The sequence below is a fragment of the Salmo trutta genome, chromosome 28, assembly GCF_901001165.1.
Source record: "Salmo trutta chromosome 28, fSalTru1.1, whole genome shotgun sequence".
Lineage (NCBI taxonomy): Eukaryota > Metazoa > Chordata > Actinopteri > Salmoniformes > Salmonidae > Salmo > Salmo trutta.
The window spans coordinates 13,699,401-13,843,579 of NC_042984.1; the positions used below are offsets into that span (position 1 = coordinate 13,699,401).

At 41.7% G+C, this 144,179-nt stretch overlaps 7 protein-coding genes and 1 long non-coding RNA gene across 10 annotated transcripts; all 8 read left to right on the forward strand.

The window, feature by feature from the left end:
* Positions 1–505: 505 nt before the first annotated feature.
* On the forward strand, positions 506–5,237 carry LOC115165526 (homeobox protein Hox-C10a-like). The gene is made up of 2 exons (XM_029718712.1): positions 506–1,648; positions 4,065–5,237. Exons 1-2 carry the CDS (start codon positions 904–906, stop codon positions 4,343–4,345), a joined length of 1,026 nt encoding a protein of 341 aa, XP_029574572.1. The 5' UTR covers positions 506–903; the 3' UTR covers positions 4,346–5,237.
* Positions 5,238–14,834: 9,597 nt separating this feature from the next.
* LOC115165531 (homeobox protein Hox-C9-like) lies at positions 14,835–18,218 on the forward strand. The gene is made up of 2 exons (XM_029718717.1): positions 14,835–16,315; positions 17,339–18,218. Exons 1-2 carry the CDS (start codon positions 15,775–15,777, stop codon positions 17,584–17,586), a joined length of 789 nt encoding a protein of 262 aa, XP_029574577.1. The 5' UTR covers positions 14,835–15,774; the 3' UTR covers positions 17,587–18,218.
* Positions 18,219–22,628: 4,410 nt separating this feature from the next.
* LOC115165532 (homeobox protein Hox-C8a) lies at positions 22,629–26,255 on the forward strand. 2 transcript variants are annotated; one of them, XM_029718718.1, is made up of 2 exons: positions 22,629–23,410; positions 24,595–26,255. In XM_029718718.1, exons 1-2 carry the CDS (start codon positions 22,975–22,977, stop codon positions 24,921–24,923), a joined length of 765 nt encoding a protein of 254 aa, XP_029574578.1. In that variant the 5' UTR covers positions 22,629–22,974; the 3' UTR covers positions 24,924–26,255. The 2 variants fall into 2 exon arrangements, with proteins under 2 accessions (XP_029574578.1, XP_029574579.1); XM_029718719.1 differs by having other exon boundaries at positions 24,601–26,255.
* Positions 26,256–36,088: 9,833 nt separating this feature from the next.
* Positions 36,089–103,011, forward strand: LOC115165536 (uncharacterized). 2 transcript variants are annotated; one of them, XR_003870191.1, is made up of 4 exons: positions 36,089–37,044; positions 72,513–72,560; positions 100,564–101,073; positions 101,570–103,011. It is a non-coding gene; the product is annotated as an uncharacterized LOC115165536 (long non-coding RNA). The 2 variants fall into 2 exon arrangements; XR_003870192.1 differs by lacking the exon at positions 72,513–72,560 and having other exon boundaries at positions 36,091–37,044.
* Positions 43,137–45,834, forward strand: LOC115165535 (homeobox protein Hox-C6a-like). Its single transcript, XM_029718721.1, has 2 exons — positions 43,137–43,926; positions 44,446–45,834. Exons 1-2 carry the CDS (start codon positions 43,524–43,526, stop codon positions 44,727–44,729), a joined length of 687 nt encoding a protein of 228 aa, XP_029574581.1. The 5' UTR covers positions 43,137–43,523; the 3' UTR covers positions 44,730–45,834.
* Positions 46,179–49,021, forward strand: LOC115165533 (homeobox protein Hox-C5a). The gene is made up of 2 exons (XM_029718720.1): positions 46,179–47,309; positions 48,344–49,021. The coding sequence occupies exons 1-2, from the start codon at positions 46,823–46,825 to the stop codon at positions 48,559–48,561; spliced, it is 705 nt and encodes a 234-aa protein (XP_029574580.1). The 5' UTR covers positions 46,179–46,822; the 3' UTR covers positions 48,562–49,021.
* LOC115165530 (homeobox protein Hox-C4a) lies at positions 75,449–78,366 on the forward strand. Its single transcript, XM_029718716.1, has 2 exons — positions 75,449–76,739; positions 77,397–78,366. The coding sequence occupies exons 1-2, from the start codon at positions 76,298–76,300 to the stop codon at positions 77,762–77,764; spliced, it is 810 nt and encodes a 269-aa protein (XP_029574576.1). The 5' UTR covers positions 75,449–76,297; the 3' UTR covers positions 77,765–78,366.
* Positions 103,012–117,057: 14,046 nt separating the features above from the next.
* Positions 117,058–120,872, forward strand: LOC115166413 (homeobox protein Hox-C1a-like). Its single transcript, XM_029720314.1, is given in 3 exon segments — positions 117,058–117,669; positions 120,347–120,660; positions 120,663–120,872. Coding segments are annotated over 3 exon segments (1,023 nt in total). The 5' UTR covers positions 117,058–117,074; the 3' UTR covers positions 120,777–120,872.
* The last annotated feature ends 23,307 nt before the right edge of the window (positions 120,873–144,179 follow it).

Below are 144,179 nucleotides of genomic sequence, written 5' to 3' on the forward strand. Positions count from 1 at the left end.
TCATGATGAATTGTAGAAAGATCATAGAGACCATATTTCATTGAATGTTCTAGCTTTTGGTGATAAGAAAAACACCTACACATGCTTCGGCGTTACTGGGACTACAATGAGTATACATACATACAAGGAATAGCACTACCGTAAAATGCTCTAGAAAAACAGGGCTGCTAAAGTAATTAGACAAAAATGCACTTTGGAATACTCACATTGGTTAACATTTTAAATAGATTTTAATCGAACAAACGTTCTTATGCAACTGCTGGTGCAACAACGACTAGCTAAAGTTACTTGATTGTGTAGGTTAGGTTAATGCAAAGTCCACCTCTTATGAAAATCAATTTGCCTAACAAGTCTAGGCCTACCCGAGAGTGGGGCTGATAATATGTATGTCCATTGGATTATCTTAATGACGAATACCAGAACGAAGTGACTTCCTATAGTGGCATTTGCAGCGACTTCCAAGAAATAATCATATTTATCGAATTATTTGCGCGGTCTTGTTTTTATGTTAGCCTATCTTAACGATTACTTATTGAACTATATTTCATTTCGGCTATACCCACGTAACAGATTGCAAAATATTTTCTCCACTCCTTTGTTCCTTCCTCCCGTGGCTTTTCCCCCCTAAATCTCTCCGCTAGGTGGCGCCCTTTCACCGTGCAAAAATCCCTTTGCTTAACAACTTGACCGCGCTGACGTCACCTTAGTCTGGAGCGTCAATGCCACTTCCACGCCGCTATTGGTCTGAAAATCACATGACATGGCGCTCCAAGAATCCATAATTATGTTGCTGATATTTTTGGCTCCAAAAAGTTGTCAGTGTCCTACTGTCCTTATTCTCCTCGAGAAAAACCGTTACCACAGCAACACAAAAGACACCAACAACACCAACAATAAAAAAGAATGTCATGCCAGGATAACATGGCTGCCGGTCATTTCCTGATGGATCCTTTGATGGGAGGATCATCATCTTCCTATAGAGGCGAGGGCTACTCCAGCAGCAACCCAGGAATGTACATCCACTCGGCTGCATCTGAGTATGGATGCTCAATGATGAGACATTTTGGAGTAGTTGGATCGCCCCTTCCCAAAAAAGACGAGGTTCCTCTGAGCAGCCACCCTCTCGGCTCCTACCAAGATGCGCTTTACCTGTCATCCCAACTGGGCACTTGGACCTCAGCTTCTAAAACTGACAGTGACGAGCAACCTGTTGCCCAGTCCAGTTTACAACCGTGTTCGTTTCCAATCGACAACGTCAAAAAGGAGGCGTTCTGTTGTCTGTATCAGGGTGACAGTAGCAGCAGGGCTAATACGGACAATACAGAGTCGGCTACTTACATTCGGCTTGGGAACAATAGCAGCAGCCAGACGGACCAAACCGCTGTCTCGGAGGTGTCCCAATGTTATGGAGGAGTAAGACGGGTATACCCCGGAAAGAGTAGGGAACAGCGAGAGGAGCAGTTCGGGACAGGCTTTGCGTCTTTGTCCCCGGTGACGACATCTGTTGAATCACCAAGAGAATCAACGGTTAACAAATCTACGCAGGAGAAAGTTAGCGAGGAAACGGGCATCGAAGAGGAAGAACAGCGAAAGAAAGAAGAGAGCGCAAAGACTGACAGTTGTTCTGAAAACTCTGACGAATTGAAAGGTAATCCAGAAAGCTTCCCCCCACTCTCTCTCTCTCTCTCTCTCTCTCTCTCTCCCTCTCTCTCTCCCTCTCACACACACACACACACACACACACACACACACACACACACACACACACACACACACAGTGCAATGTACTTATAATCCTACAATAAAGCCTCTGCTAGAGAGCATACTAAAATATCATCTGCATGCATGAGCTAAGCATGTCATTCAGTGTTTGCGTTGTTCTATTGTTGGTGTGCTACTGTATATCTACGCTCTGTATATATCGGAGACATTCTGAACGGGCATTTCACGGTCTAGCCTAGCAGGGGTTACTGTGGCGACGGCACTTATCACCTTTCTATTTAATGTGCGAAGGTGAGTTGGGCTGTTATCATTGAAATAAACAAGCTCACACACTCATAACGCGCGTGCACCGTAAAACAGATAGACCAGACAGACACACACACACGCCTCAATTTCCATAATTACTGTTTTTGGTAAAACAGTGTAGGCCTGCGTTTACTTTTTAGACTGAAATAACATTCATAAAGATGGATAGGTAATACTACATGAGATCTTTGATTGAGAAAAAAGCTTAAACGGCATTTTAATTATTATGGTGGATAGATAGCGTATACAAGGAAACAAAAATGGTGAATATATATATATTGTTAACGAATGTTCAATGTATTATTATTATAATGATAATTAATCAACTAAGATTCAACCAAAAAACCATTAAGATACAAACATCATTATAGTCCCCATAAAATTCCAGTTGAAAGTTGCCTTTTTGAGTCATTTATGCTGCTGCACTGTTTGTTTTCGAAACAGTGTCGGCTGCATATTTTCCGGTACCGCTATTTGTAGGCTAAATGCGCCACACATACGTTTATTTTTAACCGCCACAATGTAGCCTTCCATGTGGTATTATCGAACCATTCATTAAGCCTATATTATTCCCTTTGCGTCGTCTTTTAGGAGCGAAATAAGACCGCTGATAATCCAGAGATGCTCTTCTTATATTCTCCTCTTTTGTTTGAATTCATTTCATCAATCGTTTAAAAAGGTTGGGACTAACCAAACATGTTATCCGTGTACCCGGAAATATGGAATTTGTGTAATTAATTATTAAACTATTTCCAATCTAATTTGAGTGTCCGTATAGCCTCAAACCACATAAAGACTATATGGTGGCTGGGCTGGTATAGTACCCCTATAGCCTCAAACCACATAAAGACTATATGGTAGCTGGGCTGGTATAGTACCCCTATAGCCTCAAACCCCATAAAGACTATATGGTGGCTGGGCTGGTATAGTACCCCTATAGCCTCAAACCACATAAAGACTATATGGTGGCTGGGCTGGTATAGTACCCCTATAGCCTCAAACCCCATAAAGACTATATGGTAGCTGGGCTGGTATAGTACCCCTATAGCCTCAAACCCCATAAAGACTATATGGTGGCTGGGCTGGTATAGTACCCCTATAGCCTCAAACCACATAAAGACTATATGGTGGCTGGGCTGGTATAGTACCCCTATAGCCTCAAACCACATAAAGACTATATGGTGGCTGGGCTGGTATAGTACCCCTATAGCCTCAAACCACATAAAGGCTATATGGTGGCTGGGCTGGTATAGTACCCCTATAGCCTCAAACCACATAAAGGCTATATGGTGGCTGGGCTGGTATAGTACCCCTATAGCCTCAAACCACATAAAGGCTATATGGTGGCTGGGCTGGTATAGTACCCCTATAGCCTCAAACCACATAAAGACTATATGGTGGCTGGGCTGGTATAGTACCCCTATAGCCTCAAACCCCATAAAGACTATATGGTGGCTGGGCTGGTATAGTACCCCTATAGCCTCAAACCCCATAAAGACTATATGGTGGCTGTATAGTGTCTGTAGGCCTATAGCCTCAAACCACATAAAGGCTATATGGTGGCTGTATAGTGTCTGTAGGCCTATAGCCTCAAACCACATAAAGGCTATATGGTGGCTGTATAGTGTCTGTAGGCCTATAGCCTCAAACCACATAAAGGCTATATGGTGGCTGTATAGTGTCTGTAGGCCTATAGCACAGGGACAGACACTAGAATCCGGTCAAAAGGAATAGGCCTACATAATGTTTAAATTAAAAGTATTTGCATTTTCGTTCAAAGCGCTCCAAGAAAGTCCAAAAAAAGATAATTTTTAAAGCCGTGTATTTAAAGAGCGTGGACATTTGATTCAAGCTCAACAACTTGAATGTGCATTTTCGATAAAGACTGGCAGAGACCGTCCAGACATTGCGGTGCGGCAGTGCAGACCTGACGCAGACCAATTGGAGTGCAGTATTTCTGATATAGTCTGTCTTGAACATGGAAGTAGACCTTCAGTAGGCCTATGCTCACCATTTCCATGTTTTTATGTCTACAGATGATTTTACATTGGAAAATGCTCCAGGAAACTGGTTAAAAGCCAAAAGTGGACGGAAGAAGAGATGCCCGTACACGAAGTATCAGACGCTCGAGCTGGAAAAGGAGTTCTTGTTTAACATGTATCTGTCTCGCGAGCGCCGCCTGGAGATCAGTAAGAGTATCGATCTGACCGATAGACAGGTCAAGATCTGGTTCCAGAACCGAAGGATGAAGCTCAAGAAACTCAATAGTGAAAGTCGGGGTCGGGATCATCTTATGGCGGCCTACAACTTCACCTGAAATTATATTATCTATAAAACCCTTCCATTTACACACACACACACACACACACACACACACACACACACACACACACACACACACACACACACACACACACACACACACACACACACACACACACACACACACACACAATATCTCTACGATACCCAAGAGTACACGACTTTATGAAGGAAGGACTTCAGCACTTGAGTTTGCCTGAACATTAAATAGTGGTGCCGTTGCCCTTGTCATATAAAGCAAAAATAAAAGTGAAGGCCTGTAATGAACACCAACACTCAAGCAGCTTAGAACTGCTGGAATGAGCAATGTCCTCTTACCGCCAAGCTTCATCGTGTTGTCTTTAGTTTTCTGCTGCTGTGTGTGAGAAGCTATTCGTGCACTGGACTTTTTGCATCCACATTGTTGCTCGCGTCATATTTGTCCCGTTGATTATTCCTATAGAAAATATCGTTTCTCCTTCCCCTTATTATTCCATTTCCACTATGTTAAGAGAGAGAGAAAAAGAGGGAATGAGAGAGAGGCTGCGGATAAGAGACATTGGGAAGATCATGGCCGTTTTAATAGAAGAGGGAGACCATTACGTTGATTTAAATATTATCCAGGTGAGCACAGTAAGTCAAGGTCATAAAATGCTAACGTCAGGATCGTCTCGTGGTAGAAGCGCTCAGCTAGGGGTGGATTTTATGATCTGCAAATATAATGTGCTAGCTGGCTGCTGCAGTTAAGATGCATCGTTTAAAGGTGTGTGGAGGAGAGGAGGGACAGGCTACTCTACACAGAGGAGAGGGTCTGCTATGCCTACTGGATAGAACGAATGCGCTCGACGGGAAATCTCTGCTATGGAGACAGGCTGCAGCCTTCTACTGAGGATACTGCATCTCAGCAAGAAAGGAAACAGATGGATGATTATCAACAACAATAACAACGACAACAAGGACAGCATGGATACATGAGGACCACCACGACAGAGTGTGTGTGAGGAAATGCAAGGTAGGACACAAATAGATATTTATTCTGCTGTGATTTGGAGATGAGTAATCTGCTCTGCCATTGGCGCTTGGTTGACAGCTCTTGGTATTGCTGCTATTGGTCTTGTCTATTATGTCTACATGACTGCGATTTCTGGAGACGTTAGAACAGTTTATCACATATTCTGATGTTCTTCAGCATAATGTCTAACGATCTTTCCCGTTTATTGGTTGAGCTTTTTTAGACACCATGTATTATTCTTATATTAATATTTTACACGATAAGCCTATTTAGGATAGCATGACAGAGACAAGAATATAATTCGGGTAATAGCTATACTAATAGTATAGTAATAGCTAGACAGACAATAAAATCCTTACTTGGCTTTGAATATTTTTCTGTTTGTTTTGTTTCCCTTCCGGTTGGAACACCACGTCTCGCGCAGCTGAAGCGTGGTTTAGGTAGTTTCATGTTGTTGGGATTCGCTTCCTGGCTCCGCAACAAGAAACTGCCTTGATTACGTCAGTTCGTCTTCATCAAGGGCGACACTTTCCTTTAATTACACCCTAGGCTCTGACTGAAGTCATCGCAAATGGCATTGTAAATGAACTGGAGCTTTAATAGCCGGGACGGACACTTTTTCTCCCCGGCTCTCATGTTTGTGGCGGGCTGTAAAAAGTACTTTAGCTTCTCAGATGGAGAATGGGTTGTAAACAACATGGGGTAGACGTTAGACCGCTATTGTTGCCTTATAATTTTGTTACTGGTTTTTGGTTAGGTTTCCCCTGATTTTGGTGTTGGTTACTGGACCATGCAATGATGGGAATGTCCTTTACAGGCTTAGCTTGTTCGGCCACCATCTAAAGATCACGTGGCTATCAGGCCAGCCAGCCAAATGTTAACAGAATTTACTTTTCTTTTCTCTAAAATGTGAAAAATGTTATTGATCTTAAAGTTGGAAACAATGTATGTTGTATTCATATGGCCTCTTTAATCTTCTTCTGAATATAAGTTTTATTTGGTACACATGGTCCAGTATTTTCCTGATTGTGGCACTGTGTGTGTTTGGGTTAACTGAATGGACCTTTGAATATCCCGTAGGTTTTGCTGACCTGTAACGCATTTGTCACCTGTTAAGGGGAAATGACTCCATCGTCATAATATATTTACCATGACATTTTTGTTTTATTTAACTTGGCAAGTCAGTTAAGAACAAATCCTTATTTTCAATGACGGCCTGGGAGCAGTGGGTTTACTGCCTTGTTCAGGGGCAGCTCGGGGATTCGATCTAGCAACCTTTCGGTTACTAGTCCAACACTCTAACTACTAGCCTACCTGCCGCCACATGTCCTTTGATTGTTTCCGTTTCCTCAACTTTCTCAAATGACAAAACGTTTTCTGATTCAAGAAACTAATCTAGGTCATCGACTGGATTTAGACTATAATGCGTCCAGAGGACGTGAATTATAAACAATCCAATAATTTACAAAATGTTCATTCAATGGAAAGGAATTGGGTAGATTAGCCTATAGTTGAAATACGCTGGGTATATGACCTAATATTTATTTATGTCCTGTTCCTATTTCATTTGTGCATTTGTGGGCAAATTCTATTTCGCAATTGTTATGTTATTATTCTTTATGAATCATTCATGTAGCTAACTAGGTTATGTCAAGTTATCAGCATTGGAATGTTGGGCCATATAGGTTGATTTAATTTCATTTCATTTCATTTGAAATGTTTGTGGTAATAATTTAACTGATTTCATTCACATGACCGAAATGACAAGACGTGGCCGAGAAACATGTATTATCCATTTTCATTTGAATATCAACTGTGTGTTGTATTCATAATACACAACCAAATTATTTCATGTTTAGCCAATAACGTTTTTAACATGGCACAGTCAAAGTCACCTCTCTGGGAGAGCATGTGTTTATATGTTCATCATCACAGCAGTAAGTGCATCTAGCAGAGACCGTCTGGAATCCAAAGTCATTTTCATTCAGTTTAGTGAATAGGCGTCTCCCCCTGGAATGCATCACTGACAAAGAGTTTACACCACTCCAAATAGCACCCACAGGAAACACACATTGCTTACACACTGAGACGGTGCGTAATTCGCGCTAGTGTACAATTACGCACTAATGCACAATTACGCACAGCCATTACGCACGTAATGTATCAACTTTTTTTTTATAAAGGTTCTTGTTACATGGATAATACTTTTGCCTCTTCTGTCCACAAGTTATTCTTTCTCAAATTAATAGCAATTTCAATAGCAAATAGCACGCTGTCAGAAACTGCACAGCGGCATTTGAATAACCCATTTAAAATTCTAAAACAGGTGGAGCACGGAAGAAGAGAAAACGGGAATAGCTAGGCTATTGGAGGTATTTGTTATATAAGTCTTTACAGTCCACTAGGTCTGTATCTCTGTCTGTGAGCGGCTAGGGAAGTACTAGTTGAGAACTATTAATAAAGGCTAACTCATTGTCACAACCATCCGGGTGTCTGGGTATGTGTAGGCCTAATGCTGGCTGATGTAAGACTGGATCATGCGAGAGCGGCAAGCACTGATTGTTGTGTGATGGCAAAACAAAATGTGTGCATGATTACTGCTATCTGAATAGGCATAACCAGAGGTATCTCGTACCGGATTCAAGCATTTGCGGTGGGCCTATATTCTGAAACGAAATGGTGCATCACAGTGGCAAGCAGCGTGTGTGTGTGTGTGTGTGTGTGTGTGTGTGTGTGTGTGTGTGTGTGTGTGTGTGTGTGTGTGTGTGTGTGTGTGTGTGGGTGTGTGTGTGTGTGTGTGTGTGTGTGTGTGGGTGTGTGTGTGTGTGTGTGTGTGGGTGTGGGTGTGTATGTATCCATGCGTTGTTAATTTTATGAATTGTCGAATATTATCAGAGTTATGAGGAGATAATACACTATACAGGCACTTTAGGCAATCATTTTCATAATTTCATAATTAATAAACATTCTTTTAAAAAGGCGCCAGAATTTCTTTTTAAAGCCGCCGAAAATCCGTTATTTCTATGTCATACGTTTGTGTTATCTTTAAGTCTTCTGTGATGTATTTAAAGTGTAATATTAGAATGCAAACTCAAAATGTAATACTATATCTGACATGGTACAGGTGTCTTATTTTGTTTAAGCCCATAACCATGTGTGTGAGGTGTATACTTGTTTCAAAGTAGATTTGTTTAAGACTGCCAAGAAACACCCTGTGTGACCCTGATATAGCCCACTGCAGTAAAACGTTCAATTAGGCCTATGCCTATACCTGTGTAAAATGTTCAAATGCAACATGGATCAATCAAAACCCCTTCCTTAAACTACAAGCAGGCACGCTGTGCAAGCACATTGATTACATCAGGATTTGTTTAAATATTGTTAATATTGTTTAGCAGTTTGTAAATGATATAATTAATGAACATTGCAACAATACTTGCATTCAACCGTTTTATTATTTATTTAATTAAGGACAAATTCTTATTTACAATGGGTTAACTGCCTTGTTCAGGGGCAGAATGACAGATGTTTACCTTGTCAGCTCAGGGATTCGATCCAGCTACCTTTCGGGCCCAACGCTCTAACCACTAGGCTACCTGCCGCCCCACCTGCATAACTTTGGGCAGTAAACATAAGCTATGTACACCTCAGTAACCAGCTAAATCTCTCTTCAGAATGTGCTCGTTTGTTATCAAATGACATTTTATTGGTCCATACACATATTTAGCAGATGTTGTTGCGGGTGTAGGGAAATGCTTGTGTTTCTAGCTCCAACAGTGCAGTATATCTAACTATATGCTTGTGTTCCTAGCTCCAACAGTGCAGTATATCTAACTATATGCTTGTGTTTCTAGCTCCAACAGTGCAGTATATCTAACTATATGCTTGTGTTTCTAGCTCCAACAGTGCAGTATATCTAACTATATGCTTGTGTTCCTAGCTCCAACAGTGCAGTATATCTAACTATATGCTTGTGTTTCTACCTCCAACAGTGCAGTATATCTAACTATATGCTTGTGTTTCTAGCTCCAACAGTGCAGTATATCTAACTATATGCTTGTGTTTCTAGCTCCAACAGTGCAGTATATCTAACTATATGCTTGTGTTTCTAGCTCCAACAGTGCAGTATATCTAACTATATGCTTGTGTTTCTAGCTCCAACAGTGCAGTATATCTAACTATATGCTTGTGTTTCTAGCTCCAACAGTGCAGTATATCTAACTATATGCTTGTGTTTCTACCTCCAACAGTGCAGTATATCTAACTATATGCTTGTGTTTCTAGCTCCAACAGTGCAGTATATCTAACTATATGCTTGTGTTTCTAGCTCCAACAGTGCAGTATATCTAACTATATGCTTGTGTTTCTAGCTCCAACAGTGCAGTAGGATCTAACTATATGCTTGTGTTTCTACCTCCAACAGTGCAGTATATCTAACTATATGCTTGTGTTTCTAGCTCCAACAGTGCAGTATATCTAACTAAATGCTTGTGTTTCTAGCTCCAACAGTGCAGTATATCTAACTATATGCTTGTGTTCCTAGCTCCAACAGTGCAGTATATCTAACTATATGCTTGTGTTTCTAGCTCCAACAGTGCAGTATATCTAACTATATGCTTGTGTTTCTAGCTCCAACAGTGCAGTATATCTAACTATATGCTTGTGTTTCTAGCTCCAACAGTGCAGTATATCTAACTATATGCTTGTGTTTCTAGCTCCAACAGTGCAGTATATCTAACTATATGCTTGTGTTTCTAGCTCCAACAGTGCAGTATATCTAACTATATGCTTGTGTTTCTAGCTCCAACAGTGCAGTATATCTAACAATTCACAACAATACACATAGATCTAAAAGTAAAATAAAGGCATTAAGAAATATATAGATTTTAGGATGAGCAATGTCATTAGGGTATGGCGTAAAGGCCCTTAAAGTTCCAATGCAGCCGTTTTTATCTCAATATACAATTATTTCTTTGTAGCAATTTAGTTCCTTACTGTGATTGTTTTCAATTAAAATGGTCAAAAATAAACAAAAATAGCTTCTTAGCAAAGGGCAATTTCTCAAGCAAGAATTTTGCTAGGACTGTGTAGGAGTGGTCTTTAGTGGGGAGAGGCAAACTGAAAATGTGCTCTTATTGGAAGAGAAGTTTGGAACTATCTTTCTTATTGGTCTATTAACTCATTTACACATGGTGATGTCACCATGGAAGGCCAAAACTCCATCCCACCAAAAAAAGACTGAAATTCCCGATTGTCTTTTCAAACAACTCTTACACTAAACGGCCATGAGCATAATTTTCTAAATTTCACAGTATTATTCCAACCTCATAGTGTGGAAATATATGTAAAATACATGGAAATCACGTTTTTGAGTGCACTGGACTTTTAAACTTTCATTCTGTCTATCTTCTGTGATCTGACACGGAAAGAAGCACTTGGCTGTTCTACTAGTGGTCTGGGTTTATTATTAATTAACCAATTAAATGAAGTGCCGTGTAATAACGCTTTATAACCCTTTAGTCATGAAGGGCTTCAAGAAAAGGAAAACCTCTTAAACTTATGACAGATCTTGATGCACTTAATGATTATCGTGCTATATGAAGTATTTGGGGGAACTCATAGACCTACCTCATCCTTCATTCACCTAAATTAGCTGTTGCCTTGAATGGAATTTATTTGGGTAAAAAACATATACAACAGAATGTGCAATGTGGACCCAGAGGATAGCTCTTAAAGTATGAATTATAACACTTGTTTTCCAAGTGGCCTTTACTGTGTTTTTTGACGGTATTACGTTTCTGTTATTTATCATAATAATAATATGTTCGCTGAATAGTTTCCAAATAGACACATTGGTGATTCAACATAAATGTTTGAGGATAAGAGTTCAACATGCCAATTCTGAACTGTATATGGCCTATTCATTTGACAATTCAAATTAGCTTTTGACAATACAACAACATGTCCCTTGTTCAAATATATGTATCATATAGGCTATGAAAACAAGTATTTACTTGAGCTTCCTTCACGTAAATACACTGATCACTGTTTGTAATGTGATATTTTCACAATTCATTCAGAATCATCTTAATCGGTTATGCGACATGGATGCAAGGTTCAGATCAAACCTAGAATTTACTCATGGAAAAATGTGGATTTAAATTCTAGTTAGCCAGTATACTATTCTCCAGATTTGTATATTATTTTAGCTCCACACATTTGCCATCATAGTTTCCAAAAATTACTTTGATCCATATAATGTTACATAAGACGTTTAAAACTTTCCAAATGATTTAGGAGTAGGTCTATATCTAATCACATTTCAAATTAAACATGGTTCTATGGATTCTGATGATTTTTTATTTAAACATATTAGTGCGCAAAGTAGGCCTACTAACAAAGCGGAAAGGGACTTTTTTTACTGTTTCCCTATTATTGGAAATGATATCACCAACTTAAGGTCGTTATTATGTAGGCTAGCTAGTAGGCCTATGTATCGTAAACAGTAGCCTTATGTTTTGGACATACTTATGTTTTGGACATGTTTTGGTTATTGATTGACTGAAACATGAATGCGCAAAAAATATGGATTTGTAATAAGCGTCTCTTGTAGCATTTCTGAATGAAGAGTTGGGAATCCGACTGCTAACAATATATTGCAGTCTGACCCCTGCACTGAGACGACAGCACCTTTGGACACTATTGTTGTCTACGGTGACAGTCTGCACCCTTCATCTCCTGCCGCCCTCGCCCTAACTAATTCGCCATATTTGGACAATGAATTCCAATGCCATTGCTCTAAACAAATGTCAAACCACAAGTTGACAGTCAGTGTAAATACATTATTTCAAAGCATTTCCTAATATTGAATGTCCAAGATACATGTACAACATTAGTGGAATTTGATAGAATAACATTGTTAGGGATGATAAAGTAGGCTATGGAGAAAATACAAAATATTTGGCTATTTAGTTCGACTCTTTTGATTTAACCAGAACAAATGATAAATAATAAGGATCATGGTGACGTGCGAAAGAGCGCATTTGGGTTGCAGAGCATACGGATTGCTCTAGCGTATCATATTATGAAATGTACTTGAAGTGAATGAATGAACAGTAATTCTACACTAGGCTTTCCAATCAGTAGGCCTACATATAGCATCATAACAATAGCAGTCATGACACAGGCAACACGCTAATAGGCTAGTAGCCTGAAGTTATCAGAGAATTCAAGGTATGGTCAATAACAGAAAGGGAAATAAGCCTAGTGTCCACAAATATTATGAAAACCAGGATACATACATTGGATATTTTATTTTATTATCAATGATCATTAGGACAATAAATACATTCAAATATAAATAACAAGACAGCAAAGTAATGACAACAATAATGGATTAACCATGCTCAAATTAGTATTTGTCTCCTGATATAATTACATTTGTCATGTGAATGTTCCATTCAATAGGCAATTCCAAGACTAAAATTGGTAGATTCATTTCATATGTGTCTAACAATACTGAACAAGACTCAAACTGCTCTGTGTCTTAGATATAGTCAATGGGTATCTTCTAGCTCTATGGGTATCTACTAGCATGCTAGCAGATACCCATAGACTTCCAGTCATTGCGCTAACGCTAGTTAGCATTGGATTGTGAAACTACCTCTAACTTCCTTCATACTGGACACAGAGACATAAAAATGGTATCCACTCTGGGGAAGTAGATAATGGGCCTCATTGCCAAAATCCCGAAGTATCCCTTTAAATAAATTAATGTAATTTCTACCAATAAAATTGTAAATTAAATCACTAAACAATAGCCTACCTTTTCCCAAGGCCGTATGAGGAAGATCTGTTTAGTCAAAACGTGTTGCAAAATGCCGACCAGCTGTAATATAACTGATCTGATCCTAACCGCATAGAAATATATATATATAATATATATATTAGTAAATATTATTGTGAATAGTTCATTAGTTTCATTAGAACCGGCTGCCTTTTATGCGTAAAATGATAGAGCGTGCATTACTGGTTTGAAATCCAGTATGACAGAGAGATGTATTTTAGACCTTTAATGAAAGATTACCTTGGCTGTAATAGATACGCTATATTTAGGATTTCATGGTTTTGATATCAAGGGAAACCCCTAGGGTTAAAATAGGATCGTGCTCTCATTGGGCCTGAATGTTAACTGTGTATGAGAAAATACTCAACGTTAGTGAGCTCAAGGTTTATGCTTTTTAATTTGAGCAAAATACTTTCTATTTGCCTGTCTTGATATTTAGTTGCATCGTATTGATAATAATATATGGATTACTCGTCACAATATTTAATACATAAGTTATAACACAACCTAAAAATGACATTGCCTAACATTGCAAGTCAAACAACGCCTTCTTCAGCACCATCCATAATAACCATACTGTACTACACAAACACCTGCTGCAGGTTACAGACTTATTGGGCGTTTATATTTCATGGTTGAATCTGAACCAAACAGCCATGACAGAGAAATACACTTCAAAATGTAAGGATGCTGTTTTCATTACAGGAAGTTCAAAATATGCAGTAGTTACTGAGATAATTAAATAATCACATTTTGAGATGTCTAAGTTTGCATACATTTATTCAGTTTAAAGCAAAAACGAATGACCTCCCTTGATCTTGTAGGTCACCAACACAATGACTTCACACTAGCAGTGTGAATAAGATAAGATACAGTCGAACTGGCCATCGATATAGTCCCCTTGACGAATCTAATAAAAATCTACTATTCAATAGTTACATTTCAGATAATAGGCTATGTCTATTTTGTCATTTTGGACGGCAACATTGTGCATTATTGTCTGTTATTTGTCTAGACTGCAAAAGCTCAAAATGAATATTTGGATTATTAAAGTATGTATCTTACCATAACATGCATACAACGAACTGCATCTTGTATCACCAATGTCAACCCTTATCCACTATCCTTTAGAGTAAAGTCCGTCGTCGTTATTGCAGTTAATCTGAATCAATCTTATATAGTCCTCGTGTCACTATTTTAAAAAAAAATCCTTTATCTTTAACTCTGCGTGGTTGGAAAAGGACCCTTAAGTAAGTCTTTCACAGTTAGTCTACACCTGTTGTTTACGAAGCATGTGACAAATAACATAGGATTTTGCATTACATTTTCTTTTTAGATAGGCCTATACATGACTGAGATGAGAAAATACACAAATGCACATTTTGTTTTGTTAAGTATTACTGCACTGTTGGAGAAACATAAGCTTTTCGCTGCACCTGCTAAAACACATGTACTGGACAAATACAAGTTGATTTTATTTGATTAATATGTTCTCTAAGTCATATATGACAACACAAAGGCTCATAGATCAGTGTATGCCATATTAGTCTCACAAAACAAGAAAGTGTATTCGTCTTGTTGCAAGCCTACATCGCTAGCCTGATTATTCCTTGAACCAATAGCTCCTCTCCCCTGCAGCACAAAAGTCCCTCAGTCCCTGTCGTTGCTGTCTGTCCTCACTGTTCCAGTGTTGGTTTTATGTTAAGCTAGGAACTCGACTGTAGTTTTATTAACGACACGTTTATGAACAATCAAATGGTCCTCGTAAACATTTATTGAAGGACATAAAAACATGCACTGCCACTTGCCGAATATAGCCGCTGTAGTTGGCCAAGTTTCAAGCATCGTAGTAGTAACTCTTTCCTCTATCTCTCCAAACATCATTTGGGGGGGAAAAATATCCCAATTCTGCTTCTTTGTTGTCTGTGCAAACTTTTTTCTTGTACATACATTTTGGTGCAATGGTAGTAGGATATAATGTACAATATTATCTATGCAGGCTACTCATAAAATAAAATCAAGTAGACTAGATTTTCTCCATATGAAAAGATAAACACCGTTATACAATGAAAAACGCAGAATAATTCAAAGCCTAATGTGTTAGAGAGTGAGTTTAATGATCCATTTTACTACTGAACTATGTCTATACGCGCATAAAACTGGACTACGGAGACATTAGACAGAGATTGATTACATCAGAAAATAGTGCCTACGATTTCATACCTAGCCAACCCCAGCCTGTTTGACGACTAGTTTCACATATTCTACTCATTTTTGCTGCTCTTTGATCAACGTCAGAACATAATACTGTGGAATTTACCTCTTATGCATCCAGGGAAAAATCATCTGAATATGATTCTAGAATCCATGTCTAGTGCAATGCTATGCCAGGATAACTCGCGCATTGATCCACAGTGCAATTTTTGTGGGGGTAAATATAATCACGTGTTGCTTCGGCAGCCAATAGCAGCCGGGGAAGCTTTGATAAATAATTACCTGCCTTGATTGTTCTATGGGTAGATAAAAAAAGTACACATACACTCCAAATAATAATCGGATGCATGTAAAATAGACGGGCAGCATCGACATGTCGGCCACGGTTCCCTTAAGTAATTATTATGTAGATTCCTTGATAAACCACGAAAGCGAGGATGTTCTTGCGGCTCGATTCTCGGCTTCTGGTTCGCACCCTACCGGCCCTCGTCCGACGTCCCTCGTATCGGAGTGTGGTGACTATCCCTCCTGCAGCTTTGCCTCTAAACCATCCGTTTTTACTACATCCTGGACCCCTGTTCACTCCCAGTCCTCAGTGGTTTACCATCCATACAGCCATCAACCTCATCTAGGAACGGACTCAAGGTATGTGCGGTCATGGCTGGAGCCGATCTCGGGGGCAATGTCCTTTCCAGGCTACCCGGCCAACGCCAGACACTATGGGCTGAAGCCCGACGCCTTCCAGGAGCATCGAGCCAGTGACTGCCTCGCCTCCAACGGACGCACCTACACGGATTATATATATTGCACCACCGCTGACATCCGAGAAAAGACCCAACCAAACATCCATTCTCCCGAGACCGAGCCTTTGGCTTTCGGGAAGCATAAAGACGAGAAGCCAGAATTAGACCCGAGTAAGTTCGAGCCCCTTGTTCAAAACCGGGAATGGGAATAGTTTGGAAGAGATTCTGTCTGTGTTCATTTGATTTGGTTTAGAGCTAGGCCATAGCGTCTCTCTGCCATAATTTCATCCCCCTTTCTTTCCTCGACTGAATCTACTCGGCTAGGGGGGCTACCTTGAGGGACTGTAAAGAGACAAACGCTAGTTGGATTGGGCTATAAAACGACGAGCTGGTTATAAACTACTCGAAAAACCTATGGACGTTGTAAATTTGAGGAACTCTGCAACATGCCCGCATCTCAGCAAATCTGTTTTGGTGTTTTAGATGCCAAATACTTTTTACCCAAGATTTGGGACCGCCAATATTAATAATCATTATAAACCATGTTGTATGGCCACTATGGTTTATGCTACTATTTTACGATGCTAGTAGACTATGCCACTATATCCCCCATAGTCTACTAGTAAATAAACTACAATTATATTTTAAAGAGATATTATGTTGCTATGTCAGTAAAACTGGATCCTCCCTAGAAAAACACCAAAGAGAAACCATGATAAGGAACTACAGTAGCATGGCAACGCGGCGTGGCGTACGTCTATGTTGTCTGTTGTCATCCTACATAATCTTTTTCCATTCCAAACCAATTGTCGATATAACCCCAACAGTTGAGGAATGTTTGCAACATATTCGAGGGACTTTCACTGACATGTAAAGGCTTGAAATACAGGCCGTTTTTATGGGCCTATAAAGCGAATAGGCATTGAGTATTTTACGACGGCATTTCTCAGAAGTCCCAGAAAGGGAAAAGCTGGAAGAGCATCACTAAATGTTGTCACGTTAAAAGATACATTTGACGTTTGTTTCCTACAGCATTATATTTACTAATACATTTGAGGGACCACAACTACCTCTGAGATCTAGCATAGCTTTTGAAGACCAAAAAGTACAAGGCCTTATCATGCGTCATAGCTTCAAGTTTGATATTATTGCTGACTGATAATGTGTTATCTGTTTTTATGTGTTGATTTTCAGATAACCCAGTTGCAAACTGGATTCACGCGCGTTCAACAAGGAAGAAGCGGTGCCCTTATTCAAAATACCAGACTCTCGAACTTGAAAAGGAGTTTTTGTTCAATATGTACCTAACCAGAGACCGTCGATACGAGGTGGCAAGAGTCCTCAACCTCACGGAGAGGCAGGTCAAAATCTGGTTCCAGAACCGGCGGATGAAGATGAAGAAAATGAACAAGGAAAAAACCGACCGCAACAAAGAACAATAATAAAGGAATGGTTACAATAACGACAAAAACCAGAATCAGACAACAGTAAAATAACCACTATTGCCATGGATAACAACAAAGATAAACCAAAATACATGACGCCCCCTTCTTAATGTTGGATTTTGTGTTGGATTATTAACCCCACCTTCCATGTTTGATGCTAAATATTTTTGGTTTCACCACATGCACCTTTCCTTGTCCAGGTTTAAAATAACCTTTAAGGAAAGAAAACATTTGCACTTGTGACGATACCTGTGGGCCTATATGTTTATTTACATAAGGGACATTTGAATGAAACATATTTTGAACAAATGTATAACTGTCCCGAAGTATAAGGAATGGAACACTGGGATTATTTTAATTTCTACCCTCCATAATTTATCATGTCCGTGCGAATATTCCTTCCATGTTTGTTTCTTGTGAATGTTATGCAGGTGTTGTAGCATATTTTGTACAGAAAGATAACATCTGCCCTCTTAACAAATGTATGTCTGTCTTGTGTATATGTGGTAACGTATCCGTTCGGTGTACCTATTTGTGCGTTTCGTATTATTTTGATTGTATAGACACGTGCCATTCATTATAGAAAGTGTAGATATAGACCTACTCAAATATAAAAATGATCATGAGGCTCTTGTGTTTTCTGTATTTATTTTCAAGCAATGTCTCTTAACAAAACAGACGTAGATATGCATAAAATCTTACTACCCATGCAAACCAATGTAAAACAGAATATTGCGACGTAGAGCACACGTTTGAGGCGCTTCAAATAGACCAAGCCAGTATATTAATGATGTCAACACAAATGCACACAAACCAGATTTCTGTTAATCTGGAGAGAAACAGCTTTAATACCTTAAATAGCCCCATTTCCCCGCAAGTGGAATATTGGAAGCAGATGGACCGTTTCCCAGTCTTCTGTTAGCATTTCCAGGCTAGGCAGACTCTTAGGGCCACGACGTGCGCCCCTAAATGGGGGATTATTTCGAGTAGGCCAACACCATAATGACGTAACTAAATATGATTTAACGAAACTTTTGTGTACTCCTTTTATATGGTGTTGTGACACAAATTATATTTGAATGCATTAATATATGTTTACAAATCCACTATATATGCACAGGCCACCACAAGTATCCACAAACAACCACATTTAAACCACATCTAGGTCTAATTGTAAACATCCAAGACATATAAATCAACATTTAGTAGTCAAATGTTTTATAGAACAAATTAGAGACCGTCATTACTCATAACTTGGAAAAATATATACATTTATTTCGTGATAAAAATGGCAGACAAACAACGGAAATGTGGTTGTCAACTTCATATGCAAATGTGACAAATAAACCTGTGTCGTCACAGACCTATCATATCTGTGTCCAATAAACCTGTGTCGTCACAGACCTATCATATCTGTGTCCAATAAACATGTGTCGTCAAAGACCTATCATATCTGTGACCAATAAACCTGTGTCGTCACAGACCTATCATATCTGTGACCAATAAACCTGTGTCGTCACAGACCTATCATATCTGTGACCAATAAACCTGTGTCGTCACAGACCTATCATATCTGTGTCCAATAAACATGTGTCGTCAAAGACCTATCATATCTGTGACCAATAAACCTGTGTCGTCACAGACCTATCATATCTGTGACCAATAAACCTGTGTCGTCACAGACCTATCATATCTGTGTCACCCGCAATTATTTTTCAAAACAGGAACACTAACAGCTGCTGGCTAAGATATTATTATATCTTTAACCTTTAACAATTTGGCACATTTTCTAATTTGAATAAGGCCCTGTAACGTTACGTGTGTGACAAGCTAAGGGAAAAGTTTAGGGCCTGTAAGAATCGTGCGACTGAGATCCCGGATTAAAGCTATAATCGAAATCTTCTTTCAGTCAACTTGCTTATAAGAAAAGGAAAAAATAAATATTTTTTACCTCAACTAAATTACAGTTAGAAACACATTTCGAGCCATTGCACCTATTTGAAAGGTAACGAAATTAAAATGTTCTAACGTGAAATAAATTCCCATGTCTGGCATTTGTTTACTGGGTCTTGGCCTAAATTGCCTTTTTGTGGTGTCGAACAATACGGACAGGATGCTGTAATTTCAAAGCCCAATCCAGTGCATTTCCGCACAGGACAAAAATGCTGCGTTTACAGCCCTGCTAGAACTCAGTTGATTGTCTCAAATGCAGACGAACAAAGCAAACCCGACTAACTGGCTAGACGTCTGGGCTAAATTACTTTATGGTTTTAATGGTGGGATGGTGGGTGATGTTGGACTCGTTCAAAGGGGGCTTGCTGCAGCTAGTTTGTCTGTTGGGCCCACCGCAAACATGCCGCTGCCTTTAAAAAAAAAGGTTTTATTGAACCTTTATTTAACTAGGCAAGTCAGTTAATAAAGAACAAATTATTATTTACAATAACGGCCTATTGGGGAACAGTGGGTTAACTGCCTTGTTCAGGAGCAGAACGACAGTTTTTTACCTTGTCAGCTCGGGAATTCGAGCCAGCAGCCTTTTAGTTACTGGCCCAGCGCGCCCCTAGGCTACATTTGCCAACCTCTAAGGGCAGCCCCCTCTCTGAGCGGGTCAGAGTAGACCTAGGCTATCTGACCGCAAGAAGAAACCAACGTCAAAAGCAGCATATTCGCATTGGACTATGTACATGTCACTATACTGGTTAGAAGACAACCCACAGGACAGTATCATGAAAACCAACATCCTGAGTCTACTGAAATTAAAGCAGACGCTAAACGTAGGAAGACTACTAATATCATTTATTTGACGGATCGTGAAATACATATTCAACACATTTGTTATGTCGTCCACTGCATTTTCCCCTCGTGTAATATATGTGGGTTTGATAAAACCATGCATGGTGCAGTTGAATGTTGGTGATCGACCGTAACACTAGATGGCGCTGTTGACCGATTGTTTGGGCCTGTACCACTAGTGCCTCCGTGCTGTGGATTTGCGTGGTGCATAAACAGGGAGTGGGCTAGGCGTATGCCTGTAGGTTTACTGATGAAACAAATGCTGCTTCGGTCATTCATCACATTTTTAAGAAAAAATGTTGTGATATAATTGACTGTCTCACTTGTAGGACTGGGTACAGGAGGCATAGATTATGCCTGTTGAACCTTCCATGCGCTTGCGTTGTGTGTATAGCCTCATAATTCTAGGATAGGTCTATTTTGTATTTGTACATTCCTTTACCTAAATGTCCCATTTCCACATGTTATGACCTTTACATTAGTAGAACATTAGCCTGATATTTGTTAACACACTAAAGCTGGTTTGTATACATGTTATGGATTCATTATGCATGATTGTAAACTGTTAACAACTGCTAGCAAATCGATTAGGTTGATTCTGCATATGTGCACCAACATTGATGCTCAATTAACATTTGGACTAACATTTGAAAACATCACACTTTTCAAGTTAAGCGCAATTTAAATCACTTCTTTGCCACTGTTTTTACGCCAGTGGTGTGGCCTAGTTTTCCTGTGGAGAGCCGTGGACCGTGGACCGTGGACCGTGCACCGTGGACCGTGCACCGTGGACCGTGGACCGTGGACCGTGCACCGTGGACCGTGGACCGTGGACCGTGGACCGTGCACCGTGGACCGTGCACCGTGGACCGTGGACCATGGACCGTGGACCATACACTTGTATTAGCCACCATATATAAACTTAATAGAATATGACACATTTCCGTATCAAACCACTTTAAGAAGAAAACATCTTCAAACAAGTAAAATGAACAAATAAAGAAAGTATTTATTTCAATTTATTGACAAATACCACCAAAGGCTTCAATAATCAATTACCCTAATACAAATTCTAACATTAATACTAGATCCTAATAATAATATGATAATACTAGAAGAATAGTTATTGTAATAATAATGTTATTATTAGAAATGATAGGCCTACATCAGAAGCAGTATTATAATAGTGAGGGTTTTATAGTTATTTCCTGTGTTTTTGTTGTTGAAATATGTCTGTAATCGCAGCTTAAATTTCCACGACGGTAAATTGCAACAAAGACCAGCAATCAGCATATTTATAGACTGTACGACAAGTCTATAAATTTTCTGTGTGCCTTTCCTATTTTACGATCATGTGTAAAAATCGTCAGCAACACCACAAAACCCACATGAGCGCATTCAGGGAGAGACTTTGCTGCAACTACACTAGACACAACTGAAATAAATATTGTACCAGCAATATGTACGCAGAAATAACGAGACATCCAATGCAAGCGGCATGTTTACTACGTCTACTCATAGGTTTAACAGGGTCAGTACAGTGAGTCGGGTATTCACAACAGGTCGTGTTTATATTTGAGCGTTACGGTGTTTCACGGCCTTCTGTAGTTTAAGTGCGCGAGGGACATGGGAAATCGCTTAGACCTATATATATCTCAAGTATGAGCACGTAGCACGGGCTAATGTTGAGCAACAAGGGTTAGACATTTTTATATTTGTGTGATTTTGTTAAAGATGTCATTATAGCCTTATTATTGTATGCCATTATCAATAGACTTAGCCGTGTTGAATATGCTAGGCCTGGCCTACTCGTTTTTAAAGTTATATAGGACTATATGTTTTGTTTCACTGTCATAATAGCTGGCTGTAGAGCGGGCCCGCAAGCAGTGCTATTGTGTAGGCCAAGTATTTATGATAGGCTAGGCTAACAGCATCCAATTTAAACCATTACACATCTAAACCAACGGTATAACATGAGGGTACACATGAGGACTTTATGAACAAAGCCGTTTTATTCTATTCGTTAGGCTATATGTGTTATGTATCATTCAAGCACCGTGTAAGAGTAATATGACCACAACGATATTTTGATTTTATCATTTTCACATCTTATGCATCAATTTGAACTCCTTTATCTAATAGAATGGTTAGTGGATGTTGCCTCTTAAGGGGTATGTAGCCTACCCGCTGACAGCTTGTGGAAAAATTAAGGGGGGGGGGTGATTGGTGTTGGGAGGGGGAATTGTGGTGGGGGTGGTTGGGTGGGAAGCAAAAAAAAGAAGAAACGCTTGTGACTGTGTCGGCGGAGCAAGCCAGCGTGAACCTCAATGCATCCAAAGCACACACCATGAGCCGGATTTGAGGCTGAAAAAGAGAAGATAGTGGAGATAGTGCGGGAGACTCGATGAGAAGAGTGTTGGAGCGCGAGAGAGCTGCCTGAGACTGTCCAAAGGGGCAGCGTTTCTCCATCTAGTTCCGGTTTGTCAGTCTGCGCTGTGTGCGACTGGGAACCTAAACAAAAGGCTGCCACAATCCAAAAGGGGATATTCTACAACGAAGAAACCTCGTCTGTTGTTTAATGCAAACTAAACAATGAGCTCATATTTTGTTAACCCTCTTTTCTCCAAATACAAAGGCTGTGAATCACTGGAGCCAACTTACTACGACTGCAGGTTCCCACAAAGCGTTGCCCGTAGCCACACGCTGGTCTACGGACCCGGGGCAGCTGCATCGGGCTTTCAACAGCCGTCCCATCATGTCCAGGATTTTTTCCACCATGGGACCACGGGGATCTCCAACCCTGCATACCAACAGAACCCCTGCGCACTGGCTTGCCATGGAGACGCAACGAAATTTTATGGATATGAAGCTCTTCCGAGACAACCGCTTTATGGTACCCAGCAAGAGCCAAGCCTCGCGCAATACCCAGACTGTAAATCGTCTAACGGCTCTAACCCCGGAGAAGGACAAGGCCATTTAAATCAGAACTCGTCTCCCACACTTATGTTTCCTTGGATGAGACCCCACGGTTAGAATTATTTTGTGTTCTTTTTTTATATAGCTATAAATGTGTGTATTATGTGTGTGTGTGTGTGTGTGTGTGTGTGTGTGTGTGTGTGTGTGTGTGTGTGTGTGTGTGTGTGTGTGTGTGTGTGTGTGTGTGTGTGTGTGTGTGTGTGTGTGTGTAACCTACGTGCGTAAAAGCAAAATATGTCATAAGGAATGGAGGCTGTATCTATTTATTTATTACATTTTTGTGCAGCAAATATACATTTCACCCAAAGTAAATGGATTAGGCCTATCTATTGCTCACTGTAATATGTAAGGTATAACATAAACATATAACCTTCTTACAAACAACCAAGTTCTCATGTAATAATTCCCAAATAATTAAAAACCAATGCTGGCTAACTTGATGAAGGTTTTGGTGATAAAGATTGTGTTTCGCTTGAGAAAATCTGAAATGATAAAAAAAAAATCAGAAATCCAGTTTAAACAATGATTATTTGAAGTACCTGAAGTACAACTAAGTGCATCCTAAATACAATAGAAACCTACTAACCAGAATGCATTAAAAATGTTATGACCAATATGACCAAATTATTACAGTAACAATAAATGACTTTTAAAACAAATATGAGGTACTTTGTAATGCTTCTAACATTACTATTCTACGTGATATTCATCCCGTTTACATGTCCTTACCCTAAACCAAGCTAGTAGGCTAGTGGATGTTAACTAGTTAGAATGAAACCTTATGGACTAGATCGTTTAGATTGTTTTTAATGGGATACCAGAGATGTTTTTTAGGCCTAAATATACTTTCCTCCACAATCTGCAGAAGAACGTGTATCCATTGTGTGTGTGAGGTGTGTGTGTTTTTGTGTGTGGTGTGTGTGCGTGCGTGCGTGCGTGCGTACACAGTTACCTGTTACATAATTGAAAAAGTAAATGTTAGCTTGTACTTTCTAGCTCATGTACATTTCAATGGAATGTAGCTATAAGCTAAACCGACTCCAAATACAAACCATCATAGCTATTATTGTATGTCCTATTATCTTATTGCACAAAGATTATCTCATTTATTTAAGTAATCGCACTATGGGCCTCTACAGTATTTGATTGAGCGTTGTTTTTTCTTTCATCCTGAAATGTTAATGCCACCATCAAATTCATTCTTATTTACTAACCTTATTTACTATTTAATTTAAGCACCAGGGAGGCGAAATGGAAGACAAACCTACAGTCGTTACCAAACTCTGGAACTGGAAAAGGAGTTTCTCTTCAATCCGTACCTGACCCGCAAGCGGCGGATCGAGGTGTCCCATGCCCTGAGTCTCACAGAGAGGCAGGTCAAGATATGGTTTCAAAATCGACGAATGAAGTGGAAAAAAGAAAACAACAAAGACAAATTTCCTGGCCAGAGAGGAGAGGCGGATGCTGATGCCGAGCCCGAGGAGGAGGGCAACGAGGACGGCGACGGGGAAGAGGGGGAAGAGAAAGAAGTGGAAGAGAAAAAGAAAGTTGATCCCAAGGAGTGATTTTATGGTCATTTATGGTTTAATGGCAGAAAACGAGAAAAAAAGAGGTCCCATATAGTAGACGGGGAGAGGAGAGAAGGCAGAGAGCGTCAACTTTATGGCCACGGTTTTATTAGTCAACAAGGGAAAGGGAAAAAACATCTTACAGATATTGCTGGCATAATCATTTATCTATTTCTCCCTCCTAACGATGCTTTAGGGATACAAATGAGTTATTTTGTAGTTTTGGACGTTTCCTTCCAATATGCATTTGCCAATATTACATCTGGGAAAGGTAATGGTAGCACATAGGTGATCTTTGTATGGGTTAACTTTAAACGCATGTTTAATTAACAGAGCAGGCTAGGCTACTTTTAGAATATGCTTTGTTTGGTTTATCTGACAACAGCATAACCAAACAAATGCATATAGGAAGACAGCGCAAGGTCCAACAAAACTTGACCAATGCCAATCTAATCTTGTAAATACACAACAAATTCACAATAGACATCTTTGCGAAATATGTGATTTAAAATCGTAAGCAAAACGTAACTAAAAACAATGTTCAACGTCATGACAGCAGTGTGACTTCTGAGGGAAATAACATTGATTAGCAACAGGCCCATATGTAAATCACATGTTTTAATTGTTTTTATTATACTTCATTGTCATTTGTGGTGAATGGCCAAGACAAGAATATGTGGTTCTTACTTCATATATAGTTTTGTTAAAATTACCAGGGACATGCAATCGTTTAAAATCCTTAATAAGACGCTACCTAAAACAGGGAAAATTGCAATAGAGATTTCTAAATAGAGATTTCAAATGATATTGTTTTTATAGTGTTATATCAACGTTATATGATTCAATTATATATCATTTGCCCAATATATACCTATGCTTGTTTAAGACAATTTGTGAGTCTTAGGAAGACACAGTTAGCTCAAAGCCAAGTAAACGATTTGTCGTTCGAGATTGTACCACGGCACTACCTACTAAAACAGAGCTTTGCCTTTTACTTCATTTGTATTTAATAATAATGGCACTGCTATGTTTAGATGAAAACCTAGATTTTCCCCAACAACTAAAACTGCCTATAGAAAACGCACATGACTGTGTGTGATAATAATACCTGCTACAATTGCAAGGGTTTGAAGAAGTAAGGAGTGTTCTTTTAATGTGCTGGTGATAATAGAGTAGTTTTTTTGCACTGAATATAACCTTTATGTACGTATTGTTATATTCTTGATGTTAATATGCTCGTTTGCTGGTGTTTCCCATGTGAACGACGGAATTGTGTGTCCCCGCCATTGTTGTTGACATAAAAAGATGAATAAACAAGATGGCTCACAATCGTTCCTCTTCTTGGCTGTGAGAACTTGTTGACTGAATGACTAAATGACTGAGCGTGCATGGGCTAGACTACTGCTGCTACTGTCTGTCCTCTACACAACACCGAGCACAACCCCTCCCTGCAACGAAAACTCAATCACATGGTACTTGTTTTAAATTATGAACAGTAAAATACACTGAAATGTTTTACTGCTGCAAACTGTAAATTATGGTGCATTGTGGGGAAATGTTGTGTTCAGGAAATAATGGCTGTATTTTGAATACTACTGTAATTCCACCCAACATAATACAGTACCATACCGTATTTTTGGAGCACCCACAACCTTTTGACCATTAGTGGGTGGTATTGTTGTTTCTGGCTCAATAACATATTTTGAGAGGCTATATTTGTTGCACACGTGAGTGAGAATGCTGTACCAACTTAGCTCCTATGTGGTTATCGTGCCCCACCAACTTAAAATGTATAGGGGAAAGATTGGAGCGGCAGCAAGTCTTGAACCTTAACATTTGCCCTGTAGTCGCTGCCGGTTTATAAGCCTTTGTTAAGGTCTATAAAAGTGCATGTGATATAAAAACCAAATATACATTTTTATAAACTGGGTGGTTCAAGCACCGAATGCTGATTGGCTGACAGCCGTGGTATATCAGACTATCTACCATAGGCATGACAAAACATTTATTTTTACTGCTCTAAATGCACTGGTAACCAGTTTGTAATAGCAATAAGGCACCTTGGGGGTTTGTGGTATATGGCCAATATACCACAAAGCACAAATAGGGCTGTATCCAGGCACTCCGTGTTGGGTCTTGCATAAGAGCAGCCCTTGGCCGTGGTATATATGCCATATACCACATCACCTCTGGCCCTATTGCTTAAATATGCTGCAATGTTTGTAAACACTTTACTTAGCAGCCAACCTGCTTGCACCAATCCCTTGCAATTACAGTAAAATAATGTGAAATACAATACAACTCCTCCCCTCAATTTCATTCATTCCGATTATGGTAGCCTTTACTTTTTTACAGTATAATGCAGTCAATTTTATTGTATTGTAGTGTGTGTCGTTACACAGTACTTGCTTTGTTACCGTATTTATATTACAGTAAGTGTAATATGAAACGCAGAATTGTTCTTGCCACCGAGGTGCCTGTAAGTTACTGTCAAAATCACAATAACCCTATTTACAGTGTAGACTACACACAAGACCAGGGCTGCCCAATCCTCTTCCTGGAGATCTACCGTGCTGTGGGTTTTCAGTCCAATCCTCTTCCTGGAGATCTACAGTCCTGTGGGTTTTCAGTCCAACCCTCTTCCTGCAGATCTACCGTCCTGTGGGTTTTCAGTCCAATCCTCTTCCTGGAGATCTACAGTCCTGTAGGTTTTCAATCCAACTCTCTTCCTGGAGGTCTACCGTCCTGTGGGTTTTCAGTCCAACCCTCTTCCTGGAGATCTACCGTCCTGTGGGTTTTCAGTCCAATCCTCTTCCTGGAGATCTACCGTCCTGTGGGTTTTCAGTCCAATCCTCTTCCTGGAGATCTACCGTCCTGTGGGTTTTCAGTCCAATCCTCTTCCTGGAGATCTACCGTCCTGTGGGTTTTCAGTCCAATCCTCTTCCTGGAGATCTACCGTCCTGTGGGTTTTCAGTCCAATCCTCTTCCTGGAGATCTACCGTCCTGTGGGTTTTCAGTCCAACCCTCTTCCTGGAGATCTACCGTCCTGTGGGTTTTCAGTCCAATCCTCTTCCTGGAGATCTACCGTCCTGTGGGTTTTCAGTCCAACCCTCTTCCTGGAGATCTACCGTCCTGTGGGTTTTCAGTCCAATCCTCTTCCTGGAGATCTACCGTCCTGTGGGTTTTCAGTCCAACCCTCTTCCTGGAGATCTACCGTCCTGTGGGTTTTCAGTCCAACCCTAATTTAACACACCTGATTCTACTAATTAGCTGCTCAACAAGACCTTAACTAGCTGAATCAGATATGCTAAATTAGGGTTGGACTGAAAACCTACAGGACAGTAGATCTCCAGGAAGAGGATTGGGCAGCCCTGGACTAGACTATAGCCTCAAAACATTTTAGAGGAAAGGCTCACTGTTTATTATTATTGTGCCAATACCCATTAGACTACACTATAAAAAGTAACTGTCTAACTCATTAAAGAAATTGAGTAGTGGCTACTCAAACATCTCCAACAGTCAGTAGAACTCAAATCATAAAAGTCGTACTAACTCAGATGTCAATAAGATTTCTTATCACTTAATGGGTTTGAGTACAGTTAACAAATATTCGGTTATTGAGTAAGTATAACTTCATTTATTTGTGTTCTGCTAATCTAAAGTGATTGAGATTTTAATTATTTCATATTTTAAAGTAAATGTAATGTTTATTAAATAAGTTGTTCTTGCTTGATTCTATTATGTTTTGTGTCTTTACTTAAATGAATAAAGTACGAGTCAGACACATTGATATTTCAGTAAAAAACACTTCTGTGTTGTGCTGATATAGAATTATTACGTTTTTGCAAGTTATGAATATACTAGTGCCACGTGGGTAATATATATATTTTTTACTTTATGATATTTTTCCACAATGTTGTATGCACGTTTAAAGAATGAAATGTATATTTCTAAAGTAGTATTAAGCATATGCTATGCTACAAGTTGTAATTGATCATTCCTCTAGCAGTAACGAGATAGGACGGTAATCATTACAGGAAGCTGCATTAGCCTCTATCATTAAGAGTGGTACACACCTTGTTGATGGTGGGAATGACTTGTCTCATTATTCAACGTCAATTTACCAGACGGATTTGATATCTATCCATCATGAGCACCGTGCTCAACAATGCCTGCTATAAAGTGGGTTAAAATGACAAGTTGTGAAATACACAAAACAATGTTAAACATTAAGACACGACCACTGAAAATTACTAATCAGAATTTAAAAAGATAACCAAAACACTTTATTACTTAAGTATTGAAGACTGAAATACGTTCAGTTCAGTGGAGGCTGCTGAGGGGAGGACAGCTCATAATAATGGATGGAACGGAGTAAATGGAATGGTACCAACCACATGGAAACCATGCTTCATGCATTTAATACCTTTCCACTGATTCCGTTCCAGCCATTACTATGAGCCCGTTCTCCCCAATTAAGGTGCCACCAGACTCCTGTGTTTGAGTTGGGACGGAAAATTGTTAGCAGAACAAATGACTTTTTACAGTGTAGCTCTGATGCAACTATTGCCACTTAACTTGAAGTTGTACTCGTCGCCTGCATATTTCTCCATAGTCCACTTTGACGACCAGAAGCTTCTCAGTGTCACAGGACGTCTGTATTTACAGTGCATTCAGAAAGTAGTCATAGCCCCTTGACTTATTTCACATTTTGTTGTGTTAAATCCGGAATTCAAAATGGATTTTTTTTTCTCACCCATGACCCCATAATGGAAGTGGAAACCTGTTTTGAGAAATGTTTGCAAATTTATTGAATTTACTGTACCTCCGCCCCTCAGGAACATTTACTGTCTTCTTGGTAAGCAACTCCAGTGTAGATTTGGATTTGTGTTTTGGGTTATTGTCCTGCTGGTGGAAAGCAGACTGGTGGAAAGCTCCTTTCCATTTCTTTTTATCCTGAAAAACTCCCCTGTCCTTAACAATTACAAGCATACCCATAACATGATGCAGCCACCACCATGCTTGAAAATATGGAAGTGGCACTCAGTCATTTGTTGTATTGGATTTGCACAAACATAACACTTTGTATTCAGGACGAAAAGTTAATTGCTTTGTCACATTTTTTTTTACAGTATTACTTTAGTGGCTCGTTGCAAACCGGATGTGACAAAAAATATATTTAATCAATTTTAAATTCAGGCTGTAACACAACAAAATGTGGAACAAATAAATGGGTGTGAGAGAATACTTTCTGAAGGCACTGTACATAGGCCTACACTTGACTTGTTCCAATCTGTAATGTGAACAGGGAGGTCTGCACCATATTAGTTCTTTATATAATGACTATGCAGTTACATCTAGTAACACTTTTATCACCATATACATTGAAATGACCAGTAAGTGTAATAAATAATTTCATACAGAGTTAGAAATCCATCCCTCATATTACCAACAGACAAACACTCTGTGGCTCGACATGTTTTGAGCGATAGTTTTCCAGTACCATGTACAATGGCAATTGTTATATTGGTCTATTGGAGACACAGTCAACAATAGACCTAGCATCTCAACATAATTGGCCCAATGCTATTGATATCAGTTGAAGCTGCAGTAGTTCCTGGTTTCGGGTTTTCATCATTGATTATTTGGACGAATCAGGATTGGGCGAATGCAGTGCTTAAACTGGATCAGTGATTTTCAAGCCCGTGTGAGGAGGATAAACTGTTTCCACAGCCGCAAAGTCAAAATGGGCTATATTGTAAAAATGAATGAAAACTAAAATGTCCCTTTTGGCCATGATAAACAATGGTGATATTAGGGGAAGAGAGGGGTTTGGAGTTTTTGTTTGCGAGGGAGGAGACTTCGCTTCCTCCGTTTGCACAAAGGTAATAAGAATTGTTAACGGCATTCCCCCAAGAAGTCAAATAGGAAATGACTAACTTTGGCAAGAGAAGTTTACTTCGGGGTAACCAAGATTACAATTTATTATATTGAGATTGTGTGTCACTGACCTACACACAATACCCGATAATGTCTAAGTGGAATTATGTTTTAAGACATTTTTACAAATTAATTAAAAATGAAAAGCTGAAATGTCTTGAGTCAATAAGTATTCAACCCCTTTGTTATGACAAACCTAAATAAGTTCAGGAGTAAAACTGTGCTTAAAAAGTAACATAAGTTGGATGGACTCACTCTGTGCGCAATAATAGTGTTTAACATGATTTTTAAATGGCTGCCGTATCTCTGTGCCCTACACATACAATTATCTGTAAGGTCCCTCAGTCGAGCAGTGAGTTGCAAACATAGGTTCAACCACAAAAACCATGGATGTTTTCCAATGCCTTGCAAAGAAGGGCACCTATTGGTAGATGGGTAAAAAAAAAATACATACATGTATATGCCTTTGAGCATGGTGATGTTATTAAATAAATGTTGGATGGTGTATCAATACATCCAGTCACTACAAAGATACAGGCGTCCTTCCTAACTCAGTTGCTTAAGAGGAAGGAAACCTCTCAGTGATTTCACCATGAGGCCAATGGTGACTAAAACAACTACAGTTTAATGGCTGTGATGGGAGAAAACTGAGGATGGATCAACAACATTGTACTTACTCCATGATGGGGCTCCCGGGTGGCGCAGCGGTCTAAGGCACTGCATCTTAGTGCTAGAGGCGTTACTACAGACCCTGGTTCAATTCCAGGCTGTGATTGGGAGTCCCATAGGGTGGTGCGCAATTAGCCCAGCATCGTCTGGGTTAGGGTTTGGCCGGGTAGGCTGTCATTGTAAATACGAATTTGTTCTTAACTGGCTTGCCTAGTTAAATAAAGGTTAAAACAACAAACACAAATCACAGAGTGAAAAGAAGGAAGCCTGTACAGAACAAATATATTTGAAAACATTTTAGTGCAATAAGGCACTAAAATAAAACTGCCAAAAATTTGTGAAAGAAATTAACTTTATGTCCTGAATATAAAGCGTTATGTTTAGGGCAAATCCAACAACACACATCACTGAGTACCACTCTTCATATTTTCAATCATGGTGGTGGCTGCATCATGTTATGGGTATGCTTGTCGTCAGCAAGGACTACAGAGTTTTATTTAGATTAGAAATAAATGGAATAGAGCTAAGCAGAGGAGGAAAACCTGGTTCAGTCTGGTTTCCAACAGACACTGGGAGACAAATTCACCTTTCAGCAGGACAATAACCGAAAACACAAGGTCAAATAGACACCGGAGTTGCTTACCAAAACGACATTGAATGTTCTTGAGTGGCTTACTTACAGTTTTGACGTAAATCGGTTTGAAAATCTATGGCAAGGCTTGAAAATATCTGTCTAGCAACGGCAACAAACAACTTGACAGAGGTTGAAAATTTTTAAAAAGAATGTGCAAATGTTGCACAATCCAGGTGTGCAGAGATCTTAGAGACTTACCCAGAAAGACTCACAGCTGTAATCACTGACAAAAGCGATTTTAACATGTAGTGACTCAAGATATATTAGTGTTTATTTTTCATTATTATTATGTTTTTTTACAAATGATACAATTTTTCTTCCACTTTGAAATTATTTAGTATTCTGTGTACATCCTTGACAAAAAAAAAGACAAATCAATTTAATCCCACCTTGTAACACAACAAAATATGGAAAAGTCAAGGGGTGTGAATACTTTCTGAATGCATCAAAAAAGGGTTCCACTATGTTGACAACCCATTTGTGGCTATATGTGCCTTTTTATTGTTCTTTATGGAACCTTTATGGATAATGCTTTCTCAATCTCAACGTTTCTTTGTAGAATCATGCTGGATCTGGTTTAATAGCTATATTATATTCTTCAAATTCCATAGGTTCATTATTGTGTTGATTAACAAATTGAATCAGGTGTGCTAGCTCTGGAACAGCTGGAGGTCCTTGAGGAGAGAGCTAGGGACTACTGACTAGTCAAACGTTCTCAACAGACACAAAACCACACATTAGTCTTTCACAACACACCGTCAACAGCGCAACACAACACATTAGATTAACTGCAATGACACTCTCACTCACGGTTACACAAAAATATCTGTTAGTTAACCACGCCCCAAAATATTCGAATGAGCCATCGCCCCCACATTTTAATTATCACTTAAAGAGGAGAAAAAAACTTTTTTGAAATGCAAAGAACCATTGAAGGGCTCTAAGTGTTCTTTGGGTCAGTATGGTTCCACATAGAACCATCACCCTTCCTAAAGAACCCTTGAGGAATCCTAATTTTTTTTGTGTAAGGTAACCAATGTATTTGTATACATTCATACATAACTTCAAATAAAATAAAAACACTTAATGCACTCTGCACTTGACAGTATCACTGATTTATTGAGGTTAAATATTGGCCATGGCCTCAAAGCCTTATTCAGAGCATCCATATACATAAACATTAAATACATTTATACATACATACCTCCATATACATAAACATTCATTGAAGTTGCAGGAAATGTATCACCTCTCATCACCCTCAGAAGAGGTAAGGTTTACAGACTGCTCCTCACCATACTGTTAATCATAATGATGATGGCTGCAGGCTGATTTCCCAGAGACAGCAGTGACATACTTTAGATTTATGTGTGAACACGTGTGGAACATTGGAATTTAGATGTTATCAATCATAACTTTTAAATATGGAGTTAAGCCAAACCCCAGTCTTCTGCTTTTGGACCATTGAGTTATGGTTCTATGAATACATGGACTGAAGGTCCAACAGTGGAGAAGCAATGGTTCAGCCCATAGAATCAGAGAAAATAATAGTCCTATATTGCTTCATCAGAGAAAGACATTCTTATTTTTTTCTGTTCCCATCCTCCCAAAGACAAACACACCGCAGTTAGGGAGGAGCACAGGGTCAGCTGCAGTGTAGCATTCCAGGAGTTAGCTAGGGGTTAAGTGTCTTGCTCAAGGGCACAAAGGCAGCCAATTGTAGCTTGGTTCTGAAACTGGCAGCCCTCCAGTTGAGGGTTAGTCTCTCCTATTGCCTGGCCCGGGATTCGAACCTTTGGGATAACATCATTGTTTATGCATGGGTGAATGGGTCATATAAAACTGCAGTGTTGGAGACAACATCAGAAGAAGTCTGTTTATTCTTGAGAGATTAGAGCTCCCACATCTTGAAGAGAAATGTGTTTATGAACCAATCTGGTAATGTTATATTGTTATTTAGGAAACACGTGTGTCATACCTTTGCTCTCTACTGTTCGATCAAATGTTGTCAGAGAAAGATAAAATCCCCGTAACACAAGGTCTATTCCACAGGGGTTCGTTTCGAGCCCGGGGTTGTTCTGCACTCCTTATTGTAGGACTTTAACTGTGTGCCACTGTACAGCTTTGGTAATGTATGGAGATGTATAGGAATCACCCTCATCAGAATGTGTTTGCCGTTTTCTTTTCATAACAGGGGTCCTGCTATAAGATGTGTTTGGCGCATCTCGAGCAACCTGGCTATCTCGAACCATGTGTTTATTTAACCTTTATTTACCTAGGCAAGTCAGTTAAGAACTAATTCTTATTTACAATGACGGCCTAAATTGTATAACCAGTTACTACATGGAAATCAACCTCAATATACTCCATCATAACTAGTCACATACTTAAAATAAATATTGTTTAACTTAATTAATTGCAGCAATATGTATCACCTCAATAAAAATTGGATGTAAACATGCAAACGGCAGGAGTCCAAAAAACAAAAATTATATTCAAAAATTATCACAAAATGTCATTCAAAATGCATCTTAAACATTCAAAACTGATACGTCACGATTTATTTTCTGTGTTGATATGTTTCTGTAAATCGAAAACAAAAGAAGAATGAGGGGATAATATTTTAAAGGCCTAAAGCCTATTTTCTAAAGCCTACTACTATAAGATACCTACTTAATAAGTTATTGCACGACTTGTTTTTCTCAAATAGAATAATGCTCTCGAATGAAACGGCTATTCAATAAAAATAAACATTTCGTTCAAATCTTGTCGGTTGTCCGGTCCAAAAATAGCACAAAAAATATAGGCCTATCAGTGTTTTATTTGTTTCGTATCCTACTGCTAAATGACTTGGCATAAGGTAAGGTTATTCCTTTAAAACTATTCTTGCATGCTTGTAGCCTATTGAAAATACAGGAAGCTTCCGCGCAATGAACAATTATCCGTAAGAATTGTCTGACCGTCGGGCTTTTGTGTGTATACTTTTAACAGATTCCCGTTTAGGTTTAGTCTATTTGCCATAAACTTTAATGGCGCTATAAATGGGGCTAGCTATATCCGGAAACACGGTGTTTTTCTTTTTACAGTGTGCAATGTCAACTCATCCTGCGACACGGCACATGGCCTGCACAGACAAGATGCAACTTGCCTCGGTGTATGTATATAATGTATTTATATCTTAATCATAGCTGTGGAATTTACAATATGATCTATCTTTCTTTCTTATCTCACAGAGAGACTAATGATATAGCCTTTGTCTATGTTAAGCGACAAGATTAGATCTATTTGGAATGCCAAGAGGATGGAAAATATTGTAGGCCTGAAAAAATGGAATCAAATATTGTAGGCGTATAGTACACCTACTGCGAAACAAATCAAACGTGTTTCTCTCCAATATCAAGGCCTGTTCTTTTGAATTATCCGAGTAATGTACTACTCCAAATGTAAATGCCATAAGGCCTGGGCTATATCTTCACCTTACCTCATCTTTATTCGGAACCTTTCTATTTTACAGTATCCTAAAAGAGGTCTGCCTACTGGCTTGTTTTGCTCAAATAGGCCTGTATCCATAGTTCCGTCTGATTTTCAGTTTTACACTACACTGTAATGTTCTGCCTAACGTTTTCAGCGAATAGGCCTAAATGTTTACACATGTGAAGCTTTGCCAATCTTCTATATGTTCTTGGACGGAAAGGAAATATCTAACACTTACCCTATATGAAGTATTCATGAGAATATGAAAAACGAAAGGTTTTCATTTTCACACGTTATAGGTCTGTGTCGTTTCTCTAAAGTAGGAGGTTTCTAGGCCTGTGCATACAGTAGCATATCTTTGTGCATACAGTAGCATATCTTTGTGCATACAGTAGCATATCTTTGTGCATACAGTAGCATATCTTTGTGCATACAGTAGCATATCTTTCAATCGAATGAAGATGGATGAATCGAATTAATTGAACCTGAGCATAAACCTATAATGAAGGTGTTGATTGAGCGACAAATGGCCTCAAACTATATCTACTTACCTAATAGGCTGTGTTTGCGTTTGTGTTTGTGAAGCTTCCAATAGTTTATTCATTGCCAATGTTCACATTGGTGGATACATTGAGATATTGATATGAAGTAGCATATTGGGGATACTCGCACATGACTGAGGTGGAACAGCATCGCTTCCGTTTTGTTCTTTATTCAACCAGAAATATTAAGAAAATATTTTTGTCTAGAGAACTTTATCCTGAAGAAGGAGAGAAATACTAGGATGTGCAACACATTCCTAGTTGTTTTGGGGATACATTTACATTTGAGTAATCAACGTTTACGACTGAATCCATTCTGGGATTGGTTGCAGCGAGCCACGTGGCACACCCGCTCTGTGAACATGAACTTTATGCTGTTGTCTATTCCTCGGACCTCACGTTATATCAGCAGCTCTCTCAGCAGGGGCTTAGACGTTTTATCGCCAATACATTATTTTCCTTCAGTATAGACTAAAAAGCAGTTTAGCTTTTGGATATGGAACGCATTTGGTCTAGGCTAGATTCCCTTCCCGACTTGCTCCTGCCTCGCCGTCAGAAATGGCTTCACGACAGTCACAGCCTTTACCAGCCCCTGTCTACGGTAGCCTACCCTAGAGGAAAAATAACCAAACGGTTGCACAAAGAGAGAAAGAGAAAGCAGCGGATAGTAAATTACGCTGGTTACCAAATTGTTCAATTTAGTTTTTGCTTTTCGATCCGTCGGCAGATTTAGAGACATTTGCCATGCGCGGTGTAGCGGCGTAGAGGTCCATTTGCCAGGATCACCGCCATACCCTTCCACTGGACCAGTGATCCTGCGTCACGGTCACTACAAACAACTCGGAGAACGCAGAGGCGGGTAAGAAAGCGATTCCGTGATCTTTCCTCACTGGCTTGAATCTGGATATGAACCGTATCTGTTAGAAGGGGGCATTTGAGACGTTATGCAATACAGGCTATATGGTATCAGATAAGTGAGGGGAAAGACATTGGATATGAATGCTATTGATGTATATTTTGCGTATTCGTGACCTGACCTGCAGGCTACTGTAACCTCAGTTGTTTCCCTATAGTAGGCAAGGCTGCGTCTGCTTGGAAATGGATTCTTCATTAGTGCACTGTTCAGAAAATCAATGACGCACCGTCTAGATGTAATCATATGTTACGCTGGAGTGTGGTTTGTTTTGTCGAAGATAGCTTGCCTTGGGTGGGTAAATATTGCGAGAGGATCCACTGGGGGGACCATGTTGTTTTGTGGTAATGTTCATTTGGGCTTGAATCTTTCTTTGCCATTCTTCCAGATTATAGAGATGACATTGAACTGTGTTTTGGACACACACACACACACACACACACACACACACACACACACACACACACACACACACACACACACACACACACACACACACACACACACACACACACACACACACAACTGTTGTTCACTGCTATTAACAGTGCCCGCTTGTGCCTACCGCTTCCACGGCGGGGGTGAGGGGTAGTGTAGGGGGAGTAGTGGGGTATTTGGTGTTTTATTAGGATCCCCCATTAGCTGTTGCGAAAGAAGCAGCTACTCTTTCTGGGGTTCACATGAAACATGAAACATGACATAATACAGAACATTAATAGACATGAACAGCTGGAGGACAGAACTACGTCTGTTAGTCAGTCTGCAGGCTGGCTGTACCTTATATACCACAATAGTGTGGATATAATACACATATACAGAGCTGAAATATGTGCATTACAAAATGACTGAACCTGTCACCAGCATGCACGCAGCTTGGAATATCGTACGAAATATTTCAACCGTCCCCATTTTGAATTGATGTCTGTATTGGTGGGTTGTGAGACGGCCTATGAGTAGAAAATAAACTTGTTCTTTTCTGATACAATAATGAAGCTGTACACAACAACAAGGATTCAATATTTAATTATATTAATTGAATGAACACCAGCAACAGCAAACATGGTCAAAATCATAATAACAAAAAGAACAATAAATCATTATCAAAATAATCGTCATGATCACATTCCCTGTCAACAATCATATGCGCACACAAAGGGCAGATTCCTTACTTAACATATCCACGCCTAACTAGCCTACAACTTGCGCGTAAATCAGATTGCTAAGGTTTACGCACGAGCTTTGTTAAACTTCCGCAGGAGATTTTACTCACGAGCGTCATCATTTTTGGATCCCCAATAGTCTATACTGAGCTCCATAGGATATAAGCCTTTCACTGTGCAAAATTGGTTAAATATGGCAAACACTTGTACATTAATTTGCACTAAATACACATGGCATGCATGTGTAGTGATGGCAAAGCTACGTGATAAGAACGTTTTAAAAGCGTAGCCTATACTGTGTGTGTGTGTGTGTGTGTGTGTGTGTGTGTGTGTGTGTGTGTGTGTGTGTTACATATTGTGTATCTTCTATTTATTTCTATAGCCTAAAGTAAAACCATTATTGGGCAAAGAGGAATATTTGATCACTTCAGATATTTTATTAGGCTAATTGAAACTAGAGCATGTCAATAGACATTCTCGCAGGTGTGTTTAATTCATACGGGCACCTATCAAATGTCAGGTCATTGTGCGCGAACCTTTTTTCCCCATTGTTTCCTATTGTGCTTGTCATGGGGGGTACATCTTTAGCTCTTCAGTGGGTTATCCTTGAGAGAGAGAGACAGAGAGAGAGAAATATCCTTCAAATTACAAATTCATAATACAGAAGCCATATATTACTAACATGCGAACTCGCTTCCCCAATCCCTTGTAGCGAAGGTTACACTTCAAAACCTTACATCAACGATTGACCCAACTCACTTGTAGAAATGAAAGGAGTGTAGAATTTTCCAGATTTCAGTTTGCAGATATACACTGGCTTTATTAATGCAGAAAATAGTGATTTATTGTTTGTCTGCATTTGTCTGCTTTTTTTTAAAGGTTTATAAAAAACAAATGGGTATCATACATTTTATATTTAGAAAATATAGCAAACGCCTATGGGTTATTTTTGATTGGGGATTTGAAACTTGTAATAGGGCCACGCGCTGTACAGTCAAACGCTTTAACGTCTATTACACATTGTTATTGAATCATCAATCAAAATAGAAGATATTTGCTAATTAACATGATTTACGATGTGTTTTAGTCACCTTAAACAGCCTCATCTCTCATTAGCCTAGTGCATAACAGACATAAAGCCTATACCCCACTGGGCAAGAACTGGTTAAATCAATGTTGTTTCCACGTCATTTCCACCCCTCAAAAATCTGGGATGACATTGCTTCAACGTAGGAAACTAATTGGATTTGCAAAAAGTCATCAAGGTAAGGGTATTTCGTATTTTTTGTCACCCAACTTTTAACCTAAATCCAATGAAATTGTGATTTTTTTGTTGTTGTTGAATTCACGTTAGTTGACAACTCAACCAAATGTAAATCAAAACTAGACGTTGAACTGACTTCTGTGCCCAGTGGGAAGCGAGGAGACATACTCTTCATACCCAATCCCCGCAATATGTTACATTATCTCATTAATAAAGCTTGTTCAGAGCTAGCGCTGAGTATTAACTCCTCGTGTTACAGTAAGAGAAAGCGGATACTAAAGCAGTTCTTCAGGCCCACACGATCAACACATATGTTCCTTTGTGCTTCAAATTGTTGACCATGGAAAAGTGAACTATAACTCAACATCATTTTGATATTTTCTATTTCATTATGTTAGCCTATTTTGTTACAGCTTAAGATCAAATGTTGCCACAGTAGGCTGTTACAACCAACAAGCTCTCAGTCTCACTGCAGAAATATACGTTATGGCACTTATCTCCACATCTCAAATTCCGAAGTTGCTCCAAAGTCACATTTGTAATTGTTTTTGACACCCTGGGTCGCTCCTCCTGATTACAACTACAAGTGTGTGAGGCTATTATTATGCCTAATTGGACTTTTCTGGCTTGTTTCCTCATTTCCTAATAATAATAATAATGATCATTAAAATAATCCTATCGTTTTGAGTAAATGATTAGTATTATTATCGGCAGCAGTAGTAGGCCTAGTAGATAATAGGCTAGTAAGCTACACGCATATAGCCTATAAAGTGCAACAGTGCAGATGTTCGTCTTCAAAGAAATACGGGCCAAACGGGCTCTTTCCTCTCTGCTTCAAAAGCACGTAATTTGTGAGCTGCCATAAACCACTTAGGCATAGGCATACAGCTCGTTCTCCCAGCTCGCATCACTATACCGCATACCAACAGCTGTTGTGAATTATGCAATGGAACTACCACAAACTCCAGGGTATGAAAACAAAAATCATCACACTGGTTTTATAAACAATTATGTAAAATACTTCGGTCATATAGGGGTAAAACGTATAGAGCCTATAAGGGGTATAAAAAGAGAAATACCGAAGCAGTGAGTGCAGTCATATCATTGAGGTTCACACTCAGTCATCTCATCAGTCACAGTTGACAACACGTTGAAGTACGTGATGTTGATACATTGTGAGTATTGCTGATTTCGGTAGCGCGCTCGGCTGTATGACTCTCATCAATTGCTAGACACCCAGACTTATGTAGCCCAAGCAGTAGGCCTATACAGTCTGCGACCATTTTGGCTTAGTTGAGTGTAGGAGGAGAATCGTAATTCTATTCGTAGAATGGGGACAATATTTATGTAGGCTAATGAAATGCAAAATTGTGAGTATAATGAAAGTAACTTTAATAGAACATTTAATGGGAAGGATAAAGGCATATAGACCACATTTCGGAGTTATGACGCACTTTCAACTGTCTTTCATTTCCTTAAGTAGTTAACACAACACACATGTAATACTGTTTACAATTAGAGGTTTTTAAGATGAAATATTCCTTCTTGGTGTCCTATTTTGTCTCCCTGTTTGTCAGTCTGCGGATGTCACATATGGCCACTAATCCAGTGGGAAACATTTATTGCACCACAGACTTCCTCGTCTTTGTTCTGTCCTCGCTTTTATGGCCTGTTTAGGACCCAGAACAGGAGCATAGACCTACATCTGCAAGTTAAAGATTCGTTTTGTTGTAGTATGTATTGATATCCCCTTGTCAAATACCTCAGTATACATTTGTAGTTTCAATACTGTGAATTCTCAATGTATTTTCAATACTATATATTATTACTATTGATTATTGAGAACAATTTGGAGATATCGGCAATGTTTAGCTAATATCGTTCTCTAATCAACGTTTTGTTATCGAATATCTTGAAAGTTGTTTGAACAGTCAAATGAATCAATCTGCTGAAGATGGAAAAGGCTTTGCAGTAGTCGATTGTTGAATGAACTTTGCCACACACGGAGAACAAAAGGGATCAATGTGGAATATTGGTATCCTATCTGCAAGATCATAACAGTGGTGTCGAGTTTGTACCTCATTTTACCCGGGTATTCATTCAATGATTAATGACTCTTGTTAATGATAAATGACTCAATTTCCTCAGTTACGAACGAGCTCATGTCATAGGTCTGCATAAAACACAATTATAAGTCTATTTTTGATTTGATTTGATTTATTAGGACCCCCATTAGCCGACGCCAATGGCAACATCTAGTAGTGCTGAGGTCCGACACATAACGAAAAAAACATTACAAACCTAATACTTTACAATTTACATACATATGGTCTAGAGCTAAAGTACTGGGCTATTTCAAAATATCCATCCTTGTTTAAGATGCAGCCTACATCATGTCACCGATACTAAAATCATATAAATACCGTTCATTTATGTAATATTTGTGTGAAGGCAACACACATAACATATATTTAAGCAATAACGTATGAGGGGTGTGGTATATGGATAATATACCACGGCCAAGGGCTATACTTAATCACGACGCAACGCAGCCCATAGCTATGGTATATTGGCCATATACACTAACTCCCCAAGTGCCTTATTGTTATTATAAACTGGTTACCAACATAATTACAACAGTAACAAAAATAAAAATGGTGTGGTATATGGTCACATATATCATGGCTTTCAGCCAATCAGCATTCAGGGCTCTAACCACCCAGTTTATAATATGCAATTTGAGACTGATATTACAGTATTTGGTGAGAGAGTATTGTGGTTAGGTAAATAAATACCTAGCTCTACATAGTGCTCTGTGAATACATCCTCTGACATAGCCTGATCAATGCTCTACTCACGGCTGATTTCTGGATAACCAGGAGGGAAGGTGGAAACCGTTAATAGCGTAGTAACTTTAAATAAAACATATTCTAGTATTTTTCCTTGCGATTATAATACAACACATTCAGAGGCTCGAGACTTATACATCGAGTTATTTATTGGTGATCTGGGCAACGTCAGTTGGTTTTATTGCCCTTCACAGACGAGACCCTAAACGCATTCTTAGCATCCCCGACCTTCCCCCTAACAATCGGAATGACAAGTTCCGAGCCGAGGCACGATAATTACCTACGTCATGTAATGCATTTCATCCACGATGTAAATCATGGAAAGAATGTGAGAAATTCTTGCTTCAGCAAAAACACAAGAACCAACAAAGCACGCGAGTTTTATGAGAGTGCTACCGATACATAAACGTCTAAATGTACAACTCACCCTGAAATGATGTACAGTGCTCAGGTCAAACAATTACATTATACACATATATTTCTACATTGTACTTGTTAGTGGCATTTACAATATGCAAAATATGTGCTTGCAAACTACCTTCTCTCTCGCTCTCTCTCTCACACACACACACACACACACACACACACACACACACACTATTCCACTATTCCCCATAAGCAGGTTAAACAGATGTAAAGATATCAATTGAGTTGTCCCATTTATAAAATTACATAAACTGTATTCTGGTTTTGGACAGGCAGCAGTTTGATATTGCTGACAGATACACATGTCACTTATATGTTTCTATTGTCTTGTTTTCTTGCTCAGTAGCAAGACCCACTAACTTCATGCCTGTGTTTTGTGACTGTGTTGTTAGAGCTAAAGCTAGTTACCTAACAGCTACAGTTCCTTTTAACTCCTTGCTCTCTATTGGTGGAGAAGGGTCAGCTGACATGGTCATATTTTCCCTTTCGGAGCCTCAGCTATAACACTCGGGTTAGTGCGTCTTACTGGAAATTAATAATATTGAAATCTCAAGGAACCGTCCATTTTACAGAAGCAGATAACGTATAAAAGGAAGGTTTTGCAAAGGTGTGTGAGATAGACAGAGTATAAATAGAGACGGGAGGGGGGAGCTACTGAGAGAGGGAAGTGGAGAAAAAAAGACCGATAAAGTGGGGAGAGTTAAAGGAGAGGGTTACAGGCAAGGTATGAATTCGTATTTCGCAAACCCGTCGCTCTCCTGCCATTTATCCGGTGGTCAAGATGTTTTGCCAAGCGTGTCCCTAAATTCCACAGCTTATGACACAGTGAGACATTTTTCCTCGTATGGGGCTGCTGTCAACCAGAATCGGATATACTCAAATCCTTTCTATTCTCCCCAAGACAATGTTGTTTTTGGGCCGAGCCGGGCATCCTATGAGTATGGATCTAATGTGTTTCTTCAAGACAAGGATGGGGGTCTTGCCAGTTGCAGACAAACAAGCAGAGGGCTGAATGCACAAAGTCCCAGTGCTCAGGAGTACAGCTTGGATCACGCCAGAGGAGGATCGCAGGAGCAGAAAGCTAACGTCCAGATTTACCCGTGGATGCAGCGAATGAACTCTCACAGCGGTGAGTTTTACTACAACAAATAAATTAAGTAAATGGGTCAGTTTTACGATATGTCTTAGCAACAGAGCAACTTCGTTTTTATGGCCCCATAAAACATCATTGTATCGTCTCGCCCTGGAGAAAGGCCTCCTTTCTGAGTGTGCGTAACTATTCTAAGAGTTGCCCCAAATTGTATGTTTTGTTTAACCTGAATGTTATATATTTAATTTAAACAATTTGCATAAACTATGTATATTTTACAAACAGACGTTGGACATTCAGATGATGTATCATGGTTTGTGAACCGCTTGTTTATTTCACTGCATGCCAGATGCGTTCCTACCCGGAGCAGAAATAGGCTATTTTGGACATGAATCGCTGCCATCACATTGTCAGTACCTTTGTAATTATGTCTACTCTAGATTATGGTGATTAAATCATCTGATGTCAGAAAAATGTACAGATTGGTTATATATATATGTATGTATGTGTGTGTGTGTGTAATCCAATACTTTGTTTTATTTTATTTTCACTGCACAGGAGTTGGATTTGGGTCAGACAGACGCAGAGGCCGCCAGATATACTCCCGTTACCAAACACTGGAACTGGAGAAGGAATTCCATTTCAACCGCTATCTAACCAGACGTAGACGTATCGAAATAGCAAACGCTCTCTGTTTGACGGAGCGTCAGATCAAAATCTGGTTCCAGAACCGTCGTATGAAATGGAAGAAAGAGAGCATTCTAACGTCTACGGTGACAGGGAGTGAATCAACAGGGGCCTCCGTGGAGGAAGGAGACGGCGTGGAAGAGGAAAATAAATAACAAATACATGAAAGAAAGACATTTAAAACGAAATCATGAAACTCCAACTAAACTACCTAGCCATTCAAGGACCAGAAACTCTAATGCATGATATTATTCTGCTATTGCCCCCCCCCCCCCACCCCCATCTATGTATCTGTTTGGATCACTTCAACCAATTCACATAAGTTATTGATAGGCATGGTTTACAAACACAATATGCATAAGCATTCCAAATGTGAAGAAAATGCGAAGGCACACTTATTTTGTTTTTGTTAATTAATATAGGTATTTGAAGCTTTACTTTCACATGAATCCCATCGTAATTTTGTGTTTTGCAATATGCATCTTGCAAATATCCTGAAAGCTCTCATGGGGTGTCAAACACTACCTAAATTGTAGATATGCCTGTATATATTCTATGTGCGCTTATGTATACCCTGTGTAGCTTAAATGGACGTTCTCTTAAAGTGGCACTTACCACTGTTTAGCCTAATAACCGTTTTGGGTTACCCAAGAATACCTAATAAAGAGGACAAATAATACACGAGCAATCAATCACGTTGTTTAGGGTTGTGAATTTATGTTTGATCATAATTGTGTATCATTGAATAAAATGTTTTCAAAACATGTCCGTCCCTGTCTTTTGTACAATTCTGAGCGATGGGTCATCACAATACAGATCACTACCTCCACTTCAATCCAGATCACTACCTCCACTTCAATCCAGATCACTACCTCCACTTCAATCCAGATCACTACCTCCACTTCAATCCAGATCACTACCTCCACTTCAATACAGATCACTACCTCCACTTCAATCCAGATCACTACCTCCACTTCAATCCAGATCACTACCTCCACTTCAATACAGATCACTACCTCCACTTCAATCCAGATCACTACCTCCACTTCACATCAGAGAAAACAGTGATGTTTTTTTTTGCACAATTTGTGTGTTTAGTCTGGCAAAGTATTTAATGTATTACAGGTAGCCTACAAAGTATTACGTGAATGGCTCTTGCCATGTATGAAAATGACCTGAAATATTACTGTTTAAGAAAGCATCCGTATTGTTTCTATAGTCATAATAGTCTGGATAAGAGCGTCTGCTAAATGACTAAAATGTTTAAAAAAAAAGTAAATAATAGCCAATCCACATTTCCAAATGAAGTAGCAACGGAAACAAGTTTGGGATACCAAAATAAACTCAAACATAAGCCATAAGCCATATTGTACTATAAAGCTGATAGCCAGTCCAACCTGTAGGCTATCGGCCTATATGCAATGGCTTAGTGATTGTTTATGCTGCTCAATAAACGTTGATATGGGCAGTTTGGGCACATGGACCTATTTCTTCCGCACTTCCGGGATGACTATCAACCCAATTTAAACCAAATTAAGATAACCCTACATAGCATAATGGTGCCTCAAATAGCACAGCATTTTAATATAATAATAATAAGAATTATTATTATTATGATAGCCGACTATGGAGCATTTGTCGTTTTGTATTGCTCCATCAGTGTTACTGTTGCTGTTCATAGTGCCTCTATGGCACTCCGCCCCCACCCCAACTAGAGGCTGGTACGCCATGTAATGCAGCAGGGCAAGGGAAGTGGGCCTATAGAGGGGCTTAGATGAGATGACCGCCCTGGCCTGCCCTACACCAGGCACCAGATGACGCTATTGTCTTACAGTCTCGCCCTTTTCCTCACCCAGACCCCACCATGGTCCCCAACAGCCCACAGCACAAAGTTTACCGGGCACCTTCCCCCTATTCATCAATATACCCCCGGGAATATCAAGCCAATGCATGACTGGCCAACATCAGCACGTGATCCTATTCAGATTCCCCATATTTGGGCATTGCACGTCGAATCAAGAAAAAAACATATATGTTTGCCACCACCTATAAACCGTGGTATTAAAAAAAAAGATATCCCTTGAACTTCCAAAGAGCTTCATAGGAATAGCAATAACTAATATAAAATAACAATACAACAGCAAAATATTTAGCCCAGGCTACTCTCTGATATAATATGTATTGTTAGTCTAGTTCAGTTTTTACTTCATGAATCCCTTGCGCACCGTTTTTGTGTGTTTCGTGTAAGATGAGCTCGTACGTAGCAAACAACATTTTTAAGGAGCAAACGCACGAGGCATCCTCCTTTAACACCATGAATAGTTTTGGCAGGTATGGCTCTCTCTCTTCCCTCCATCAAGACAATTATGCCTATAACGGAGGTCTTCATTTGAACGGAACATTCACCTCGTCTGATTCCACTGCGAACTCTCTGAAACGAGAAGAGATGGAAACTAGCCTGCGAGGCAATACGGACGCTCAACCTCCACCACGACTACAGTCTTGCTCAGCTGCGAGCTCCCGGAACTCCGTGCAAAACTGCCTTCGTGATGGGATACTGAGCAAAGGGACTGGAAGGCCAATGGAAGTGGTCGAAAACCCTGCGACTGAAGAAAACGCAATCAAAGTCGAAACTATGCAGCCTGTGAAATGTCAAAACCATTCGAAGAAACACCAAGACAGTCAACAGCAGCCGCAGATTTTCCCCTGGATGACAAAACTACACATGAGCCACGGTAAACTGAAAAAAGTCTATAGCCAACTTAAAGCCTACTACTTCCCTCTCACTCACTCTCTCTCGCCTGCGATCCAGCTTTTGTCCATTCACAGTTTTTCGGCTTGAGTTTTATAGGCCAAACGCAGGAAATAATAAAACTGGCGGTCATAAATTTTATGACAAAGGCGTCTATTGCTCGTAAACCTGTTCTGTTACTGTGAAGAGGTGATCTGCCACGGTTAGATTTATGGCTGCATAATTGGATAAGAGAAACAAAAATATACGAAAACGATAAACGAGTAGTCTTTTTTACGTTCATGTATTAGTGCTTTTCAGCTCCTAACAGGTTAGTATACTCTAAGATGAGTATCGGCTATAGCCTAGTGGAACTCGGAGGAAAACTATGTGCCCTGACCTCCGTGTGAACTTTTCACCTTGGAAAGCTCCAGATATAATTGCAAGATGGTATTCATGTCCAAAATCCACTATTGTCCATTAGGCTATAGCCTACTGCTGGAGTTACCACTAAATATTACCACTGCATTTGGTGCTTTATTAAAGACTTAGTTCTGCGAGTGTTCTTCCTTATGATCGGGATTTCCCAGTGTAGCAAATGTTGTTTTTTTGTTTGTCAAGATTTATGTGAAATGAACAAGCGCCAGAATAAATAAGCTTTTCTATTCAATGAAATAGAATTAGAAGAACATTCATTTCACTGTTAGTTTACACCTTTTACACCTGCATGTGACGGATACAATTTCATTTCATTCATCCAGAGTTTTTGTCCCTTGATTTCAATTTCATTATTTCGTTCAAGCAGTTAATTTGAATTGAAATAGTTTCACTTCTTTGGGTCACATGAACGTTTCATCATTTTTAATCATTTTCGATGCTGCAACTCAAAATAGAGAGGCAGTATCTTCATCTCACGTCATTCGACATTAACCTTTACCTCAGGTTATTTTTATATGAATTAAGATTTTATAATATTCGATAACTCTTGGATTTTCTTAAAATGTAGGCTAACGCATATGTTTTCTAATACCACTTCAGAATCATCTGACGGTAAACGCTCTCGAACCAGTTACACCCGCTACCAGACTCTGGAGTTGGAGAAAGACTTCCATTTCAACCACTACCTCACACGTCGCAGGCGCATTGAGCTCGCCAATTCCCTCTGTCTGAACGAGAGGCAAATCAAAATTTGGTTCCAGAATCGACGTATGAAGTGGAAGAAGGATTCGAAACTGAAATCAAAGGACTCAATATAAACATGGAGTCGATGACTGATCTGGAGACGAACTGCTAAAAGAAGTACCCAGAGGGAGACCATTATTCGAAACGTGAAGACCGTTTTCATAAATCAGCACTTGTGTTACGGACTATTATATTATTAGCATATTACGTGTTTGTAACTTTACATGTGGACTTTTATTCTTTGTAAAAATGGAAGGAAAATATTGAACATAAATATAGTAATGTGTTGTCTAAATGTAAAGGCCTCTGGAAGTCCTCGGGAGGAGGAGCTGTGGACTATAAGGCCACTCCCTCTTTCACGTTTCAATGCAAATACATGAACATTCTGCCTATTCTTTTATCCTTGAGATAATCATTAAGAACATGTTCGTGAGTGATACTCAGTGGTAATACAATCATTAACGAGGAGACCTAACTGTTCATGTCTCTTAAAATAACGAACATTTTTTATTTTATTAAATATCTTAAAATTCATATTTGGGCGCTGAGTGACTTTGTTGTATTCGGGCTTACAGCAAACAGACGGTTGACTTTTTGAACTATGGATTATGAGAACTATGGTATTTGAGTACAGCACCCATACCCATAGGCCTACCATTCCATGTTTTATATATATATATATATATATATATATATATATATATATGTTCGCAGTTGTCTGATCCAATCGAAACAGTGTACATATTGAATAATCTGCCACCCCCTTAGATGCACAATAATTGCATATGTACAGAAGGCCTATTATACAATTGTCTGAATAAGCTTGTGATTCAATCAAAACGCTTACAGGTGTTGAGAAAACGTTGGAATAAACCTCCCATACAGAATTACCAGCACATTCGTGTTGCACTTTTATATCATTACACATGTATAGGCACTTATTATTAAGAAATAGATTCGAGGTCCCACACGTCTATTTAAATCATTTACGGTAGGCCCATCTACCCCTGACAGACAAACGCATGCACATACACGTTTAAGCCCCCAGTAAAACTGTATTACTGTGTTTCCACCTCTCCACCACAGATATAACATGGTTCCAGTTTAACAGGATAGAGCCAGAGAGCATAGCTAGCTGCTTCTAACTTCATATGGGTTGAGATGTGCAGGCTAACCTTCTCCATAGGCCTAGCCACTCACAGATTTTGATGTTTCTGTGGCCTTACTCACGGACCAAATGTAAAGCTATGGTTATGAAATATGTTAGAGTATGCTATATGTTTATATTCAGTCTATATCAAAACGGTGTTTTTAAAAAAAAAAGCTAACAAAAAACGGTTTACTAATATAGCTTTCAGTAGAGATTTGATCATGTGAGTCAATATTGTAAGCTAGTGTAGTAGACAAAACCATAAATTGAAACACAGCTATGCATTGACCTGTATTTGGCACACTGCTGGCCTAACCATTGACACGTATTGTAACAAGACGTCTTAACAAAACATAACAAAAAATCTACTTTCAGGGAAAATGATTAATCAGATGCCCTTTCCTGTAGGAAATGTTGCCCCATATAGAAAATAAATATATTTTCACTCACCTTGCAGACTTGTAGCCTAGTTTCATTGCTATATAAATACAACAGAGCATGGACTGCTTTCTCAATTGCACTGTGGGGCCTAACCGTGCTACATTGTTATATAGGGCTATCGCATTCCCCTTTTAGTGTCTCTTCCTTTTAGTATTTTAAAGTTTGTAATGTTATTTATGCCAATTGCCTCGAGCAGGGCCTGTGAATGGTGCACAGGGAGCACGTGGTGCCATTAAAGTGGGGTTTATGGCATGGAAAAACGGACAAACCTTCGATATATACACATCATATATAATCCTGTCCTGAATCGCAGCTGCTGGCTTCTATTACCTGAGTAAGAAAGGGCTTTGTCTCAGTTAGTGTGGATTACCTTGGCCCGGACTAGTCCGTCTGTGGTGGTGGTGCTGATCTCTCGGTCACAAATGGATCCTTAAATGCTCCAGTAAGTTTATAATATTTTTACTAACATGCATGTTGCGTCAACCTATAGCGTTTCTTTTGTATTTGATGTTGTGGTTCGGTTGGCTTGACGTTTTCGATACAACAGGATTTGTTAAATTGTTTTTGTGGTACACATTCCTTATAATTATTATAACCAATCGTTATGTTATATCTGTCTCTGCTTGCTGTTTTGTTTGTCCTTAGAGGAGATATGTCTTCCAATAGATTACAAACGTGTCTATGTATGGATCATGCATGGTCCCTAACCCCCTAGTAAAATAGACTTACTTCTGAAAGACAGTTCTGTTCTAGCTTTCCTGACTGGGTTCTATTTACTCTCCTCTCATTCATTAGGCATATGATGCATCTTTAAACAGAACACAATTTATTCATTTAGATAATGGTCTGCACATTGTCAAATGCTTCATGTTACTGTAACACAGTTGTCAGAGAACCAAAATAAGAGTTTGTGTGTGTGTGTGTGTGTGTGTTGATGTCCTATCATACAGTACTAACTGAAGCTACTATGCACAGCCATGCTCCCACAAAAATGCAGTCAGGTTTCAGAGCTGGGATGTGTGTATAAATTACAAGTTCATACTTGTGCTTGAATAAACATAGCAACCCACTTTTCAGGATTCTCTTGGTAAGATATTGCTAAATCACACTCTTGACACAGAGACTGATGAGTGTATCATGTTCACTGCTCAATGGTTCGACTATCTTCAACTTTGTAGGCCAGTCCAATTGATACCTGTCATGGTATAGCAGTCCATTGGATAAATGTCATCCATCCCCTGCCATCCCATAATCAACACACAGACGTGATACTGTTTATTTTTGTAGTTGAGGAATGGAATGTTAACATAGAAAATGTTCCGGAAGGTTCTGGAAGCCAACATTTGTTTAAAAGCAGCGTGACAAGTTAAATCCCAATTGTTACGTTGTATCTCACCTCACCTAATAGAGAAGTGGCAGGAGTTTCCATACACCGTCAGGACAGAGAAGCTGTGTCTGGTAAGACGAGGGGTGGGGATGTCTAATATTAAAGATGTCTCGAGGTATTGCTCGCCGTGATGGCGTCGACAGAGATGGTCGCCTCGCTTCGTGTTCTTAGGAAACTATGCAGTATTTCATTTTTTTGTCTATTATTTTTTACGCTGTTACCCCAGGAAATCATAAGTCTTATTGCATAGAGCCGGGAAGAACTATTGGATATAAGAGCAATGTCAACTCACCAACATTCCGACCAGGAATACGTGCTTCCCAAAGCGAATCCTCTGCTTGGACCACCACCCAGGACAATGGATCGGATCCCAGTAGGCGACCCATAACAATGGTGCCGCAGACGGAGCGGTCTTCTGGTCAGACTCCGTAGACGGGCACATCAGTCACCACTCTCGAGTATACTACTCGCCAATGTCCAGTTTCTTGACAATAAGGTAGACGAAATTCGAGCAAGGGTTGCCTTCCAGAGAGACATCAGAGATTGTAACATTCTCTGTTTCACGGAAACATGGTTCACTAGGGAGTACGTTATCAGAGTCGGTACAGCCACCCGGTTTCTTCACGAATCGTGCCAACAGAAAAAATCATCTCTTTGGTAAGAAGAAGGGCGTGGGTATATGCCTTATGATTAACCAGTCATGGTGTGATCATAACAACATACAGAAACTCAAGTCCTTTTGTTCACCTGACCTAGAATTCCTTACAATCAAATGCCGACCGCATTATTTACCAAGAGAATTATCTTCGATTATAATCACAGCCGCGTATATCCCCCCCAAGACACCTCGACGGCCCTGAAAGAACTTCATTGGACTCTATGTAAATTGGAAACCACATATCCTGAGGCTGCATTTATTGTAATCTGAAAACAAGGCTCACTAAAATTTTATCAGCATATCGAATGCGTGACCCGGGGTGGCAAAGTAGAGTTGCAATTCAACGACTCAGACACGAGACGTATGTGGCAGGGTCTACAGTCAATCACGGATTACAAAAAGAAAACCAGCCCCATCGCGGACACCGATGTCTAGCTCCCAGACAAACTAAACAAGTTCTTTGCTCGCTTTGAGGACAATACAGTGCCACTGACAGGGCCTGCTACCAAAACCTGCGGGCTCTCCTTTAAATGTGTTAATCCTCGCAAGGCTGCCGGCCCAGATGGCATTCCTAGCCGCATCCTCAGAGCATGCGCAGACCAGTGTGTTTACGAACATATTCAATCAATCCCTATCCCAGTCTGCTGTTCCCACATGCTTCAAGAGGGCCACCATTGTTCCTATTCCCAAGAAAGCTAAGGTAACTGAGCTAAATGACTATCGCCCTGTAGCACTCACTTCCGTCATCATGAAGTGCTTTGAGAGACGAGTCAAGGATCATATCACCTCTACCCTACCCTACCTGACACCCTAGACCCACTCCAATTTGCTTATCGCCCCAATAGGTCCACAGAAGACACAATCGCAATCACACTGCACACTGCCCTAACCTATCTGGACAAGAGGTAAGAAGGCTGTTCATCAATTACAGCTCAGCATTTAACACCATAGTACCCTCCAAACTCATCATTAAGCTCAAGACCCTGGGTCTCGACCCCGCCCTGTGCAACTGGGACCTGGACTTCCTGATGGGCCGCCCCCATGTGGTGAGGGAAGGAAACAACATCTCCACCCCGCTGATCCTCAACACTGGGGCCCCACAAGGGTGCGTTCTCAGCCCTCTCCTGTACTCCCTGTTCACCCATGACTGCGTGGCCATGCACGCCTCCAACTCAATTGTCAAGTTTGCAGACGACACTACAGTGGTAGGCTTGATTACCAACAAGACGGCCTACAGGGAGGAGGTGAGGGCCCTCGGAGTGTGGTGTCAGGAAAATAACCTCACACTCAACAAAAAAAGGAGATGATTGTGGACTTCAGGAAACAGCAGAGGGAGCACCCCCCTATCCACATTGATGGGACAGTAGTGGAGAAGGAGGAAAGTTTTAAGTTCCTCGGCATACAATTCACGGACAAACTGAAATGGTCAACCCAGACCGACAGTATGGTGAAGAAGGCGCAACAGCGTCTCTTCAACCTCAAGAGGCTGAAGAAATTTGGCTTGTCACCTAAAACCCTCACAAACTTCTACAGATGCACAATCGAGAGCATCCTGTCGAGCTGTATCACCGCCTGGTATGGCAATTGCTCCGCCCACAACCATAAGGCTCTCCAGAGGGTAGTGAGTTCTGCACAACGCATCACCGGGGGCAAACTACCTACCCTCCAAGACACCTACACCACCTGATGTCACAGGAAGGCCAAAAATATAATCAAGGACAACAACCAGGCGAGCCACTGCCTGTTCACCCCTCTATCATCCAGAAGGCGAGGTCAGTACAGGTGCATCAAAGCGGGGACCGAGAGACTGAAAAACAGCTTCTATCTCAAGGCCATCAGACTGTTAAACAGCCATCACTAACATTGAGTGGCTGCTGCCAACATACTGACTCAAATCTCTAGCCACTTTAATAATAAAAAATTGGATGTAATAAATGTATCACTAGTCACTTTAAACAATGCCAATTTATATAATGTTTACATACCCTACATTACTTATCTCATATGTATATACTGTACTCTATACCATCTATTGCATCTTGTCTATGCTGTTCGGCCATTGCTCATCCATATATTTACATGTACATATTCTTATTCATTCCTTTACACTTGTGTGTATAAGGTAGTTGTTGGGAAATTGTTAGATTACTTGTTAGATTTTACTGCACGGTCAGAACTAGAAGCACAAGCATTTCGCTACACTCACATTAACATCTGCTAACTATGTGTATGTGACCAATAAAATTTGATTTGATTTTGAGGTAGAGTACCTTATAATAAGCTGTAGACCACACTATCTTCCAAGAGAGTTCTCATCTATATTATTTGGAGCCGTCTATTTACCACCACAAACCGTTGCTGGCACTAAGACCGCACTCAACCAGCTGTATAAGACCATAAGCAAACAAGAATATGTTCATCCAGAAGTGGTGCTCCTAGTGACCGGGAACTTTAATGCAGGCAAACTCAAATCCATTTTACCTCATTTCTACCAGCATGTCACATGTGCAACCAGAGGGAAAAAAACTCTAGACCACTTTTACTCCACACACAGAGATGCATACAAATCTCTCCCCAGCCCTCCATTGGGAAAATCTAACGATAATTATGTCCTCCCGATTCCTGCTTACAAGCAAAAACTAAAGCAGGAAGTACCAGTGACTCGCTCAATACGGAAGTGGTCAGATGACATGGATGCTACGTTACTGGACTGTTTTGCTAGCACAGACTGGAATATGTTCTGGGATTCATCAAATGGCATTGAGGAGTACACCACCTCAGTCATTGGCTTCATCAATAAGTGCGTTGGCAACGTCGTCCCCGCAGTGACCGTACGTACATATCCGAACTAGAAGCCATGGATTACAGGCAACATCCGCATCGAGCTAAAGGCTGGAGCTGCCGCTTTCAAGGAGTGGGACACTAAACCTACTACACTGGCTCTGATGCTCGTCGGATATGGCAGGGCTTGAAAACTATTACAGACTACAAAGGGAAACACAGCCGCGAGCTGCCCAGTGACACGAGCCTACCAGATGAGCTAAATGCCTTTTATGCTCGCTTTGAGGCAAGCAACACTGAAGCATGCATGAGAGCACCAGCTGTTCTGGACGATTGTGTGATAACACTCTAGGTAGCCAATGTGAGCGAGACCTTTCAACAGGTCAACATTCACAAAGCCGCGGGGCCAGACGGATTACCAGGATGTGTACTCAAAGAATGCGCAGACCAACTGGCGAGTGTCTTCACTGTAATTTTCAACCTCTCCCTGACCGAGTCTGTAATACCTACATGTTTCAAGCAGACCACCATAGTCCCTGTGCCCAAGGAAGCAAAGGTAACCTGCCTAAATGATTACCGCCCCGTAGCACTCACGTCGGTAGCCATGAAGTGCTTTGAAAGGCTGGTCATGGCTCACATCAACAGCATCATCCCAGATACTCTAGACCCACTTCAATTTGCATAACGCCCCAATAGATCCACAGATGAAGCAATCTCAATTGCACTCCACACTGCCCTTTCCCACCTGGACAAAAGGAACACTTATGTGAGAATGCTGTTCATTGACTACAGCTCAGCATTCAACACCATAGTGCCTGTGAAGCTCATCACTAAGCTAAGGACCCTGGGACTAAACACATCCCTCTGCAACTGGATCCTGGACTTCCTGACGGGCCGCCCCCAGGTGGTGAGGGTAGACAACAACACATCTGCCACACTGATCCTCAACACAGGGGCCCCTCAGGTGTGTGTGCTTAGTTCCTCCTGTACTCCCTGTTCACCCACGACTGCGTGGCCAAACACGACTCCAACACCATCATTAAGTTCGTTGACGACACAACAGTGTTAGGCCTGATCACCGACAACAACTTTTTTTTATTTCACCTTTATTTAACCATGTAAGCTAGTTGAGAACAAGTTCTCATTTACAACTGCGACCTGGCCAAGATAAAGCAAAGCAGTGCCACACAAACAACAACACAGAGTTACACATGGAATAAACAAGCGTACAGTCAATAACACAATAGAAAAAAAGAAAGTCTATATACAGTGTGTGCAACTGGCGTGAGGAGGTAAGGCAATAAATAGGCCATAGTAGCGAAGTAATTCCAGTGTAGCAAATTAACACTGGAGTGATAGATGAGCAGATGATGATGAGCAAGTAAGAAATACTTGTGTGCAAAAGAGCAGAAAAGTAAATAAAAACAATATGAGGATGAGGTAGGTAGATTTGGTAGGCTATTTACCAATGGGCTATGTACAGCTGCAGCGATTGGTTAGCTGCTCAGAGAGCTGATGTTTAAAGTTAGTGAGGGAAATATAAGTCTCCAGCTTCAGCGATTTTTGCCATTCGTTCCAGTCATTGGCAGCAGAGAACTGGAAGGAAAGACGGCCAAAGGAGGTGTTGGCTTTGGGGATGACCAGTGAGATATACCTGCTGGAGCGCGTGCTATGGGTGGGTGTTGTTATCGTGACCAGTGAGCTGAGATAAGGCGGGGCTTTACCTAGCATAGACTTATAGATGACCTGGAGCCAGTGGGTCTGGCGACGAATATGTAGCGAAGGCCAGCCGACTAGAGCATACAGGTCTCAGTGGTGGGTAGTATAAGGGGCTTTGGTGACAAAACGGATGGCACTGCGATAGACTACATCCAGTTTGCTGAGTAGAGTATTGGAAGCTATTTTGTAAATGACATCGCCGAAGTCGAGGATCGATGAGACAGCTTATAGGGAGGAGGTCAGAGACCTGGCAGTGTGGTGCCAAGACATCAACCTCTCCCTCAATATGAGCAAGACAAAGGAGCTAATTGTGGTCTACAGGAAAAGGCGGGCCGAACAGGCCCCCATTAACATCGACGGGGCTGTAGTCGAGTGGGTCGAGAGTTTCAAGTTCCTTGGTGTCCACATCACCAACGAACTATCATGGTCCAAACACACCAAGACAGTCATGAAGAGGGCACGACAACACATTTTCCCCCTCAGGAGACTGAAAAGATTTGGCATGGGTCCCCAGATCCTCAAAAAGTTCTACAGTTGCACCATCGAGAGCATCCTGACCGGTTGCATCCCCACCTGGTATGGTAACTTCTCGGCATCTGACCGTAAGGCACTACAGAGGGTAGTGCGTACGGCCCAGTACATCACTGGGTCAACCTTCCCAGTACATCACTGGGTCAACCTTTTTTTACTCTGCTGCTACTCGCTGTTTATAATCTATGTATAGTCACTTCACCCCTTCCTACATGTACAAATTACCTCGACTAACCTGTTCCCCCGCACATTGACTCGGTACCGGTATCCCCTGTATATAGCCTTGTTATTGTTATTTTATTGTATTACTTTTTATTATTTTTTACTTTCGTTTATTTGGTAAATATTTTCTTAACTCTTTCTTGAACTGTGCTGTTGGTTAAGGGCTTGTAAGTAAGCATTTCACGGTAAGGTCTGCACTTGTTGTATTCGGCGCAGGTGACAAATAAAGTTTGATTTGATTTGTTCTTCCTCTGTTAATGTGGGAAAGTTATGTGGTTGATTTTGTTAAGTTCCTTTGTCAGTAAGATCCTGTGTTGACCTGAGTGTTATGTTCGTGTGACCTGCCCATGAACTCTGGGCCCCTTGTAGTACCTTGTAATTATGGCCCAGAGGTTTTCCTGGTCAGTTCACAGAAGGGCCAGAGAGGAACTCAGTGGCCTGATTATGTAGTGAGTTGATGGGTTCATGTTCCTGAACAGTTAATCAAAGGGCTACCCAGACTCCTCTTTTACGCTGCTGCTATTCTCTGTTTATAATCTATGCATAGTCACTTTAACTCTACCTACATGTACATATTACCTCAATTACCTCAATTACCCACCCCCTGTATATAGCCTCGCTTGTTATTTTATTGCTGCTGTTTAATTATTTGTTACTTTTATTTTCTATTTATCTATTTTTTACTTAACACTTTTTTATTTTATTAACTTCTTGAAGTATTGATGGTTAAAGGCTTGTAAGTAAGCATTTCACTGTAAGGTCTACACCTGTTGTATCGGTACACGTGACAAATAACATTTTATTTGATGTTGAGTATAAACCCCTTACTTCCTGTTAGATGAAGAGAGTGGAAACCAATGATACACAGTCAATAGGGGGTGCTATTAAACATGCTCCCCCTCCAAATAGCGAATAATAATGCTATAGAGCAGGGTTTCCCAAATTCGGTCCTGGGGCCCCTCCTGGGTGCATGTTTTGTTTTTTTCCCTAGCACTACACAGTTGATTCAAATAATCAAAGCTTGATGATGAGTTGGTTATTTGAATCAGCTGTGTAGTGCTAAGGCAAAAACCAAAACGTGCACCCAGGGGGTGCCTCAGGACCAAGTTTGGGAAACGCTGTTATAGAGGGGATTCGCCTGCATTATAGCGCATTGGGGTGGCGAAGTTCTCCACTGTTCTTAAGCTCGGTATGTCTTACTCTTTACTTTTTCTATTCTTATTGACTGTAATCGAGCCATGGTATTGCCATGGTTGTGTCAGCATGTGTAAAAGAGGCGAAGTCAGGTGCAGGAGAGTAGCGTGACGTACATAAATCAAATGCGCTCAAAAACACAGAACATAACAAAAGTAAAGCGTGTAAAAAGACACCACAGCAACATGAAACAATTACACACAAAACATGATGGGAAATAGAGGGTTAAATACAAGTAGCTTAATTGGGGAAATGAAAACCAGGTGTGTATGGAAACAAGACAAGACAAATGGATATATGAAAAATGGAGCAGCGATGGCTAGAAAGCCGGTGACGTCGATCGCCGAACGAACAAGGAGAGGAGCCGACTTCGGCGGAAGTCGTGACAGTACCCCCCCTTGACGCGCGGCTCCAGCGGCGTGCCGACACCGGCCTCGAGGACGACCCGGAGGACGAGGCGCAGGGCGATCCGGCCGGCGACAGTGAAACTCCCGCAGCAGTTCAGGATCCAAAACATCTGCAACCGGAACCCAGCACCTCTCCTCCGGCCCGTACCCCTCCCACTCTATGAGGTACTGAAGGCCCCCCACCCGACGCCTCGAATCCAGGATGGAACGAACGATGTACGCCGGGGACCCCTGGATGTCCAAAGGGGGCGGAGGGACCTCCCGCACCTCAGATTCCTGGAGTGGACCAGCCACCAACGGCCTGAGGAGAGACACATGGAACGAGGTGTTAATATGATAATCAGAGGGAAGCTGTAATCTATAACATACCTCGTTCACCCTCCTCAGGACTTTAAATGGCCCCACAAACCGCGGACCCAGCTTCTGGCAGGGCAGGCGGAGGGGCAGGTTATGGGTCGAGAGCCAGACCCAGTCCCCTGGTGCGAACACCAGGGTCTCACTGCGGTGACGGTCCGCGCTGGCTTTCTGGCGACGCACGGCTCACTGGAGATGGACACGGGCAGCCTCAACGCGCCTAAACCAGTTGTCCACCGCAGGAGTCTCGGTCTGAACCTGATGCCATGGTGCCAGAACCGGCTGGTACCCCAATACGCACTGAAAGGGGGAGAGGTTAGTGGAGGAGTGGCGAAGCGGGTTCTGTGCCATCTCGTGGCCCAGGGCACAAATGCTGCCCACTCCCCAGGCCGGTCCTGGCAATAGGACCGCAGAAACCTGCCCACATCCTGGTTGACTTTCTCTACCTGCCCGTTACTCTCGGGGTGAAAACCTGAGGTAAGGCTAATCGAGACCCCCAGACGTTCTATGAACGCCTTCCAAACTCTCGACATAAACTGGGGACCCCGATCCGACACTATATCTTCAGGCACCCTGTAGTGCCGGAAGACGTGTTTAAACAGGGCCTCCGCAGTCTGTAGGGCCGTAGGGAGACCAGGCAGAGGGAGGAGACGACAGGACTTAGAAAAACGATCCACAACGACCAGGATCGTGGTATTTCCCTGTGAGGGAGGAAGATCTGTTAGGAAATCCACTGACAGATGTGACCAAGGTTGTTGTGGAACGGGTAAGGGATGTAACTTACCTCTGGGCAGGTGTCTCAGAGCCTTACACTGGGCACATACCGAGCAGGAGGAGACATAAACCCTCACGTCCTTAGCCAAAGTGGGCCACCAGTACCTCCCAGTCAGACAGCGCAGCGTCCGACCGATCCCTGGATGACCAGAGGAGGGAGATGTGTGGACCCAAGAGATCAACTGGTCACGGACAGCAGACGGAACGTACACACGCCCAACGGGACACTGGAGGGGCTCTGTACGCAACGCCTGCTCAATGTCCGCGTCCAGCTCCCACACGACCGGCGCTACCAGGCAGGAAGCCGGGAGTATGGGAGTCTGACCCATGGGCCGCTCCTCTGTGTCATACAGCCGGGACTGTGTGTCTGCCTTCTTATTCTGGGAACCTGGTCTGTAGGATAGGGTAAACACAAAACGGGTAAAGAACATGGCCCACCTTGCCTGACGAGGATTCAGTCTCCTCGCTTCCCGGATGTACTCCAGGTTGCGGTGGTCAGTCCAGATGAGAAAAGGGTGTTTAGCCCCCTCAAGCCAATGTCTCCACGCTTTCAACGCTTTAACCACAGCCAACAACTCCCGGTCCCCCACATCATAGTTACGCTCCGCTGGGCTGAGCTTCTTCGAGAAGAAAGCACAGGGGCGGAGTTTCGGTGGCGTGCCCGAGCGCTGTGAGAGCATGGCTCCTATCCCAGCCTCGGACGCGTCTACCTCCACTATGAATGCCAAAGAGGGATCCGGATGGGCCAGCACTGGTGCCGAAGTAAACAGAGCTCTTAGTTGCCCAAAAGCCCTGTCCGCCTCAGCCGTCCACCGCAACCTTACAGGACCCCCCTTCAGCAGTGAGGTAATGGGTGCAGCAACCTGGCCAAAACCCTGGATAAATCTCCGGTAGTAATTGGCGAACCCTAAAAATCGCTGCACCTCCTTTACCGTGGTGGGAGTCGGCCAATTACGCACGGCTGCAATGCGGTCACTCTCCATCTCCACCCCTGATGTGGAAATGCGATACCGTAGGAAGGAGACGGCCTGCTGAAAGAACAGGCATTTCTCAGCCTTGACGTACAGGTCATACACCACTACACCCTGCCCGTGCAGGTCCCTGAAAATCTCATCTACAAAGGATTGGAAAACTGATGGAGCATTCATCAACCCGTACGGCATGACGAGGTACTCATAATGCCCTGTGGTGGTAGTGAACGCTGTCTTCCACTCGTCTCCCTCCCGGATACGCACCAGGTTATACGCACTCCTGAGATCCAGTTTGGTGAAGAAGCGCGCCCCATGCATTGACTCAATCGCCGTGGCGATAAGAGGTAGCGGGTAACTGTACCTCACCGTGATTTGATTGAGACCTCTATAGTCAATGCACGGGCGTAAACCTCCATCCTTCTTCTTCACAAAAAAGAAACTTGAGGAGGCGGGTGAAGTAGAGGGCCGAATGTACCCCTGACGTAGGGATTCAGAGACATATGTCTCCATAGCCACCGTCTCCGCTTGCGACAGTGGATACACGTGACTCCTGGGAAGCACAGCGTCTGCCAGGAGATTTATCGCACAATCCCCCCATCGATGAGGTGGTAATTTAGTCGCCTTCTGTAACCAAATTGGCTCATTCTGGGGGGATGTGCACGGTGGAGACCTGGTCTGGACTTTCCACCGTGGTAGCACCAACAGAAACCCTTATACACCTCCCTGAGCACTCTCGCGACCTCCCCGTGAGATCCCGCTGTTGCCAGGAAATAGTGGGGTTATGCAGAGCCAACCAAGGAAGGCCTAGTACCAAAGGAAACGCAGGAGAGTCAATGAGAAAGAGACTGATTCTCTCTTCATGTAAAGTAAAGCGTGTAAAAAGACACCACAGCAACATGAAACAATTACACACAAAACATGATGGGAAACAGAGGGTTAAATACAAGTAGCTGAATTTGGGAATTGAAAACCAGGTGTGTATGGAAACAAGACAAGACAAATGGATAATAGAAAAATGGAGCGGCGATGGCTAGAAAGCCGGTGACATCGATCGCTGAACGCCGCCCGAACAACATATTTTTTTAGATGAACAGAAAACTCTATTATGCTTTTTATGTTTATGCATTTGTTTGTACACTGAATGGTTTATTAAATTGTAATATATTCAGATGATATTAATTTCCCTTTATGAAATTAATTTCTTTATGAGATGAGATTGGCAGAAGTCGTGACAGGTTGGCAAATAATCATCCAATAAGAAAGCCACTGTCTAGTCTAGAATAGATCATGTGAGAGTTACCTGGCAATGAGAACATTGCCTAATTGTTGGTAGAGGGACACACCTCCAGAAGCCCAAACATATGTTTTAGATGAACAGAAAACTCTATTATGCTTTTTATGTTTATGCATTTGTTTGTAGACTGAATGGTTTATTATATTGTAATATATTCAGATTATATTAATTTCCCTTTATGAAATTAATTTCTTTATGAGATGAGATTGCATAAAACACAATAGGGAAGGAAAGGGATACCTAGTCAGTTGTACAACTGAATGCATTCAACTGAAACATGTCTTCTGCATTTAACCCCACCCCTCTGAGTCAGAGAGGTGTGGGGGACTGACTTAATCGACATCTATGACATCAGCACCCGGGGAGCAGTTGTTGCTGGGGGTTAACCTCTTTAATATTGTTTCCCGCCTAAATATACATACCCCAAAGTAACTGCTATTCATGTGTAATTACATGATTCTGACATGCAAAAACTTGGTCTATTTGGAAAGAAGACATCTGGGAGATTATGAGGAAATGATCAGAAGATAGATTGGAGTTACGTAGTTCAGAATACACAAGATCAAACACACACAAAATAACAGTTGTTTATTTATTTTTTAAGTATTCTTTCATTGACAAGCTATGAGTGAATTATTGATGCCCAGAGCTGGAAACACATCAGATGGCTTCCACAACATGTGAACAATATCAGGAAACTAAATGGGCTTGATAGACCTAACAACTAGAAATGGGATTGATAGACCTAACAACTAGAAAAGGGATTGATAGACCTAACAACTAGAAATGGGATTGATAGACCTAACAACTAGAAAAGGGATTGATAGACCTAACAACTAGAAAAGGGATTGATAGACCTAACAACTAGAAATGGGATTGATAGACCTAACAACTAGAAAAGGGATTGATAGACCTAACAACTAGAAATGGGATTGATAGACCTAACAACTAGAAATGGGTTTGATAGACCTAACAACTAGAAAAGGGATTGATAGACCTAACAACTAGAAAAGGGATTGATAGACCTAACAACTAGAAATGGGTTTGATAGACCTAACAACTAGAAATGGGATTGATAGACCTAACAACTAGAAATGGGATTGATAGACCTAACAACTAGAAATGGGATTGATAGACCTAACAACTAGAAAAGGGATTGATAGACCTAACAACTAGAAATGGGTTTGATAGACCTAACAACTAGAAATGGGATTGATAGACCTAACAACTAGAAATGGGCAGATGTTTTAGTAAGTGGTGTCAGGTGTGGTCACGGGACATTTACAAGTGTTCAGTATAGAAAATATAATGTCTACCATATCAACCTCACTCAAACATTGTGGTGGTGTTATGTGATATCTAAGGTACATTCAAGTGTCCTTTCAACCTCTCCAAAGTGTCCAAATGTGGTAATTGCACTGTTTTTGCACACTGGATGTACCTAAAAGTTATTGTTCACTATAAAAACTAAATTTCTACAACACCAACCTCTCTCAAACAATGTGGTGGTGTCTGGGGACATACAGGGGATATCCAAGTGTTTTTTAAACCTCTCCAAAGTGCAGGAACGTTTAACCTAGGCATAAATAAATATTTTTTTAAATATAAAAAATAATAATCCAATGCATTGGTCCCACACAGATGTACAGTACCAGTCAAAAGTTTGGACACACCTACTCATTCAAGGGTTTTTCTTTATTTTTACTATTTTCTACATTGTAGAATAATAGTGAAGACATCACAACTATGAACTAACACATATGGAATCATGTAGTAACATGATAAAAACATAAAGCGCTATAATGAAACTGGCTCTCATGAGGACCGCCATAGGAAAGGAAGACCCAGAGTTACCTCTGCTGCAGAGGATTAGTTCATTAGAGTTAATTGCACCTCAGATTGCAGCCCAAATAAATGCTTTACTGAGTTCAAGTAACAGACACACCGGGTGCTCTCTCTGATTCAGAGGGGTTGGGTTAAATGCGGAAGACACATTTCAGTTGAATGCATTGTTGTACAACTGACTAGGTATGCCCCTTATTTTTTAAATTTTAACATCAACTGTTCAGAGGAGACAGCGTGAATCAGGCCTTCGTGGTCAAATTGCTGCAAAGAAACCACTACTAAAGGACATCAATAAGAAGAAGAAACTTTCTTGGGCCAAGAAACACGAGCAATGGACATTAGTGAAGCATGGAGGAGGAGGTGTGATGGTGTGGGGGTGCTTTGCTGGTGACACTGTCAGTGATTTATTTAGAATTCAAGGCACACTTAACCAGCATGGTTACCACAGCATTCTGCGTGCTAGCCAGCCCATCTGATTTGGGCTTAGTGGGACTATCATTTGTTTTTCAACAGGACAATGACCCAAAACACACCTCCAGGGTATGTAAGGGCTATTTGATCAAGGAGAGAGATGGAGTGCTGCATCAGATGACCTGGCCTCCACAATCACCTGACCTCAACCCAATTGAGATGGTTTGGGATGAGTTGGACTGCAGAGTGAAGGAAAAGCAGCCAACAAGTGCTCAGCATATAGGGGAACTCCTTCAAGACTGTTACACTTTTTTTGGTTAGTACATGATTCCATATGTACTATTTCAATGTGTTGATGTCTTCACTATTATTCTACAATGTAGAAAATAGTAAAAATAAATAAAACCCTGGAATTAGTAGGTGTGTCCAAACTTGACTGGTACTGTATGTCAAAAATTATAAAATGTCTTATCAAACACAAACTTGGTAACACACGTGTCCTTCACTAAAAAAGGTGCAAAACTAGAAATAAGCTTAACTATTTACAAATGGAATTTGTGTTCGTTTTACATCCCAGGTGTAGATGATTAGATTTCACTTTCACCGTAGCTTGTGCATGTCATCATAGTCTTTGAAGCAGTCCCTCTTTGCCAGGAAAAAAAGCGAACTGGCATTTCGGACAGAAGATCTGGCATTTCCCCCCTGTGTTTTGCGCAATGCATGCAGTTCTTCATTTTTGTCTTTTGGCATGTTTTTGGATAGCTACGCTACACTGTCTTGTGATGGTTGTGAGGTTGCTTTGGTCCCCCAATTCAGACATTTCCAACACCAGCTGCTCTCTGAAGGCCAACTGGTAGAGAGGGGTTTGACCTTCTGCTTTGGCCATCTGCTTGTAGAAAATGACATAATTTACTGTAGCAATGCCCACAAAATGGTAAAAAAAAGTCTAATACCTCTTCCTGGTCTTGTGGAGGACCTGGTAGTAGCCTAGCAGAGCATCAGATAGGTCGACACCCCCAATGCTGACATTGTAGTCCTTCACAGAAACAGGAATTGAGACGTTCTTCTTTTTTCACCCTCCTTGAGACATGGTTGTTATTGCATGCCTTATGCTGTGTGGTGAGCATGGTTACTTCCCTAGTGTCCTTCCATTTTACAAAAAGCAGCTTGTTAGTCCTGATCCAACGTATGGTCCCCCTCTCCACTGTCTTTGTCATGTCGTTTACCTTGGTCTTGGGAAAACCAATTCTGTTAGTACGAATGGTGCCACAAGCCACTATTTTCTTTTTCAAAAGGTCTATGAAAAGTGGATGTAGAACCATCAGATGGGTGATAGACATAGTAGTGGGGGGATGAAGACCTTGACCGGCGGGGACGCTAGCTGGGGAGGGGTGGCTCCCAAACGGCATCATCCAAATCATCTGCATCCTCCACTCTGTGGTGAATACAATAAAGGGATATACTGTTGTAAGACACACAGAATTACAGTTGACTAAATTTACAAAACAACATTACTGTAAAGTAAAAACACCAAGCGTAAACTTTATCTGTACAGTGACTCACATAGAAGGTGTGAAGCACACACACACAAAAGCAAAGGTGAGAACCACAAATAAACAGTGGCCATGAGAGTATAGTCGCCTCTCCAAAGTTACAAGGAACAGCAAACAGTGAACTAATATGAAAAATAGACAATAACTACTTTGGAATTATATAACATTGAAATGACTTGTTACATAGGCCTATGTAAACTTAATCCAAAGCACAAAAAGCAGACAACTTATAAAAAACGAAATACATATAGTAAATTAGCAATATAAAGTCATGAAAATAATGTACTAACAGATCTAAAAGTGGATCCAATCCTTCTAGAAGGTAGACCTCATCGGCGAGTCGAAATCCTCGTTATCCAAATCGCTTCCCTTATCCGAGTCTGATCAGTATTTTATTCAAAGCTTCTATGTCGGTATACTTATTCATAGCTGCCTTCTTTTTAGCTTCCTGTTCGATACTCTTCGTTTTTACCTTTTTTCCCCCTTTGAGAAAGCCATCTTTCATGCTAAAGCGATGAAATCTGTTTACAATGTATTGTAACGTGCTCGATGCTTCTCGTTTCTGACCCAGATAGCGATAGTTCGCATTACGCATAAAAGGTTCTAGGCCTTGCTTTGTCCCACCCAGGTCACTTGCATATCCCTGGAAAGCATATCCCATTGGTTACAAGACTGTCAAGGTGCCATAGTAGCCAATCCCATGTGTAATGGATGCCTACGGCACGTAAGCAGGCAACGTCATATTTTTCATGCGCAAAGATATAGTCACTCTGTGGACATTCAACGTTTCCATTAAGTCATAGATCATCAGATAGCATTGGCAATAGGCTAGATTTGTTCCTACCAACCTAAGGATTAATTTCATACCTCCCCATGTATCTATAGCTCAAACACAGACCAAATGGAAGCTTACCTTGTAAGGTGTTTGCTGTTTGGTGAAAACGTTGTGTTAAATAACATTTTGACTCTCGGGGTTGGTGATCAATAACGGTAGGTCACTGGCAGACAAATAAGACATCCTCATGATCTGTGGAGTCCTGGCTTCCGGTGTGTATCGATGTATTTCGTGTTTATTTTGTTTACGCTTCACAACGTTAATTGGAATGTAGGTAGCAGCCATCTTGAAATTAGGTAATCGGCTCGGCCTGCCTTTATACATTCATATGTCCATATATGGCAGTAAATCACACCAAAGATTTTAAGGCACAGATTAATTGCCAAGACACGAAACTTTCCGCAGACACCCTGCTTTTGCAGATAGGGGCTACCGTTCTCATTTTTATTCATTTATTTTTATTTCACCTTTATTTAACCAGGTAGGCTAGTTGAGAACAAGTTCTCATTTGCAACTGAGACCTTGCCAAGATAAAGCAAAGCAGTTTGACACATACAACAACACAGAGTTACACATGGAATAAACAAAACATACAATCAATAATACAGTAGAAAAGTCTATATACAGCATGTGCAAATGAGGTAGGATAAGGAGGTAAATAGGCCATAGCGGTGAAGTAATTACAATATAGCAATTAAACACTGGAATGGTAAAATGTGCAGAAGATGAATGTGCAAGTAAAGATACTGGGGTGCAAAGGAGCAAGATAAATAAATGAATACAGTATGGGGATGAGGAAGATTGGATGGGCTGTTTACAGATGGATTATCTACAGGTGAAGTGATCTGTGAGCTGCTCTGACAGCTGGTGCTTAAAGCTAGTGAGGGAGGTAAGTCTCAAGCTTTAGTGATTTTTGCAGTTCGTTCCAGTCATTGGCAGCAGAGAACTGGAAGGAAAAGCGGCCAAAGGAAGAATTAGCTTTGGGGGTGACCAGTGAGATATACCTGCTGGAGTGCGTGTTACGGGTGTGTGCTGCTATGGTGACCAGTGAGCTGAGATAAGGCGGGGCTTTACCTAGTAGAGACTTGTAAATGACCTGGAGCCAGTGGGTTTGGCGACGAGTATGAAGCGAGGGCCAGCCAACGAGAGCGTACAGGTCGCAGTGGTGGGAAGTATATGGGGCTTTGGTGACAAAACGGATGGCACTGTGATAGACTGCATCCAATTTGTTGAGTAGAGTGTTGGAGGCTATTTTGTAAATTACATCGCCAAAGTCGAGGATCGGTAGGATGGTCAGATTTACTAGGGTATGTTTGGCAGCATGAGTGAAGGATGCTTTGTTGCGAAATAGGAAGCCGATTCTAGATTTAATTTTGGATTGGAGATGTTTAATGTGAGTCTGGAAGGAGAGTTTACAGTCTAACCAGACACCTAAGTATTTGTAGTTGTCCACATATTCTAAGTCAGCACTGTCCAGAGTACTGATGCTGGATGGGCGAGCAGGTGCGGGCAGTGATCGGTTGAAAAGCATGCATTTAGTTTTACTTGCATTTAAGAGCAGTTGGAGGCCACGGAAGGAGAGTTGTATGGCATTGAAGCTCGTCTGGAGGTTAGTTAACACAGTGTCCAAAGAAGGGCCAGAAGTATACAGAATGGTGTCTGCGTAGAGGTCGATCAAAGAATCACCAGCAGCAAGAGCGACGTCATTGATGTAGACAGAGAAGAGAGTTGGCCCGAGAATTGAACCCTGTGGCACCCCCATAGAGACTGCCAGAGGTCCGGACAACAGGCCCTCCAATTTGACACACTGAACACTATCAGAGAAGTAGTTGGTGAACCAGGCGAGGCAATCATTTGAGAAGCAAAGGCTGTTGAGTCTGCCAATAAGAATGTTGTGATTGACAGAGTCAAAAGCCTTAGCCAGGTCGATGAATACGGCTGCACAGTAATGTCTCTTATCGATGGCGGTTATGATATCGTTTAGGACCTTGAGCGGGGCTGAGGTGCCCCCATGACCAGCTCTGAAACCAGATTGCATAGCAGAGAAGGTACGGTGGTATTCGAAATGGTCGGTAATCTGTCTGTTAACGTGGCTTTCGAAGACCTTAGAAAGGCAGGGTAGAATAGATATAGGTCTATTCTGGGTCTAGAGTGTCTCCCCCTTTGAAGAGGGGGATGACCTCGGCAGCTTTCCAATCTACGGGAATCTCAGACGATACGAAAGAGAGGTTGAACAGGCTAGTAATAGGGGTTGCAACAATTTCGGCTGATCATTTTAGAAAGAGAAGGTCCAGATTGTCTAGCCCGGCTGATTTGTAGGGGTCCAGATTTTGCAGCACTTTCAGAACATCAGCTATCTAGATTTGGTTGAAGGAGAAGTGGGGGAGGCTTGGGCGAGTTGCTGTGGGGGGTGGAGGGCTGTTGACTGGGGTAGGGGTAGCCAGGTGGAAAGCATGGCCAGCCGTAGAAAAATTCTTATTGAAATTCTCAATTATAGTGGATTTATCGGTGGTGACAGAGTTTCCTATCCTCAGTGCAGTGGGCAGCTGGGAGGAGGTGCTCTTATTCTCCATGGACTTTACAGTGTCCCAGAACCTTTTTGAGTTTGTGCTACAGGATGCAAGTTTCTGCTTGAAAAAGCTAGCCTTAGCTTTCCTAACTGCCTGTGTATATTTGTTCCTAACTTCCCTGAAAAGTTGCATATCGTGGGGGCTGTTAAATGCTAATGCAGAACGCCACAGGATGTTTTTTGTGCTGGTCAAGGGCAGTCAGGTCTCGATAGAACCAAGGGCTATATCTGTTCCTGGTTCTACATTTTTTAAATGGGGCATGCTTATTTAAGATGGTGAGGAAGGCACTTTTAAAGAATATCCAGGCATCCTCTACTGACGGGATGAGATCAATATCCTTCCAGGATACCCGGGCCAGGTCGATTAGAAAGGCATGCTCGCTGAAGTGTTTTAGGGAGCGTTTGACAGTGATGAGGGGTGGTTGTTTGACCGCAGACCCATTACGGATGCAGGCAATGACGCAGCGATCGCTGAGATCTTGGTTGAAAACAGCAGAGGTGTATTTGGAGGGCAAGTTGGTTAGGATGATATCTATGAGGGTGCCCATGTTTACGGATTTGGGGTTGTACCTGGTGGGTTCATTGATAATTTGTGTGAGATTGACGGCATCAAGTTTAGATTGTAGGATGGCCGGGGTGTTAAGCATGTCACAGTTTAGGTCACCTAGCAGCACGAGCTCTGAAGATAGATGGGGGGCAATCAATTCACATATGGTGTCCAGGGCACAGCTGGGGGCAGAGGGTGGTCTATAGCAAATGGCAACGGTGAGAGACTTGTTGCTGGAAAGATGGATTTTTAAAAGTAGAAGTTCGAATTGTTTGGGTACAGACCTGGATAGTAAGACAGAACTCTGCAGGCTATCTATGCAGTAGATTGCAACATCGCCCCCTTTGGCAGTTCTATCTTGTCGGAAAATGTTATAGTTAGGGATGGAAATGTCAGGGCTTTTGGTGGACTTCCTAAGCCAGGATTCAGACACGGCTAGGACATCCGGGTTGGCAGAGTGTGCTAAAGCAGAGAATAAAACAAACTTAGGGAGGAGGCTTCTAATGTTAACATGCATGAAACCAAGGCTTTTATGGTTACAGAAGTCAACAAATGAGAGCACCTGGGGAGTAGGAGTGGAGCTAGGCACTGCAGGGCCTGAATTAACCTCTACATCACCAGAGGAACAGAGGAGGAGTAGGATGAGGATACGGCTAAAGAATATCAGGACTGGTCGTCTAGTGCGTTCAGAACAGAGAGTAAAAGGAGCAGGTTTCTGGGCGTGAGAATAGATTCAAGGCATAATGTACAGACAGAGGTATGGCAGGATGTGAGTACATTGGAGGTAGATCTAGGCATTGAGTAATGATGAGAGAGACATTGTCTCTAGAGACCTTTAAACCTGGTGATGTCACCGCATATGTGGGAGGTGGAACTAAATGGTAGGTTAAGGCATATTGAGCAGGGCTAGAGGCTCTACAGTGAAATAAGACAATATTAACTAACCAGGACAGTAATGGACAAGGCATATTGATATTAGGGAGAGGCATGCGTAGCGGGTGATCAATAGGGATCCAGTGAGTGGTTGGGCTGGCTGGAGATTCAGACAGCTAGCAGGCCGGGGCTAGCAAGCTAGTAGAAGGGTCTTAGAAGGACGTCTCGACGGAGGAAAGTCTGTTTTAGCCTCCACGTGCAGTGACGTCGATAGACCAGTCGTGATGGATTAGTAGGGTTCCGAGTAGCAGAAGGGTTCAAGTCCAATTGGAAAAATAGGTATAGTGGCCCAAGAAATTGGCCGATGGATCTATACAGCTAACAGTCCAATATGCTCTAGACAGCTAGTGGGGCGCAGCTAGCGGGTCGCGGCTAGCGGATGGGCATTCAGGGGACGTCGCGATGTAGAGGCCAGTTGAGTACCCCCTCGAGCAGGTTACGTCGTAGTCCAGTCATGCAGGATCGGCGGGGTTCCGTGCCCCGTACTGGCAGTAGAAGGGGTCCGGGTATTGTAGCCCAGGAGTGGCTGATGGGCCTCTTTAGCTAGCCGGGAGAAAGGGCCTAGCATGGGCTAGCTCCAGGCTAATTGGAGCTTGCTCCGGGGCCGACGTTAGCCAGTAGACACTCGGAGAGCAGCTAGCTAGCTGCGATGATCCAGGTGAAAATGTCCAGAGCTTGCGGTATGAATCCGGGGATATGGAGAGAAAATAGGTCCAGTATGCTCTGGTTTGAGTCGCATTGTACAAACCTGTGAGAGCTTTCTGAGCTAAAGGTTAGATGATGACCGCTAGCAGTGGTTAGCTGACTACTAGCTAGTAGCTAGTGAGCTGGCTAGCTTCTGTTGGGGGATTCCGGATTCGAGGTGAATAGAAATACTTTAGAAAAAAATAGATCGGGGGTTAGAAGGATTACTTTATCCTATCCCAGGTATTCCTTAAAGAGGTGGGGTTTCAGGTGTCTCCGGAAGGTGGTGATTGACTCCGCTGTCCTATTGAATAAAAAAATCTAATAGGATCCCCAAATTCAAGGACATGAACATTGTTCCTTAATGGGGAAAGTTAAATGTGGTTTGTATTTTCAAAATACATTTGGAATTTCAGGGGAAAAGAGTGATGTCGTTAGAAATGGGGGATTTGTGTCGTATGACTTGATTTGTGTCAATTGATTTTCGATGACAAATTAACAAGTATTTAGCTAATTTATCAGATAATTCTCTAATAACGATCATTTTGTGGTTAATGAAATTCGAAAATACTGCAGGCTATCCTGGCCCTCCATTACCAATACCGTATGTGGTTTTTCATGGCATCATAGGCTATTCTCTTTTAGAGCTTTTATTAAAACCAGTCCGAATAATTTGGGGTGGGAATAATATATAATTTTAAGCATTTTAACTTTATTGGTTTTCCCACTGATCATCTAATTTGATATATTTTTTAAATTTTGCAGACAACAACCGAGGACCGAGGCGGAATGAAGGGGAGCATTTATGTATCAGTAAGTTGTTTATTATTTTGTACACAAATAGGCTACTTGCCCTGTTCTTTCCCGTGCGCAGAGCCAACACAGAGGGCAGTGTTCCCTGATAATGGCTAGGAAGCTATTTGCTCTCATGCTAAGAAGTTGGTTTCACCGAAGTCAAGACCAGTTCACACAAATTCCATTGTGCAATGAGTTTATTATTAAACATTGCATTTCACTCCGTTTGGGCTCACCATGCACACTGTGGTTAATTTATTCTAATATTCTGAAAGATATCTATTCAAAAACTCTATTGGGTTCCGGAGTGGCGCAGCGAGTGGCGCAACTGGTTCGCACAATTGGCCCAGCGTCATCCGGGTTTGGACAGGGTAGGCCGTCATTGTAAATAATAGTTTGTTCTTAATTAACTGACTTGTCTGGTTAAATAAATAAAAATAAAAACCATCATTCAGTGAAAGAACAACGAATCTTTTCTCATCCTAACATCAATATTGTAGCCTACAGAAATGTGTTGCATGCATATCGTGTGTTACAGATATGCATAGCCTATGTGTGTGAAAGAGAACATGCTGAAAGGTTTTCATGTAACAGAAAAGCAAATGTTAACCATTTTTCCCATGAACAAATGGAGCATCAAATGAGTTCGCCTAAGGCCCTCGTTTTTCTGTAGTTCTACATTATAACTAGATATTGAACGAGGTGAGAGATCTGAAAGCCATTTGTGGGGAGAAATTATTTATTTATTTTCGCCCATCAATAATCCTTGGCAGTGAACTATTGGAAGTAGTCAAACGCGAGGGTTGAAACGCAGGTCAGGCTGTCTAACGAATATTAAAATGCGTCCACAACACTGGAGATGGGGTGAGAGGGGAGCTGGGGGCGTGCACGGGGCCTGTGAAGGCGTGGGCGGGTGGGAGGGTGGGTGCAAAAATTAGAATAATATGCGGAGATTTGCAGATGCTAACGTAAGATGAGAACGAAAGTGTCCTTTACATTTTGAGTATGTTTTCTTCTTCTCTGGTCTCATGGTTACAAGGTAGCTGACGTCTTGTGTAGGCCTACCTAGACCTTTTCGATTATTTTCTATTCTATTCTAGGTATACCATTTTATCAAGTTACGTAAACATGTTATTGTGTTGATTACTTAAAAATAAAACGTTCTATTGGATTCTATTGCAAGACTCTATATATTAAATATATTCACGATTTCAGTAACCTATGTTTGCCCCTCTGGATTATTGAAACATGTCACACTCACACCATGCAGGATATAACATTTTTCATCTCCGTCTTCTCATTAACTTCTAGAGTGGCAGGAAGAGAGGTTACTGAGCGGTCAGTATGGTAATGGAGGCAGGCGAGCACAAGAAATCGTTGGGGACAAAATAAACGTATATTTCATCTGTGCTGTCACGCGGTCGCTCGCTTTTTACCCGAAGTGCACGTGTTTTGCCTGAATATTCATAGTTTAGAGAAGTTACCTCAAAGGCAGGGTTTTGACTGAATCTGATAGAGAAAAACATATTAGGCAGGAGACTCTATTCGTGTGTGTGTGCTTGTACGTGTACGTGTGTGAGAGCGATAGAGGGGAGAGAGAGAGAGAGAGGTTTTCACCTAACCGAATTCTTCCAGTTGGAGCTCTTCTTTTCAGGCTGCAATGGAAAAGACTCATTAGTTGTCTATATGTACCCTGTAGAACCGAATTTGTGTTAATAGATAACAATCGCAAGTACGTCTCTACAGGAATACATGGGCTACTGAAATCCCACGTATGTCAAGATAATCGCCTGGTCAACCCTCGCCTCTATCCAGTAGGTTATAGCTGCATGCAGTGTTAGCTGGAATAATAGGGCACGAATAGCATACATCTCAGAAGAAGTCTGTGTGCAGCATAGACAGTATCTGTTCAACCTCCACATAAGTAGCCTAGGCATTGTCAGGACGTCCATAGGCCTTATTGGGTACAGTAGGCTATCTGGAAGCAAAGGGCTACTACGAGTAGTCGGTCCGTACCGGTAAACATGTTAAAAACCAGCCATCGTTTAAAGCGGACTGATTTACTGCGTTTTATAGCCCTATAAAACGCCTCAAACATCGCTGCCAAAAGTAATTGAAATGGCGGGCGCGGTCTACACATAAACAAACCATAAACATCTTCCCTGTTATGTCATTTTCACCTGCTCATATAAGACTAAAAGAAGGCCACTACCGCTACGTTAGATGCTGATTAACAGGTGATTGACTTCGTATTATAACCCGTGTTAATATAATCGTATTATAATCCATCCCTAGTATGTACTAGGCCCTACATGTATAATATATTTATTTTATTTCAATATTGAATATGATCATTATTAACTCCATTGACTCACAAAGGTCCCATTGATTATGTAGGTCTACTGTCCTGTGGTTTGTGGTGTCGTGCATAATTGAAGACATGGAATGACAGCCACTGACAAACTTAGCCAGCAGTTAATGACAGTATAATAGTACCTGTAACGCGTCTGTGGCAACGGATAGTTTACCAGACATCATTGACAGCTTATCTGTAATGATTTACTGTGCTGAACACAATAGTGGATAGAGTTTGTAATGGACTTACTCCCCCATCTAGGTCTAACATCAAATGAATAACCGTACACGTGCACTTAGACAATCACTAGTGTTGATGGAGATAAACTTACGATTGGACAAAACGGCCCTACGAGTCCTTTCATGGCACGTAAAGCTGGTTTCATCAACATTGCAGCCTTATAAAGATTTGTATTCAAATGCATACGTCTCTAAACATGAAGAGAGAGACAGAGACCTCAATGCAATATCCAATAATGACAGTGACATAAACATTAGAGATATACCATCGTTAAAGAATATTTGCCTTCCCTTGTGTCCATTGCACAAGATAGCAAAGTAGGCCTATTTGACAACTAGGAATACATTTGAAAAGTATTTGGAATGCTATGTTTGAAAAGTCTCTCAGAATATTTACGAAGTAAAGTATTGCCACAGTTTTGAAAGTTCTCAAATGCAAAGCAAAATACTTATTGTGTGGTTAGTTCACTGATACGGTGCCCATTTGGAGTCCACTTTCTTCTCATTTGAGCCAAGCTCAATTCTAGTTTAAATCATAATTCGAACTGCTATGTGAAAGCGAATTTTACGCGTGTTTTTTTTTTACATCTATTTAGGATTTGGCCAACATTTCGTGTTGGATTATTTTATATTTGAGAAGGCAGCATCAGAATATTCTTAGAGAGGGCCAAAGGGCCAACTTTCTGTGATTTAGGCAGGCCTAGTCATTCTACTGTCTTATTGGTTATTATTATTACTATTAACAGGCTATTTCTACCTCTGAAAAAAATGATTATAATAATATAACCATAATGACACTGTGTAATTCACATAGTGTGTTTGTGTTGCAATTTTTGCTGCAATATCAATGGCATTGGTAACACAACAAGGGAGTGGGAGAGAGAGAGAGAAATTAAAATTGAATTGAAGGAGAGAGAAATTGAATTGAATTTAGAGAGAGAGAGAGAAAGAGAGAGAGAGCGAGAGATTACGCACACAATGGCGACCGAAGGTATGTTTCAAAACCTTTGATTCCTTATCCGGGGACTAGCTCTCAGTCTGCCATTGGGCCGTGGGGTCACGTGGTAAAACTAACTTTACAGGGCTGCTCGCAAGTAGGAGGGCTATATGGAGCAGAAAAACGACAAAGCTAGAAAAATAAATTTCCACTGCAGAAATTAATGATCATGAGCTCGTATTTGATGGACTCTACCTACATTGATCCGAAATTTCCTCCATGCGAGGAATATTCACAAAACAGCTACATCCCCGAGCACAGCCCCGAATATTACAGCCGCGCCAGGGACCCTGGCTCTGGTTACCAGCATCACCATCAGGAGTTATACCCTCCGCGGGCGAGCTACCAAGAGCGCCAATATAACTGTGCAAGCATCCCTGAACCTGACACGCAAAGGGGACATGGACTACCCCATTCTGCGCACCTGCTTGCAGGGAAAGGGCAGCCAGCCTCATGTGAGACCCCACAGTTACCCATGTCCCCCTCCACTCCACCAGCTGCATCCTCCGCCTGCAACCAAGCTACACCGGAGCACCCAAACAGCTCAGCCTCCTCCAAGCAGCCCGTGGTATACCCATGGATGAAGAAAATTCACGTCAGCACCGGTAGGCAACTTGTCTGTGTTTGTCTGTTCTCTCTCTCTACACTCTCCTACTCCTTTCTCTTCCTTTCCCTCCCTTTATCAGTGCCTCTGACTCCCATCTCCATCCCAGCCCCTGCTAAGATAGGGGAGAAGCCTTTGAAATGGCACAATTGAGTCGGATTTACGACTCGGCGTCGGTAATTACACCCGCCATAAATTTTATAGCAGAGGTATACTCTGGGCAGCCGTATCACCATGTGGCTTCTGCTGTTATGTATGTGCGGGATGGAGAGAAGATGGGGAGAGATGAACAGAAAAAAGACTGCGCTTTGGAATCTTGCATTAATAATTTAGTGCATACTTGGATGTGAGTGTCCCCTCATTATGGAGAAATAGACAAGTTCTTAACTTCCCATTTCTATGATTTCTAATACCATAACTAGCATATCTAGCCATTCCTTCTGCCCTGCCCATCATATGTCTCAGTTGAGGACACTATTGTTTACCCTTCCCTCTTTCCATCTTTCCCTCCTTCCCTCCTTCCCTCCTTGTCTTTCTTTCTTTTTTCTTTCTTTCTTTCTTTCTTTCTTTCTTTCTTTCTTTCTTTCTTTCTCTCCCTCCCTCTCTCTCTCTCTCTCTCTCTCTCTCTCTCTCTCTCTTTTCTTCTCCCCCTTTACAGCGAACCCGAATTACAATGGACCGGATTCCAAGCGGTCTAGGACAGCTTACACTCGACAGCAGGTCTTAGAATTGGAGAAGGAATTCCACTATAATCGCTATTTAACTCGGCGGAGGCGCATCGAGATAGCCCATACCTTGGTTCTCTCCGAACGACAAATCAAGATTTGGTTTCAGAACCGCAGGATGAAGTGGAAAAAAGACCATAGGCTTCCTAACACCAAAGTGAGATCCTCCACCACGGGCATATCCTCCGGGTCCAACACAACCTCATCAGCCGGCGTTGTCGCCACTTCCTCGGCCACTGGTAGCATTACTCCCGATGAACTGTCCGGAGTAGAGGATGGCGAGGATATTACAAGGTTATAAGGCGAAAAGAAAACCACTTCAAGAAGGGGGATAGAGAATGACTAATTATTTATAGTATATTATATATTTTGTTTTCGTAGGTATTTGTGCGGTTTCATTTAAATCCAAAGTTATATAAAATGCATGTTATATATCATGGATTTATAGGAATACTGATGGGTTATTTTTACGTGACACAGGGTTTAAGTTATTTAATGCTGGATCAAGATGATGCTTTTTTATCAGAAAAATGTTTTGAATGAAGGAAAATAATGTACATTTTATCTAAATGTTATTGTGAGCCATTTGTTTGCCCTACGGCCCAAGTTGAAATGCACAATCTATTTATTTCAAGCTCAACACTGGAAGAATATCATTATTAGGCAATCATAGTTATTTTTGGTAAAAATGCTGGAACGTACCGATGGAACATTGATCTTGAACGAATATGTTTAGGATTATAACAAGGTGAATTAGCTCCTTGCTTTCAAAGACAGGATTTTTAATTACAATCTAGTTTGTGGTGTGTTTAGCAGATTATTGTGAAATGCAATACACAGAGTTTAGTGTATTTATGCTAATCATATTGGTCAATAAAACAGTGAGTGTACTAGTTTTATGCACGTATGGGTCGATTCATTCATGGCCAACAGAGTGCCTATTGTTTTGGTGACTGTGGCTATTGATGTGGTGGCCGTTATATAAAAATGGTATAGTCACAATTTACCAAGTTCTTTATTGATGGTTCAGCCTAACAATGCATTATTTGTTTGGCAACGTTTAGTTTTAAATTGTTTAGCCTATGCCAAACATGATACTGACGATTTCAAATGTTCCTTTAGAATCGTTCTCGAGGTAGGCACGCGTATACAGATCCACCGTTCATATTCCCCCCTAATCCAATAATAATCCATAATTCTACTCCAAATAAAGTCTTATAGCCTGGCTGCATGCATCATATTATCCTCCATGTAGCTCATTAGTCTCAAGGACATTCAATTAACTTGGCAAGCCATTCAACCAGGCCCTCAACCATGCCCCCTCAGATTATAGTGACTGGCTGGAGCCCTGCTTCCTGCTCATTACTGAACATATAACTCTGCACATACCTTTCCGGAAATCAATTTCATATTGACAAAATATGACAGATAATCAGTTGTGTTGATGGTATATGGGTTCCTATTAATTCATTGTTTTGCCCCAATTGCAGGTTGCTTCTTTTCTTCTAATAAAGTCAATAACTCGAGGTCAGATTCTGGAAGGTCTAAGGCCTTGAAGGACTATACATGAGAATATAGCCTCCAAAATATTGTATTCGGATTATATCTACCAGCAAGACCTGTTGGCTCTTAAAAATATGCATCCAGATGATGAAGATGACCTTGTATAAAACAATAGTTTGGATAATAGTGTTTTATAAGCATGCACGTAGGCCTTCTCAATATGCAATCATTTGGACCCTATATACAATGGAATGTTAGTTGTAAGTTTCAGATGTTCACCAAATTGTAATTCGTATAATAGTCTATGTTTGTTGCGCCCTGATACCTCCCCCGTCAAAGTGAAGAATATGCTTTTAAAAAGTGGCGCTTGAGGCAACGTCATCGTCACCTCTGCTCTTGGTAAGTATAGCCTATACTGCTCAAGCATCGTGGGGGGGTGGGGGGGGGGGGGGGTTCGATAGGCCTATGGCAATGTTGTGGACGTGTTGTCACCATGCAACTGTAATAATACATAGGATAGTCATATTGCGCCTTTGATCTTATGTAGGCCCTAGCCACGAAACAGGACGTCCAATTAACAGTTCTCCTAAACGAATTTCATTGTTTTTCTTATTCTGCTCAAAATGTTGTGCAAAAATATGCAATGTTTGAAAAGAGCGCAATAGTTTGATAGATTATTTAAACTGTGTGACTTGAATAGAAATGATAAAACGGCTTGCTAGGTGGGGGGCAAAGAGCACAAAGGGGAGAGGTATTCTAAACCATCAATCTTAGCGCCGCAGAGTAAAGAATTATTTGGGCTTGAATATATTAATTTGGCAACAGCCTCTCTCAGAAATAAACCCAAATCGCAAACTAGTAATTTTACGAAATAAAACTATCAGGACCAAAAAGGAAACTTAACACCGTGACTTGGACATGACTTCGGAATGGCAGTTGGAACGTCTGTAAAGCCCTAAAACATGCAGAATTCCAGTAGCCTTTATATAGCTGCCTGGACAATTGATATACATGAATGTGTAGCTTCACCAGAGTCTCACCATCCCTCCAGTCTCTTTCTAGACCCTGTCGCCTCCATGTCGCGAGGCTGAAAAGGTACTTTACTGAAGTTTGGGATCAACCGCGAGAAGGCCGAGTTCAGTCGGAGGGCACATTTTCTGTCCCATTAGGTCCGTTTCAGCCGGGATGGCCGACCTTTGCAACCCCCCGTGATCTGACTGGGTCTCTATACTTGTACCTTCTGTGTGTGCCCTCGTAGGTCGTCCCCGGTCCTTGCGTGGCCTCGTCAGGGCTCTGGACTTCCTTTGTGTGTTTTTCTACTTGAGGGGCCGGTAGAAAGGCACCTCTGAATGCGTTGCTCTTTTGTTGCTCTCAGTGGTGACCCGAGAGTGCGGTGAACTGTCGGTCACTTCTCTTCCATTGTGCGCCCTGTAGGACCTAGACCCTTTGTAGGACATCCTACAAATTTGAGGGACTTCCAAGCGGTTACTTCGGAGCTTATGATCCGTCTGCATGTGAGTGTTACTCATGTCGAATGCATTATTACCTTTTTATATCAGAATTATGTACATAACAAAAATAGTTTTGATGTCCATAGCTTCAATGTAATCTCGCGAGTACATGTTCGAGGATAGTAATTCAATTTCAATAGGATTAAATTATGGATTAGTAAACCTAGACCTATGTATATATGCACTTTCCGGCGTAGTATAGGCTTAAACCTACCTACATTTACCATTTCAAATGCAATTCTGTTCCTGGACATGCCTTTGATTCTTACAATAACATAACCAGTTCTTAATTAAATAAAAACACATTTTTTAACATATATATTTTTTAATCCATATGCGGTTGCTATCATTTGTAGGCATATGGTGTTTTTTATTACAAACTTTTGTACCTGATGTAGCAAAAACCTGTCTTTGCAGTTGACTGAAGGTGAGTTTCTGATCTATGGTCAAAGTGGGCCTACGAATATCTTGACTAAATTCTCTCTCACCATATGTCAGCATCAGAGATGCTCATTAGACATGCTGCCGGGAATCTCCATGCAATATATTACATAGCAGGTGTGTTTCATAGAATTATATTAGGAAGTATTCCCCTCTTACAGTTTGAACATTTGACTTTCTCTCAGATTCATCTCCATTTAGACATGTATGACTATGGAATTAAGCCACACCAAAACGCACAAAAACGCACGAAATTTGCTGTAATGAATTATGTGCATTTATGCACGAATTGATTGTGAGACTGAGTTGGACTATGATATGTTACAGTATGTATTTGTGTGGGTAACAGACTACATAGTGACTCGTAATCACTATATTAGTGAGGCGGCAGGTAGCCTAGTGGTTAGAGCGTTGGACTAGTTGGACTAGTAACCGAAAGGTTGCACGACTGAATCCCCGAGCTGACAAGTTAAACATCTGTGTTCTGTCCAGGAACAAGGCAGGTAACCACTGTTCCTAGGCCGTCATTGAAAATAAGAATTTGTTCTTAACTGACTTGCCTAGTTAAATATATATTATTAACTGTATTTAGAGGATTGACGTTCAAATGGACTTTTTAGAATTATGAAACACAAAATAGTGTTTTTTCCGAATAGAATGAACCATATTTAGATAATGCTTTGAATTGCTCCCAACGAGATATTAAACCTACTGCAGTCTATATGGCACAAATAATGTGTTTAGCATATGGGCCTACAAAATGTTTCTGTAAGCAATTAACACAAAATATCACGCGATATTTTATAGGATGCATACCACATTTTATAGGATTTTATATATTTTGGCTTTCGGTGCACTTTTATGAAACCCTGTAGAAGCTGTAGAACCCCTGTAGAACCTGTAGAACCCCTGTAGAACCTCTGTAGAAGCTGTAGAAACTCATTTCCAGTTAACTTACTTTTCAATGGCCTGTAGTATTCGTACAACCCTTTCAAGCTAACATTCAACTCTTTTTCTTTATCTGTGTATCGCATATTGGAGTTCTTACACGTATAGGTCTATTCGTTATTAAAAAATGAATAGTGTAGCCTAAACTTGGACCTCTATAGATTGTGTATAGCTCACGAATTTAAAGCTAAACCTAGCTACATCTTGCATCCGGAATTTGACATTAAGGGCAGGGATATACGGTTACACGTTCCTCTGAGGGGCTTCTTCTGAGCATGCAGTCAACGGCATCTAGTTAGCCACCTCGCCACTGACCTCATGGCCTGAAGATGCCTGGAAGTTACAGTAGGTGACAACGTTTATTTTCACGATGTCCAATATTATTTTAGTAAACACAATCAGCATAAAACACGTTATTGTTTCACTTCTGACTATAATTGAATTGAGTCATTGTACTTTGTGACACAATGCGAAAAGACACGGTCAATTGAAAGAAAATATTATTGATACTGCACAGAAATGATGGAGAAAGTGTTTTTAACAGACATTCTCTCGGGACTTAGAAATGCAAGCTGTCCCATCATACACCAGCTGCAACCTAATGTCTACTCAACTTGATTTGAAAACTTGATAACGAGTTTCAGCTTTCTATCAAATCTACATTTGAATGTGATTACTAAGAAAACTAATTTGAACGTAGAAAATGTAAATAATTATGTGAGTTTACATTTAAAGGAATTACGCACTAGCTCAAATTAAATGTTTTATTTACTTTGTAACTAGCTCCAGGCTAAGATCCGTCTTTTCAGAAATTGTTTACGTTCGTTTATTATTTATTTGTTTAATTGTCTAACTTCATGTCATGTATTTCAATTGGTGTGATTAATTCCCCAAAAGTAAATAAAGAATACGTTACATTTGTACAAATGTAGCCTATAGTGATATTGATTTCTTAAATATAATGATTTGATAACATTACTGCAAAAGATAAGCCATTGTGAATCTTGTCTCTTCAAAGTATTTAGAGAATATTTCGAATTTTTCTCTCCATGTGATTCCAGGAAATACAGGCGAACATTCCACTCTAGAAGGTTGATTTATGGCAGGCCTTTGGCAAGGCATCTCTGTCTCTCTCTCTCTCTCTCTCTCTCTCTCTCTCTCTCTCTCTCTCTCTCTCTCTCTCTCTCTCTCTCTCTCTCTCTCTCTCTCTCTTGGCTGACAGAAAACGAAAACAAACTTGTATTAAATACTTAAAAGAAGTAGAAAGCATGTAACGAAGTCACATTCATCCATAAATCCCCCAAATAAATCAACAGTTGTAATGATCATTGTGGTGATAACTCATCTGTGCCTATTTTGAGATTTATGTTAGTAATGGATTATGGTTATAGCAACATTTCCTCGTCTTAGATGAGTGTCTTGTAAGACAAAAGGGCCATGTCCAGAGTATTGTGATAGGGGTGAGCTAGTCTGTTTAAATGGCAGCCATGGCAGCTGCATAAAGGCGCTGAGTTGAAACAGGGTTCACGTCACCATGTTCCAGGGATAGGGGGAGTAGGGCGGCTCACTCTCACGTTGACCAGAGGAGAGGAGGACGCGTCATAAATCCGTAAATCTACTCTCGCGTCTGTCGGTTCTCCACCAGAGGAGTTGATGTGTCTGTCCTGTGTGCTTCTGCGCGCGCGTGTGTGTGTGTGTGCGTGCGTGTGTGTGTCGAACTGATTCTTGAATCTATATTATTAATGAATTAATTACAAGTAAAGTTACCATCCAAAGCGCAATATTATAAATATTATAAGCACTTGAAGCTGACAATAGGTTGCCAAAATGTTATTTCTTTTCCATCATGGGATTATTCATAATGTAGGTAATTATAGGCCTAATGCAATTACTTATAAAGCATTGATAAACATTAGTGTAGCATAATATAACATTTACCTACGTTTCAGCCCCTGGTAACAGGCAAGTGTCAGAGTATTGAGCTACATGCATAACCCTTTTTGGGTTCCATGTAGAACCCTTTCCATAGATGGTTCTACATGGAACCCAAATGGGTTCTTTCTACCTGGAACCAAGAAAAGTTATCCCATGGAGACAGCCGAAGAACCCTTTGGGAACTATTTTTTCTAGAGTGTAGGACATTAAAGTCAGTGGATGGTCTGAATAAACTGGGCTGTCTGAATTATAAGGGGAGAGTGATTAGTTACAATAGCAAGAGAGCTACTGGTAACTTGGTGTCCTCACTAGTAAGCCCAACAGAGATTTAATTCAGATGATTTCATTAAATAGATTTCTCTGGACAATATAACAGATTTGGCACAGGTCCTCAGATCCTCAAAAGGTTCTACAGCTGCACCATCGAGAGCATCCTGACTGGTAGCATCACTGCCTGGTATGGCAACTGCTTGGCCTCCGACCGCAAGGCACTGCAGGCGGTGTCAGAGGAAGGCCCTAAAAATTGTCAAAGACTCCAGCCACCCTAGTCATAGTCTGTTCTCTCTGCTATTGCTTGGCAAGCGGTACCGGAGCGCCAAGTCTAGGTCCAAGAGACTTCTAAACAGCTTCTACTCCCAAGCCATAAGACTTCTGAACATCTAGTCAAATGGCTACCCAGACTATTTGCATTGACCCCCTCTTTACACCACTGCTACTCTCTGTTGCCATCTATGCATAGTCACTTTAATAACTCTACCTACATGAACATATTACCTCAACTAACCGGTGCCCCCGGTGACCCCTGGTGCCCCGCACATTGACTCTGTATCTGTAACCCACTGTATATAGTCTCACTATTGTTATTTCACTGCTGCTCTTTAAATATATGTTACTTTTATCTCTTATTCTTATCAGCATTTTTTTTAACTGCATTGTTGGTTAAGGGTTTGTAATTAAGCATTTCACTGTAAGGTCTACACCTGTTGTATTCGGCACATGTGACTAATAACATTTGATTTGATTTTGATTTGATCTGATACATTTCCAAGGTGTTGTATCATTCTCAGCAGCCATCAGTTCTTGTCATCTCTCCAAGTCTATGCACTAGGGCTCATCGAATCAGGTGGGAGGAGTGGTTGACTACCAGTTGCTTTCACTGAGCGTTCTGTAGGCTATGCAGAACTCAATGGTTCCAATTGCATTGCATTGTAGCAGATACATGAATCATGAAAATACTCCATAAAAAAATGTATTCAGTGTTGATGCCCAGTATATTGCCCCACCACCTGGAAATGTTAGGGAATAACGGGACTGGGATTATGCTCAAAGAGCTTGGGCCGGTGGCCGAAAGGTTGCTGTTTTGGGCTCCTCTTTTGACTTCTGTGGGAGATCTGTTGATGGGAGACGGTTAGATTACTCAGTATAATGTAAATGTTGAGCGGCTTCACTGCATGTACTTTGTATGTTTTAATATTTGATATATATATACATATCTATATATATTTTTTTGAAAGAAGGCTGTCAGGATTTGACATAAGCAGCATGAGTACACTCCCATCTTGCCTGGGGTCAGCGGTACAGACTGGTTGCGGTGGATTAATGATGTGGGGAATGTTTTCCTGACCCATGCTAGGTCCCTTGATACCAACTGAGAAACGTTTCAATTCCCCGAAGAAAGGCTGTTCTGGAGGCGAAGGGGTCCTACCCGGTACTAGATGGGTGTACCTAATAAATTGGCCATGTGAGTGTAAATTAAACAGTATAACAGTACTACAAGAAACAGAGCCCTGCCTAACATAAGGGGTCCCTAATGTAAAGTGGATCTCGTTCCTCCATTGGAAAAGCCTATAAGACTGTCCCACTTTAGCAACTCCATGCTGTCCTACTTTAGCTATCTATGGTTGGTAAAAAAAAATCTTATCAAATCAAATATTGGTCACTACACAGATTTGCAGATGTTATCGCAGGTGCAGCGAAATGCTTATGTTTCAAGCTCCAACAGTGCAGTAATCAGGCATGTCACAAGAAAGAGCCATCGTACCTAAACTTAACCCTTTGAGTTGTTTTTGTTTTAACCCTGTAACCATGCAGAATTACTGGGTCAAAAATTCATGAGTCAAATCCCGAAGTGAAACTGAATAACAATACACACATAATCCAAAAAGTAAAAAAATATAAATTAAGAAATATCACAATGAGCAATATCAGAACAAGCAATGTCAGAGTCCGGAATGTAAATATTTATATATACAGTATATATATATATATATATATATATATATATATATATATATATATATATATATATATATATATATATATATATATATATGTGTGCATACATATAAAGTGGGTAAAACACTGTAAACATTGTTAAAGTGACCAGTGTTCAAGGTCTCTATATACATTCAGCAGCAGTCTCTAAGGTGCAGTGCAGAGTACCTGGCAGTGGTTAGCTAGTGATGGCTGTTCAGCAGTCTGATGACCTGGAAATGAAAGCTATTTTTCAGTCTCTCTGTCCCGGCTTTGATGCACCTGTACTATCGCCGTCTGCTAGATGGTAAAAGGGAGAACAGGCTGTGGCTCGAGTGGCTGAGGTCCTTGATGATCTTCTTGGCTTTCCTATGACACCAGGTGCTGTAGATGTCCTGGAGGGCAGGCAGTGTGCCCCCGGTGATGCATTGGGTTGACCACACCACACTCTGGAGAGCCATGCAGTTGCCGTACCAGGCGGTGACAGAATGTTCTCGATGGTGCATCTGTAGAAGCTTGTGAGGGTCTTAAAATGACTGAATTACAAATGTAAACATAATATTGGCAGCTTTTTTATTTATTTTGATGCACTAGTACATAGTATGCACATTTACATCACAATTTGGCACATTGCATTATTTATGACAGTTTTATAACCTTAACAACAAAACAGAAAAAAAAATCTGTCACTGATCTTACCGTATCCTTTGCGGGTGAGATTCCCGTTTGAGTCTTGCTCTGCCTCCCTCTATTATGTCACACCAAGGAAGTGATGTGATGTTGATCAGGTGGTGTCTCTGCAAGGGCTTAGTAACAATAGTTTTGATTTTCACTTTTCAGACCAAGAAATAAACGTGTCAGGATTAAGCAGTTCCGTTTATATAATGTCCCACTTTTTGCATTTCCGTCTTCTGTAATCTCTTTTATCCCAACGCATGATACATTTCTGAAATCCTCAAGATAATAATATAACAACAAAGTGTGAATTGAATTGTAATTGTGGTACAATTGGGACTGTAATAATGGTGTCCCAGTTTATCTAACTTGCTGTCCCAGTTGACCAAATGCGGAAGAAAAATGTGGTTTTGGCTCAGTGTACACAAATGGGTGTGTCATGCCTCATGTGAGTATGATACCAACATTTGTCCTTTTTGTGTGATTAGGAAACATCTTGAGGATTTCAGAAATAAATCATATGTTGGGCTAATACTGTATGTTGGATAGATGATGAAAGAGGTTACAGAAGAGTGAAATGCAGAAAGTGTCCCACTTTTTCAGAATTCACCCTGTATCGTGTTTTGACCATGTGTTTGAGAATTTGGACATAACCATTTAGAAGTTATATACAATAGAAACCTGTTATAGGAGCAGAGAATCAATCCCAAAATAAGTGTGCGTAAAATAGATCTTCCGTCCGTGCTACATTTTGGGGCGAACATGTAGCACTCCCAGCACTCCTCTGAATGGACTGGATGTTCAATTTATGGTATAGGCCCATAAATGAAAGGTAATGTCTATTGGACACAAATCAACATGCTAATTTCCCAAAATTTCACGTTGGCCAAGAAAGGCAAAATAGCCAGTTTTAATCTGTTGCTTTAATGGGTTATTTAAGAGTTGCAGCCAATGTAGCTATGGTGCAGGGGTGGAATGGGACCAGAAATTGGCCCTGGCATTTGTAACACACCAGCCCATTTTGTTCCTGGAGGTACCCACACCGGCCCATTTTTTTCCTTGCGGCCCGATTTGGTCAGATAATGAGAAAAAACCCAAGCTTGACAAGCCCACTAAGCTAAAAATGGACCAGCCTAGGGTTGAATGGCGGGAACCCCGTTACAGAGATTTACCACCCAAAACCACTCCCATTTCCTGGGATAAATAACAGTGAGAAAGTGGTAAATGACGTGAAATGGAACTGTTAAATGATATGCAGTGTCTAAATCTGGATTCTCTATAGCCTCTGCTCACTGCATGGTGATTCATCAAAGCTCAGGGTGGTGACTGACAGCCCATCTCAGTATGTAGACCTATCATCTCATCATGGTAACCTTTTTTATTGTTGCTGCAGAAGCTTATACTACATAGCCTTACTCCACCTCAAGAATTGCATTTGGCGAAAGGCTCGGCACACGCATACTCAGGCTGACTGGCTATCGTTCAGGCAAATGAGAAATAATTGCACTCACGCTATCCGGAAGGCCAAAGTTAGTTACTCTAAGGAGCAGTTCTCTCTCTGTGGGTCTAACCCCAAGAAGTTCTGGAAAACGGTTAAAGACCTGGAGAATAAACCCTCCTCCTCCTCACAGCTGCCCATGTCCCTTAAAGTTGAGGATGTGGTTGTTACTGACAAGAAGCACATGGCTGAGCTCTTTAATCACCACTTCATTAGGTCAGGATTCCTATTTGACTCAGCCATGCCTCCTTGCCCGTCCAACATTTCCTCATCTCCCACCCCTTCTAATGTGACTATCCCCAATGCTTCTCCCTCTTTTTCCCCTGCCCCGCTACAAAGTTTCTCCCTGCAGGCAGTCACTGAGTCCGAGGTGCTAAAGGAGCTCCTTAAATAAACTTGACCCCAAAAAAACATCTGGGTCAGATGGTTTAGACCCTTTCTTCTTTGTTGCTGCCCCTATCATCTTATGAAGCCTATCTCCAACCTTTTTAACCTGTCTCTCCTTTCTGGTGAGGTTCCCATTGCTTGGAAGGCAGCCACAGTTCGTCCTATATTTAAAGGGGGAGATCAAGCTGATCCTAACTGTTATAGGCCTATTTCTATTTTGCCCTGTTTATCAAAAGTGTTGGAAAAACTTGTCAATAATCAACTGACTGGTTTTCTTGATGTCTACTGTATTCTCTCGGGTATGCAATCTGGTTTCCACTCAGGTTATTGATGTGTCACTGCAACCTTAAAGGTCCTCAATGATGTCACCATTGCCCTTGATTCTAAGCAATATTGTGCTGCTATTTTTATTGACTTGGCCAAAGCTTTTGATACGGTAGACCATTCCATTCTTGTGGGAATACTAAGGAGTATTGGTGTCTCTGAGGGGTCTTTGGCCTGGTTTGCTAACTACCTCTCTCAAAGAGTGCAGTGTATAAAGTCCGAAAATCTGCTGTCTCAGCCACTGCCTGTCACCAAGGGAGAACCCCAAGGCTCAATCCTAGGCCCACACTCTTCTCAATTTACATCAACAACATAGCTCAGGAAGCTCTCTCATCCATTTATATGCAGATGATTCAGATGATACTCAGCTGGCCCCTCCCCGGATTCTGTGTTAAATGCTCTACAACAAAGCTTTCTTAGTGTCCAACAAGCTTTCTCTACCCTTAACCTTGTTCTGAACACCTGAACACCTCCAAAACAAAGGTCATGTGGTTTGGTAAGAAGAATGCCCCTCTTCCCACAGGTGTTATTACTACCTCTGAGGGTTTAGAGCTTGAGGTTGTGGCTAGACGGTGCACTGTCCTTCTCTCAGCACATATCAAAGCTGCAGGCTAAAGTTAAATCTAGATTTGGCTTCCTCTATCGTAATCGCTCCTCTTTCACCCCAGATAACAAACTAACCCTGAGGATACAGAAGGCAATAGACCTCGCGGGTAGTTTGAAACCAGAGTGAACACGCGATGGCGGTAGGCTGTAACAGTTATTGAGTCAGACCCATAACCATTCAATCCACATGAAGAGAAGTGAAAGCCTTCTGTATCTCAATCTAGTCCGATATTATTCAAGGATGTCATTAGAATTTTGATTTTATTTATTTTTATTTCACCTTTATTAAACCAGGTAGGCTAGTTGAGAACAAGTTCTCATTTGCAACTGCGACCTGGCCAAGATAAAGCGTAGCAATTCGACACATACAACAACACAGAGTTACACATGGAATAAACAAAACATACAGTCATTACAGTAGAACAAAAGAAAACAACAAGTCTATATACAGTGAGTGAAAATGAGGTAAGTTAAGGCAGTAAACAGGCCATGGTGGTGAAGTAATTACAATATAGCAATTAAACACTGGAATGGTAGATGTGCAGAAGATGAATGTGCAAGTAGAGATACTGGGGTGCAAAGGAGCAAGATAAATAAATAAATACAGTATGGGGATGAGGTAGGTAGATAGATGGGCTGTTTACAGATGGGCTATGTACAGGAGCAGTGATCTGTGAGCTGCTCTGACAGCTGGTGCTGAAAGCTAGTGAGTGAGATATGAGTCTCCAGCTTCAGAGATTTTTGCAGTTCGTTCCAGTCATTGGCAGCAGAGAACTGGAAGGAAAGGCGGCCAAAGTAAGAATTGGCTTTGGGGGTGACCAGTGAGATATACATGCTGGAGCGCATGCTATGCTACGAGTGGGTGCTGCTATGGTGACCAGCGAGCAGAGATAAGGCGGGGCTTTACCTAGCAGAGACTTGTAGATAACCTGTAGCCAGTGTGTTTGGCGACGAGTATGAAGCGTGGGCCAACCAACGAGAGCATACAGGTCGCAATGGTGGGAAGTGTATGGGGCTTTGGTGACAAAACGGATGGCACTGTGATAGACTGCATCCAGTTTGTTGAGTTGAGTGTTGGAGGCTATTTTATAGATGACATCACCGAAGTCGAGGATCGGTAGGATGGTCAGATTTACGAGGGTGTGTTTGGCAGCATGAGTGAAGGATGCTTTGTTGCGAAATAGGAAGCCGATTCTAGATTTAATTTTGGATTGGAGATACTTAATGTGAGTCTGGAAGGAGAGTTTACAGTCTAACCAGACACCCAGGTATTTGTAGTTGTCCACATATTCTAAGTCAGAGCCGTCCAGAGTAGTGATGCTGGACGGGCGAGCAGGTGCGGGCAGTGATCGATTGAATAGCATGCATTTAGTTTTACCTGCGTTTAAGAGCAGTTGGAGGCCATGGAAGGAGAGTTGTATGGCATTGAAGCTCGTCTGGAGGTTAGTTAACACAGTGTCCAAAGAAGGGCCAGAAGTATACAGAATGGTGTCGTCTGCGTAGAGGTGGATCAGAGAATCACCAGCAGCAAGAGCAACATCATTGATGTATACAGAGAAGAGAGTCGGCCCTCCGATTTGACACACTGAACTCTATCAGAGAGGTAGTTGGTAAACCAGGCGAGGCAATCATTTGAGAAACCAAGGCTGTCGAGTCTGCCAATAAGAATGTGGTGATTGACAGAGTCGAAGCCTTGGCCAGGTCGATGAATACGGTTGCACAGTAATGTCTCTTATCGATGGCGGTTATGATGTCGTTTAGGACCTTGAGCGTGGCCGAGGTGCCCCCATGACCAGCTCTGAAACCAGATTGCATAGCGGATAAGGTACGGTGGGATTCGAAATTGTCGGTAATCTGTTTGTTAACTTGGCTTTCGAAGACCTTAGAAAGACAGGGCAGCATAGATATAGGTCTGTAGCAGTTTGGGTCTAGAGTGTCATCCCCTTTGAAGAGGGGGATGACCGCGGCAGCTTTCCAATCTTTGGGAATCTCAGACGATATGAAAGAGAGGTTGAACAGGCTAGTAATAGGGGTTGCAACAATTTCGGCAGATAATTTTAGAAAGAGAGGGTCCAGATTGTCTAGCCCGGCTGATTTGTAGGGGTCCAGATTTTGCAGCTCTTTCAGAACATCAGCTATCTGGATTTGGGTGAAGGAGAAATGGTGGGGCTTTGGCGGGTTGCTGTTGAGGGTGCCGGGCAGTTGACCGGGGTAGGGGTAGCCAGGTGGAAAGCATGGCCAGCCGTAGAGAAATCCTTATTGAAATTCTCAATTATAATGGATTTATCGGTGGTAACAGTGTTTCCTAGCCTCAGAGCAGTGGGCAGATGGGAGGAGGTGCTCTTATTCTCCATTGACTTTACAGTGTCCCAGAACTTTTTTTGAGTTAGTACTACAGGATGCAAATTTCTGTTTGAAAAAGCTAGCCTTAGCTTCTCTAACTGCCGGTGTATATTTGTTCCTAACTTCCCTGAAAAGTTGCATATCACGGGGGCTATTCGATGCTAATGCAGAACGCCACAGGATGTTTTTGTGCTGGTCAAGGGCAGACAGGTCTAGAGTGAACGAAGGACTATATCTATTCCTAGTTCTACATTTTTTGAGTGGGGCATGCTTATTTAAGATGGTGAGGAAGGCACTTTTAAAGAATAGCCAGGCATCATCTACTGACAGGATCAGGTCAATGTCATTCCAGGATACCCCGGCCAGGTCGATTAGAAAGTCCTGCTCGCAGAAGTGTTTTAGGGAGCGTTTGACAGTGATGAGGGGTGTTTTGGTCGAAGACCCATTACGGATGCATGCAATGAGGCAGTGATCACTGAGATCTTGATTGAAAACAGCAGAGGTATATTTGGAGGGCGAGTTAGTTGGATGACATCTATGAGGGTGCCCGTGTTTACGGATTTGGGGTTGTACCTGGTAGGTTCATTGATAATTTGTGTGAGATTGAGAGCATCAAGTTTAGATTGTAGGATGGTCGGGGTGTTAAGCATGTCCCCATTTAGGTCACCTAGCAGCACGAGCTCAGAAGATAGATGGGGGGTAATCAATTCACATATGGTATCGAGGGCACAGTTGGGGGCAGAGGAAGGTCTATAGCAAGCGGCAACAGTGAGAGACTTGTTTCTGGAAAGGTTAATTTTTTGAAGTAGAAGCTCGAATTGTTTGGGTACAGACTTGGATAGTAATACAGAACTCTGCAGGCTATCTTTGCAGTAGATTGCAACACCGTCCCCTTTAGCAATTCTATCTTTGCGGAAAATGTTATAGTTAGCGATGGAGATTTCAGGGTTTTTGGTGGTTTTCCTAAGCCAGGATTCAGACACGGCTAAGACATCTGGGTTGGCAGAGTGTGCTAAAGCAGTGAGTAAAACAAACTTAGGGAGTAGGCTTCTAATGTTAACATGCATGAAACCAAGGCTTTTATGTTTACAGAAGTCAACAAATGAGAGCACCTGGGGAGTGGGAGTGGAGCTAGGCACTTCAGGACCTGGATTAAGCTCCACATCACCAGAGGAACAGAGGAGAAGTAGGATAAGGGTACGGCTAAAGGCTATACGAACTGGCTGTCTAGCACGTTTGGAACAGAGAGTTAAAGGAGCACGTTTCTGGGCACGATAGCATAGATTCAAGGCATAGTGTACAGACAAAGGTAAGGTACGATGTGAGTACATTGGAGGTAGATCTAGGCATTGAGTAATGATGAGAGAGATACAGTCTCTAGAGACGTTTAAACCAGGTGATGTCATCGCATATGTAGGAGGTGGAACAACATGGTTGGTTAAGGCATATTGAGCAGGGCTAGAGGCTCTACAGTGAAATAAGACAGTAATCACTAACCAGGACAGTAATGGACGTGGCATATTGATATTAGAGAGAGGCATGCGTAGCCAAGTGAACATATGGGTCCAGTGATTGGTTGGGCTGACTGGGGACACGGCGATTTAGACAGGTAGCAGGCCGATGCTAACAAGCTAACAGTTAGTAGGCCGGGGCTAAACAAGCTAGCAATTAGCAGACCGGGGCTGGCAAGCTAACTGTTAGCAGACCGGGTTAGCAAGCAAGTAGTTGGCAGCCCGGGGTTAGCAGTTAGCAGACCGGGGCAGGCAAGCTAGCAGTTAGCAGACCGGGGCTAGCAAGTTAGCCTTTGGGGGACGTCGCGATGGGGGTAAGTCTGTTTTTGCCTCTTCGTGCGGTGACGTCGATAGACCAGTTGTGGAATTAGTAGTAGAATGATGAAGATGAGGACAACAAAACGTATTTCATTTAACTGTTGAAAGCGAGAAGGGAATGAAGAAACACTAGAGAGAGAAAGAGGAAGTAGGCTAATAACATTAAGGGAAATATTATGAAGAATTGTAGGCCTCATGTGATGCACTGGAATCACATGTTATCTCCCTGCTTTATCATGGTTTGAACGATGTGACTAATTCCAGTCCATATAATACAGTATAATACAATACAGTACAGTAATACAGTTCACACTCAAAAAGATTAGCCTACTGAAGCTTGTTTCATTTATTTACCCAAGAGAGCATAGCTAGGCCTATATCTATGGGCTTTTATGTTTTTATGTCATGTGTAATGTGCAGTAGCCTATTTACACTACATGACCAAAAGTATGTGGACACCTGCTCATCGAACATCTCATTCCAAAATCATGGTCATTAATATGGAGTTGGTCCCCCCATTTGCTGCTATAACAGCCTCCACTCTTCTGGGAAGGCTTTCCACTAGATGTTGAAACATTGCCGCGGGGGCTTGCTTCCATTCAGCCACAACTGTATTAGTGAGGTCGGGCACTGCTTCCATTCAGTGAGGTCGGGGGCTTGCTTCCATTCAGCCACAACTGTATTAGTGAGGTCGGGCACTGATGTTGGGCGATTAGTCCTGGCTCACAGTCTGCGTTCCAATTCATCCCAAAGGTGTTGGATGGGGTTGAGGTCAGGGCTCTGTGCAGGCCAGTCAAGTTTTCCCACACTGATCTCGACAAACCATTTCTGTATGGACCTCGCTTTGTGCACAGGGGCATTGTCATGCTGAAACACGAAAGGGCCTTCCCCAAACTGTTGCCACAAAGTTGGAAGCACAGAATCGTCAGGAATGTCATTGTATACTGTAGCGTTAAGATTTCCCTTCACTGGAAATAAGGGGCCTAGCCCGAACCATGAAAAACAGCCCCAAACCATTATTCATCCTCCACCAAACTTTACAGTTGGCACTATGCATTCATCAGTCCAGAGAACCAATGGCGGCGAGTTTTACACCTCTCCAGCCGACGCTTGCCATTGCGCATGGTGATCTTAGGCTTGTATGTGGCTGCTCAGCCATGGAAACCCATTTCATGAAACTCCCGATGAACAGTTATTGTGCTGTCGTTGCTTCCAGAGGCATTTTGGAACTCGGTATTGAGTGTTGCAACCGAGGACAGACGATTTTTACGTGCTAATTCTCTTCAGCACACGGCAGTCCCTTTCTGAGCCGTTGTTGCTCCTAGATAACAGCATTTACAGTTGACTGGGGCAGCTCTAGCAGGGCAGAATTTGACAAACTGACTTGTTGGAAAGGTAGCATCCTATGACAGTGCCATGTTGAAAGTCACTGAGCTCTTCAGTAAGGCCATTCTACTGCCAATGTTTGTCTATGAAGATTGCATGGTTGTGTGCTCGATTGTATACGTCAGCAGCGGGTGTGGCTGAAGTAGCCGAATCCACTAATTTGAAGGGGTGTCCACATACTTTTGTATATTTTTTTATTTAACCTCTATTTAATAGGCAAGTCAGGTAAGAAAAAATTCTTATTTACAATGACAGCCTACACCGTCCAAACCCGGACGACACTGGGCCAATTGTGTGCCGCCCTATGGGACTCCCAATCTCAGCCGGGTTGTGATACAGCCTGGATTCGAACCAGGGTGTCTGTAGTGACGCCTCTAGTACTGAGATGCAGTGCCCTAGACCGCTGTGCCATGATATATATGATTTTTTTTTCATTTGCCCGAAATGCCAGATGGCCAGTCTGCCTCTGCAATGGTGTATTGCAGAAGGAAGCCGCTTATGTGCATATAGTTCAAGACAAGAACGCATGTTAGGAGAAAGTAAATTGACAGTGTATTTTCCTTTTCCTCACTTATGAAGTGTTCTTATGAAGTGCTGAGTGCAGCAGCTAAGTCTCTGGTCCTTTCATTTCACTCTGCATTGTTTACAGCAATATGGGGCACCGGGCCATAAATCTCCCGCCTGAGCCGCCGAGACAGGACCATTTGTATGCACCGTTTTAACCGACAACATCCTCTGCCCATTAACGTCCTTCCCCACGCTCACAGTCTCCTCTTATCTGCCCGAATCGAGCTCTATCCGCCGAAAACAAATCCGCAGATCCATGGCATGGTAGCTTTTTCTTGAAAAGAGCAGTGTAGAAAACAGTGCGTTTTTGGAACAAAGGGGTTAGGAATATTATTTTTGCTGCAAGTCCAACATGGTATACATGGATAAACCAAAAATCTATTTGAGTGGAAATGCTAGTGTTGTGCGTTTGGTATATATTTTCTGTAAATATCGCCCATGTTTATAAAAGTCTCCAGATTCTGCCTGTTTTCATATAGGCTATGGGAGAAATATTTTATAGAAGTATTTTTTATCGATGTTTTCCTGTTTTTGTCAGCCACCAAACCAAGAGAGTGCAGAAGGCAATATGTTATAAACCAACCCGAGAGCAGGCTAAGAGAGTGCAGAAGGTAAGGGGGGTTGTAAAAGTGGTTGACACCCAGAAAGACTGGCGCCCGCTTTTGTGCAGAGGGGAAAAAATGATTTATTGCCACGCGAGCGGTTCAACCAGAGTTCACTGAGAATTGTGATGTAGACGCGCGGAGGAGATAAATTATTGTCTTGCTGAGCTAGTATATCACAGATTCTATATCCAATAGGCTACAGGCGAGTGAGTGTGCTGAACGGTTTGAGGAAAAGAAAACAAACGGAATGTAATTACTTTAGGCCTGATTTCTCCTCTCCAGATAGAAGGACTGCCTGATGCTACAGGTATACAAGATGATCATGATGATAATGATTTAATAATAATAGCGTTACGCTCATAATTATCATACTAATCATAATACCAATAGTGTACATCTAAATTGATCATTTGTGAAGGAAATTAAAAAGTGCATTAAATGCACATGAACCTTAAATAAACCTATCGAGTTCGGTTATTAGTATAATTTACCCATGTTTTAATGTATCCCAGGTTATGGAATGAATCTTCTCTCATTCAATGCACAGTCCAACCAAGTCATATGTCATGTAAACTGCACCAATGTCCGACCTGTTGTGCATAATGACAGGCTCGATCTGACAAGTACTGACAGCAATTCACGGAACTCTAAATAACAACAGCTCTTAAAACAAGATTGATTTTGGAAGAAGAGTTGGAAAGGGTACGAAACAACAGGCGTCTTCTTGATAAGAGCCCTCTAATAAACGCTGTGTAACTTCCCTGTTTCATTGTGCACAGTATGGCATACCAATTCTAAATCAAATGTTATAAGGGTATTTTAATGTAATATGTTAAAGAAATGCATATATATATGACTTTGTATGTTTACACCGTCTTATTATAGACGTTAGTGAGATGGACTTATTTGTCCCAATCTCATACGATCTGAAAGAAATGCAGGCAAAATTCTCTCTCGTCGAGCATGCATTCTTAGGCTCTGAACATGACGTGAACGCTCTTCTACGACCCATAAATCAATTTTGCCGAAATTCAAGTATAGTAATTTGTTTATCCTGGTTATCACTTCATGCTCTCAATGAACAATTGGTGTTGCCAGTGCTAACAAGTGTTGTGCGGAAAATCTCCCCCCTGCCAGAATTCTCCCTCCCCCCTTCGCGTTCTTCATTGCTGCGACTTGCTTGCTGGTTGAGATTTCTGTTCTTCACTCCGTTGTCAGTTTAGCCTACATTTCACTGATCTTAGTAGCAGAAGGCATTTTTGTCTTCAGTTTTCGGTTTGGCTATTTGTTTCAAGTGTATGTGGCGGTTATAGTTTGTATAGCGCCCGCGCCCGCCCGCACCCGCGCCCGTACCTAAATCCGCTACTGATTTGTATTAGTCCATAAATAAATCTCTTTGCCAATATTCGGCATCTCTCCCATGTCTTATTCGACTAGTAGTCGTTCTGAAATGTTTATTGCTTGCCTACATTTTACTCCCTCCTCTATGTTTAATATAACACACATATATTAATGATTATTTTTGGTTGCCTATCCTGACGTAAAGTTTCTTCTATAGAAAGTATTTGACTTTGATGTGTGCCACAGAAAGTATTTGACTCTAGCCACAAAATTAAGGAAAATAGAGGATTCTGGCAGGGGGGAGATTTTCGGCACAACACCGGAAATTCCATCTCTGCCCCTCATGCTATTCGTGTTGTTCTATTGCATTCTAAATGATGTCATTTGTTTCCTCTGATCATTTGTGCTTACAATAATGATAAACATGAGATGATCATGTTTATGTTAAAATAAGTTATTGGAGTGAGTGTGTGAAGTGTGAATGCAGGTTCAGGGAGTGAGGCTGCCCTTGTGGCGGGGCTAGGAGGAGGGTGAACGGAAGAGGGATTAAATCAGAGTGGTGCTGGAGAGGCTGAGTCGTCCCTGTGCTGCTAAGACATCTACTGGAGGATTCTCCTCAACAGCGTTGTCGTATTATATTAGATAAATAGGGGTACTGTAGGCTATACTTCTAGTAAAAGGCCTATATAATTGAATCAGCTTTTCGAAATAAATGCAGCAGCCTAATGACGTCATTGGCCCACTGTATACGAGAGTCTATGGCAGTGCCATGTTCATTTGAGTTTGATATGTACACATATATTTGGTGTATATTAAGCTAATAAAATTTTACATGATTACATGATTATAATATATTTTGTAATAGCCTACAAGTTCAAAAAATGTACCCTAACAAATATCGTTAGTAGCCTACACTGTATTGCGTTAGTGTTAGCTTTGGGTTAATAGGGTGACAGTATGGCATTATTCTGCCTCTCTGTTCGGCCATATACCACACGGGTTTTATCAACGAAAACTACTCTGTAATATTTACATTTTAGTCATTTAGCAGACGCTCTTATCCAGAGCGACTGACAGTAGTGAATGCATACATTTCATACATTTTTTTTCTGTGCTGGCCCCCCGTGAGAATCGAACCCACAACCCTGGCGTTGCAAACACCATGCTCTACCAATTGAGCTACGTTGTTTGACAGAGCGAATGCATCCTTGTTGCAATTGATTAGTGAAAGCGGATAAGCAGACATTTGAGGTAAAACGACTATTATTTACCATATTCTTTTCATTATCTTTGTGTGGCAATGATTTTCAAACCCCTTTGTTTCACCACTCCCATTGAATCTATTGTAGGTAAGTCATTACGCTAATAACTCGGGACAGTTCACTCATTTTGTGTATTTTCATACAACCAGCATACATTGTATGCATAATCACGTGCAAATAGAAGAAATAAATATACAAAAAGTGAGTTTTAAGCCCATGCCCTGTAGTCTATATCTGGAAGATGTAAAAACACAATTCACAATGGTTGATCATCATTTTGAATATAGTAATAGCTATATTTCAACAAACAGCACACTCATATTATAATTACACATTCAGTCAAAAAGAATTGTTGAAATATTTTTTGATAGTATTGATATGATTCCTTCAAATCGGCTACTCAATCAATAGTTTCCAATAAGGAGCATTGCTATAACGTACCAGGAAAGTTCAAGAAACGAAGTAACTTTAATTGCACTGGGTTTTCATTCGAATATCTTTCCACGTGTGGTAGGCCTACTCTGTAAATAACAAATAAATATATATTTAGGTCCAAATGATCCGTCCTGTCTCTGACTCTGTCCAGTCTCTGTCCTGTCTCTGTCCTGTCTCTGTCCCTGTCTCTGTCTGTCTCTGTCCTGTCTCTGTGCTGTCTCTGTCCCGTCTCTGTCCTGTCTCTGTCCCTGTCTCTGTCCTGTCTCTGTGCTGTCTCTGTCCTGTCTCTGTCTCTGTCCTGTCTCTGTCCTGTCTCTGTCTCTGTCCTGTCTCTGTCTCGTCTCTGTCTCTGTCTCGTCTCTGTCCCTGTCTCTGTCCTGTCTCTGTCCTGTCTCTGTCCTGTCCCTGTCCCTGTCTCTGTCCTGTCTCTGTCTCTGTCCTGTCTCTGTCCTGTCTCTGTCTCGTCTCTGTCTCTGTCCTGTCTCGTCTCTGTCTCTGTCTCGTCTCTGTCTCTGTCCTGTCTTGTCTCTGTCCCTGTCTCTGTCTCTGTCCTGTCTCTGTCCTGTCTCTGTCCCTGTCTCTGTCCTGTCTCTGTCCTGTCTCCGTCCTGTCTCTGTCTCTGTCTCTGTCATGTCTCTGTCCTGTCTCTGTCCTGTCTCTGTCCTGTCTTTGTCTCTGTCCTGTCTTTGTCTCTGTCCTGTCTCTGTCCTGTCTTTGTCTCTGACCTGTCTCTGTCCTGTCTCTGTCCTGTTCTGTCTCTGTCCTGTCTCTGTCCTGTCTCTGTCCTGTTCTGTCTCTGTCCTGTCTCTGTCCTGTCTCTGTCCTGTCTCTGTCTTTGTCTCTGTCCTGTCTCTGTCCTGTCTTTGTCCTGTCTCTGTCCTGTCTCTGTCCTGTCTCTGTCTCTGTCTCTGTCCTGTCTCTGTCTCTGTCCTGTCTCTGTCTCTGTCCTGTCTCTGTCTTTGTCTCTGTCCTGTCTCTGTCCTGTCTTTGTCTTTGTCTCTGTCCTGTCTCTGTCTTGTCTCTGTCTCTGTCCTGTCTCTGTCCTGTCTCTGTCCTGTCTCTGTCCTGTCTTTGTCTCTGTCCTGTCTCTGTCCTGTCTCTGTCCTGTTCTGTCTCTGTCCTGTCTCTGTCCTGTCTCTGTCCTGTCTCTGTCTCTGTCTCTGTCCTGTCTCTCTAAAACGGCATACTGATCATGCACTGCTATTGTTCTCTTACTATTCATATATTCTAATTGGTTGTTTTCATCCGTAGGTTAAGAAGAAATAATATTGCTATGCTGCCTGAAGAATCGGAGCGGGTTCCTCGGGCACCATTAAGTTCCTTTCAGACTACTGGAGGCGACTACTGGAGGATAGCTGCACCTGACTTCACGGTTTATCCATCTGGTTATATTCAATACAGTCTTACATCTTATTCAAAGTCATTTCAGTTTGGTGTAAAGCTATATATTTATCATGCGAAAGTGCATTCCTTCCCAACTTTCAGGTCATATCCATAGTTTTATTTATCAGAGTAAATTTGAAGTGCACCCTGCTATATCTATGGACCAGCACCAATCCCCCATATGTCATCTACAGAGCTACTACAACACTGCAGCCGAGCCGGCTGGATATGGCACTGGACCCAGCAGAGGCCATGCACCACAATTCAGAGAGAACCCACTCCCTCGTCCTACTGTCACCTCTTCTGCTTGTGTCAGCTGCACTCTGTACCCGTCTGACCCGTTCTGAGGCACCCATGACCCGGTGGATACCCGGCATGGTAAGGCAAAGCTCTCTTCAGAGGAAAGAGGTGCATTCCATCCTCCCCTTTGCCTCTCACCAAGACATCTCTTCCCCTGGATGACAGAAACTCTGCAAAAATGCAATTTCAGAATGTGGAGGGGAGTTAGCCTCTGGCTTGATCAACTCCTTATCATTTATGTTAGTTCACAACTGTATTACATACAATACTTTCCTCCTAGGTAGGTGGGATCTCCAGGGGTAAACTGGGACTAAAACCCTGCACACAATACTAACAGGACTGTTGTAGCATGTGACACTGAAGGTGGTTGTTTCCAGCGGTGGTCTCAGTCTTTAAGTGATGAATTGAGTTGACACGGCCATGTGTAGATTCTATTCATGCACGTGTCAGATATTTCCCCTCCTAGACTTTGTCTTTAGAAGGGGGGAAGATGTAACACAACATATCCCTTGTTATGTCTCAGACACTTGCAGTACAGCATTACTTTTAAATGTTCCTTTTGTCATTTCCCCAGGGGATTCAGTGCGCTGTCATAACGAGGCTGGTGGTCTCCTAAGTAGAGGAAGAGATGGAAAAAGATACAGAGATGGAGGGAGAGAGGGAGGGAGGCGAGAGAAAGAGCATTCACCAGCACCCAGCTAGTGTTGCTAGAGAAGTAGTTCCACTTCAGGCCTTACCTGTGTCCACCCTGCAGGCTGGAGATGGCTGCAGGCCTGAGGCTCACCGATCGGCAGATCAAGATCTGGTTCCAGAACCGACGCATGAAACACAAGAAGGACCATAAGGAGGACAGCGTCATAGAGACTGAGACACCAAACCATCCTTCTCTACCACCACACACGTCGTCCTCCCTCAGCCCAAGGTTCTCTATTGGTGTTGGGTACTCAGTTCTTGTCTGGTGAGAGCGCCTAGATCTCCAACCCTCCTCTTCATAGATTATGATCGGACCCCTGCTCTGGTTGGTTTTAACAGTAGAAATGACAGTGAATGTCTTTGTGTCTCGTCCATGGACCTTCCCCATCTCACCACCATACCTGCACCTGTCTCTCACTGTTGTAGACAGCAGTTGTTTGTCCACAGGTCTCTCAGAACCTTCCTCAGGGCACAATGATGCACACCTATCCTCTTATGACATCAGTGCACACTTCCAACGTCACGGCTGCCCCCTAGAAGCTCCTCCTCACCTGTGAGACTAGACCGCAACCCTAACACTTAGATTGTGAGTCGAAGGGCTCAAGTCAATCAAACCAGCATTGTAGACGTTACCTTTCATTCAACGTTTTGATAGCGGCTTCCTGAACAAGGCATAATTATTACCTGTAGGGTATCCTGAGTATCCCTGGGACTAGGTTTCTATTCCAAAGGAACAACTACTGCCCCCTCTGTTGCTATTCCATTATACCTTGTGGCAGATGTAACGCATGATGTACTGTACATAGCATACCAGTCATCTTTTGGTTCTGCTGGTATTACTGTACTGTTTTGCATGATGAATGCATGTTTTGAACACATTATTCATTTAGTGTTTTCATGTGTCAGATAATTGACTTGTGGTTGTCATCTCTGTAAATCGTAGAGAAAATCATTTGACTTTGCTATAGTTGTAAGACGTTATGTTCTGATCATGTAACATCATATACAAGCCATCAGTTTAGTATTTTCCAGACCTCCTGTGTCAAATACGTGTGGCTGTTGTATCTGTAGATCAGAGGGACAGGAATTTGACTTTGGCTGTAGGTGTCATGTGTTAGGTCTTGTTTCATGTGTTCTTATCATGTTCATAGCTGTTCATATGTGTAAGTTGTTTAGACTAAGTGTGAAAACAGAAGCAAGCATATGTTCATACTGAATGAAGTTCTATTTTTGTTATGTATGTATTTGCGTAAACTAAAATATGTTTTTGATACTGTTCTTGATTATTTGAGATCTTTAATAAATGCATTTGTGTAAAATCAATATCAGTGGAATCCTTATCTTCATTAATTTCTTATCAGAATGACTTCATTCTCCAACAGCATTTTATTGAGATTAAAGAGCGTATGCTACTTCTGGAAAACAGGGTTTGTAATGAAATTAACCCATTCTGTAGAATAGATTCAATAACAACTCTGTGATATTATGTTTTCATGTTACACAATCTCTGGAAACAGCTTCTCCCTGGCGCCTGCTTCCTAGCTACTGTACATTAATCATGGAGACAAGGTAGCGTTACCAGCCATCCAATCACAGGCTCTCAACTCAACCCTCTCCTTTTCAATTGGCTATTTGAAGCAGTGCTTGGCCCAGCACACTATGGGCTACAGCACCCTATAAGCTACAGCACCCTTTAGGCTACAGCACCCTATAGGCTACAGCACACTATAGGCTACAGCACACTATAGGCTACAGCACACTATAGGCTACAGCACCCTATAGGCTACAGCACACTATAGGCTACAGCACACTATAGGCTACAGCACACTATAGGCTACAGCACCCTATAGGCTACAGCACTCTATAGGCTACAGCACACTATAGGCTACAGCACACTATAGGCTACAGCACCCTATGGGCTACAGCACCCTATGGGTTACAGCACACTATAGGCTACAGCACACTATAGGCTACAGCACCCTATGGGCTACAGCACCCTATGGGCTACAGCACCCTATAGGCTACAGCACCCTATAGGCTACAGCACCCTATGGGCTACAGCACCCTATAGGCTACAGCACACTATAGGCTACAGCACCCTATAGGCTACAGCACCCTATGGGCTACAGCACCCTATAGGCTACAGCACACTATTGGCTACAGCACACTATAGGCTACAGCACACTATAGGCTACAGCACCCTATGGGCTACAGCACCCTATAGGCTACAGCACACTATGGGCTACAGCACCCTATAGGCTACAGCACACTATAGGCTACAGCACACTATAGGCTAAAGCACCCTATAGGCTACAGCACACTATAGGCTACAGCACCCTATGGCCTACAGCACCCTATAGGCTACAGCACACTATGGGCTACAGCACCCTATAGGCTACAGCACACTATAGGCTACAGCACCCTATAGGCTACAGCACACTATAGGCTACAGCACCCTATAGGCTACAGCACACTATAGGCTACAGCACCCTATAGGCTACAGCACCCTATAGGCTACAGCACACTATAGGCTACAGCACCCTATAGGCTACAGCACACTATAGGCTACAGCACCCTATGGCCTACAGCACCCTATAGGCTACAGCACACTATGGGCTACAGCACCCTATAGGCTACAGCACACTATAGGCTACAGCACCCTATGGGCTACAGCACCCTATAGGCTACAGCACACTATAGGCTACAGCACCCTATAGGCTACAGCACCCTATAGGCTACAGCACCTGTAGTAGGCTTTCAGGCAAAACAGTTTCTACTTGTAATTACATATAGAGAGAGAGAGTGTGTGTGAGAGAGAGTGTGTGAGAGAGAGCGTGTGAGAGAGAGGGAGAGAGTGTGTGTGAGAGAGAGAGAGAGAGGGGGAGAGAGAGAGAGAGAGAGAGTGTGAGCGAGAGTGAGAGAGAGAGGGGGAGAGAGAGAGAGAGACAGAGAGAGAGAGAGAGTATGTGAGAGAGTGTGTGTGAGAGAGAGAGAGAGAGAGAGAAAGAGAGAGAGAGAGTGTACAGTAAATGCCAGCAGTGTTATCAAATCAAATCAAACTTTAATTTGTCACTTGAGCCGAATACAACAAGTGCAGACCTTACCGTGAAATGCTTACTTACAAGCCCTTAACCAACAGTGTAGTTCAAGAAGAGTTAAGAAAATATTTACTAAATAAACTGAAATAAAAAATTATAAAAAGTAACACAATAAAATAACAATAACGAGGCTATGTACAGGGCGTAGTGGTAATGTGCGGGGGTACAGGTTAGTCAAGGTAATTTGTAGATGTAGGTAGGGGTGACTATGCATAGATAATACACAGCGAGAAGCAGCAGTGTACAAAACAAATGGAGGGGGGAAGGTGTCATTGTAAATAGTCCGGTGGCCATTTGATTAATTGTTCAGCAGTCTTATGGCTTGGGGGCAGAAGCTGTTAAGGAGCCTTTTGGTCCTAGACTTGGCGCTCCGGTACCGCTTGTTGTGTGGTAGCAGAGAAAACAGTCTATAACTTGGGTGACTGGAGTCTCCAACAATTTTTGGGGCTTTCCTCTGACACGCCTATTATATAGGTCCTGGATGGCAGAAAGCTTGGCCCCAGTGATGTACTGGGCCATACGCACTACCCTCTGTAGCGCCTTACGGTCAGATGCCAAGCAGTTGCCACACCAGGCGGTGATGGAACCGGTCAGGATGCTCTCGATGGTGCAGCTGTATAACATTTTGAAGATCTGGGGACCCATGCCAAATCTTTTCAGTCTCCTGAGGGGGAAAAGGTGTTGTCGAGCCCTCTTCATGACTGTCTTGGTGTGTTTGGACCATGATAGTTTGTTGGTGATGTGGACACCAAGGAACTTGGAACTCTCGACCCGCTCCAATACAGCCCCGTAGATGTTAATGGGGGCCTGTTCGGACCGCATTTTCCTGTAGCCCACTATCAGCTCCTTTGTCTTGCTCACATTGAGGGAGAGGTTGTTGTCCTGGCACCACACTGCCAGGTCTCTGACCTCCTCCCTATAGGCTGTCTCATCATTGTCAGGGATCAGGCCTACCACTGTTATGTTCTCAGCAAACTTAATGATGTTGTTGAAGTCGTGTTTGGCCACGCAGTCGAGGGTGAACAGGAAGTACAGTAGGGTTATTAAGTGCACACCCCTGAGGGGCCTCAGTGATGAGGATCAGCTTGGCAGACGTGTTGTTGCCTACCCTTACCACGTGGGGGCGGCCCGTCAGGAAGTCCAGGATCCAGTTGCAGAGGGAAGTGTTTAGTCCCAGGATCCTTAGCTTAGTGATGAGCTTCACAGGCACTATGGTGTTGAACGCGGAGCTGTAGTCAATGAACAGCATTCTCACATAGGTGTTCCTTTTGTCCAGGTGGGAAAGGGCAGTGTGGAGTGCGATTGAGATTGTGTCATCTGTGGATCTGTTGGGGCGGTATGCGAATTGGAGTGGGTCTAGGGTATCCGGGAGGATGCTGTTGATGTGAGCCATGACCAGCCTTTCAAAGCACTTCATGGCTACTGATGTGAGTGCTACGGGGCGGTAATCATTTAGGCAGGTTACCTTCACTTCCTTGGGCATTGGGACTGTGGTGGTCTGCTTGAAACATGTAGATATTACAGACTCGGTCAGGGAGAGGTTGAAAATGTCAGTAAAGATACTTGTCAGTTGGTCCGTGCATGCTTTGAGTACACGTCCTGGTAGTCTGTCTGGCTCAACGGCTTTGTGAATGTTGACCTGTATAAAGGTCTTGCTCACATCGGCTACGGAGAGCGTTATCCCACAGTCGTCCAGAACAGCTGGTGCTCTCGTGCACGTCTGGGTTTCCCTTTGTAGTCCGTAATAGTTTTCAAGCCCTGCCACAACCGACGAGCATCAGTGCTGGTGTAGTAGGATTCAATCTTAATCCTGTATTGATGCTTCGCTTGTTTGATGGTTCGTCTGAGGGCATAGCGGGATTTCTTATAAGCATCCAGATTAGTGTCCCACTCCTTTAAAGCGTCAGCTCTAGCCTTTGGCTCAATACGGATGTTGCCTGTAATCCATGGCTTCTGGTTGGGATATGTACGCACGGTCACTGTGCGGATGATGTCATCGATGCACTTATTGATGAAGCCATTGGATGGATCCCGGAACAATTCCAGTCTGTGCTAGCAAAACAGTCCTGTAGCGTAGCATCCGCGTCATCTGACTACTTCTGTATTGAGCGAGTCACTGGTACTTCCCGCTTTAGTTTTTGCTTGTAAGCAGAAATCAGGAGGATAGAATTATGGTCAGATTTGGCAAATGGAGGGCGAGGGAGAGCTTTGTATGCATCTCTGTTTGTGGAGTAAAGGTGGTGTAGAATTTTTTCCCTCTGGTTGCACATGTGACATGCTGGTAGAAATTAGGTAAAACCAATTTAAGTTTACCTGTATTAAAGTCCCCGGCCACTAGGAGCGCCGCTTCTGGATGAGCATTTTATTTTTTTCTTATGGACTTATAGAGTTGGTTGAGTGCGGTCTTAGTGCCAGCATCGGTCTGTGGTGGTAAATAGACGGCTACAAATAATATAGAGAACTCTCTTGGTAGATAGTGTGGTCTACAGCTTATCATAAGGTACTCTACCTCAGGCGAGCAATACCTCAAGACTTCTTTAATTTTAGACATTGCGCACCAGCTTTTATTGACAAATAGACACACACCCCCACCCCTCATCTTACCAGACGTAGCTTCTCTGTTCTGCCGGTGCATGGAAAATCCCACCAGCTCTATATGATCTGTGTCATCGTTCAGCCACGACTCTGTGAAACACAAGATATTACAGATTTTAATGTTCCATTGGTAGGATAATCTTGATCGTTGGTTATCGATTTTATTTTCCAATGATTGCACGTTGGCCAATAGAACGGATTGCAGTGGGAGTTTACTGCTCGCCTACGAATTCTCAGAAGGCAGCCCGACATCCACCCCCGTATTGTCTGTCTTTTCTTCACCCAAATTACGGGGATTTGGGCCTGTTCCCATTAAAGAAAAATGATTCTTCCAGTGCGAGGTGAGTAATCACTGTTCTGATGTCCAGAAGTTATTTTCAGTCATAAGAGACCGTAGCAACAACATTGTGTACAAAATAAGTTAAAAAATGAGTTACAAACAACGCGAAAAAACAAACAAAATAGCACAGTTGGTTAGAAGCACGTAAAACGTCAGCCATCCAATAGGCGGTGTCAGAGGAAAGCCTATAAAATTGTCAGAGACTCCAGTCACACAAGTTATAGACTGTTCTCTCTGCTACCGCACGGCAAGTGGTACCGGAGCACCAAGTCTAGGACCAAAAGGCTCCTGAACAGCTTCTACCCCCAAGACATAAGACTGCTGAACAATTAATAAAATCGCCACTGGACAATTTACATTGACCCCATCCCTTTTGTACACTGCTGCTACTCGCTGTTTATTATCTATGCATAGTCACTTCACCCCCACCTATATGTACAGATTACCTCAACTAGCATGTACCCCTGCACACTGACTCAGTACTAGTGCTCCCTGTATATAGCCTCGTTATTGTTATTGTTATTGTGTTATTTTTTATTATTACTTTTTATTTTAGTCTACTTGGTAAATATTTTTCTTAACTCTTCTTGAACTGCACTGTTGGTTAAGGGCTTGTAAGTAAGCATTTCACGGTAAAGTCTACACTTGTTGTATTCGGTACGATTGTATTTGGTTTGATAAAGTTTTATTTTATTTTATTTGATCCCCTCCGGCGCCAATATTGATATGACCCAGTGGCCTATGGCCTCATCATTGCAGTCTGTCTTAGATAAAAGGTACAGTATAATGAAATCGATTGACTCTGAAGACAAAACAGAAAATGCAAACCCATTTAATTCAGCATAAAATATGTTAATAGGATTAAAACTTGTACCTTTACAGGAGAGAGAGAGAGAGAGAGAGAGAGAGAGAGAAACCAATCAGGGTGAGATTGAGTGAGAGAGAATAGAAGGCAGGCAGCAGCGTTGGATTCTTTGCATTGTTGCATGTGCTGTGTGAGTAGAACAGATGTGATTTATGGTAGTAATACAGAGCATTGCTTACATGAGGCCTGGCCCAGTATCTGAGGAGCTCTGCTGTGCTCCATCCTAGACATTAAACTTTTAGACATTTAAAACCAGAGACACACCACACTAAACAATGCCACTACAAACACTGTCAGTGTTATTGCAGAATATGAAACAGAATCCAGGTTTAAGAATGCATTACATTATACATTCAGGAACTTGAGGTCAGATTCTAGCAGGCTAGCAATTCAAAACAGATCATAGATTGTTTTTTGTCAATTGGTGGTCACATAAAATAAGAGACAGTCAGACTCTCTCCCAAACTGCCCATAACACTTTCAACGTGAGATCGTTCTTGGTGACCATTTTTTTAATCATTGTGTTGTTATATTTTCATTAGGTTTATTTTTGGCCAAGCAAGTAACTATTATAGCTGTATTATACTTGACTCCTCCAATGATTAACGAGACACTAAACTTCACGAGTGGCCTTTAGCCAATCATGTCTCTCTCTTTTTCTTTCTCTTTCTGGCCCCCTCTCTCTCCATCCCCAGCAGTAATTCCCACTGTTCATGACTCTTTCCAGGTGCTTGTTGCTCAAGAGAGAATTGTTAAGTATCAATTTCCTGTGTCATCTTTATAGGTTGTATTTCTTTGTCTGCTCTGTGGTGTGTAACGGAGCGAAGGAGAGCATCACTCAGGTAGATGGATGATAATAACTCACCTGCTCATCCATCTCAGGATTTGACTTCCTGGTTGACCAGGCAACTGTTACTGTCATATTAAAGCAAGATCAATTACATTTTAAATGCATCCCAGTTAAGGACGATCTGTGACAATAAAAAAGGTAAAGCCACTGACGAAAGTGTGTCAGACAGTACAGGAAAGGAGTGCTCAGAGTAAACAGAGAGTGTGACCTACTGTACTTGTTCTGTGGTCCTGTGTGGCTCAGTTGGTAAGCGCCTTGCAAAATTGCAATGCCAAGGTTGTGGGTTCAAGTCCCAGAGGTATCATGTACTGTAAAGATTACTTTGGTTAAGAGCATATTCTGACTGGCATTTATATCTGTCACTAGAACATCAGAATGTATTCATATTCTTGTGGAGCACCAGAATGTATTCATATTGTTGTGGAGCATCGGGATGTATTCATATTGTTGTGGAGCATCAGAATGTATTCATATTGTTGTGGAGCATCAGGATGTATTCAAACTGTTGTGGAGCATCAGAATGTATTCATATTATTGTGGCGCAACAGGATGTATTCATACTGTTGTGGAGCATCAGAATGTATTCATATTGTTGTGGAGCATATGAATGTATTCATATTATTGTGGAGCATCAGGATGTATTCATACTGTTGTGGAGCATCAGAATGTACTCATATTATTGTGGAGCATCAGGATGTATTCATACTGTTGTGGAGCATCAGAATGTATTCATATTGTTGTGGAGCATCAGGATGTATTCATATTGTTGTGGAGCACCATAATGTATTCATATTGTTGTGGAGCATCAGGATGTACTCATATTGTTGTGGAGCACCAAAATGTATTCATATTGTTGTGGAGCATCAGAATGTATTCATATTATTGTGGAGCATCAGGATGTATTCATACTGTTGTGGAGCATCAGGGTGTATTCATACTGTTGTGGAGCATCAGAATGTATTCATATTGTTGTGGAGCATCAGGATGTATTCATATTGTTGTGGAGCACCAGAGTGTATTCATATTGTTGTGGAGCATCAGAATGTATTCATATTATTGTGGAGCATCAGAATGTATTCATATTGTTGTGGAGCATCAGAATGTATTCATATTGTTGTGGAGCACCAGAATGTATTCATATTGTTGTGGAGCATCAGGATGTACTCATATTGTTGTGGAGCACCAGAATGTATTCATATTGTTGTGGAGCATCAGAATGTATTCATATTATTGTGGAGCATCAGGATGTATTCATACTGTTGTGGCGCATCAGAATGTATTCATATTATTGTGGAGCATCAGGATGTATTCATACTGTTGTGGAGCATCAGAATGTATTCATATTGTTGTGGAGCATCAGGATGTATTCATATTGTTGTGGGACACCAGGATGTTTGGATACAGGATGTATAGATATTATTGTGGAGCACCAGGTTGTATAGATATTATTGTGGAGCACCAGGATGTATGGATATCATTGTGGAGCACCAGGATGTATAGATATTATTGTGGAGCGCCAGGATGTATAGATATTATTGTGGAGCACCAGGATGTATGGATATTATTGTGTAGCACCAGGATGTATAGATATTATTGTGGAGCACCAGGATGTATAGATATTATTGTGGAGCACCAGGATGTATAGATATTATTGTGGAGCACCAGGATGAATAGATATTATTGTGGAGCACCAGGATGTATAGATATTATTGTGGAATACCAGGATGTATGGATACAGGATGTATAGATATTATTGAGGAACACCAGGATGTATAGATATTATTGTGGAGCACCAGGATGTATTGATATCATTGTGGGACACCAGGATGTATGGATACAGGATGTATAGATATTATTGTGGCGCACCAGGATGTATAGATATTATTGTGGAGCACCAGGATGTATAGATATTATTGTGGAGCACCAGGATGTATAGATATTATTGTGGAGCACCAGGATGTATAGATATTATTGTGGAGCACCAGGATGTATAGATATTATTGTGGAGCACCAGGATGTATGGATATCATTGTGGGACACCAGGATGTATGGATACAGGATGTATAGATATTATTGTGGCGCACCAGGATGTATGGATATTATTGTGTAGCACCAGGATGTATGGATATTATTGTGGAACACCAGGATGTATAGATATTATTGTGGAACACCAGGATGTATAGATATTATTGTGTAGCGCCAGGATGTATAGATATTATTGTGTAGCACCAGGATGTATAGATATTATTGTGGAACACCAGGATGTATAGATATTATTGTGGAGCACCAGGATGTATAGATATTATTGTGGACCACCAGGATGTATAGATATTATTGTGTAGCACCAGGATGTATAGATATTATTGTGTAGCACCAGGATGTATAGATATTATTGTGTAGCACCAGGATGTATACATATTATTGTGGAACACCAGGATGTATAGATACAGGATGTATAGATATTATTGTGGAGCACCAGGATGAATAGATATTTTTGTGGAGCACCAGGATGTATAGATATTATTGTGGACCACCAGGATGTATAGATATTATTGTGGACCACCAGGATGTATAGATACAGGATGTATAGATATTATTGTGGAGCACCAGGATGTATAGATATTATTGTGGACCACCAGGATGTATAGATACAGGATGTATAGATATTATTGTGGAGCACCAGGATGTATAGATATTATTGTGGACCACCAGGATGTATAGATATTATTGTGGACCACCAGGATGTATAGATACAGGATGTATAGATATTATTGTGGAGCACCAGGATGTATAGATATTATTGTGGAGCACCAGGATGTATAGATATTATTGTGGACCACCAGGATGTATAGATATTATTGTGAAGCACCAGGATGTATAGATATTATTGTGGAGCACCAGGATGAATAGATATTATTGTGGAGCACCAGGATGTATGGATATTATTGTGGAGCACCAGGATGTATAGATATTATTGTGGACCACCAGGATGTATAGATATTATTGTGGAGCACCAGGATGTATAGATATTATTGTGGAGCACCAGGATGAATAGATATTATTGTGGAGCACCAGGATGTATAGATATTATTGTGGAGCACCAGGATGTATGGATACAGGATGTATAGATATTATTGTGGAGCACCTGGATGTATGGATATTATTGTGTAGCACCAGGATGTATAGATATTATTGTGGAGCACCAGGATGTATGGATACAGGATGTATAGATATTATTGTGGAGCACCTGGATGTATGGATATTATTGTGGACCACCTGGATGTATGGATATAGCCAAATCCATTTAAACTCAGTTTAGTGATCCCCACTAAACAGATCAATGCAGGCCTCAACACGTATATCACCTAGCTGCTTACACTGCTCGGGTGGGCCCCACTGAGATCCTCTCCACTGTACAGATCGCCCAGCTTTAACCGCTCAGCCCCACACTGCATTAAAGGCCGGCTGTGACCTCTCCGGTTGGCGGTGACAGTTATCTGTCATCGCACGGTTAATTCCCAGAGCTCCCAGGGTCGAGAGATGACACATAATGAGTCTTTGACAGTGTTCCTGGGTTAGACCAGGGCCTCATCCTCATCCTGTCAATGTCAACACCATCACTACTGCAGCATCATTACCGACCACCGTCAGCAAGGTGTGTGTGTGTGTGTGTGTACGTGTGTGTACGTGTTTGTGTGTGTCAGCAGGGTGAGGGGTCAATACAGACCTACAGGAGATGATCCCATCCGGGCATCACCACCACCATAATCCCTGGGCCTCAGCAGTTCAGCTCCTCTATTGACGACAGATCACAGACATCACTGACATCAGAGGATGGAGGAGAAAACTAATTAGCAGAATCAGTCAATCAATAATCCCTGGGGGAGGGGGTGGGGGGGCTACTGGTTTGTTTTATTACAGTTTTATTTTTTAAGCTTGAATCTTTCCCTTGTCCATTCTGAACATGAGCCCAGATTGTTTATCATCACCTGTCCCTGTAAATGTGTCTGGGGACACAAGCTGTTGAGAGGGAGACTCCAGAGGACTTGTTTTCCTTCCTGAGGTCTATGTGATAATATCACTCCTGTTGCCAGGAAGTGTACAACCACTTGTATTTAAGCCACTGAAAAGACGGTTGCACTTTTCTTGTAAAAGAAAATATTTTTATCTATTTTTAATTCGTCATGTGGCTACTGGGATCATTTTTATTTTTCATTCAAAAATGACATGTATTTCCACAAAGGGAGAGGAGAGATGCTCATACCAGTTTTTTTCTTTATATCCCTGCAAACCCCTTTCCTCCTCCCTCTGATGAAAGCCATTAGAGAAATACAATTTCTAATATCTCCACACAGGTCTGCGATCAACTGAAAACAAATTTATATTCAGGCGGTAAACAGAACGAGTTTTATTTATTGAGTGTAGGGGAGAGACACAAGCTAGCGTGTGAACCCTGGGTAACCTCGCGAGCTGACAACAAGATGGATAAGTGTTGCATGCAAATGCGCGGAGGGAAGGATTATATCGCAGTCGGTCATTCAGCTCATCGCTGCCGGTAGAATTCCATTACCTCTCCCAGCTGCGACCGGCTTTCTGGCCGGTAGTCTATAGAACGTTGTATGCCGTTATAGGCCTAAATGGTTGATTATTTAGAATTGCTTTGTAATTACTGTTGTGGATAAATATAATGATCAGGTTAGTGACACGGTCTTTGATAGAAAATAATGTTATATGCGATAATAATAATTTAAACAAAAATGCAGATGACAAATACAATGAATAACAAAAAAACAAGAACAGCATAGTAACAATGATATATGCTTTATAATAATCATAACAATACGATAATTAGTAGGCCTACAATAAAACAAATAAACAAACCATTACTTTATTGCAATGTTGTTGTACCGGTATATGTTATATTACACACTAAACACACTAAACTCAAGACTATCCACAAATGAACTTGAAGGAGAAAAAAACAAGAGTTGTGTGGCATCCCCAGCTACTTCAGTCTCACCCAGTCAATATCTGGAATGCAACAGACACGATTACTTTATCATTAATAACGTTGGAATTATCTGGATTTCTAAACATCCTTCAATTCATGCTAAATACAATTGTGTAGCCTTTCTAAATGATTTTGTTCACGAGCTAATACGTTTTCTCATGTTATGTGAATGTGGTGGTATAGTGTTTTCTCATGTTATGTGAATGTGGTGGTATAATGTTTTCTCATGTTATGTGAATGTGGTGGTATTGTGTTTTCTCATGTTATGTGAATGTGGTGGTATAATGTTTTCTCATGTTATGTGAATGTGGTGGTATAATGTTTTCTCATGTTATGTGAATGTGGTGGTATAATGTTTATTCTCATGTTATGTGAATGTGGTGGTATAATGTTTTCTCATGTTATGTGAATGTGGTGGTATAATGTTTTCTCATGTTATGTGAATGTGGTGGTATAATGTTTTCTCATGTTATGTGAATGTGGTGGTATAATGTTTATTCTCATGTTATGTGAATGTGGTGGTATTGTGTTTTCTCATGTTATGTGAATGTGGTGGTATAATGTTTTCTCATGTTATGTGAATGTGGTGGTATTGTGTTTTCTCATGTTATGTGAATGTGGTGGTATAATGTTTATTCTCATGTTATGTGAATGTGGTGGTATAATGTTTTCTCATGTTATGTGAATGTGGTGGTATAATGTTTATTCTCATGTTATGTGAATGTGGTGGTATTGTGTTTTCTCATGTTATGTGAATGTGGTGGTAAAATGTTTTCTCATGTTATGTGAATGTGGTGGTATTGTGTTTTCTCATGTTATGTGAATGTGGTGGTATAATGTTTATTCTCATGTTATGTGAATGTGGTGGTATAATGTTTTCTCATGTTATGTGAATGTGGTGGTATAGTGTTTTCTCATGTTATGTGAATGTGGTGGTATAATGTTTTCTCATGTTATGTGAATGTGGTGGTATAATGTTTATTCTCATGTTATGTGAATGTGGTGGTATTGTGTTTTCTATGTAATCTGAACAGATACAAATGTAATGTAAAGGGAAATTAAACAGGTTTAGCTCTGCTTATATTACAATGAAATGAGGATAAACGTCTAGGAATATACACGTAACTATGGGAATTATACCGGATGAACAAAATGGAATATAAAGTTTGTTGTTGTATTCCTTTATTTATTGAATTAGCACTTTTACAATTTCCCATGCCACGTCTCAAAAAATGAAAATATACTTTACTGTCGAGAAAAAGGCTTGCTGTATTTGTGGAATAGTAAAGATCTAGTCCTATTTATCTGAAATAACAGCATTGAATGTGCAATATTGACATAGTTAGATCATTTATAGTTACTAACGTTATATTAGTTTAGCATCCCATTTCATTAAGTAAAATGTGTAGGGGCTACATAGCTAATTGTCGATAATTGGGAACCCAAACCGGAACGTGCATGTCCACCTGTCACCACCGATGTTCCTAGTTATTCGGAGACTGTTTAAAGATTCGATGCCAGTGAGTAGCCTAGCGGTTAAGAGCATTGGGCCACTAACCGAAAGGTTGCTGGTTCGAATCCCCGAGACGACTAGGTGAAAAATCTGTCGATGTGCCCTCGAACTTAACCCTAATTGCTCCTGCAAGTCGCTCGAGATAAAAGCGTCTGCTAAATGACTAACATGTAAATGTCAGAGAAGAGCTCAACAGCCGCGGTCACGACCTTTGAACCCATTAAGTGTGTCTTTAACATGACCTTAAGCCCTGCACTGATCACTGCCTCTGCAGCCAAAGAAACCATAATCGCAGGATAATTGTGTACGAGACTAATGTCAATGACTAGTCTGGATTCCCTTAGTCTATTACATTTTGAGGGTTTTTGTATAATGAACGGCTTTGGCCTATATTCCTATTGGCAAACATTTAAATTCAGGACCTGCTAACAAATATTGCTATTTTATTACTTGGACCTTAAAACCAGTTATTAAAAAAACATCTAGCCCTAATCGGTTATAATTGATAACAACAAAGCTGGCATGAAAGTCACAAAGTTGGTAGATCACCGCAGGCCTGCAGCACTGTGGTACAGAGAAACATACCACAGCTGACGTCATCTTACCTGTGTCTGTTTTAGAAACGAGCAGTGACATTTTGATGAAAGACAGACTTCAGAAGCGTCTCAGCAAACTTGACTTACTTGCTTCTCCATATCCCAGTCCTATATGATCACCAAGTACCTCTTCTATGTCCATCTAATGTGTAAATCCTACTCATTTAAACAGCCCTGTTTGAGAAAAGAAAGTTCCCATGAATGATGGGGACGAAACAGCTATTGTCTGCTGTACTGGAGTCCATTCATTTGACCACCTGAAATGAGTCCACAACTTGATTGGCTTGGTTAATCAGTGTGTTGTCCCCTGTGGATGACATAGATGTCCATCTATTGGCCAAGACCAAGAGGGCACGTCATCTCCATCAATCAGAGATCGAATTTCTCCAGGGCATGTCCCTCTGACTGCCAATGGTCGCTATCTCGGTCATCCATGCGTTATTGGGTGTTAGCTAGAGGCCACCCGTCCATGAGTCCTATAACCGTTTGACCGATCCAATGATTATGCGTAGGTGATAATGAATTTGTATCAAGAGTTAACGTGCGATGGGGAGAGTAGCGCTCTGTTCGCAGGGGGATACCGACCAAGGGAGATCAGGATAGGTGACTTGGACCAGATCATTTCTCCAGAACTTGGAGCTGGCAATGAGGGTAACTCTTTATCAGAGGGTGACACGGGATATTCATTACAACACAGTTACCCGTCTTTCTCCGGTGCCAATTCTGCAACCGACTGCACGGTAACTCAGCTCCCAGTCTACTCAGGCTCGAGCAGCTCTCCTCTGACACAGAGTCAGGGCTCTTCAAGCACGCCACCGGCCTGCCTTCACTACTCTCGTCTCCCCTCCTACCTCCGGGTGCAGGAACACGACTTCCCGGGACTTGGGTACTCCTCTTCCACACACATCACCGGGACTGAGGCGCTGGCGCACGCTGAATTCGGGTCTATAAATGCGCACATTAAAATCTACACTCATGATGGGTCTAATGTTCACTTTGCTGTTGTGGACAGCAGCTCTCCCTCCGACCCCAAGTGTAAGGTAGCTGAACTCAGTCACAGGAGCAAAACTTTTGATTGGATGAACGTGAAGAAGAGAAGTCAAGCTCGGACGGGTAAGTTTTAGAGTTCACATTTCCATTTGGAAAGACAATAAGCATCTTATTGACAAACTACTTTTTAAAACATTGTATTTATTGTTGATACGAAAAACAACAGCACCTATAACTTTTAGTAAACTGTCATTGATTCATCAACATAGCCTACTATTGGAAAGTATACAATGTAATGTGCCATATTCACAATTCAGTATGAAGGACAGTGCTGTGCTGTGAGGAAGTACAGACTAGGCTACTATGCTACGGGCAACAAAGTGTGACGTGTTCGAGCGTAGATGAAGTTTCGTAAAGTCGCTCAACATCATCAACAACCTTTTTTAAAATAAGAAAATTATACATTTGGATGCATGTAGCCTATTTTTCAGCATGTGATGGCTCAAAATGTACAAATACATGCATACTTGTGAATTTACCTTTAACAAAACTTCCAGCAAAAATATTAATATGATAACTGTAATACTTACAATTCCTGAATCAGCCTACCACAATAACCATATGTGACAATGGAACTATGTATTCTACCCGGATTGGGATAATGGGAATGGACTGGGATAAGGGCAGGGGAGGCTGGGCGAGGGGTACATGGTTATTATACAGTGTAGGCCAACTTGCCTCTCTCTACCTATTGGGCACAGAAAAATGATGGAGATATTTCCCATACTAGAACACAATAGAAGGGAATACAATGAAATAATAGAATATAAATATAATAGCTATCCACGTGCTTTGCTTTCACATCACTGTGCTCTGACAATGCAATATTGCCTGAGCGTGCAGTGTGCAATGCAGCTAATGTTAAGTTTAGCCGAACTCACTCCCTATAACGTTAGTAACATCAGAGCTCTCTGCTTATTGATTATCTGTCTGTACAGTAATGAGAGCGTTGTGTATTGATCTCAGTGCCCAGCACCTTTACATGTGTCCGTTTTAACATAATCATTGTCACATATCATCAGTCCACCAACATCTCATGAGCCTTTACTGTGACATTCAGAATAAACGTTCTGATTTCACAGAAATTAGATCATACAACTCATGTAGAATACGTGGTATATTTCAAAAAATACCTTGAGTATCTTGACTTTGCCCATTAAAAGTAATTTCTCATCCTGACAAAGAGATGTCGTCTCACAAGACCCCACAGCACAATATCTAAATCTGAGTATCCAGTGTGAGGTGAAAAGGGGAAACTATGAGCTCACAGCCTTCGGAACAACTCGAACACATCTGAATAAAGAGATGCTTTATTGGGGTGATATGGACCCAGTAGAGATCCTTCTATCTGGTTCTATTATGACGTGCAATCTGGGCCTGTATTCACAAAGCGCCTCAGAATAGGAGTTCTGATATATGATCAGTTTGCCTTTTTGACCATAATGAATATAAATGATATGGACAGGGGGAACGCTTCATAAATAAAGCCTCTAGAGTTTGAAGACGACATGGATGCCTTCTTTGTAGTCTGTCTCAGAGACATACAAATACAGTAGAACAATTAATGCTGTCGACGCGTATCAGTTGGTACCAGGCTGACAGTTCATATGGTCACCACATATGTCTTCATTTATATTGATTGTTAATGTTGCTTGCCAGGACTGGTATCAATGTCCTCTAGCCAGCTTTCTAAGCTACCATACAAACAGCTGCAAAGATATTGATATAGTATCTGTAAGGATGATTTCCAGGGTTGGAGTAGATCTCTTTAGCGCTACATTGTTAGCAGTAGTATGATTAGTGACAGCAGCAGCAACGTTTCAGGGGGGTATATTAGTCTTGGCACGAAGCAAAGCATCCCTATGTTCTCTCTTGCATAAAGGCCTACCACCCCTCTGCCTCTTGACCTGCTGGTACAGTGTATATACTCCCAGTGTGTCATTCTTCGATTATGCTCTGACAGCACCTGAATTACTGTGGGCAGGATGCCCAGATGGCTGAGGCAATGTGTATCGATCTTTCTCTCTCTCTCTCCTTATCTTCTTCTCTTCTTTCTCTCTCTCTCCTTGGCTCGGAAGGCCTCGGCTCGGCGGCTTGCCCTGGCTTTTGCTGGCTGGCTATTTCTTAAGCGTGCAAGTCATTCCTCAAATATTTTCATTTTACGCCTTCTGGCCAGCGCCAATTTCTATTATCTTAGACGCCATTAATCAGAATGTGATTATCTATTCATGAGAGCCAAAGCGCTTATTTACTTACTGTACTGTTTTGTCTGTCTATGTTTTTTCATATTCACTATTGGCTACTGCACTCTCATTTCAGGTTAGGTTTGGTAGCCTCTGTATATGTAACCTGTCTCTGACATGTCAACATTTATCATAGGAGCTTTCTGTTCTCTCTGATATAGGCCCTGTTAGATAGCCTGTACCTGTACTGTGATATACGTTTTTACACCCAACACCTGTCCTCGTGGTACAGATACACCCGTATCAGGAACTTCACAGCTGAATGTTTGGCACTAGAGCCAAGTTTCCCCCGCGCAATCATCTACTCCAGTTTATGGATGTTAATACAATTAACCAATTAACTGAATTAACCTATTTAATATATGTTTTATAAGTAATTGTGATTGATATAAACCGGTAGTCATACATTTTGTACTGTCTATATTTTATGGCTGGGTTACTTCATTGAATTCAGCCGATATATTTATACTATACCTGTGTTTTAACTGTCTTTTCAGCCAAGCTGCACATGGCCTGTGGATTAAGTTTAGTCGCTCCGGGCGTCAGTATGGACAGAGGAGGTGGAGGTAACCACAGCATTCCCACCGATGGGCATCATATTACCGCTAACGGGGTACTAAGGACCAGTTTCACCACCAAACAGCTCACAGAGCTCGAGAAGGAGTTCCACTTCAACAAGTACCTGACGCGCACCAGACGCGTGGAGATCGCGAGCGCCCTGCAACTGAGCGAGACGCAGGTGAAGATTTGGTTCCAGAACCGGCGCATGAAACAGAAGAAATTAATGCGCGAGGGCCTTCTCCCGGTGGCCCCTGCCGTGTCCTCGAGCTGCTCAGAAAGCTCACGCTCCAACAGCCTGGACACTTATTCCTCTCCTGGACAACTTGTACCGACCTCGTGCTCTCCCAAACACCTGCCGCCCCTTAACACTCAACTAGAGGAAGTGTCTCATGCGTTACACAACAAGGTGTGTAATAGCGGCAGACAGTATCATCAACATGCAGGTTCTTTGATTCTCCATTAGGAGGAATTTCTTCCTAATTGGTTAATCAGGGTCGTGTTGTTTCATACCAAACAAAAACACGGAAAGCAGGGTCAGTGTTGTGAACTCCAGAATGTGTTATTGTAAATGTTTGACTCAGTGATTCCTCATTTTAGAGGCGCATATAGTCCTGAGACTTTTAATCGGAGTAGCCTATTCAAGAGGACATTTGAGTTGCGCTCTTTTGTCAGGTGAAATAATATAAAGATTCATGCACTTTATGAGTTTATACCAAATAACATAACTTTATTCAGACAACCAATATTATTATATTTATTTGTGTATTTAGTAGGCCTATTAAACTTATTTATTTAGTTATTTATTGTCTCTTACATGTCATTAAAGCATCACTACAATAACGTTGTGGCCAGCTCTTTCTTCCGAACAGCCTACTTAAAATCTTCTTGACTAAAATGTCTACATTTCCGTCAGCGTTTATCTTGTTTTAAAATAATATCCAATTGATTTTACATTTTCCAGTGACTTTCAAGGACCGCGTAAGGCTGAAAGCTAATTCCAAAATAATTTCTGTCAATAGCCTATCTAAAGTAAATGTATTTTGGTTATACACATTTTGAATAACTTAAAAGTTATTTGAATTGTATTATGTTATATTTACCTATTTCATGTTCTTGAATATGAATAATTCTTGCATTTATTTTTCTTTCTCTATTCAACATTGTTGGTTCCAGTCTCTCTCTCTCTCTTCACTTTCACCCGTTGTATTTCAATATGTCTTAATGGTTTTAATTATTCCGCCAGCACTGAAGGATTCATGTGGAAATTGACTGATAGATCTATTGATTGGCAGGTTTAATGCATTGATCAAAGTTAATCATACCATTTGAATCAAATATTTGAACGCATTTCAACGGAACTGCAAGTGCAAATGATTGTAGAATTCTCTTTCCTAAACGAGTGAGCTATAGCCTTATCATAAACATATTTCAGAAATGAAGAATCCACTTCTGAATACTTTTTACAGTTTGAACACTCATGGCTGGACGATAAAACGCTCTCTAAACTGTCATGTTCTCTTATAAATGAGCTAATGAAGTGCCTAGGCACGCACGACACCTCTGAAATGCGTTCCGTAGAGATTCGTTTAATGCCTCATAAAAACGTTATTAACGGAGTAACAGGTTATCCGGGGTGTTAATATATAGGACTTATAGCTTAATGTCACCTTTAAAACCACACAAGGGATAAACCATTTTTTTTTTGGAAATATCGAATACGCTCCTAATTTAATTTAGTAGATTAGTTTTTGTGTGTGTTATTTATCACCAGTAAATGTGGTGCAGGGCTGAAAATTACAAAACAATTGGAAACACGGAATTGTTTCATTTACTTGGTGTAAACTATTGGCCTACTTACGAATACCTTCATTTAAATGAATTGCAAGTGTAGACAATTGTACTTGTATTTTGGGATTTTCAATGCATAGTTTTACATGAATGAATATGCCACTATTGTAGAGTTATTATGGACACATGCACATAAGTTTGTGCAAGTCTTGCTAATGTATGCAGTTACTCCAGAGTTCAACTCTGACCTGGTGACCTTCAACATGCCTACAGACGACAGTGACCTGGTCAGTGAGTCAAGGAGAGAAAAATGATCCTTCATCTGGGTGACCTCAGAGGCTCACAAGCTTTATGGCTTTTTCAACAAGGAAAAAAACTTTTGTTCAGGACAATATTTCATCCAGCATTGAATCGGCCCCAGAAGAATAATATTCTATAGCCTGATACTAGAACACTATTCATTTCGCTATAATTATGGATCTGTTACGATCATGCTTATTATTTGATAACATTCAATTTTGTAGTCCTCCATTGCATTTCATTTGTTATTAAATTGTTATGCAACAATGTCATATGGAAATGATGTATTCAGTATGCTCCTCCATTGCATGTCAACAGTTAATCGACAAAAACGTATTGCCTCCTTTGTCAAATAATTCTGCCAAAAGTGCTCCCTACAGCCATTTTTTTAGTTAATTAGTTTTCACCTACAAGAACTTGAAAAAACAATGAAACTATACAGACTTAATTCATAAAGCTGAAGTCTAATGCCTTTAATGCCTTATGACCTGAGAAAGATGAGCTTGGATGAATCAATGGGAGGATAACTGTGCAACCTCAGGCAGTGCACTGTACCAAATGTATTTGTATATTTTGCACAGTAACTTAAAGTCATTTAAAGTCATTTAAATACACACCATTAGTTTTGCTTCCTGCAATAAAACATGATGACCATATTAGGAATGCTATAAGGAATTAGTTACAAAATATACTCACTATTACAGTATAATGTTGATGATGATGATGTTTCTGATGTGCATGATAAAGATGAAAATGATGATTCTGATTTTGATGCACTGTTATTTGACTCAATTAGCGGACTTTAACCAAAATGTATAAATATGCCCCCATATCTCGTGGACACAGAGGCACTGAGCAGCTAGCAATAACTGCTTTTAAGTACATGTATCCCTGAGCTCCTGAAAACACCTTTCTAGTCGTCCTCTGACAGGTTCAGCGTTGGGCTGCCTGCCTGTCAACTGATGAGAGCACCTTTGTAATTTTGTGTAGACTGACATTTAGTTTGAAACCATTCAACCATTGTTGTCTGATGGATCATTACTCCTCTTTCCTCTCTTTTCCCAAGATGCACAGCTCCCTCATCACAGTGACAGCTCTGTCATGCACTGACACTAGTATTAATAAGGGTTCAAAACTATTCAAAACGTGCATTGATAAGGTTGAACCCAGTCAAAACTTTTATATTGCATAGTGAGTTCAAAACTTTTTATATTGCAAGCATTCAGAGACATATCTAAAGTTAAACCATAAATCCTTGAGTTTTTCCGGGACCACATGGCTATAACAGGAGCCATGCAATTATTCTGGTTATAGCAATATGGACACCTGTTCTCATGGTTACGAGCCCAATAGCATTAGATACCGTAACTCATTTAAATGCATAATGATTCAAAGGCATGTTGCATTACTTTTGCATTTACACGTGTAAGTGATTTCTTACTTGCTTTATTGTAATTAATTAATTCAGTAAACCTAGTATTAACGTAATGCATAATGTACATGCAATAAGTGTACTCTGAAATTAAATCAATTTAAACATTTCATTGCTACTAATGAATTTAAATAAATACTGTGTTCCGGGGTATCTCTCTCTCTCTCTCTCTCTTTCTCTCTCTCTCTCTCTCTCTCTCTCTCTCTCTCTCTCTCTCTCTCTCTCTCTCTCTCTCTCTCTCTCTCTTGGCTATCCTATGTTTGTTTGAGAATTGATTATTCAAAGCAGCGATAAACATATGCACACACACGCACCCACACCACAGTTCTTTCCTCTTCTCCTCCTCCTCCTCCAGCGACCAGGTGTTTGGGGACAGCTTACAGTATCAGCGTATTTCTGTGTATAAAGAAAACAGCAGCACTCAGCACTTCTGGCTGCCGGACAAGGGAAATGTCCTCTTGGACAGGTCTGCGATCAAGTCAGCTCAAGGTAGAGGTAGAGCGAGGAAGAGAGAGGAAGCGAGGAAGAGAGAGGGAGAGCTAGGAAGAGAGAGTAAGAGCGAGGGGAGAGTGAGGGAGAGAGAGAGGAAGAGATGGAGAGAGAGAGAGAGAGAGAGAAAGGTAGAACGAGAGAAGAAGAGAGACATAGAGAGAGGAAGAGAAAGGGAGGGAGAGAGAGAAAGGAGGGAGAGAGAGAAAGGAGGGGTGCATACAGAGGTGAAACTGTGTCAAGGTTGCATGTTTATTGCATAGGAATTCTCCTGTTATTTCCCCATACAGACATTGAATAGAGACAGGTTTGTCTCTGAGCCTTAAACAAAGCAGTTGGCTGCAGGCTCAGAAAGGATTCCTCCTCTCCTCAGGAAAACACACATCAGTAAAATGAATGGATGTCACTGCAGATTGTGTGTGCGGAGCTACTGACCTCTATCCTACAGCTCTGTTTACATTGGCGCTTTGTATTGCCCTTTTAAAAATTGCACACAGGCATAAAGTGAGTAGGGGAAAACAAAACAATAAGCCTCTACAGGGGTTGCTGACGCTGCATTCAAGATATCAGACATACTTTAGTCTAGCTGTTGTAATGAAGGAGCCCTAAAGTTATTTTTTGAATTCATTTTAATAGAAGATTGATTTTTGGATTGATGGTTTTGTAGGATGCATAAAAAATATTTCATACAAAATAATCAATATTTGATTCAGATTTTTTCACTTCAAATGAGGCAATAATATTTACTTCCGGTACCAGTATTTAGAGTACACACACACACACACACACACACACACACACGAAACAAAACATCATAAATGAGCCATGCAATGCCTATTTGTCTGAACTAAAGTCGACCCCCCTTCTCTGCTGCCCGAGGGAGGTTACCATAATGACAGGCTCTCAGACATATGGAGAAGAGCGAGGGTAGCACAGGGGAGTAGGAAGGTGGGGCGGCGGGGCAGAAGAGAGAGGAGAGGAGAGGAGAGAGGAAAGAAGCAGGGAGGTGGGGTGGTGGACCAAGGAGAGAGGAGGGGAGAAGGGAGGTGGGGCGGCGGGCAGAGGAGAGAGGACAGGAGAGAGGTGGGGCGGCGGGCAGAGGAGAGAGGACAGGAGAGAGGTGGGGCGGCGGGCAGAGGAGAGAGGACAGGAGAGAGGTGGGGCGGCGGGCAGAGGAGAGAGGACAGGAGAGAGGTGGGGCGGCGGGCAGAGGAGAGAGGACAGGAGAGAGGTGGGGCGGCGGGCAGAGGAGAGAGGAGGGGAGAAGGGAGGTGGGGCGGCGGGCAGAGGAGAGAGGACAGGAGAAGAGAAGGGGCGGGTGCGGTTCGAGGACACTTTCTTTCTTTCAGATATGTCTTTGTGCCTCATCTGTGAATCATCCGTGCGTGCTGAATAGGAGCCCAGTTCATGAACCTTTCTCAGTCAGGTCTGTGCCAGCCGTCAGCCACTATTTTTGTTTATTTTTCACAGAGCAGAGAAAAGAAAACTGATTTCCGTACAATCACGTCCCTGAACCTATGTTTTCCTGAGGAGACATAACAATACTACAATTATATGAACAAAATGTTTACACATGCTGTATTGTTTGAAACATTATACACATTTCATAGTCCTTGGCTGTTTTTTAAACTAACATGTCTAAATGTTGAGATATTTTGTCATATACTCTAGGATATGTGAGACGGACTGCGGCACTGGCCTGGATGACTATAAAAACCTATTTTCATCAGTCCCTTTATGAAAAGAGGGTCAATCAAACCTCAGGCTTTACCCCTCCTTTCCCTTCTTTACTCATCACTCCCTCTTTCTCTCCTGCTGCCTCCCCACTCCCCTCACACCATTCTTCTCTTCCTCGCTGCCATTCCTCTTCCCTCTCTCCTTCCCTCTCTCTCTCTCAATTCAAAGGGCTTTATTGGCAATAAACAAAAGTGAGAAGAAACATATTTAACAATATCAACAAAAAACGATTAGAAATGAATTGTAAACATTGCACTAAAAAAGATAAAGACATTTCACGTGTTATATTATCAACTATGTACAGTGTTTTAGCAGTGTACAAATAGTTGGAGTATGAATAGTGGGGGAAGATAAATAAACAGAGAAATATTGGTGGTATTTAAATGTTGTTTGCGTTCCACTGGTTGCCTTTTTTCACAGGGATGCTGGCCCATGTTGACTCCAATGTTTCCCACAGTTTCAATTTGTCTGGATGTCCTTTTGGTGGTGGACCACTCTTGAAATACACAGGAAACTGTTGAGCATGAAAAACCCAGCAGCGTTGCCTGACACCTAATACCATACCCTGTTCAAAGGCACTTCATCTTTTGTCTTGCCCATTCACCCTCAATGTACACTCAACCCTCAATGTACACTCAAACCTCAATGTACACTCAAACCTCAATGTAGACTCAACCCTCAATGTACACTCAACCCTCAATGTACACTCAAACCTCAATGTACACTCAAACCTCAATGTACACTCAACCCTCAATGTACACTCAACCCTCAATGTACACTCAAACCTCAATGTACACTCAACCCTCAATGTACACTCAACCCTCAATGTACACTCAACCCTCAATGTACACTCAAACCTCAATGTACACTCAACCCTCAATGTACACTCAACCCTCAATGTACACTCAAACCTCAATGTACACTCAACCCTCAATGTACACTCAACCCTCAATGTACACTCAAACCTCAATGTAGACTCAACTCTCAATGTACACTCAACTCTCAATGTACACCCATCCTCAATGTACACTCAAGCCTCAATGTACACTCAACTCTCAATGTAGACTCAACTCTCAATATACACTCAACACTCAATATACACTCACACTCAATGTACACTCAACCCTCAATGTACACTCAACCCTCAATACACACTCAACCCTCAATGTAGACTCAATCCTCAATGTACACTCAACTCTCAATGTACACTCAACCCTCAATGTACACTCAACCCTCAATGTACACTCAACCCTTAATGTACACTCAACCCTCAATGTACACTCAACCCTCAATGTACACTCAACCCTCAATATACACTCAACTCTCAATGTACACTCAACACTCAATATACACTCAACCCTCAATATACACTCAACCCTCAATGTAGACTCAATCCTCAATGTACACTCAACCCTCAATATACACTCAAGCCTAAATGTACACTCAACCCTCAATGTACACTCAAGCCTAAATGTACGTGTCTAAAAGGTGGTCATACATTTGGCAGGAGGTTAGGAAGTGCAGCTCAGTTTCCACCTCATTTTGTGGGTAGTGTGCACATAGCCTGTCTTCTCTTGAGAGCCAGGTCTCCCTACGGCGGCCTTTCTCAATAGCAAGGCTATGCTCACTGAGTCAGTACATAATTAAGGATTTTCTTAATTTTGGGTCAGTCACAGTGGTCAGGTATTCTGCCACTGTGTACTCTCTGTTTAGAGCCAGATAGCATTCCAATTTGCTCAGTATTATTTTTTATATATTTATTCAGTGTGTCAAATAGTTATATTTTTCTTTCTCATGATTGGGTCTAATTGTGTTGCTGTCCTAGGGCTCTGTGGGGTCTGTTTGTGTTTGTGAAATGGCTGAGAGGACTCTTCTCTAAGTTAATCTCTCTGTAGGTGAGGGCTTTGTGATGGAATGTGTGAGCATCGCCGCCTTTTCTGGATGTTGACATCTAGCTGTTATAGTCTTCGTTCTGATCTGCATTGTTTAGGGGGTCTGCATTGCACACAAAGTATATTCTTACAGAAATCTGTATGCGGAGCCTCAATCAGATGTTTGTCCCATTTTGTGAGTTATTGGTTGGTGAGTGGACCCAGACTTCACAACCATAGAGGGAAATGGGTTCTATAACTGATTGCAGTATTTTTAGCCAGATTCTCTCTCTCTCTCTCTATGAGTGACTAACCTTCAGGGTTGGGAGGTCAAGTGATACAAGGTCATTGGCAGGTCATCTCCTCTGACTGGCTGATTTCTAAAAGCACTTCTGGCAGCAGCCAATCACGCCCCTCTCGCTCTGACTCCCCCTCTACACACACACACACACACACACACACACACACACACACACACACACACACACACACACACACACACACACGCGTGCGCAATCATGCTCACATACAGAAACACACACCCACACACACATGCGCACACTCCAACCCCCCCTTACCAATCTCCCCTACAGCTCCACACTCCACTCATGTCACGTGACGATGGTGAGGCGGGTGTCAGTGATTGGATGATGGATGATGCTTTTAGTACCTGTTTAGAATTAAGCTGTCCACATAGCACTGTAATTACCCACTCCCAGGCGACAGCTGCCCAACATCATTTTGGTTTTTTGACCTGATCTAGTGCAGAGTAAGATGGCTTCCTTCAGGTAGTGGGTGTGTGTACAGTTACAGATAGTAAAAATATAGTGTGTGTGTGTGTGTGTGTGTGTGTGTCTACAGTATGTGTGGATGAAGATAGGGGTGTGTCTACAGTATGTGTGGATGAAGATAGGGGTGTGTACAGTATGTGTGGATGAAGATATAGGTGTGTCTACAGTATGTGTGGATGAAGATAGGGGTGTGTCTACAGTATGTGTGGATGAAGATAGGGGTGTGTCTACAGTATGTGTGGATGAAGATAGGGGTGTGTACAGTATGTGTGGATGAAGATAGGTGTGTCTACAGTATGTGTGGATGAAGATAGGGGTGTGTCTACAGTATGTGTGGATGAAGATAGGGGTGTGTGTACAGTATGTGTGGATGAAGATAGGGGTGTGTACAGTATGTGTGGATGAAGATAGGGGTGACTAGGAATCTTCCATCCTGGATTTCTGGAAAAACCTTGGTAATTTGTGAAAGTTACCAGTATTTTGCAACCCTAGTGTGTGTACAGTATGTGGGAAGCTGTGTTTGTGCTCTGGATTTGGGTGAAGCTGTGTTTGTGTTCTGGATTTGGGTGAAGCTGTGTTTGTATTCTGGATTTGGGTGAAGCTGTGTTTGTGTTCTGGATTTGGGTGAAGCTGTGTTTGTGTTCTGGATTTGGGTGAAGCTGTGTTTGTGTTCTGGATTTGGGTGAAGCTGTGTTTGTGTTCTGGATTTGGGTGAAGCTGTGTTTGTGTGCAGTTAAAGTATGTGTGGGTGCAAATGGGTGTGTGTACAGTATGAAGATGTGTGTGTGTTGTGGATTAAGGTCAATAGGTCAATAGGTCAATAGAATTCAGTAAGCCTTTGCTGTATAGCCTGAGGCAAGTATGAACATTTCACTATGTACTGCATACATACAGTCGTGCCAAGGGGACCGGCGCCATAACAGTGACAGTGAAACATGCATAAGCAGCTCCTCGTTTGACCTATGGAAGAATCATAAATCCATAAATCCTAAATGAAGCAGCGTTTCAGCTCCATTTTGGCCTGGGCTTCCAGCGCCAGTCCCAGCTGGCTTGCCTGTCTCTCAGAGATGGGCAGTATTTCTGTTACATGTATTTGAAATAAGTATACTGCTCAAAAAAATAAAGGGAACACTTAAATAACACATCCTAGATCTGAATGAAAGAAATAATCTTATTAAATACTTTTTTCTTTACATAGTTGAATGTGCTGACAACAAAATCACACAAAAATAATCAATGGAAATCCAATTTATCAACCCATGGAGGTCTGGATTTGGAGTCACACTCAAAATTAAAGTGGAAAACCACACTACAGGCTGATCCAACTTTGATGTAATGTCCTTAAAACAAGTCAAAATGAGGCTCAGTAGTGTGTGTGGCCTCCACGTGCCTGTATGACATCCCTACAATGCCTGGGCATGCTCCTGATGAGGTGGCGGATGGTCTCCTGAGGGATCTCCTCCCAGACCTGGACTAAAGCATCCGCCAACTCCTGGACAGTCTGTGGTGCAACGTGGTGTTGGTGGATGGAGCGAGACATGATGTCCCAGATGTGCTCAATTGGATTCAGGTCTGGGGAACGGGCGGGCCAGTCCATAGCATCAATGCCTTCTTCTTGCAGGAACTGCTGACACACTCCAGCCACATGAGGTCTAGCATTGTCTTGCATTAGGAGGAACCCAGGGCCAACCGCACCAGCATATGGTCTCACAAGGGGTCTGAGGATCTCATCTCGGTACCTAATGGCAGTCAGGCTACCTCTGTCGAGCACATGGAGGGCTGTGCGGCCCCCCAAAGAAATGCCACCCCACACCATGACTGACCCACCGCCAAACCGGTCATGCTGGAGGATGTTGCAGGCAGCAGAACGTTCTCCACGGCATCTCCAGACTCTGTCACGTCTGTCACGTGCTCAGTGTGAACCTGCTTTCATCTGTGAAGAGCACAGGGCGCCAGTGGCGAATTTGCCAATCTTGGTATTCTCTGGCAAATGCCAAACGTCCTGCACGGTGTTGGGCTGTAAGCACAACCCCCACCTGTGGACGTCGGGCCCTCATACCACCCTCATGGAGTCTGTTTCTGACCGTTTGAGCAGACACATGCACATTTGTGGCCTGCTGGAGGTCATTTTGCAGGGCTCTGGCAGTGCTCCTCCTGCTCCTCCTTGCACAAAGGCGGAGGTAGTGGTCCTGCTGCTGGGTTGATGCCCTCCTATGACCTCCTCCACGTCTCCTGATGTACTGGCCTGTCTCCTGGTAGCGCCTCCATGCTCTGGACACTACGCTGACAGACACAGCAAACCTTCTTGCCACAGCTCGCATTGATGTGCCATCCTGGATGAGCTGCACTACCTGAGCCACTTGTGTGGGTTGTAGACTCCGTCTCATGTTACCACTAGAGTGAAAGCACCGCCAGCATTCAAAAGTGACCAAAACATCAGCCAGGAAGCATAGGAACTGAGAAGTGGTCTGTGGTCCCCACCTGCAGAACCACTCCTTTATTGGGGGTGTCTTGCTAATTGCCTATAATTTCCAACTGTTGTCTTTTCCATTTGCACAACAGCATGCGAAATTTATTGTCAATCAGGGTTGCTTCCTAAGTGGACAGTTTGATTTCACAGAAGTGTGATTGACTTGGAGTTACATTGTGTTGTTTAAGTGTTCCCTTTATTTTTTTGAGCAGTGTATTTTAATTACTTCTGAGTTTCTTGTATTACATTGGGCTGAACTACACTCCAATGTATTTTGTAAGAAGATGCTTTTGAAAGCTTTAATTTGTATTTTGAAATTACAAAATACTTTTCTATACCATTTCTTTATAGCGGTTCACAATTTTGTGGCCCCCTTTCACCCTGCATTGGTATCAAATGTCTGGTGGCACTATGGAGTGATAAGAGCATCTGCTAAATGCTCTACATGCTAAATGAACTAAATATAAATGTATATGTAACAATGAACAATTGCAAAGCATTCTATGTATTACTCTAATGAGCTCCGCGCCTAAAAAAGGCCAATGACAATACTTAATGTGCTTTGCAGTTGTTCATTATCACATATACACTGTGTGTATAAAACGTTAGGAAAATCTGCTCTTTCCATGACAGACTGACCAGGTGAATCCCTTTTTCATGTCACCTGTTAAATCCATTTCAATCAGTGTAGATGAAGGGGAGGAGACAGGTTAAATATACAGACTGACAATGCATTCAAATAAGATAAACAGCAACATATCACAGTCATAGCAAGTAAGAAGTTTCTGTAAGAGTTACTGAGAATGTTGTTGCTGTTCGGCTGGCTACTTGCACATTTATTTTTGTATTTTAAAATACAAAATACATGTATTTTAATTAACTACAATACTTTGCAAAATGATCTTATATTTTATTTTGATACATGGTTTTTAGGTTATTTGTAGTTGTATTTTGTAATTGTAATTTGTAATTTATGCCCATCCCTGCTCTCTCTCTACCCAGACACAGAGTGCCGAGCAGCGGGTATCAGTGTTGTGTATGAGCACCTTTCATCCAGAGCGCGGTTCTCACATAACTCAGTCTCCAAGCCTTTATCACCGCCTCATAAATAACCAGGCCATCGGCTGATAATGTCCACTTAATGCTTAGTCAATAAACTCCAGAGTAAGAGGAGGACTTTTCTCTCCCCACAAAAATATAAACAGTGCTGCTGTTAGATGAATGTGATGGGCAGGGCCTGGTTTCGTCTGGACAAAGACTACAAGTGTATGGACCCTGGTGATACTGTGTGTCTGTGTGTGTGTGTGTGTGTGTGTGTGTGTGTGTGTGTGTGTGTGTGTGTGTGTGTGTGTGTGTGTGTGTGTGTGTGTGTGTGTGTGTGTGTGTGTGTGTGTGTGTGTGTGTGTCTCTGTGTGTGTCTCTGTGTGTGTGTGTCTGTGCAGCTACTGTATAATACTACTGATGGCTGGGCTGCAGGTGTTTATGGGAGATAGCAGGGGAAAGTAATGAGGGGATGAGAGAGAGGAGTGAAAAGGGGATGACTGGATAACCTTGACTGATCACCTGAGAGAGAGACAGGCAGCACAGACTAATGTTATAATTAGTTAACCCGTTGGTGCCACACTGCCAGGGCCTCCTCCTCTCCTGTCCCTGACTAAGGAGCCCATTCTCCTCTGACCCATTTGGAAAACCGATAGAGCATGATCAACATTTGGGGGCATCTCAAATAGACTTGTCTTGCTCTTATATCTACTCAATCAATAGACGGATCTGTCAAAGACACTTTAGAATGCATCGGTGAAAGCAACAAGTTAGTGGATCATATCTGAGACAGCTCCCGAGTGTACCAGTAATGTCTGTGAACAATGTTACAGGGTTACAGTTAACAAAGACAGAAGTACTCACAAAGGTCATCAGGGGGAAAAACAGTCTTCCGATGGAAGCTATTGTCATGGAGGGGTTGGGATCATTGTAAGCGTATCATTTTCAACCCTGCAGAGACAGACAGGCCAGGTTTCCCAAATGCTTCGTAACACTGAGATCATCTTCATTCTATTGAAACCAAATCGACGAAAGATGATCTTAGTGCTATGATGCTTTTGGGAAACCCAGCCCAGATTGACAGACGGGCCAGACAGACAAGCCAGAGAGACAGGCCAGACAGACTGACAGACAGACAGGCCAGACAGACAGACAGAGAGACAGGCCAGACAGACAGACAGGCCAGACAGACAGACAGGCCAGACAGACAGGCAGGCCAGATTGACAGAGAGACAAGAGCCGCCAGATAGATAGAAAGACAGACAGGCCAGACAGCGATGGTTCTGGACTGAATGAGAGGATTTATTGTGATCCATGAGACATCAATCTGGGTGCAGCTGGGCTTGGAGCAGCAGCTGGGTACAATGGGGACACTGGGAAGGAATGTGTGTGTGGGGGGGGGGGGGGTTATATGATGTAGTGTGGACATTCAGTCTGCCAGGTGAAGGGGGGGGGGTTGCAATATGATGAGGCACAAGAGGTCATACTGTGTCGACCCATAACTAGCCTAGGGATAGTGTTGCACTTGCTTTGTCTAGGGTTCCTAGGCCTAGTTACATGGTCTGTAACCTGAATGAATGTGTTCATTTATGTGAGAAATCAGTGTTAATACACCTAGGTGTTGAATGTACATGTGCCCAGAGAGACAGCAACCTTGCCTTGGTCGAGGGCCAGCTTTGTCTCTCTTGAACTCTTGGTCAGCCAGTCCAAGCGTATAATTATTTGTTCGGATGGTGACGAAACATAACTATGTACAAAAAGGAAAACTACCAAAAGCCTGCCCCCCCAAAAATACGTCCTAACATTAACCTTCCCCCCATATCATAACAATACTGATGGACAGGTCACTGAATATAATTGAAGTGGAACTGACAGCATTTGAACCACTTTGTAGATATGAAACACACACAAAATCATAATATTAGTAAAACATATAAAATTCCCAGTTTATGCTACAAAACCAACTTTATAAGAGGTTTTAAGAATTGGTTCTATTTGACTCAACATTCCATGATGTACACTTAGGTATTGTTGGCAGAATAGATGGATGCAGTTCAATGCACGATTAATACATTTCTTGGAAGTCCAAAAAATATTGCTATCAGGTTGTACATCACAGCTGTTCTGGTACATTGTTTGCTGCCTCCATTCTGGATGGACGGTTTCAGTTTCAATGACTCAATATTTTGGACAAAAAACGGACGAATGTAGGCTGGGAATGTCAGTACGATAAAACTAGCAATGATCACAATTCAGTCATAACGTGGCTAATAGGAAAGCGTATCTATTTATGTAGCATGCTTAAAAACACGGAGCCTAATGGTAGCTAGCTAGCTAGCTGTTAGGCAAACGTCATTTAGAGGAGTGGGTGAGTGACTGACTTTTTCCCCTCATATCATTTTTCGGTGGCTATACACAGCTGGAGATGCAGGTGTCATTTGGTGAGCTAGCAAGAACTTGAACAATTGTTATCGAGTTAGTATATCTCGTGAGTTCGCAAATTCACTCTGGCTATCCACTCCGATTTAAAGAGCGCTCTTGTCTGTGTGCCAGACCGCAGAATAACTGATTCATTTACAAACGCAACATCCACTGAATATGACCAACCGGTGTCAGTGAATGTAGGCAAGGAAAGTAATAGTTAGTCACGAACGCGCTAGATAACATGTAAACAGCCTAACCAGCTCTTCTAGGGTGAGCAAAATGGTCAGAGTACGGTGTTCTCTCATTTGTGTCTGGAAGTACACTACCTGCCAAAATGTTTTAGAACACCTACTCATTCAAGGGTTTTTCTTTATTTTGACTGTTTTCTACATTGTAGAATAATAGTGAAGACATCAAAACTATGAAATAACACATATGGAATCATGTAGTAACCAAAAAAGTGTTAAACAAATCAAAATAGATGTTATATTTGAGATTATTCAAATAGCACCCTTTGCTTTGATGACAGCTTTGCACACTCTTGGCATTCTCTCAACCAGATTCACCTGGAATGCTTTTCCAACAGTCTTGAAGGAGTTCCCACATATGTGGAGCACTTGTTGGCTGCTTTTCCTTCACTCTGCGCTCCGACTCATCCCAAACCATCTCAATTGGGTTGAGGTCGGGGGGGATTGTGGAGGCCAGGTCACCTGATGCAGCACTCCATCACTCTCCTTCTTGGTCAAATAGCCCTTACACAGCCTGGAGGTGTGTTGGGTCACTGTCCTGTTGAAAAACAAATGATAGTCCCACTAAGCCCAAACCAGATGGGATTGCGTATCGCTTCACAATGGTGTGGTAGCCATGCTGGTTAAGTGTGCCTTGAATTCTAAATAAATCACAGACAGTGTCACCAGCAAAGCACCCCCACACCATAACACCTCCTCTGCCATGCTTTACGGTGGGAAATACACATGCAGAGATCATCCGTTCACCCACACCACGTCTCACAATGACACGCCGGTTGGAATCAAAAATCTCCAATTTGGATCTCCAGACAAAGGACAAATTTCCCCCGGTCTAATGTCCATTGCTCGTGTTTCTTGGCCCAAGCAAGTCTCTTCTTATTATTGGTGTCCTTCAGTACTGATTCGTTGCAGCAATTCGACCATGAAGGCCTGATTCACACAGTCTCCTCTGAACAGTTGATGTTGAGATGTTACTTGAACTCTGTGAAGCATTTATTTGGGCTGCAATTTCTGAGTCTGGTAAGTCTAATGAAATAATCCTCTGCAGCAGAGGTAACTCTGGGTCTTCCATTCCTGTGGCGGTCCTCATGAAAGCCAGTATCATAGCGCTTGATGGCTTTTGTGACTGCACTTGAAGAAACTTTCAAAGTTCTTGAAATGTTCCGTATTGACTGACCTTCATGTCTTAAAGTAACAATGGATTGTCATTTCTCTTTGTTTATTTGAGCTGTTCTTGCCATAGTATGGACTTGGTCTTTTACCAAATAGGGATATCTTGTATACCCCCCTACCTTGTCACAACACAACTGATTGGCTTAAACGCATTAAGGAAAGAAATTCCACAAATTCACTTTTAAGAAGGCACACCTGTTAATTGAAATGCATTCCAGGTGACTACCTCATGAAGCTGGTTGAGAGAATGCCAAGAGTGTGCAAAGCTGTCATCAAACAAAGGGTGGCTATTGCCTAGTTAAATAAAGGTTAAATAAATAAAAATAAAAAGAATAAAAAAATCTCCAATATAAAATATATTTTGATTTGTTTAACACTTTTTTTGGTTACTTTCTTCCCTGTGGCTCGGTTGGTAGAGCATGGTGTTTGCAACGCCAGCATGGTGTGTGCAACACCAGGGTTTTGGGTTCGATTCCCACTGGGGGCCAGTACAAAAAAATAATAAAAATGCATGAAATGAAATTAAATGTATGCATTCACTACTGTAAGTCGCTCTGGATAAGAGCGTCTGCTAAATGACTAAAATGTAAATGTAAAATGTACTACATGATTCCATATGTGCTATTTCATAGTTTTGATGATTTCACTATTTCTCTGCAATGTAGAAAATACTAAAAATAAAAAAAACCTTTGAATGAGTAGGTGTTCTAAAACTTTTTACCGGTGGTGTAGCTAGCTGGCAAGCTAGTCAACTTTAGCCAGTTAGCTTTGGGTGCTTGGTTGGGACAAGCATGCATTGTTGGCAGGGAAGCTGCAGAAGGATGAGGAGACTACAATTCCCCATCATTTATCAGGGACATTTTGATGGCCAACTAACTGTAACGTGGTGCGTACTGGCGGCAGAGAAGTCAGGCGCAGGAGAGCGAAAACTGATTTACAACGGTGAAATTTAATAAACAATAAAAAAACACCGTAAACAGAACAATAAATGAAATGGGTCAAACAAGACCCGGTATCCACCAGCATAATGTGCACAAGCACTAACAAGAAACAATTCCGGACAAGGACATGGGGGGAACAGAGGGTTAAATACACAACACGTAATTGATGGAATTGAAACCAGGTGTGAGGGACGACAAGACAAAACCAATGGAAAATTAAAGGTAGATCGGCGATGGCTAGAAGGCCAGTGACGTCGACCGCCGAACGCCTCCCGAACTAGGAGAGGGACCGACTGCGGCGGAAGTCGTGACAAACTGAAACAGTTTGAGAGGGTTTACCTGTTTTCCTGCTTAGGATTTGAGCTCATCTTTCCCTGGCTAACTTTAGTTGTTGATTTTTTTATGGTTGTTTGATCAACAGGACTGTAAAGTTCCCACATGTTAGAGGACTCCGGTGGTGTTTACATATTTGCAGACATCCATTCAGGTGTATTTTGTGGCTTTTGGTGAATGTGTTCTAATGATCTAAAGTTTCGCTGTTGCAATGATGAATGTGAATGATGACAAGCCTGTGTGGCAAATAAAGGCCTACTGTAGCACTGAAGTACTATGGAGCACTGGTCTGCATAGACTCTGGTCCTGGACGAGACAGATGTTTTTATTGGCTTTTATTTACTACAGTTAATTATCTAAACACACTTTCCCTATCCAATATTCACAAATGCCTTAGTATAAGTTATGCTCAAATATTCTAAGAATTTCTGAAAATATTTAAGTGTCATATTCTTCCTGAAAAGATTTCAAAATATTTAATCTTGCTAAATTGCTGTCAGTTCCACTTTAAGGCATTGAGACTACTGAATGGGATTCTTGTCTCTTGCCTGTAAATGTGCAAAATATCAACCGTTCAGAAAAACTTGTGCCGTTTACAAGGACTCTTTTAAGGAGTACAATGTCAAAGTACAAAGTGTCAATGCGCTGACTGCATTACAAGAACGGCCCAGGTGAAAGACAGAGAGAAGTAGAGGGCGTAAGGAGGGGGGCAGTTTTGGGAGGAGGGTATAAGCTGGTAGGCATTTGTTGAGGCGTTCCAAACTCAGACAGACAGACAGACAGACAGACAGACAGACAGACAGACAGACAGACAGACAGACAGACAGACAGACAGACAGACAGACAGACAGACAGACAGACAGACAAACAGACAGACAGACAGACAGACAGACAGACAGACACAATGCGGCAAATTAATCTCCTTGGGTAATGACGACAGAAGCATTCTGAAATTAGGGGGGACATTAACTGGGCTATCAATAAATAAAGCACTAATCAGGAAAAAAGAACAGGAGGAGAGGACAGGGGGAGAATATCAATGGCAGGCCTGTTCAGTCACATCTGCATTCAGACAGATTTCAAAGGTATCGTCCCAAATGGCACACTATCCCCTATATAGTGCACTACTTTCAACCAGTGCCTATAAGGTTTTGGTCAAAAGTAGTGCACTTTATAGAGAATAGGGTGCCATTTGGAACACACAGAGAGCTTTGCTGGCGAGGGGCTGGTCCTCATGGAGGCTTCACCAATCACGTTGCCTCGTTGGTTTCATCACCACCTCCCTCCCTCCACCCTCCGCCCCCCTCCCCAGCAGTGAGTGTGCCCACTCTTTGACTGTGCAGTGAACCCATTGTCTTCCCCTCCCAGCACAGCTCAGACCTTCTCTACTCCACCTCTCCTTCTCCTTCTCTTCTCCCCCAGCCTCATCTGCTGTGCCCTGAGTGTGCCGCTGTGCTTTGTGACTTCACCATGATTGATTGTGGTGGGGGTTCTCTCCTCACTTGATAAGAGAGAGAGAGACAGAGACAGAGAGAGAGAAATAGAGAGAGCGAGAGAGAGACAGAAAGAGAGAGATACAGAGATAGAGAGCGAGAGAGAGACAGAAAGAGAGAGAGAGACCGACCCAGAGAGAGACAGAGGGAGACAGAGAGAGAGAGAGAGAGACAGAAAGAGAGAGAGACATAGAAAATGGAGGGATAAATAAAATTAGGAAATAGAGGAGAGATTGGGTAAAGCATTGGGGAAAACAGAGAGAGAGCCTGAGAGGTGGATGAAGAATCGAGGTGTGTGTATGTGTGTCTGTAAGGTTTAATGCATGACCAGCAGGGGGGACATTACATTCCTGGCATGGTGCGACCTGGCTTGCCGATGGGGCCGTACCACTGACCGCTCCTTGTCTCTCCCTCTCTGCTCCCTCCTCTTTTCGTCCTCCTCTCTTCCCAGGAGGATAATAAAGACAGATGACATCGATGCCTTGCCATCCGGCTTCCCATTCTCCTCTCCACACTGCACTGCGCATGCAGGCACACGCACGTACAGCCAGCCATTTGCAGTCATCATTCATCCCAGTTCTCCCCCTCCCCGCTCTAACTCTGCTTTAATAACCATAGCGACCATCTATCAGCGTATTGACGTGTGTGACAGGTGCTGCGGATCACACCAACTCCCCGCCCTGTACTCACACACCGCCAGGGTCACCGGCAGGTCAACACAGTCAATAATCACACACACGCACACCACTGGCTGTCACCTTGGAGATGTATACGTGCTCTGCATATTTACATACAGCACTAAACACGTGGTGATGGTCATTGACTGAGCCGATTAGGAGGCACAACCACGCTGCATGCACATGCTGCACTTATAGTTCTGTACAGTGTACACATGCTGCAGTTATAGTTCTGTACAGTGTGCACATGCTGCACTTATAGTTCTGTACAGTGTACACATGCTGCACTTATAGTTCTGTACAGTGTGCACATGCTGCAGTTATAGTTCTGTACAGTGTACAGATGCTGCAGTTATAGTTCTGTACAGTGTACACATGCTGCAGTTATAGTTCTGTACAGTGTACAGATGCTGCAGTTATAGTTCTGTACAGTGTACACATGCTGCAGTTATAGTTCTGTACAGTGTACAGATGCTGCAGTTATAGTTCTGTACAGTGTGCACATGCTGCACTTATAGTTCTGTACAGTGTGCACATGCTGCAGTTATAGTTCTGTACAGTGTGCACATGCTGCAGTTATAGTTCTGTACAGTGTGCACATGCTGCAGTTATAGTTCTGTACAGTGTACAGATGCTGCAGTTATAGTTCTGTACAGCGTACACATGCTGCAGTTATAGTTCTGTACAGTGTACAGATGCTGCAGTTATAGTTCTGTACAGTGTACACATGCTGCAGTTATAGTTCTGTACAGTGTACAGATGCTGCAGTTATAGTTCTGTACAGCGTACACATGCTGCAGTTATAGTTCTGTACAGTGTACACATGCTGCACTTATAGTTCTGTACAGTGTACAGATGCTGCAGTTATAGTTCTGTACAGCGTACACATGCTGCAGTTATAGTTCTGTACAGTGTACAGATGCTGCACTTATAGTTCTGTACAGTGTACACATGCTGCAGTTATAGTTCTGTACAGTGTACACATGCTGCAGTTATAGTTCTGTACAGTGTACAGATGCTGCAGTTATAGTTCTGTACAGCGTACACATGCTGCAGTTATAGTTCTGTACAGTGTACAGATGCTGCACTTATAGTTCTGTACAGTGTACACATACTGTCGGTGCTTGTTAGGTGTGTGGATATTGCAAATGTAAACATGGGATCACTTTAAGTTATTACTTTATCACTATTAATAACTACAAATTCATGTTTCGAGCAAACTGTATTGTTACAGTTCTCTGTGATTTTCACCTCTTCAGACGCAAAACATGTCCTGTTGTCCTCCACAGATCAGTCTGTTCGCTCCCGCTATGCCACGTTTCTTCTTCATTTCAATTTGACAGTGACATTTATGTTAATTTGCTCTGTGCAGGAGCAAGGCATCTGGAGAGGCTGCTTTACCATTTTCTCCCATTTTTTCATTCTGACAATAATATTAATGCTGATTTGCACACCACAGTGACCAAGCCCTTGATGAACACTTGGCTCTAAGGGAGACACAAGGAAAGACACCTCTATGATTATACATAGCAATGACGCTAAGAGGGCAAGAACTCTCAGGGAGCCTACAATACAATAAAATACAATACCATAAAATACAATACCATAAAATACAATAAAATACAATACCATAAAATACAATACCATAAAATACAATACCATAAAATACAATAAAATACAATACCATAAAATACAATACAATACAATACAATAAAATACAATACCATAAAATACAATACCATAAAATACAATAAAATACAATACCATAAAATACAATACAATACAATACCATAAAATACAATACAATAAAATACAATACCATAAAATACAATAAAATACAATACCATAAAATACAATAAAATACAATACAATAATATACAATACCATAAAAAACAATAAAATACAATACAATAAAATACAATACCATAAAATACAATAGAATAATATACAATACCATAAAAAACAATAAAATACAATACAATAAAATACAATACCATAAAATACAATAAAATACAATACAATAAAATACAATACAATACCGTGAAATACAATACAATACCATAAAATACAATAAAATACAATACAATAAAATACAATACCAGAAAATACAATAAAATACAATACCAGAAAATACAATAAAATACAATAAAATACAATACAATAATATACAATACCATAAAAAACAATAAAATACAATACAATAAAATACAATACCATAAAATACCATAAAATACAATACAATACCATAAAATACAATACAATAAAATACAATACCATAAAATACAATAAAATACAATACAATAAAATACAATACCAGAAAATACAATAAAATACAATAAAATACAATACCAGAAAATACAATAAAATACAATACAATAAAATACAATAGAATACCATAAAATACAATACAATACAATAAAATACAATACCATAAAATACAATAGAATACAATAAAACACAATACCATAAAGTATAATATAATACAATAAAATGCATTACAATGAAATACAACACAAATCCTTGTCATGTGGAAATCACCAATCACCAATCATGACAAGAGATTACACAGCACTGCCTTAACAAACAACAGACTACAGAACAATACTACTGAGCAGGTAACAGTCAAACAATCCGGACCATTCTCTTATGGAGTACACCAGGAGGAGCCGATTCTGCAGGTACAGATTATGTTTGGACCTGGCGAAATGTGGAAGCTAACCGTCCACTAGGGTCAACCTGACCATCTATTACCATCTAGTAGGCTTGCTGCTTGCTAGGGGCATTGTGGATGGTGGATGTGAACTTAAGGCCCACCCTCCAGCTCTGAGTGTTCCATCCCAGTGCTGGGCACTCGTTTTGTATGTATATTATTTTAATCCTATACCAAGACTTAACGCTCAATTTAACCACTCAGATTGAATGCCAAAATGTACGTTTTTGGGGATACAGTGGAGTTGGGGGATGCAGTGGCATTGGGGGGGTGCAGTGCTGTTTGGGGAATGCAGGGAATTTGGGGATACAGTGGTGTTGGGGGATGCAATAGTGTTGGGGGAAGCAGTGGCGGTGGGGGATGCAGTGGTGTTGGGGGGTGCAGTAATGTTGGGGGATGCAGTAATGTTGGGGGATGCAGTAATGTTGGGGATGCAGTAATGTTGGGGATTCAGTGGTGTTTGGGGATGCAGTGGTGTTGGGGGAAGCAGTGGTGTTGGGGAAGCAGTGGTGTTTGGGAAGCAGTGTTTTGGGGGATACAGTGTTGTTGGGGGATACAGTGGTGTTGGGCATACAGTGGTGTTGGGCATACAGTGTTGTTGGGCATACAGTGTTGTTGGGGATACAGTGGTGTTTGGGGATACAGTGGTGTTGGGGATACAGTGGTGTTGGGCATACAGTGGTGTTGGGGATACAGTGGTGTTGGGGGATGCGGTGATGTTGGGGATACAGTGGTGTTGGGGATACAGTGGTGTTGGGGATACAGTGGTGTTGGGGGTACAGTGGTGTTCAAATCAAATCAAATGTTATTTGTCACATACACATGGTTAGCTGATGTTAATGCGAGTGTAGCGAAATGCTTGTGCTTCTAGTTCCAACCATGCAGTAATTTCTAACAAGTAATCTAACCTAACAATTTCACAACAACTACCTTATACACACAAGTGTAAAGGAATGAATAAGAAAATGTACATATAAATATATGAATGAGCGATGGCCGAACGGCATAGGCAGTAGATGGTATAGAGTACAGTATATACATATGAGATGAGTAATGTAGGGTATGTAAACATTATATAAAGTGCCATTGTTTAAAGTGATGAGTGATACATTTATTACAGCAATTTTTTCATTATTAAAGTGGCTAGAGATTTGAGTCAGTATGTTGGCAGCAGCCACTCAATGTTAGTGATGGCAGTTTAACAGTCTGATGGCCTTGAGATAGAAGCTGTTTTTCAGTCTCTCGGTCCCAGCTTTGATGCACCTGTACTGACCTCGCCTTCTGGATGATAGCGGAGTGAACAGGCAGTGGCTCGGGTGGTTGTTGTCCTTGATGATCTTTTTGGCCTTCCTGTGACATCGGGTGGTATAGGTGTCCTGGAGGGCAGGTAGTTTGCCCCCGGTGATGCGTTGTGTAGACCTCACTACCCTCTGGAGGGCCTTACGGTTGTGGGCGGAGCAGTTGCCGTACCAGGCGGTGATACAGCCCGACAGGATGCTCTCGATTGTGCATCTGTAAAAGTTTGTGAGTGTTTTTGGTGACAAGCCAGATTTTTTCAGCCTCCTGAGGTTGAAGAGGCGCTGTTGCGCCTTCTTCACCACACTGTCTGTGTGGGTGGACCATTTCAGTTTGTCTGTGATATGTACACCGAGGAACTTAAAACTTTCCACCTTCTCCACTACTGTCCCGTCGATGTGGATAGTGGGGTGCTCCCTCTACTGTTTCCTGAAGTCCATTGTCATCTCTTTCGTTTGTTGATGTTGAGTGTGAGGTTGTTTTCCTGACACCACACTCCAAGGGCCCTCACCTCCTCCCTGTAGGCCGTCACGTTGTTGTTGGTAATCAAGCCTA

What these genes read in the sequence shown, in the direction of transcription:
- LOC115165532 (XM_029718718.1), top strand. Translation starts at nt 22,975, where the DNA reads ATGAGCTCATATTTTGTTAACCCTCTTTTCTCCAAATACAAAGGCTGT. An exon ending in TCCTTGGATGAGACCCCACG is followed by an intron (nt 23,411 to 24,594) that starts GTTAGAATTATT and finishes ATTTAATTTAAG; the next exon opens with CACCAGGGAGGCGAAATGGA.
- LOC115165526 (XM_029718712.1), top strand. Translation starts at nt 904, where the DNA reads ATGTCATGCCAGGATAACATGGCTGCCGGTCATTTCCTGATGGATCCT. An exon ending in AAACTCTGACGAATTGAAAG is followed by an intron (nt 1,649 to 4,064) that starts GTAATCCAGAAA and finishes TTATGTCTACAG; the next exon opens with ATGATTTTACATTGGAAAAT.
- LOC115165535 (XM_029718721.1), top strand. Translation starts at nt 43,524, where the DNA reads ATGAATTCGTATTTCGCAAACCCGTCGCTCTCCTGCCATTTATCCGGT. An exon ending in GCGAATGAACTCTCACAGCG is followed by an intron (nt 43,927 to 44,445) that starts GTGAGTTTTACT and finishes TTCACTGCACAG; the next exon opens with GAGTTGGATTTGGGTCAGAC.
- LOC115165533 (XM_029718720.1), top strand. Translation starts at nt 46,823, where the DNA reads ATGAGCTCGTACGTAGCAAACAACATTTTTAAGGAGCAAACGCACGAG. An exon ending in AAAACTACACATGAGCCACG is followed by an intron (nt 47,310 to 48,343) that starts GTAAACTGAAAA and finishes ATACCACTTCAG; the next exon opens with AATCATCTGACGGTAAACGC.
- LOC115165530 (XM_029718716.1), top strand. Translation starts at nt 76,298, where the DNA reads ATGATCATGAGCTCGTATTTGATGGACTCTACCTACATTGATCCGAAA. An exon ending in GAAAATTCACGTCAGCACCG is followed by an intron (nt 76,740 to 77,396) that starts GTAGGCAACTTG and finishes CCCCCTTTACAG; the next exon opens with CGAACCCGAATTACAATGGA.
- LOC115165531 (XM_029718717.1), top strand. Translation starts at nt 15,775, where the DNA reads ATGTCGGCCACGGTTCCCTTAAGTAATTATTATGTAGATTCCTTGATA. An exon ending in GAAGCCAGAATTAGACCCGA is followed by an intron (nt 16,316 to 17,338) that starts GTAAGTTCGAGC and finishes GTTGATTTTCAG; the next exon opens with ATAACCCAGTTGCAAACTGG.